At 44.0% G+C, this 144,179-nt stretch overlaps 1 protein-coding gene across 1 annotated transcript; it reads right to left on the bottom strand.

Moving 5' to 3' along the window:
- Positions 1–36,386: 36,386 nt before the first annotated feature.
- LOC147703683 (perforin-1-like) lies at positions 36,387–114,281 on the bottom strand. Its single transcript, XM_086928943.1, has 3 exons — positions 114,146–114,281; positions 39,548–40,150; positions 36,387–38,985 (listed from the first exon to the last, which is right to left on the bottom strand). Exons 2-3 carry the CDS (start codon positions 40,078–40,080, stop codon positions 37,794–37,796), a joined length of 1,725 nt encoding a protein of 574 aa, XP_086785069.1. The 5' UTR covers positions 40,081–40,150; positions 114,146–114,281; the 3' UTR covers positions 36,387–37,793.
- Between the last annotated feature and the right edge of the window lie 29,898 nt (positions 114,282–144,179).

Here is a 144,179-nt window from a genome sequence, read left to right as displayed (position 1 = left end):
ACTCATATAAAACCAGAGAAATTCGCCTGTTATAGTTAGTTGAGCTAACTATAACTCGCGCGCCCGCAATGCACTGCTGATGACGTCACTTATTACATCACCAATGACATGGTCAGTGACATCACTGAAGGCCCCTTGGTCATCTGGATGATGGCCGAATGTTTTTTTTTTTAATCGTTTCAGTTGAAAAAATATAAATGTATAGTTTTAGGAGTTTATTTATAATACGAATAAAACTTCCATTGCACATTTAAAAGGGAAAATATGTGGAGTCTCATAATCCACAACGCTTCTGCGCGTCTGAGGCGTAACTCTCAATTTCCACCTCTAGTGTCTATGGGAATATGATCTATACCAAACAAAACAAATTCTTTTTTAGGACCTTGTGCCTGGCAGATGCTAGCATGGATTGCCACCGGATATCTAGCATCTTGTTGTAACAAAGCTCTAACATGTTCCCCAATTCTCTCCTTCAAGCTCCTAATAGTACTTTCTACGTACTGTAGTCCACATTTAAGCGTTCTAGATTATGAGACTCCATACAGTAGGGCGGGGACTTAACTGTGACCCTGAGATGCAATTTTATTTGGGCGACTGAGACCTACAACGAAACAAGTGTCGGCTGGCTGTAAATTATCAATGGTGTGATGATCAAATAAAAGGAGATATACATGAAACTCCAGGAACCGACGTTGGACATTTTTCTATTCAATTACATATAGTTACATACTACTTCATATACTTGATTGGAGTGCGCAGGACTTTGTGTTTACCCATGCATTATAGTTGAAGTGTGTAATTGTCACTCATTTGTATTGCCAGTTGGAGAAAGGGGCAGGGCAATGCATTTCAAGTGTTAACGTCACAGTTTGACCAGGAGCACAAATATTATGGAGGAGGCGTCACAACAACACCCTTGTTATGAAACGGTTAATACTATGGCGGCGCCTGTGCTCGTGGACGCCTTTCATGAATAACACTGCGAGGTGTTAGGAGTAAGCATGGGCGAATTTTGCGAATTCGCGATCCGCGAATTTGCGGATTTGCAAATTCGCGATCCGCAAAATTCGCGAATTTGTGCTAATTTGCGGATTTTTGTTTTTTTGCGTGTTCGCGGGGTTTTTTGCGTGTTCGCTGGGTTTTTTGCGTGTTCGAGGGGATTTTTGCGTCTTTGCGAGCCGCTTGCATAGCGAAGTTACCCATGCAGTCGTTTATGGGAGAGGGAGAGAGAGATAGATAGATAGATAGATAGATAGATAGATAGATAGATAGATAGATAGATAGATAGATAGATAGAAAGAGAGAGAAAGAGAGGGAAAAAGAGAGGGAGGGAGAGAGAGAACGAGAGAAAGAAAGAGAGGCCGGATCTCTGAAGGGCCAGATTCCTGAGTTGCCCCTACAGAACATACAGCTTTTTATTTTTAGCAAAATGCATATGAAAATTGTGCTGTAAAGGTCTCTTTTAGTTTAACCCCTCCTGACAACTTAAAATGGGTGTATTTGCCATCCTCTCCCTTCTTCCTGTTTTTTATATCTGTAAGTGCTTCCTGATGAGGTTTATTTCCTTGGACAGGTGCCTCGTTGCCTACTTGTAACTATTCTCTGACCCTGCTTCAAGGGTCAGAGCAGGGTCAGAGAATAGTTGTAAGTAGGCAACAAGGCGCCAGGAAGCAATTAGCAGCAGGTGTCCAAGTTGAAGTTAATTTGTTTGTAACCCTTTTGTAAAAGGTTACAAAGAAATTAGGTTCAACTTTTGCACCTGCTGCTGTAACCCTTGCTTGGCTGAAAATTCGTCCCCGCTGATTCGCAGATTTTACCGCGATTTCGCGAGATTCGGGGATCGCGAAATCGCGGGAAATCCGCAAATTCGCCCGCGAAACGGATTTTACGCCCACCCTTAGTTAGGAGGCTCCATATTAGGAAGGTAGGCCGGCACAGGGCTTAGCCTCACAAGGTTATGGTTGCACACTGTGTGGCCAGTTGAGGAAAAAGGGCAGGGCACTGCTTTTCAGGTGTATACTGTCACAGTTTGACCGGGAGCACAAGTATTACGCAGGAGACGTCACATCAACACCCTCGTTGTGAAATGGATACTGCTAGGGGTCAACGGTGCTCGCGAGCGCCTTTCATAAATAACACTGCATGGTGTTAGGAGGCTCCAGAGTCGGAAGATAGGCTGGCACAGGGCTTAGCCTTACAATGGCAGGGTAGCATCAACAGCGATTAGCATCAACGTGGGAGGTGTGAAGATCCGGCGCACCGTGGTGCTGATGACGGAGGCCAGGTAGTGGTGCCAAGAGGGGGTGGCAAGTGCCTATGAGTAGGCCAGCCCCAGCTTTAGACCCTGCAACTTGAACAGGATACTGAAATAGGTTGGGTTTGCATGTCTAGGGCCGAGATACGCCCGGTCACAGCGACTACAGGGATTCCAAAGATGATGTTTGTCTGTCCAGAGTGGGAAGTGAGAATTACTTGATAGGCACACCACACCGCCCTCAGTCGTTATCTTACATGTGGCTGGCAACGATTTGGTTAAACTGGGCAGGAGGGTTCTGATGGCAGAGATAATCTCAACAGTAAACTGTTAGCAAAAGCACGTCCAGGCTGCACCATAGTGTGGTTTCAGTTGATACCTAGGCTGCAGTGGAGGGGGGACTCTGTTAGGGCGTTGAATCACTCGGTAAAGATGATCAATAATAAGATTGAGAAATTATTTCGAACACCTCAATTCTAGAATATTCCACAGGGGTGCATCTGGGGGGACCATTTCTATTGCAGGAAGGGGTCCACCGGACTGAGACAGGCAATGAGCTACTGACAAAGGATATTTGAGCATGGTTAGAGGGTTTCGCGAGGTAGGGATGACCTTTCAGAGTAGGAGGTTTGGGGGGGGCCAGATAGTCGGTCAACTATGCTGGCCTCTGGCGGTAAGGTCATGATCGGTGAGCAGCAATTTAAGGTCCTTAAGGGGCGGCACCATTCTTGAATGGGGTCACCCAGGGGGAGGGGCCAATGGTCTCTCCTAGAACTTCAGGGGCAGGATATCTGCTTGGTCGTGTGACCCCCTGCCTTCCAAAGAAACTCCTCGCATGGCTAAGTTACTTTGGGGGTTGATGTGGTGGTTTGCATGACAGGGAAGGGGTGGTCGGTAGTCCCAGGCCATAAGAAAAGGGGGGCCGCTTGGCCCCCCACGCACGTATGGCGGGTCCGTCTTCCCCCCTCTGTATCCTCAATGGTGGGGCGTGTCCCCACCCTTTGCGGGTCGCGCCTCGATGGCGCAGCGGGGGACGCCCCACCATCGATTGGTGCAGGCCCCCCAGCATTGACCCAGAAGCAGTAGAAGTGCTTCCGGGTCAAGGGGGTGGGCCAGGTGTGCTTAAAAGGTCTGGGGTGCGCGGGAGGCGCCCTCTTGCACCCGCACCCCCCAGGCTCACTCCTTGCCTCTATGCTGGGGGCCAAATAATTTTCCCACCCATCAGCCCTTGAAACAGAAGTTAAGTTGGACGTTATTTGTCATTACCGTGGAGTATACTTGCACTGTAAATATGTTTGTGAATTTTTCCTTAGGCCTTTTTTCCCCTTTGATACAGGCAGTATTAGTGGAATATAAACAGTTGGGTATTTTGAAATGTTATACTTGGTTTTCTCCTTAGGCCTTTTTTCCCTTTCACAATCGTCTTATTTGTTGTATTGTAATCCTTGGTCAGGCGGTAAGGTCATGATCGGTGAGCAGCAAATTAAGGTCCTTAGGGGGCGGCACCATTCTCGAATGGGGTCGCCCAGGAGGAGGGGCCAATGGTCTCTCATAGAACTTTGACGGGCAGGATATCCACTTGGTCGGAAGGGTGCGGGGGAGGGAGTCACGTTCTCCTTGGGCTTGTAGCCACCCCGCACATTCACTATGATGTCATAAAGTGGCACGAGTGAAAGGGCCCTCCTTTTTGGTTTAATGGAGTTCACAGAGCGTACGGGGTAACCAGGAGAGGGACGTACTCTCCCGGTAACCGAGCCCTGTTGCGCATGCGCACTCATACGTGAGGGCGTAGTTGGTAATAAGGATCTGACACCGGTTAACGACCTTGCCGTAGGCCCAAAAATCTAGGATGCAAAATTCATACGTAGGATGTTAGATTCGGTTAAGAACACGCTGTATGGGGGCGTGGCTGCGAGCCGAACATGGCAGACGTATAGAGCCTGAGCTCCGTCCATAGCCCGCAAAACCAGCTATTTATCCTGCTCTCCAGTTATACCACCCACCTGAATCCCGCACTCAGAGCCCCGGAAAGTGAGGCAGGAGCGGCGAAGGTGCTCAACTATCCTCCGGTGCCACCAGGTGCCGTGCAGAGCCGCGGTGGTCGCTGGGGCCTGCTGCCGCGAGGGAAGCTGCGGCCCCGATTAGTGGGGAGGCGGACTCGCTACATGCGGACAGCGGAGAGCGGCCGGAACACCGAAGGTGAGCGAGTGAGCGGGGCCCCGCCGCACATCGGAACCTTACTCCAGCTTCTCCGGCACGGACTTTCCTCCCGCAGAGAATCCCTGTGAGACTCGCCCTGCCCTGGCGGCTCTGACCCCAACCTGCGGCATACCCGACCCGGTCGAGTGGCCGGAGCTTACCTGCGGCGTTGTCCGCCCTTCTTCCCAAGCCCGGGCACTGAGTAAAAGCTGCGGGAACCTTGGAGGGGGGCTGGGATTGCCAAGGGACCGTCACACTGTGCTGCAACTTCCAGCGGCTGCACCACGCGGATTGGCGCCACAGTGATATTGGTGAGCACCATCTTACTTCACCCCCCGACACACCGGAGCGCCAGACCAACAGCACTGGGAGCCACCACCACCAGGGCTCGACGTTACGATCACGATACCACGGCAGCAGGGGCGTGGCCACACGCCAGATGGATCCCCGAGGGTGTTCATTGGGATCAGACCCGCACAACACCTTGAAGACTACTCGGGCCACAGCCCGACAGTGACACCGCCTCCCCAGGGCCAAATTTGACGGGGTTGGAAACACGGCACGTCTGGCACACCCCAGGCGACCCCCTCATACTGAGTGGCGGACTATACCTTCCACCCTCACCGCTATCCACGCTGCGGGCACAGGCAGGGGATCATACATAGCGGCGCTGGAGCCTGCGCTTCCCCGTGACCATCACAGGACTCCACTACTACCACCTCATCCTATATTGGGTTGCCTACTTTGAGGGCGGCCAAGACCAGGACTGCTGAGTGCCACTACACTGTGAGGCCTGCGCGAAAGGCGTGTGTTCGGATAGGCGCAAACCTGTACACCAGATCCATGGGGAGACACAGGGGCAAGGCCCAGGAACAGAGCGCACCAGTAGATATGCAGTCCACCGGCTCAGAGGACCCGCTGGCCTCCTCCAATATGGACATTATCCCGCCGACAGGGAAGGGCACCCAGGACGCCAAACTGGACCTCATCCTCAACGAAATATGAGCCACGAGAGAGGCGCTGGAGTCACGCATGGATAGCATGGCGACGGGCTTGTCGCTGCTCCGAGAGGACCACAACAAACAGGCGGAGAGGGTCTCGGAACAGAAACTCGCTCTGAACGATCTAATACCCCAACAAACGGAACATTCCACTAAGCTGGAGGGCATGGAAAAACAACTCATACAGCTGTGGGACAAAGTGGATGATGCAGAAGGACGAGCCCGCCGCAACAACGTACGCATTTTAGGCGTACCGGAGCGCAGTGAGGGGAGGAACCCTACTCAGTTTGTGGAAGACTGGCTCAAGCAGATGGTGGGCCCGGAAGATCTGACAGCCCTGTACAGCATGGAACGAGCGCATAGAATGCCTTCCAGACCACCTAGGCCTGGAGCGCCACCGCGCCCCTTGATCGCGCGCCTCCTTCATTATAAAGATCGCGACACGGTGCTGCATGTAGCCTGAGAGAGAGCGCCGCTTCGATACGAAGACAAGACTATATCCGTATATCCAGACTTTACTCCTGCAGTACAACGAGCCAGGTCCACCTTCCTGTGGGTGAAACGCAAATTACGCGAAAGGGACATGAAATATGCCCTCCTGTTCCCCACCCGCCTCAAGATACTGCATGGCAACAGATCACACTTTTTGACTCACCGGAGGAAGCCGAGGAGTGGTTGGAAGTGACGCTCACACCACCAGCCTCACAGGACCCGTTTGCGGATAGCGGAAGCGGTGGATGTCATGACCCTCCAGGCCGGCGACGCCCCGCCACTGACACTGGTCAAGGCCCCCCATCATCATCATCATGATCCTCGCAGAAGGGACAAGCCACAAAAGACTGTTCAGAGGATCGAACAAAAGTGACGCAACTGATGGAGGAGGCACTGGCTGCACACGACGCGGGCACAGCTAGAGACTTGGCCAGCAACTCGACACGCATACGGAAGTGTCAGGGTCGGCGGACAGCTTACAGCTCTTCCCCAAGATCACTGCGCAAATGGCTGCAGAATTCTAACGACTACGCCTTGACCGACAACCGGGTGGTAATGTATGAACCACATGACAACCACACACGGGTGGGTGGACTGGGGGATATGTTGCTAAGGGCTTGATGTGTCATTGCAGGCTAGTGCTAATCGGAAACGAGTAGACTGCACCCCCATCACATGAACTTGGTTATGTTTGACTCTTACCCATGTTGGGTATCATGGTTTGGAACCCGGGTCCGTTTATCAGGGGACCTCAATGTTAAGGGACTAACTGTTCACATGGCACTCCTCTACTACCACAAACTATACCTGGCATGCTCATCTATGTGCTTGATATTTTCACACTTCACATCCAGCCATGGGGCCATCTAATGTTTACAACTTGTGCACCTGGAATGTGCGGGGCATGGGTTCGATCCACAAGAGACACAGAATACTGGATCAGCTTAATCGCAGGGGGGTCACGATAGCTTGCCTCCAAGAGACCCATTTGAATAATGCTGAGAGCTCGAAACTACTGAAGAAATGGAAGGGTCAACTATTTGCTACGTCCTACTCCGCATTCTCGAGGGGGGCCGCTATATGGCTTCGTAACTCAGTCCCATTCAGGCCTGTAGAGCAGAGAGTGGACAAAGACGGCAGATATGTATTTGTGCGGGGCTTACTGGATGGTACCACTGTTGTACTGGGATGTGTGTATGCACCAAACATGGGTCAGTCTGATTTTTTGATTAGAATTAACAGAGTTTTAGCGGACTGGGCCGAATATCAATGGATTGTTGGGGGGGCATTTAATGCTGTACTGGATGTCACATTGGACAGGTCACATCCACCCTTGCACGCCACCGAAAGCAGGAAACAGGCAGTCGCACTGGCGCAGTGGGCGGAAGGGTGGGACCTAGCGGATACATGGCGCAGCAAACACCGGCTGGACAAGGAATATACATTTTTCTCCCCTCCTCACCAACTACACACCAGAATTGACCGCATATTCTGTTTCCGCTCTATGTTGGGGCGGTACTCACAGCACAACATATGGGAAAGACACTCTCAGATCACAACCCTGTAGAACTGACGTTGCAATGGGGCAGGCCACTGGCACCGATACCAACCTGGAGGCTGTCCACGGACCTGTTGGAAGACACTGTCTTCAAATCGTCCATGGCGGACTCCATCGAGACTTACTTCACCACCAATGCTGACACTGCTAGCTCTAGGCGCATAGAATGGGACACATTCAAAGTCTTCATCAGAGGGGAGGCAATGGCCACTCGGGTGGGTAGGAAGAGGGAGGTGATCGACAGCCTTAAGGAAGTTGAGGATAGTCTGGCACTGCTAGAGAACAAAGCTGCGGGCACGAACCTACCCTTTACACCGCTACAGGAAGCACACATACGTCATGCTGAGCTACTAGAGGAACTGAGGTTATTGGACTACAAGGAATACACTAACAGACAGCACACACAGGCTGATAGGTCAGGCCCACTGCTAGCCCGTATCTTACGAGACTCCCCGACACACCTCCTAATATTGGAAATTATTGATCAGGTGGGTTTGACGGCCTCGACTCAGATAGGAGTCAATGACGCATTCAAGAACTACTACACCACACTCTATGGCCCGCACAGGCGCCTTTCACAAACGGCACTGGAGGCCTTCATGAGGGGCTTAGATCTGCCCCAGCTCACTGACAGACAACGGACGACCTGAAACGTAACATCACCGTTGCAGAGATCCGACAAGCCATACACGCTCTCCCGAGAAATAAAACTCCGGGAACAGACGGCCTACCAGCCGAATTCTATGCGGCATTTATTGACTTGTTAGCCCGGCGCCTACAAACCATTTATCAGGAGGCACTACAGGCCAACTCCCTGCCACAGTCATCCCTCCAAGCTATGATAACCTCCCTTTTAAAGCCGGGAAGGGACGGGATGCACCTAGCTAACTACAGACCCTTGTCCCTCCTTAATAATGACTATAAGATACTGAGCAAGGTACTGGCAACAAGGCTGGCACAATACATCCCCCAGCTGATCCACCCGGACCAATGCGGGTTTGTGCCTGGTAGAAGCACAGCCATGAACCTCCGGAGGCTGGCCCAACTGATGCTCCGAGACCAGGCAGATGTGTGTACTGAGGGCTGTATTTCTCTGGACCTGACACAAGCCTTTGATTCCCTCAGATGGGATTTCATGTTCGCGACTTTTGCGAAGTTCGGGATCCCCCCCGAATACATTGCGTGGGTCAGGCTACTGTAAACCCGCCCCACGGCTCGGGTGCGTACGTCCCGATGCATTTCAGAGCCCTTGGCCATTGCAAGAGGTACCAGGCAAGGGTGCCCACTCTCTCTGCTCCTGTTTATTCTGGCACTGGAACCGCTGCTCTATAGACTCCGGGTGGAGGCTTCACACCGAGGCATTCAGAGGGGCGAGAAGACACATGTGGTATCCGCCTATGTGGACGATATTATCCTATTACTCTGCGATCTGAGGGGCGACCTAGACCCTATACCTAAATTATTTGAGGAATACCGAAATTTATCAGGCCTCACTATCAGCGAACCCAAGTCGTATGGATACTGCTTTACTGCCACTGACTCATCGGCACCTCTGCTTTTCCCACCCCACACCTTTCAGTTGGCGGATACCACCTTCCGCTACCTCGGGATCCAAATATACAGAGGGACCGAGGAAATGATAGACGGCAACCTAGGTAGAGCGATGAGGGCACTCAAATCGCAGGTACAATTTTGGTTATCGTTGCCCTTGTCGGTGGCCGGCAGAGTAGAGGTCTCCAAGATGGTGGTGCTTCCCGCCTCATTTACTATTTCACTAACTTGCCATTCCTGATCCCCGCTACCACGTTTAGGGCGCTGGATACACTCCTAATCGACTTAATATGGGGATCGGGACGGAGGCGCATAGGCCTTGCCAAGCTACAACTCAGCTCTGGGTCCGGGGGTATGGGAGTACCGGACTTCCGCGCCTATAACTTTGCCTGTCGGCTGCAATGGCTGGCATACTGGCTGGCAGGCTGGAACTTACACGAAATAGACATGTCGGAAGAGGATCGATCTAAGGGGAAAATTCATGTCCTACTTCTGCCCCGAACAGAACTACCAAGGACTACTCCTCCCCTTCTCCGACTTGCCATACAATATTGGCGGAAAGCGGTGAAATACACGGCCCGACGACCTCGTACGCCCCCACGATCCCACTGCTAGGTATCCCACTGGAATCGGGAATGCTCATGACCCACAAACTCACAACATGGCACGACGCAGGGGTGACGCAGGTCGGAGACCTCTTTACTGATGGTCACATGCTGCCCTTTGAGGACTTCAGGACCACACATAATGTCCCAGGAGGTTTGTTTCTCCTATATGCTAGTTTGCGCCACTATGTGACAAGAAGGTGGGCGCAGGGTGGGGTTGAACCGCCCACAAACCCTTTACTAACAATGCAGTACCTCATGGGAACGGGTAGCCACCTAACTAGATGGCTAACGGCTGGTATCAAGGCAGGGAAGGCAACGTCATTATTGCCCCTCAAAACAAAATGGGAGGGCGACATAGGCAGACCACTCAGGGATAAAGAATGGAAGCGTATCCTTCAATTTCCCAGTAAAGTGGCCAGAAACCCGAAATTCAAATTCATCCAACTGATGGTCTTACACCGGGCGTATTTAACGCCTCACCGTATACACACTATGTTCCCTGACGCCAATGACACTTGCCCCCGGTGCACAGCGGACGATGCGTCACTGATACACATGCTTTGGGACTGCCCTAAACTGGGCTATTACTGGACCACTATACACGAAGCGCTTGCCTGTGCAGGTGCTCCCCTGCAAACACACACATTGGAATATGCAATACTGGGGCTCAGGCCAACAGCGCGCAAAAGAAGTGTGTCAATACACTTCACTGATATGGCTATGCTACTGGCGAAGCGTGCAATAACCATGAGGTGGAAATCACCTAGGCCGCCTGATCCTGACTTGTGGAAGAAAGAGGTTATGAGATGGGGTAGGGCGGAGGGTGAGGCACTACAACGGGAGGAGCGCAGGGGCCTCAGGAAAACACCGATCTCACTGGAATGGTATACCATACTAGAAAGCTTTGAATCAGAGGGGGATGATGAATCTATCGTCTCATTGACTGCGAACTAACAGAAGACTCGTTCTTGATAACATATATCAGGCCGCAGGAATTTCTGGTGCACTGGAACATGGTGACGGGAGATCCCGTACAACCATTGCCTATGGCTTTGATTGGTTGTAAAAGACTATCATGCTAGGAAAGAGCTGTTTTTGAGCATAGCCAAATGCCACTAGATATTGCAAATGTAATGTATGAGTGCCTAGGGTGGGTATTAAAGGGGTGGCGGGTAGGTTCTTCTTGAGGGTTTATTTAGTTTATCTGAAATGCAACAAAACAGAAAATGTATATCATAATTGATACTACTGTACTACAAGAGCGTACCGCTGTACGTTTCATGGTGTAACAACTGTTTCATATTGATGCTCTACTTACTATGCTAATAAAGAGATTTTCAAAAAAAAAAACACGTTGTATTAGACATTTGGATTTGCATACCTGTCTACATTGCTGTAAATCTAATGTCAGAATTTTGCATGTTAATAATTGTGTGAATAATGTTTATTTTAACAAATTTTAATTTGTTTTCATATTTTAATAAATACGGCCGGGGGGTCGTGTGACCCCCTGCCTTCCAAAGAAACTTCTTGCACGGCTAAGTTACTTTGGGGGTTGATGTGGTGGTTTGCATGACAGGGAGGGGGTGGTCGGTAGTCCCAGACCATAAGGGGAAAGGCACAAAAACAACATGGTCACAGTAAAATGTAACTGGGATAAACGGAGACAAAGTACTAACATACCGCTTAATATCAGAAGATAGAATATTATCTAATGCCGATATAATTCTTTGGTTAGAAAGTGCCTTTTTTTTTTAAGAATGAAAAGTGATCTTGCACTCAAAAGAAAGGCACAGAAACAACCCGGTTGTGGTGAGATGTAAAAGTGGGAGAAACGGAGACAAAGTATTTTGCTCTAAATCCCCAATTTGTTTACCTTTTTTGAGAGATATTCTTCAACGCAATCACCCGCACAAGTCCACTCCGGAGCAGCTATATCCGCCACCTGGCGCGAAGATAAGCGCATCAGCCGCTCCTGCCGTGATGCCCCCTGGGGAATGGAGTCCCCAAATGAAAAGTGCTGGCGTGCAAGGAAGGGCTGTGAGTCAAAAGGGCCTGAAACCCTATGTCTACCTTCCTTTTGTTTGTGCCTCAGTTTTGAACTCTTTAGCGCTGACAGGTTAGAAGGGAGCCTGGAAGTAGAGCCTTTTTTAGCTCTTCAGAGGGACATGTCCATACTAGAGTTTAATTAGCTCTGTTCCCATGTACACAGTTTTTTTTGTAAAAGCTGGTAAGGTCATCACATATTCTTTAGCTCAGTGCTCTTCTATTCACTGGCCACGTCTGCAATCAAAACCCCCTTCATGAATATAAATGAAACTTATCTATCTTCATTTACATTTGTGGGAGGAATTTTGAGTCATAAGTTTTATTGAACACATATTAAGTACATACAGAAGCCAAGACTACACAGAATAAAAACCTATCTTCCAAAAGCAATGTTTAGACCCGGAAACAAAGCCTTAGCCCACATTTGGGGGCAGCACTCAATGGCGTACCTCGAAAGAAACTCATGTACAGTTTAAAAAAATAGAGTATTTTTTTAATAAATAGAACAAAAGATTTTAGTAAAAAATAGCAACAAAAAGCACAAAGTGCCAACTGCGGATATCTGATCATGCTGGACAGAGACAAAGTCACAAGTTCAGGCTGACCACAATGGGTAGGTTCGGACATGTGGCAAGCCTGTAGTGCAATGTCCTGTGTCGTCGTTGATGAGCCATCAACGAGGGCTTGTGATGTAAAAAGTTCGGTATCGAATATGCATTGTGCAGTCGGGTGATGCATCAGTTCCCAGACATACAAACTTAAAAGTATATGTCTTACTTTTTAAATACCCTGACCTCTGATCTATCAGGGCCTATTAAGGGCGACTTATATGTATTAATAAGGAGGAGTGGGCCTGGCAAAAGGCTTATTTTGCCAGTCCGAACTGGCAGGTTAAAACTACACACACAGGCTGCAATGGCAGGCCTTGGATAGGTGTTTAAGGCTACGTAATGTGTGGTACAACTACTGCTGCAGGATCACTAGTAGTATTTAATTTACCCGCCCTGGGTATGTATAGTACCATTTTACTAACGGCCTACATGTAAATTAAATATGCCAATTGGGTGTAAGCCAATTTTACCTTGTTTAGGGGAGAGTGCACAGGCACTTTAGGACTGGTTAGCAGTGGTAAAGTGCACTGAGCGCTTAGGCCAACCAAATGAAATGCAGCAAAGATATGAGGAGTGTAGGCACAACATTTGAGGACGACCCTACAGGAAGGGCCAAGTCTAACAGTTACCCTACATATTTCAATTAGTGTCTCAGCCATGACATATGACTGAGAATACACATGGAAAGAGCAGGTGAGAAAAATAGGTAAGGAGAGATACTACATACATTCTTAGGAACAATAGATCATATGACCAGGTAAAGCCAAATACTGCAGGTAATGCATATCACTTTTAATAAGTATTTAAGGCGCATTAGGGTAAGAAAATGTCTAGAATACGTCCATGCACCCCTGAGTAAGCTACGGTTTGTCTAGCACACTGCTACATATTGGAATATTTCATTAGTGTCCCTCATTGGTGTTGATTCACGAAAATGCTAGGGTTAGCGGAAGTGACATCACATACACTTCGACTCTAATAACCATCACAGGAAAGGTCCCCCTTTATCCTGATTTTTCCAGAAAGGCATGTCATATAACGCAAACATAACACTCTCTTACAATCATTGTCATTCATTCCCACTCATTCACTTGCATTGTCTTAAACTCACTCATATTTACTAACACGCAGGGACGCTCTGTCTGTTTGCTGCCACTGCCTGCCTGCCACCACTTGCCTACTGCCAGGAACTCCAAGCCCCAGGGGGCACCACGAATTCAGGGCAGGAGCCGCGCAATGTTCGCGCACCACCCATCGCTTAAAGCTGCCTCAGGGCTCCCGTAGCGAGGGATGCGCGCAGGCTCGCCTGCGCCAAGCCCGAGCCAAGGGCGGGCCCGTCGGAGACCGGAGGAGGCTGGGCCTGGCCCCCCTCTAAACCTGATTACATTATAAGGTTAGTTCTGTTAATATTACATCTTATACTCCACTAACCCCCGTGTATATAGTTTACTGTCAGGGCTCTGAATTAAACCTTAAAGATGAGCAAGAGTGAAGGGAAGAGGATAGGCGCACTCCAAGGCAGTAGCGTGACAGGGACTTTAGATCAATTCATACTAAGAGCGACCTCTGTCCTGGAAAAAGAGCGATCACAGAGCATCGCTTATCTCTCGAACCGCCATCGACCAAAATATCATCCCTAGGTGCTATCACCATAGCCCGTACCCCAAACCATTCTACTCCAAATACTATTACGGCCACGAACAATAACGAGGCCAGTGGCCTTATATCTATTTCAACCAGGCTACCGGGGGACTTTGCAAAATCACCTGTAGCTGCAATTGAGACTGTTACCAGTGTGCCCCAACGAACTTCAGCTAGGTCTACGTCTAAAACTAAAAACAAAACCAACCAAGCTATTCCTGATCCTGCAGTAAAGAGGAAGAGGGGAGGAGGCCCTCAGAGGCCTTCAACTGCAAAAGCCCTAAGGATTAACCAAAATAGAGGATGTGCCATACTGAACTAGCGCAATGCCGCAGAAAATGCTGCTCCCATCTGCCCAGATTTACATTTTGACTCTATAGGTGGTTTCTGCCTCAAAGCCAATGAGGAAATGTGGAGAAGACTCGAAAACCTATTGTCCACATTACTAACTCCCATCACCTACAGACTGAGTCAGATTGAGGAACGCTTAAATAACTCTGAATCCCAGGCTAAGACTGATTTTTCTGTCCTTGAGGGCCTTCTTGTCCAATCTAAGCCGACTGCCGCGTACACATCCAGAAAACTGGGAAACACCGCCCCAGTCTTGGTCACAGCTAATCCTAAGTCCTCTAGTTCAAAAATAATTAAACCAATTGCTTCTAGAATGTCCACTGATGCAGTCGCTGTCTAATTTAAAAGATCAGTACCACCGTACGGAAATCATATTGAAACTGGGAATTTGTCAAGTGAATTTGCCCAATCCCTCAAGAGTACTCCGGGGGATGAAAGTGTGGTAGCAGCGATTGCAATAAATAACGCACCAAAGGACAATACTCGTAAAAGCTGTGCTCCAGCAAGACAAGATAGTTCATCTTTGGGACTACATGGACGTGGAGGTCTGGGACATAATGCTGTCCTTATTGACTCTCTGCTCCTACACTTTCCTCCGGCATCTGCTCATCTAGTGGTTGTTCTAAGGAATGTCCCAGCTTTGTGGGAAGGACAGATTGAAACGACTGAACATCTACTACTTATAGCCCTGCATTGGTTTAATACTCAATAGAAGGATGCTGGGATCTGGGAGTAGGGCGTCATTAACTACATGATTATGGCTAGACGTTCACCGTGGATTGGTCCCTCTAGGAAGGAAGGGAATGGTGACTGTGTAGTTGTAAATTTCAACAATGAATATATAACGAGATTTCTGTTGGATAATTTGGGCAGGAATCAAGAGAGACATCCGGACAAAATTTCCTTAAGTTGTCAAAGGGTGGTAAGACAATCATGGAAGTTGAAGTTGAAGTTGAAAAAACATTTATAGAGCGCACTAACACCTAGCGGTTTCTTGGCGCTGTGACTTGGCGTGTGAGGGAGGACGAGCCGGGAGATTATTGCAAAGGAAAAGCTAAAGAGAAAAGGTGAGTTTTTAAAGCTTTATGAAAGTCCATGTAGGTGGAGAGGGACAGGATAGTGAAAGGAAGGGCATTCCAGAATCGAGGGGCCAAAATGGAGAAACGCATGCCTCCCTGTTTTTTGCTCCTAAAGCGGGGAACCTCCAAGAGGACTTGAGTGGAGGAGCGAAGATTTCTGATGGGGCAGTAGGCACGAATTTTTGAGTTGATAAACCCTGGGGCAGTGCCGGCAAGAGCCATGAAGGTAAGGCACCCTAGCTTAAACAGAGAGCGTTGTAGGATGGGTAACCAATGGAGAGATTTAAGTAGAGGGGTGACGCGGTGGCACTTGGGAAGCCTATAGATAAGGCGCGCAGCCTGATTTTGAATTAGCTGGAGGCGCCTGAGCTCATATGCCGGTATCCCGACATAGAGGCTATTGCCATAATCCAGGCGGGAGTCGATCATGGCCAATATGATAAGCTTAAGGGCCTTGATGAAAAAAAACGAGAAATTTTTCGAATCATACGAAGGGACAGAAAACAGGACGAGACAACAGAGCTGATCTGGGGGCGCAAAGTCAAGTCTTGGCTGATTTGAATACCCAGGGTTTTTGCTTTGGTGGAAGGGGCAGGGGGGGACCAAGTGCAGGGGGCCAAAAGGCAGGGGGCCAAGGGCTGGGACAGCTACCACTGGGCCCCCTTTAGATCAGTACCAAGAACAATTGAGGGCCCATTGTCTAACAGATATGCCCCATTATCCGATCCAGATCTATGTGTTTGACTACAATCACCTATCCCTACTCTGGTAGAGAATACAGATAGTCAACCAATCTCTTCTCCGGCACCTAAAGTAGGATTATACCAAATGGAGGCCAAGCAACAGGTGAACATGGAGATTTTATTACCTTCGGTAAATCCTGAGGGTTCATTTCCCACCTTAATCTACTTGTTATCATGGAATATTGTCAGCTTATCCTCCAAAACTATCTCATCGGATTGGTCAAATTTTATTGAGGGGTATGGTGCATCACCTGCTTGTCGCTGTCAACCAAATAAAGAAGGCAGAAAGAAACGTTTCTGTGCGCTCTCCTCAATAAGCGAGAGCAACCTTCAGTTTGAATATTTTGTGGCCCGCTCTGGCCACGAGGAAACCCCCCCCGCAATTGCAGGTCTGTGTGCTATGGATTCAAAAGCACACGTTGGAACAACGTGCCTGTTTGGCTGATCAAAGACAAGCAGCAAGCAGGTGATGCACCATACAGCAACTTGATTCACTTACCCCACGGAGGGAAGCCGACAGCGTTTACTAAAGAACTTACACTTACCTGAACTGCATGTACCAGCAAGCATAGTGAAGACACGCCCACTAGGAGGCAGTCTCATGAACTCTGAAATACCTGAGAAAAAGTGAACACGCTGTCTTTTCCCCCATTGAAGCCCAGCCAGTGAACAAGGGATGTGGTCCCGGAATGCGTGTGGCATTATCGGCTAAGAGTACGCAGATAGGATCGTTACCAGCTTGTCGCTGTCAACCAAATAAAGAAGGCAGAAAGAAACGTTGTATGCGGTCTCCTCAATAAGCGAGCAACCTTCAGTTTGAATATTTTGTGGCCTGCTCTGGCCACGTGGAAACCCTCCCGCAATTGCAGGTCCGTGTGCTATGGATTCAAAAGCACACGTTGGAACAATGTGCCGGTTTGGATGACCAAAGACAAGCAGCAAGCAGGTGATGCACCATACAGCAACTCAATTCACTTACCCCACGGAGGGAAGCCGACAGCGCTTACTAAAGAACTTACACTTACCTGAACTGCATGTACCAGCAAGCATAGCGAAGACACGCCCACTAGGAGGCAGTCTCATGAACTCTGAAACACCTGAGAAAAAGTGAACACACTGTCTTTTCCCCCATTGAAGCCCAGCCAGTGAACAAGGGATGTGGTCCCGGAACGCGTGTGGCATTATCGCCCAAGAGTACGCAGAAAGGCTCGTTACCAGCTTGTCACTGTCAACCAAATAAAGAAGGCAGAAAGAAAGGTGTGCGGTCTCCTCCAGTTTGAATATATATATATATAAATATATATATATATATATATATATATATATATATATATATATATATATATATATATATATATATATATATATATATATATATTCACTGAAAAAACCATAGGTTTTAGGCCATATATAGTTAGGGATTAGCATTTACAAAACCTTAATTTACTCGCACAAAACCATTGAAATTCGCATATATAGTTAGATGCAATAACTATATATCGCGCACCCGCAATCCACTGCTGATGATGTCACATATTACATCATTCATGACATGGTCAGTGACATCACTACTAGGCTTGATTTCTAGTAGTAATGAGTCTTTTAATTGTATTCATGAACAATGAAATATCTCATTCTGGGAGAATGTTTGTAACCCCTAAAAATACTTCTTACGGCGCTAAATTAATGTTTAGCGCAATTTGTCCCCAAAACACTGTTTTCTATTGTAAACGTTGCACAGAAGTGAGTTTGCGACCCGGCTGGGTCGCGATTGCCGATCCACGGCTAGATGATATGATACAGTGATAGATAACTAGGTAATCTGTTGTTGTCAGTAAATGCGTAAACTGTAAACATTCTACACTTACAAATGGCGCTTCCAGCATGTAATGATGTATGGTTGTCCCTCATTTGTTTTTGACTTTTTTGGTCCAGATACTTGCTTAAAAATGGCGCCACGCAGAGCGTGAATGTTTGACACCGAGGAAGGGAGTTTTCCCGAAACGCGTCTGTCTAGAAAATAAATACTCATCTGTGCTGAAATCCCGGGAGTGCTGCCTTTCTTTTCGTTGAAGTTGAGAAGGAGTTGAGCCTTGATATATATATATATATATATATATATATATATATATATATATATATATATATATATATATATATATTCACTGAAAAAACCATAGGTTTCACACCAGTTATAGTTAGGAATTAGCATTTAAAAAACCTATTAAATTCACTGACAAAACCATAGATTTCACACCATTTATAGTTAGCTGGAAATTTTACTGACATAAAACCATTGAAATTCCCACGTTATAGTTAGTTGGACTCACTATAACTTGCGCGCCTGTAATGCACTGCTGATGACGTCACATATTACATCACTCATGACATGGTCAGTGACATCACTCATGACATCACTGATGACACCATCCAGTGAATGTGTGTCTTTCTGAAAAATAAATTTGTTTTATATATGTATTTGTAAAGGTCGATGGAAGAATAAATGTTTAAATAAGTGTGTAAATGGATGTTTTTTTTAAAAAAAATTGGTTGGGTAACTGGCTTATTACGTGTATCTTAGTGAATACATATATTAGCGAGTATTGTTTAAATATTTAAATGTTTGTATCAGTGTTTCTCTTTGTGTATAAGTGGCTGCAGGGGTTGGTGACTGACTCACTGTTTGTATGTGTTTTGAAGACAGCATATGTGCAGGAATGTGTGGGTGGATGAGTGTGTATATGTGTGTGTTAGTGAGTGAATGACTGTCTCACTAGTGTCTTCATTAGTAACGACATATGTTTTAATCTAGTATATGTGAGTATTGATGTATATAAGTGAGTATAGTATATATAGTGAGAGATTGTAGGAGTTCCTGTTTAAATAAGTATGTGTTTCTATAAGTGATTGTTTAAGAGAGTAAGTATGGGTAAGTTTCCTTAGAAGTAAGGTGGTAGTGTGTGTATAAATGTATATGCAAATAAATGGATGTTCAATAGTTTATTTGCATGTGTGAGTATGTGTGTGAGTAACTTTTGGATGACTGCTGATGTGTAACAGGATGTATAGGTGTATCACTACATATGATGAGTGAGTATATATATGAGTGACTATATAGAACTGTTGGTGAATGAGTGGATGTGTATATAGATGGTGGAATTACTGAATTGGTTGTTGTTACTGGTTTGGGTATCTCCATTTTTTTGAAAATGTTTGTTTCTATTTTTGAATATGTGTTTCAAGCGTTACATTACACTGAAATTAGGTCTGTCACTCTGTCACAAGGATGGTGTCATCAGTGATGTCATGAGTGATGTCACTGACCATGTCATGAGTGATGTAATATGTGACGTCATCAGCAGTGCATTACAGGCGCGCAAGTTATAGTGAGTCCAACTAACTATAACGTGGGAATTTCAATGGTTTTATGTCAGTAAAATTTCCAGCTAACTATAAATGGTGTGAAATCTATGGTTTTGTCAGTGAATTTAATAGGTTTTTTAAATGCTAATTCCTAACTATAACTGGTGTGAAACCTATGGTTTTTTCAGTGAATTTCAAAGGTTTTTTAAATGCTAATTCCTAACTATAACTGGTGTGAAACCTATGGTTTTTTCAGTGAATTTCAAAGGTTTTTTTAATGCTAATTCCTAACTATATAAGACCTGAAAGCCCACCAGGAATCTCCAGTATGCGCCAGGGGACTGCATTGCAGAGAGGTGTAATGAAGCCACAACCCTTTTTACACCTCTCTGCAACGCAGCCCCCGTGCATGTTTGAAGAGGGGGAACTAATTCCCCTTGCATACTGGGGGCCCCTGGGGGCCAATTAGCCCACCTGGAACCTCCAGTATGCGCCAGGGGCTGCATTGCAGAGGTGTAATGAGACTATGCCCCTTGTTACACCTCTCTGCAACGTAGCCCACTGCCGCGTTTGCAGAGGGGGAACTAATTCCCCTTGCATACTGGGGGTCCCTGGGGTCAACTGGTCCACCAGGAGCCTCCAGTATGCGCGAGGGAGCTGCATTGCAGAGAAGTGTAATGAGGCCACACCCTTGTTACACCTCTCTGCAATGCAGGCCACTGGCGCGTTTGTAGAGGGGGGACTAATTCCCCTTGCATACTGGGGGTCCCTGGATCATATCTGCCCAAACACCGATATTCCGAACAATTGTAAATTACTTTTCTTGAGAAACATTTGGATTTGGATTATCATGTCCTATACTTTGGAATTTTTGAAAGACTGACTTTGAGGATGCTATAAATTACTCAAGTCTGCCCGAATTGTGTGGGTAAAATTGATACCTAGTCACTTTGAATAAGAATATACTTATGTCTCGTCTAACATTTGGAAGAAATATCTAGTTATATGACAACTGGATACCGACATAACTTGAAGGAAATAAGAACGCCCTGAAGAAGTTCTGTTGTACAGAACGAAACCTTTCGGCTGGCTGTGGTACATAAACTTAAGGAAAATAAAAGCATTTGAATATACACCAAGATTCAGCGCTTCAATAAGGACTCTAAGTGATATGATTTGATTGGACTCATTGTGAAAGTGGTGCTGTGCCAAACTTTGGAATATTCTCCACTACTCTCTACTACTTACTCTCTCCTACTCCACTACTCTCAAATACTCACTGTCTACTACTCATTCTCTACTACTCTACTACTCTCTCTCTACTACTCACTCCCTACTACTCGCTACTCACTACTCCCTACTACTCACTATCTACTACTCTCTACTACTCACTCTCTACTACTCTCTCTACTACTCACTCTTTACTACTCACTACTACTCTCTACTACTCACTCTCTACTTCTCACTCTCTACTACTGTCTACTACTCACTCTCTACTACTCTCTCTCTACTAGTCTCTACTACTCACTCTACTACTCACTCTCTACTACTCACTACTATTCTCTCTGCTACTCATTCTCTACTACTCTCTACTACTCACTCTCTACTACTCACTCTCTACTACTCACTCTTTACTACTCTCTACTACTCACTTTCAACTGCTCTCTACTACTCACTCTACTACTTACTCTCTACTACTGTCTACTACTCACTCTCTACTACTCACTCTCTACTACTCTCTACTACTCACTCTACTATTCACTCTACTACTCTCTACTACTCACTCTCTGCTACTCTCTCTACTGCTCTCTACTACTCTCTACTACTCACTCTCTACTCTCTATTACTCACTCTCTACTCTCTACCTCTCTACCTCTCTCTTCTTCTCTCTCTACTAATCTCTACCTCTCTACCGCTACCTCTCTACCTCTCTACCTCTACACCTCTACCTCTCTACCTCTCTCTACACGCACACATATACACATATATGCATATATATATATGCATATGCATTTATATATATATGTATGTGTATGTATAAAAAAAAACAACAAAACATTTTTTTTTTAAACAGCTACTTTTAAAACTGTCATTCTTTTTCCCCATGGTACACTCCCCGGTACGCTTACCGGTGCGCGTACCGGTGCGCGTACCGGGCGCTCACCCCGCGAAAATCAAAAAATGTTTTTATTTTTTTTTTGCTCCGCGGGGCCCTTTTATGGCCCCCACATCAAACCTAGGGGGTCAAGGGGGGTCTACTCTGCCCCCTTATGGTCATTTCCCTCTTTGTTTTGGCCACCTCTCGTGTCTCGATCCTACCGAGACACAAGATGGCGGCCGCTCCGGACTGTTTAGAATGTTTACAGACATCCCAGAGCCAATCAGCTTTCAGCGCGCAAGTCGCGGTAAGCGCCCGGTGCGCGTACCGGTGCGCGTACCGGTGCGCGTACCGGAGCGCGGCTATAGATATATATATTTTTTTGAACCTTAATTACTCAAAATCCACTGGAGCACATATCTTGAGACATAGCAAAGGCACATCGGGCTACCAGTCCCTACAATTTTGCCAAGTTTGGTGGAAATCCATTCAGCCGTTCGGGCTAAAAGTGAAATCGACCGCCCTATGGAAATTAACATGGGGAAAACGCGTTTTGGGACCCCCCTTTTATCTCGGCCCCCGCTTGACGAATCCCCCCCCCAAACTTTCAGGGAAGGACCGGAACGCCGCGAGGCCATTTTGAGAAAATTTTCAGGCAGATTCGTCAACCGGCGCCAAAGTTATTCCAAATAGAATTTTCAGATTTAACATTGAAAAAAATCCTAACTATAACTACCTACTGGCGACCGCCAGTAGGTAATATATATATATATATATATATATATATATATATATATATACAATATATACACAAAGTTTGTGGCTGTTCCCGAGCCTCTAGTTTCGGCGGGCTCACGGCAGGGGTAGCCACCCCCGTAAATCCAACACGTCAAGAACCGGCGTAATCCTTCCTTAGATCTCGGACAAGGAATCTCACAGGAGCCGTGGCCTTCATCAAAGTGCAGGTTTATTCCAGACACAACGTCCTACGCGTTTCGGAGTAAGATTACTCCTTCATCACGGGCCCGTGATCTAAGGAAGGATTACGCCGGTTCTTGACGTGTTGGATATATATATATATATATATATATATATATATATATCCTCCAATAGTTTACACAATTGAAGCTACATTCACATAGCTGGGGATACCTGTAAATAATTTTACGGTTTGGAACCTCACAAAAAAAACTCACTGAAACAGAGCTGGAGTTTCTACAACTGGGCTTGACACTTCACCCCACCGCAAATTTGAATTATTCAGAGAAACGCATTGATATCTACAAATAATTCATCCCAGAGAAAGAAAAACTGGAAGATACAGCGACAAAGACAACAGAGATTCTCATAGGCAGGGAACCGTGTGCTTTACAAATCTTGCATGAACTAGATAAAGATGCACCTAAGCCCAACCAGAGACACTCCTGAGGGAATATTGGACACCTTTGAATGGGCTGGCATTTCCCAAGATGGTGGAAGGAGTGTTTTCATGCCTAAATCCAGATTAATTCAAAAAAACACCCCATGATGCGATAGACTGTTTTGAGGAAGCAGCCATCAAGGAATTTAACAATTATAGAAAAAGGAATGAATACATCATGAACAAGAAAAAGGAGAGTAATAAACATAACCTAATGGTGGGAAGCCATTCTTGGCCTTAAAAATGATAACAATTTAATCATAAAACCTTTGGATAAAGGGGGTAACATTGTTTTACAAACTAAGGAGCAATACTCACAGGAAACCCTAAGACAATTAAAAGACACAACCTGTTATGAACAGATCACTAAGGAACAATACACAGAGAGTACATTGAATTTTCACAGTCTCCTGGAGAAATGGCGAGACCTAGGGACATTGAAACGTGATGAATATTGTTTCCTTGGGGTTGAGTATCCGGATATACCAAATTTCTACCATCTCCCGAAAATCCACAAGGACCTCAAATCACCACCTTGGAGACCTATTGTCTCATCAAGAGGGAGCCTCTTGGAGAGGGCATCAGAATATGTGGACTACTTTTTGTCCCCATTAGTAAAGGATCTGAGTTCATATGTGAATGACACAATGGATTTCATGAGGAGAATTGAAGATATCCAATGGGAGAATGGCTTTCTCCTAATTATCACGGACATAAGAAGCCTCTACACTTGTATAGCGCATGTGAAAGGATTTAAAGCGGTAGAGCACTTCTAAGGAAATCGTCCTCTGAAGCTGCAGGAACATAAAATGATGCTTTTGGAATTCATTTAATTCTGTTTCAACAATAACATTTTCTCTTTGCAGGTCAACTATATAGACAAAAACAGGGGACTGCGATGGGTACGTGCTTCACCCCAGCTACGCAATTTATTTGTGTGCTGGTGGGAGAAGCACGTAGCCTGGGCAGAAGATAAGGATAAATGGATGGAGAACGTGGCCATTTGGGCGCATTATATAGAGACTTGTTTCTGGTGTGGAGAGGTTCACAAGAATCGACAGACGAATACATAAGGGAATTAAATAGGAATTCCCTAAACTTACAGTTCACTGGCCACATTAGTAGAACATCATTCCCTTTTTTGACTTGACACAGTGTATATACAGGATGGAAAGTTACAGACTACACTATACAGGAAGCCGACATCAGGGAATGCCATTCTTCACGCAAAAAGTCAGCATCCGAAAAGGTTGATCAACATCATACAATTTGGTGAGCTTTTGCATAGTAAAAGCAACTGTTCTATATTTACCACATACATAAAGGCCAAGGATGAGGTCCTATGTAGATTCAGGTCTAGAGGCTATTCAAAGATGACATTGAAGCAAACAGAGCACAGAGTAGAAGAAATAGATAGAAAAACTCTACTACGGAAGGAAGACAAGAGCAATAAAGAGATGTAGGGAAATGTGATAAGACTAATTGCAAACTATTCAACTGACTCAACACAACTCTACAACATTGTAGTGAAGAATTTGAATATTTTGAAAACAGATCCTTTCTTATGTCATACTCTGCCGCCCAGAACTATAGTGATATACAGGAGAGGCACATCTCTGAAGGATATGATGGTGCACAGCCACTTTGTACAAAAACAGGTTGAGAGACCTAAGATTAAAGGCTTCTTTCCCTGTTTGAAGTGCAAAGCGTGCAAGTATAGCACGAAAGTCAAGGAATATGAGGTCCCTGAGAAGAGGGATAGACCCTTCACAAAGCTACTTAACTGTAACTCCAGTTTCGTGGTGTATTGTCTAGTATGCCCATGTAATTATACATATATTGGTAGTACTGTACAAATGGCCTAAATGAGAGTGTTAGAACATATGTGTGCCATACAAAATGCAGATCCCTCATATCCAGTCACTAGACTGCCATACAAAATGCAGATACCTCATATCCAGTCTTTAGACACTTTTGACTACACATCAAGGGAACAGAGATATCTTATAATACTGATGTTTGGATCAGATCCCCTACAATGAAAGAGGAGGGGATGGAATACGCTAACTGCACCAGTTGGAATCAAGATATATTACAGAAATGCAGACCTTAATCCTGAGATGATTGAATAGCGATAAAGAGATGTGGGTACACATAGGATAGAATAGAGACCCAATGACAACACTGGTAAACATTGGACAGGAAGCACATTGCCCATACAGGGCTTAACTGAAAGTGAAACAAACATGGGGGACAGCTGTCAGACTGATCTGAGGAGGTATATAGTTAACTCAGACATTCTGTCAGACATTTAGAAATTGAAGGAATTAAGGAATTCATTGTAATAATTCCAGTGATCAAGGTGATGCTTATAAGGGTCATGAATTCATATGAATGATATGATGTTCTCCCTCCATTGACCACGTTTTTAGATTTATGATGATCTACTGGAGCACTGTGATCCTAGCAGGGGGGACCCTATATGCTGAATTTGTTGTTTTAAAATTAGCATTTGACTTAATGCCCCGCCATAAGCTATGGGATTCCCTGAAGTAGGCTGGGGTGCCACCAGAGCTCTTAAGTTTTATCATTAAATTGCACGAGGCAAATTATGCCCAGGTAAGGTGGGGACAACAGGGAGAATTAACAGATTGCTTCCCAGTTCATAGGGGAGTGCGGTAAGGGTGTGTTCTTGCCCCTACCCTATTCTCCCTGTTTATAAATAAGGTTATCATATATTATACCAACTTTCCAACCAATGCTCCAACTCTTGCCGGATCAAGGGTTCCACTTTTAAGGTTTGTAGACGATACTTTAATCTTGTCTAAAACTCAATCTGGTCTGCAACAAGCCCTTGATAGATTCACTGAATTCTGCAACGACCATGAACTTGTAGTTAACGTCGATAAGACCAAGTTCATGGTGTTGCATGAACACAAAACCATTAAAGGCAGAGTAGAAATGAACAATGCACCTTTGGAACAAACTGATACCTTTACATACCTCAGAGTAACCATGGGTAGGAGGATGAACTGGAAATCCCAGTTAGATCTTTTAGTTCTTAGGCACAATCAGCTAGCCGGAGCCCTACTTAAAGAAATCAGACTTTCATATACTAAACCGGTGGGGCCGGCACTAACTATGTACAACGGGAAAATCAGAGCATCTATAATTTATGGTGCAGAGCTCTGGGGATTCGAAAACGTATCCCCCCTAGTCCTTGCACAAAATACGTTTTTGAGATCACTAACCTCCCTGCTCCAATCAACCCCTATTAAGCCCCTGCTGTTAGACTTAGGTTGTATCTCATTTGATGAGGCTGCAGGATTCAGACCCCTAGACTATTGGACAAGCCTATTGGAGGAGGCTATGGATGACACCAGAGTTAGCATCCTATGCTATCGCAGAAATGCACATTATAAAAGCTGATTTGTTTTCTAAAATTAAATGGTTACAAAAGATCAAGGGCACTCAGTTTGACATGGGGCTCAGCCACCTGTGGGAAGACCCAATAGTGAATTTATTTCCTAATAAAAACTAGTACAAAGTACTCTACTGGGACATGATCAGTAAAAAGACCATTTCAATTGTGAGTAGTGGCTCCCTAACAGATATCTTCTTGGAGAACAAGCTTGTAACAAGAGCAGAAGCCTATTGGAATTTTATCACGAAACCTGGTAATAGGAAATTATATCACCAATTTAGAGTGGGCACCCTTCCGCTAAGATCCTTTACGGCAAAGTGGAATAATGCTTTAGACATCAACTGTCCCACGTTTATGGTTTGGATACCCCGAAGTTGTTTTTGCCGAGATATTTTTCTCATGGGTTTTTCTCCTTAGCAGGGATTGCCCAAAGGGGAGTTGCTGTGTATTTTGCAAGAAACCTTCCCTGGGAAATCCTTCAGGTTCAGAGAGATTCTAGAGGCAGATGGCTTTGGGTTACAGCAAAGCTGTTGGGAATTTTTTTTAACTTTGTGAACTACTATGGCCCCATCCTTGATGATATTTCAGGCTTGTGGGAAATTAGTGAGATTTTAAGGGGCAACCCAGGGCAAATCATATAAGGAGGAGACTTCAGTTACATCCAGGATTTGAGGAAGGACACTTCTAACAAGAACAAAAAGCAATTAAAACCTAAGACAAAATGTATATTTGAAGCACTTCTGTCAGAATACCAATTGCGGGATTCTTGGCGCTCTTGGAATTTAGATAGGGAGGCATAACTTGCTACTCTAACAGGTTTCAATCAGCATCCAGAATAGATTTTTTTCTGACTTCCAGATCACTTCAAATATCTAGAACTTTGATAGGATGTAACCCTTTTTCAGATCATGGGAGGGTCGAAGTTGAGTTTATTATAGGAGGAACGGAAGGGGAGCGCCCCAGGTGGCAGCTGGATCGCACCCTTCTTCAGAGCAAGGATTGGGTTTCAGGGTTCAAAGAGTGGGTGATCGAATTTTCCTAAGTGAACAAACATTCAGCTGAACCTTTGTCTGTATGGGGTGCATTTAAAGCAGCCGCTCGGGGGCAAATCATTGCGTTTTCTAGCAACAAGGCAAATGATCCTAAGCGTAAAATATCCGCTCTTCAGAGTGCTGCCAAGAGGGAATATGCTGTAAAGCTTAATCAGCAGCCGAATCAATGGGAGCAGGCTAAAACTCTTTTAAGGGATTTTTCCACCTTGGAAGAGATAAATAGTTCAAAGGCCTTTCAGCAAAGGGTCTACGAAGAGAGTCAATTGGTGAGGAAGCTTTTGGCTAATTCTATTAGAAAGAAACAAGAGTCATCCTTCATTTTAAAAATTTGAGATCCTCAAGGTGGAGTAGAAACTCAGAGTGAAGGAATTGCCAACATATTCCTGGATCATTATGAGAGAATTTACTCCACGGAATACCAGGTGGAGGATACAATGATTCAGGAATATTTTGCTAACCTAGAAATTCCCAAAATCTCTGATTCCCGAAGTAATCAAATCAGGAGTGAAATAAGCTCTATTGAAATTCACAACAGCATAAGGGCAACATCGGGAGCAAAGGCTTCCGGACAGGATGGGTTCCCTATCGAATTTTATAAGGTGTTTACTAAGGAACTTGAAGAACCTCTTAAAAATGTATTTAATCACATTAGATTAGGTGGAAAGGTCCCCCCAGAATTCAAAGAATCTACAATTATTAGCTTCGTTAAAAAGGAAAAAAATCCAGAAGATGTGATCTCCTATAGACCGATCAGCTTACTGAATTCTGATTACAAGGTATTGATGAAAATCTGGGCGCAAAGATTTGTTTTAGCAGCTCAAGAGGTAATCCATCATGATCAGACGGGTTTTATTGCGGGTCGGTATATGGCAGCAAATACAAAATTTCTGATACAGGCTCTAGATTATTTTAATATAAGTTCGACAGCTGCGTGTATTTTAATGATTGATGCAGAAAAGGCATTTGATCTAGTTAATTGGTCAGCACTTTTTTTTCTCTCTGGGTCAATTTGGATTCCCTGTTTCAATTATACAAATGATAAATAATATCTTTGAAGGGGCATCAGCCCCATAATTATCAATGCTAAACATGCTGGAAAGATTAAAATAAATCGGGGGAACAAGGCAAGGTTGCCCATTGTCTCCCTTGCTTTTTACTTTTTTTATTGAACCTTTAGTAACAAGAATAAGGAATAATATTGCTATTTTACCCCCCATCGTCGGGGTGGCTAAGTTAAAATTGTTTGCCGACGATATTATCCTCTATCTGGCTCCTGAAAAAGAAAACATCATAAGTCTTATGAAGGAACTCAAGGATTATGAAAAAATAGGGGGGAATAAGGTTAATGAAAAAAAACTGAAGTTCTTGTATTAAACACAAGTATAGATTTTCTTCCGATTTATCTTCAGCCCCAAGCAGAAAAAAGGGACCCGATTAGGTACTTAGGTATTTATGTGACAGGAGAGTATGAAAAACTCTTTGCCTTGTAATATATTAAAATGAAGAATAAAATAGGGAATCTGCTAGATCAATGGTGTTTGCTCCCATTGTCATTGATTGGTAGAGTGTCACTAGTCAAAATGATTGTATTGCCATTGCTTATATTTTTGTTTAGCAATATTCCAATTAAAGTTAATATTGTTTTTTTAATGAACTCGAAACCATGTTGAGAGGTTTTATTTGGAACAAAAAAGCCTCAAGAGTCAAGCTATCGGTCGTTCAACTGGCTGTTGATCAAGGTGGTTTGGCTCTCCCCCATTTCAAGACATATTATGAAGCAGCCTTTTTTGATATTGTGGCAGGATTATTAAGGACTAGACAGACAAGAGATAATTTCTTTCTAGAAAAAATGATACAGGAAGCTGGTTCTCAAATTCCTATCTTTTTAAAAACTGCTAAGCTCCCTAAGAAATCAAGATATAAGACGCTAAAAGTGTATACAGCGAGATTACTGCTCCTTTTTAAAAAACATGGCTCTAATTATTTGAGCTTGTCTGAATGTGCCAAAATGGGTCTTAAGATATCCTCGAATCATCTGAAAGATTGGGAACTTTCTGGGTTTAGGGAATTAAGACATCTGTCTGTACAAGATAAGGTAATTAGCTGGCAGGAGATTTTAAACAGAATGAATAATTCCAGGCGACTTATGTTTTTAGAGTATTTACAAATGGTTTATTTTATTAGAAAAGAGATAGGTGGCCTGTTCATCTCTTCCACTGCTTTGATATCAGCCTTGTACGGGGATAAAAATAAAGGCATAGGATTTTGGTATAATAAGCTCTACTTTGCTAGTTCTTCTCCTGTAATTGATAGACATCTAGAGAAAATAAGCCCCTCGACACAGTGTGCTCTTACAGATAAGGATTGGGAGCTATTGTGCCATCTGGGCAATAAAGCACTTTGGGCGGATAATTACAAAAGAATGTCTTTTTTATCACGTTGGATCGCGTATTATACCCCGGAGGCCCTGGAGAGAATGTTCCCGGAAGTTGTGAATAAGGGCCAGATGTAGAAGCCCTAATACCGGTCGGTAACGGCCGAATTCGGCTGTTACCGACCGGTATTAGGGTTTTCTGATGTAGGGAGCCTATATTTTACCGATTCTGTAAATTTACCGAATCGGTAAATTTACAGAATCGGTAAAATACCGAATCTGTATATTTACCGATTTGGTAAATCCATATGTAGCTGACACTCCTAAGAGTGCCACAGGCCCTTAAGAGTCGGTATTTTACCACCCAATCCTATTGGGTGGTAAAATACAGAATTCAGGTGTGCATGCACACCTGTGCAATGTGACACACAGACATGCCCTTAGGGCATGTATGTGTGCCACATGTCACACAAGCCTGTACTTGGGGTGCTAGAGGGTGTCAAAGTGACACCCCCTGCACCCTTGCAGGATTCAGGATTTACTGATTCGGTAAATACCAAATCGGTATTGCCCATTGATTCCTATGGGCTTCAAGGCCCATAGGAATCAATGGGCAATACCGATTCGGTATTTACCGAATCGGTAAATACCGAATGTTACAGATTCGGTAATTCAAAATAAAAAATTACCTACATCTCCCTCCTTCTAATTTACCGATTCATAAATACCGAATCGGTAAAATTCGGTATTTATGAGTCGGTAAATTAGAGTTACCTACATCAAGCACTAAGTGTTTTAGATGTAAAGCTATGGGGCAGAGGGGATGGTGCCATATCTTCTTTTCCTGCCCGAAGTTGGAATCTTTTTGGAAGGGAATATTCGTAGATATGGAGTTGGCAACTGGGAAAGTATTTTTGCCGGAAGCAGAGGTGGCCCTGTTTGGCATATGTAAAGAGAGGAGCAGGTTTGACAAAACAGAAGAAGTATTTATTTTTATTTTCTGTATAGTTGCACGGTCTTTAATCCTTCAGAATTGGAAATCCGTGGTGATTCCATCACAGTTACAATGGTTCAATAAAATGAGAAGACGATATCCTTGTCCTAGATTTAACACCAAAGGGCCTGTCCAACCGTCTGCATGCATTAAATCAATTTGCAGAAACACATTATATGAAGATTAACGTCTCGAAAAGTAAAATAATGTGTATTTTTGGAAAGAAAAAATGTAGATCTGAAAATTATGGTTGGGCCATAGGAAGACAAAAACTTGAAGTGGTTAAAACTTATACCTTTTTGGGTAAGATCATTTCATCAAATTTAAGTGAGAAACCCCACATTGAGCACATTTCTCATAAAGCTTTGGCTCATGGTATGGGGTTAAGGTCTCTGTATAATGCTACAGGGAAGAGACACTTCACACTATTTCTAGAGGTATTCAGAGCAAAGATCCCTGCCACGTTACTTTATGGATTAGAACTAGTGGACCTAAATTATTGGGAATTCCTGCACAAAATAGAAGGAAAGGTGTTAAGAAGAATTTCTTCCCTAAATACAGCCTGCTCAGTCTCCGCATGCAGGCTAGAATTCGGACTTCGTAGTTGTTGGGTACAGGGGCTAATTGCCCTCGTAAGGTGGGTAGCCTGTTTAGCAAGAAGTAACCCTGATACCCTACGGGATGCTATTAAAAAAGAACTTTTGGGCCACTTTAATGAGTTCTCAATGTTGGTTAAGAACTTTAGAAAAGCTGTAAATCTATTGGAGTTGGATGAGAGCTCACTGTTTTTGCTTACTCCTGCCGAACTAAAGTCAAAATTAAAAAGTGCCTCATGGGAACTCAGTTTTAAGATGGACATGCTTGCTAAACAAGGGAATAAAGAAAGGCAGTTATTGGTAAGTTCATATACACCAAAACTGGCCCAACAATACCTTACTTGGAATATTCCCCATAAAGTCCGTAGACTGTGGTACCTTTTAAGACATGATCTGCTCCCCCTTAATTACCTCATTGCGAAATGGTATGGTGTATCCCCGATATGTAATCTTTGTAGTAATGCCATACAGGATCGTAATCATGTCTTGTTTATTTGTCCAGTATTGCGCCCTCTGCGTTCTAAGTGGTTAAAACCAATTTGTTTACAACTGGGAATTTTAAATGTTAAAACTTTTTTCCATGCACTTTACTGTCCGCCAAATGAAATGTTCTGTTTTAGAATTTTTAACTTTTTCAGGGGGTTTTTAGATATTTATTAAATATTTCCTGGAGAAGTGCTAGTTCCCTGCTTACCCAGTGATAAAGCTGTGGTTCTTTAATTATGTTACCTATGTTTTCCATCGTAACTATTTCTGTATAATTGTATGTGTTTTATGTGGCCCTCTGTTGAGAGCCGAAACATAATAAATAAACTTGAAACTTGAAAATGAGAAGAACATGTAAATTCGAAAAAACTTATGCAGGTAGGGTGGGAGCCATTGGAAGATTTGAAAGAAATTGGAAATATTTTGAGAATCTGGAATTGTTGAAAGGAAGATGATAAGGAGGTAGAGGGGAATGTGAACTTTTTGCACTTTTTTGTAATATTGCTGCTTTATAATAGCTGTTTTTGCACTTTATTGCACTAAGCACTTTAAAATTGCACTTTATTGGATTATATCTCCTTTGGCAGTTGCACTTTACTGCAGTTTTTGCACTTTTTTGCAGTGATATTGTTCACTAAAAATTGCGTTTTTTTGTACAAGGACTTTGTAAGTTTTTATAATGGTCTCTTTCCCTTTTAATCCTCTCTTTTTCTTCCAGTTTTATCTCTTGTAAATTGTCTGAAAATTGTCTGATAGTTAAAAAATCTAGATGTGAATAATGTTTTTGTTTTTAATTCTGTACCAATGATTTCATGATTTCCTACTGCCTTGTTCAATAAAAAATGTATAAAATAAAGTTTATGGTTTGGATATTAATTGTTAGGTTATTGTTAGGATTTTTTTCCGATAATGATGATATTAAATTGTGTAATGAATTGTATGATTCTAAGGCACAATAAGGAAAATATATCTTTTTATCTTTTTAATTGACAATTATTTTAGGGAACAAAATTGGTGTACTTCTCTCCTTCTTCCCATTCATGTCCAAATGATATTTTATGACACTTTTATGTTTGTATTGTGTCTTTTGTGATTGAAAATTATCAAATAAAGACTAAATGAACTGAACTGAACTACTAACACTCAGACCCAGGTTTACCATAGCTTTGTACCATGTTTTCGTCACTTTTGTGACACAAACCCAACGCAAAGTGCTATGGTGGGATTTACTATCCCACACAAATCCTGAATTGCTCTGGATAGTATCCCAAAGAAACACAACATTGTGTTATGTGCTGCTTTGCATTATTTTGCACCAAGGAAGTGTTCCATGGTTTGTGCCTGATCGTTCCCATCAAACATCCTTGGGTTTTGACAGAAACTTCAATCTAAGCATTGCTAGACAGAAATTTGCAACAAAATCTTACAACTCCTTGAGGCAGGATTTTCAAAGAGAAATGTTGTAATTTATCTTAGTTTTCCAACGTTTTATGTGCCCTGCATTGTACAGCACACATACAAAGTGGTAAAAGCCTTAAAGCATACTTTTCGCACTAAATGGGACCCCATCCAGTATAAAACTTAAGTTTTAGAGAACGCACACACCCTTGTACTATGGCGCAAGTCTGTGCATGTTAGTGTGTGGCTGCCAAAAGCGCACCCGCTCACAGGGAGAGAAAAATGCACCATATCATAATAGATATGGTTCACTTTTTCTCCCTCCCTTTGACGCAAGTCAGCGAAGCAACTTTGGTGCAGCATTGTCTTGCATCAAACAATAGTAAATATGGACCGCAATCTCACCCCATTTCACACACTACCCGTCACTGACTCTCATTCACTTTCACTCACACACATAATTACACAGACAGATGGACACACACACACACACACATGCTCTCGCACATAAACACACTCTCACCCACAAGCACACATACAATGTACATGTAAGGTCATTTTACTTACAAAAGCTGCCACCAAAGGTACCGTTCCAGCTAAGTGTGTTCGATTTTTTATTAAACTATTAGTGAATAATATAATATTATTCAATATTAGTGAAATGAACAATGAGCAGACAATAAGGAATGCGGAGCTGCTGCTGTGTTCTTGGCACTGATTTTGCAACCTATGAGGGCAGGGGTCGCAAAGGCAGTGCCAGAGGTTGCAAAGGGCAGCAGCTGCAACCACTGATGACCCCTAAATGACGTCCATGCACTGAATTAATCTCATTCCTTACACTGTAGTGACAGACCTTAACACATGTATCCCCTAAAACAAGCATTGTTTACCTCCAGACAACTATATCTCCCCATGAGATTTCTAATTATTCCCATGTCTCTCAATGTTTCTCTGAAAAGTCTTAATGGCTTCCAAAACATCTTCAGGTGCTTTGTACAGTTGCCATGGAAGCACCATTATCAAGTAGCTGTGCGATGTAAACTCTATACAGAACTCCAATGGACATCTCCAATGTCTTATTGGCTGACCAGCGACCCAGTTCTGTTCAGATCAGCTCGATGGATGCATGCAATGTTCAATGTATGCCAGTTGTGGCAGGGGGTAAACACCAGCACTCCTTTTTGTGACCAGGGACTTTTCATCACCACTTTTACTCAGAGCAAGAGAAAGAAAGGCACAGAAGGGAGAAAGACGAGGAAAGAGAAAGATAGGAAAAATAGAATGAAAAAACCTGCAGGGATGCGATAAAAAGATAATACAGGAAGGTGGAAGGAAGATTCAGGAGGAGGAATCAAAGTGAGGCAGCTTTGGTAATCAGGCATTCTGCTGTGCGGGCGGCAGACTCCCGAGAAAAACATGTGGACCCACATTTCATGTTTAAAAAACAAATAAAACCATGAAGAAGCTTGAAGCAATTGTTTTATTGGGAACTTGAAGATGCAACATGCAAATAAACAGTAATTGATAACATATATCAACACCTGAAAAAAAGCAATACTATTTAAAACAAAAAATGATACGATTAGGGGGTGCATAAGAAACATTTACAATTTTTGCCCTCTGCGAAGGTTGCAACGTTCCCTGGTTTTCATTTATCAGCTCTACGATTTTTCCTCAGCACAACAAGATATTCTCACATTAACTGAAACCATCTCAGCCAAGCAAGGCTCTTGGAGTGCAAGTCATACTATTTGCATATTTGTGGCACAAGTACATGTTGGAAAATGTATACAATATTTTTCTCTGCACATTTACATTTTACTGAGCCTTTCCATGCAGTGTGACATTTCAGCAGCAAAGAACATGTAGCCCCTAATTATGAGTGCCATAAAGGGGTTGGTGATAATTAATACCCGAGATAAAATCTAATAACCCGGGGTTCGCTATTCATTGGGTGCATTAATGATTACACATTGGTTCCTCCTCCAGGGGAATGAAACACTACACAATTTATGGCAGACTAAATCAACACCTGCATTGAGTTCTGCCATACAAAATGGGCCATATCAAGCAAGTTTTTTTGCATTCCTTACCAAAATTTGCATGCCCCAGGTTTGGAAGGCCCATTTTCCCCCACTAAATTTCTGCACACGTATCTGACAACATTCAACGAAAAGTAACATCATACACCCCTAGATATGATCCAATGGGCCACATAGAACTTCCAGAAGATTTAAATTGCTATTCCGCCAAGAACAATGCCTCACAGTGCATTAACCAAAGCACTACTGCAGTAATATGGTAATTATTTTGTTATTGACACTAAAATGTCTACCACTGGAAACAGAATTCCAAGAGGGATAAAAATTACAGGCGGCCCCTTGGATTCTGAAGACAGGTGCCTCGCGATACAATCTCTCATATCTACTGGGCTGGACTGGCCGTAGCGGGCACCGGAAGGTTTCGCGATCACACCTAACAAAGGTTCAACTTTTCATGCTGGTTACAGTTTTAGCTACTTTTAAGGCCTACCCAGTTGTGGCCGTATTTTAGGTGGTAACACTTTATCATTATCACTGGACAATGCTTTAAATAGTAGTTGCCAATAGTGATGTTGTTCCTTGCTCGAAAGTGTTTACTACAGGAATTTCGGCTGAGCTGAAACTGCATAATAAAGCTTTGTGGACCCTGTGGTATTATAATTACCAATCAGCGGTCCAAGTGCATTAAAAAAAGGATGGGAACTATGATGCTGCTTGCAATGGGGGGTGAGCAAGTGAGGGCGGGGCAGGGTCAAATGTGTAGGTAAAAAAAACTTAAGGCCCAGATTCTAAACACTGTCATACAACGCAGAGCAGCCTCCTAAGGGGCTGCGCTGCATGATAGGGAGGGAGCAGGAGAGCACCATATTGACAGAGAAATGTCACTCTCCATCCCTCTCCCTAACGCAGGGGCAGATTTCAGCTGCTGTGTGTCAGGCTCATTCCTTAGCGCCAAGGCGCTAGGCTGTGTGCCTGAGTCTAGCATAGGTTACTATGCCTAGACATATCCAAAAGCATTTCCAACCTTGTATGTGTACTGCACAGTGCAGCACGCATGCAAAGTCAGAAAGGCATGGAGAAGTGTCAAAATGTCTTTGCTTAACGCCAGGTTTTCAAAGGCATTAATTTTTGGTGCTAAACGCTTTTTACTAATGTTAGTGAATCGGGTTTAGCATAAAAAAGAATGGGTGGTTGCATGGGAATGCCCATGCACCACCCATGTAACACCCTCTTAACACATAGTAATGCAGAGCAGCATTTTGCGCTGCTTTGCGTTACTTTTCCATACAAACCAACACATTTACATTGGTTTGTGAATCCCTAAATGGGTTTAACATCTAGTTAGTGTTCAAAAAGTAACGGTAACCCAACGCTAAACTTTTCAGAATCTGGGCCTAAATATTCTGTCAATTTTTTTTGTTTTGGCATTTTAACTTCAGGGAGCTATTTATAAAATAAGGTGCAGCTAAAATGGAAAATAAAAAAAAGTGTCAAGTTAATCAGTGGGAAATGCACTACAGTGTATTATGAAACATATATTAGTTAATACACTGCAGAGGTGAATGTGTAACCATAAAGCCACAGATTTAAATCTTGGTTGGTGCAGTGGGGAATAGTTACTTGTGTATTTTTAGTGCTACGAGGTCATATCCTGTGACAGAAAGCAATGTGAATATGTAAGTCGTTATTTTAAACTTGATTTACACACAGAATAATATAGAATGCTACAAAACGGCTAAAGATATAATGGTGCTTCAAAAATATAGATTTTAATAATGGCCAGACTGTACCTAAAGCATTTTTTAAAAGTATAACTACCCCTTAAAAGCAGGCGCTTCACAACTCAACTAGTCACTCCCTTGCACTACCAGCCAAAAAGAATACATCTGTCATCACAAAGCTTCAAGTGAATCCCACAATTGAAGTCAGTGCTGGCTCCCAAACCCTCTGTACATTTGCAGATTAGCAAGTTGAGCACATTTGCATTTCTTTCAGGCAAGTAGGCACCCTGGCAAGAAGGTTTCTTGATTGTTTAGTTGTCTCCCTCTCTTGGTTTCACAGCACAGGAGACTCTCTGAATGACACTTCAGTTGAAGCATTTAAACAATCGTAATTAACCGACCCGGGACACGTGACATTTCAGAAAAAATAGGGGAACGTTTTTTCATTAAATAAAAAAGTATGTGTATGTCGTGACACTCTGATCGCACTTACTTCGACTTCTGTTACCAACGATAAATTCTACATATTGTGACTCATAAGGTGACTTGCTGTACTGCATTGCGCTACAATCCCAAAAATGGACCTTTACTGTGCTTTGCGGATATTACAGAGAGGTGTGGCAGTACTTAGGGCAATTAATGACTACAATAAAGCGGTAGCATTGGCTATACCTGGTTCTGCTGCTTGCTAAAGAAGGCCTTGGTCTTCTCTTTCTTTACTATAAGGAAAGGTCTGTTTAGCCTCAGAGCGTCCCTGAGGGGGAGACAACTCGCTGCACTTGGAGCCACCCAAACCTGGTGCACACTCTATCTTGTATTCATAGCGAATGTGCCCACCTTTTGCGACGATGCATCTTCGTGAGATAAATCCATTGGTCGCACGGTCTAGTTTTATTTTACATTCTCCAGTGTTGCGGGACCAGAACCAGTCCTCGTCATACACGGTCAGCGTCATCTCCAGATCACTAAAAAGACTTACCGTACCAAAGTGCATCGTGAAATGCCATCGGGGGTTGTTATTGTTGTCAATTGTTGGGGTACGTTGGGAGAGAGAATTACCCCTTAGCGATATGACAACATAGGCATCAGAATGACCATTCCAAAGCAAATTACTGTCTCCACGGAGACCATTCCCCTCTCTAACATACACGGTTAGCTCTCCCTCTCCTTTTTTTGATGGACAGCACTCGCTGTTCATGAAGCTGCTGCTTGGACAGCTGCAGGTGCACTGGCGGCCTTGTCGTGTGACACGACTTCCTCGAGGACAACTGGGGCATTTATCCCTAGTTTGCTGTTCTAGAATGTACTCTGAGATGGCCGCTTTGAGGTTTTCCCTCACAGTACCTTGGGAGCACATCACCAGGTGAAGGGGCTCCAGTTTGTATTCTACAACATCTGGGCTCCCTTTCAAACTTCTGATCCACCTCTCAATACTTTGCTTCCGTTTGCCGCCTTTTTGATTTGGAAACAAGAGGTCCGCCTCCTTATCCCCACCACCACCAATCACTTCAGAAAACCTGTCCTCGAACTTCTCTGAAAATGTGTTCTTGTGAAACTGACTCCTGGCCCTAGACTGGCAGCTTGACACACTGGTGCTTATTCCCACTTTAACTATGCCAGCCGTGTTGAGACTGACCTCTGCATTCAGGCAGTCTTTAACTTCACTTTTTGTGACTCCACTTAAGGTCACTTCGCAGGTCTTGATTGCAGTCACATCCTTGATTCTTCCTCCCAAGGTCGCCTGCCTGATGTAATGAGTCCCGTAGACTTCAATCAGCTGACGGAAGGCAGCCTTTGTGGAAGAGTTGTACCTGCTCGGCAGAGCTTTCAGCATTTTGTTAAATTCATCTGAGACCTCAGGGCAACGTTTTATCCCGTATCTAGAACAAACAGAGAATGGTTTTATTATATGTAGAGTTTTTGATGTGCAGCGCCATTGAAGTCCTTCCTGATCAGAGCATATGAGACAACATATTGAATATAAAGCCTTTCAAATCCACTTGCACCAGTTGGGGGCGAGCAATAAACTATATGTCGCCCTGAACTCGTACTCTAAGACTTGGGAATATGTTTTTGTTTTATAGAATGCAAAGAAGGAAGATAAATAAAGGGAAACTGTCACAAGGAGAGAAAGCAAGGTATGGTGTGGTATTGGGAAACGGCCTCCTACCCTCTCTTCCTCCCTCCCTCCTTTCCTCCCTTCCTGAAATCCTTTCCTCCCTCCCTCTCTTCCTTCCTTTCCCCTTCCCTCCCTGAAAAGGCCAGCAGTATTTTACAAATTCTAATGTACATCTCCACTGCAATCGTCCTCTGTGAAATTAATCCCATTACTCTGGGCTCAGCTTTTTGCTCTGCCCTACAGATGCAGAGGCTGCCCATCTTCCCTTCCTTCCATCGCCCTTAACAAGTGCACACGACAACATGGATGTGCTCTCAACTCACCTGTAATATGTGTACAACACTTCTTGGCTTATATAGCTGTACCTCGCGGAACTCGACATCTGTTCTGAAAATGCAGACAAGCGAGAATGAGAGCCTGATACTGCAGTTGATAGATACTCAATCGAGAGTCCAACTTTCCAGTCATTGGTAATGGATTCCTTTTGTGATAGTTTAAGGGAAGTGCTGGAATCATGAAGTTTGGATGTCGCTTTCATCTTGCGCCTGGTGACAACACGCCAGTCAGCAACCTGCTTGGGTATCTTCTGGTATCTGTTGTCTTGCAGTCGGTTCCTGCACAGTTTACAGCCTGCTCTTCTGTCCCCTGTGTCCTCCATGTTAATAACATAGGCTCCCTTCCTTTCCAGTTTGGTGACGTCAAACCCTTCTCCACCTAGATTGTGCCCAGGCACATAGGGATTTAGTTCACATTCCTTAGTATTTCCAGGCCGGCAGCCGGCCTCAACCCCAGCCAACTTAGGAGATGTCAGGAAGAGCATCCAGCAACACAACAGCAATCCAAAATGGCTTCTCATGGTGAGAAGAGTGCAAGCCTTGCCTCTCTGGGAGGAGCTTCGAGCTTCAGCAGAGTGCTCTGTATGTCACCTGTTGGTGCACATAGAAATGTACCATTAGACCTCACGGCTACATTAGAAAATATATCTACATTTATAAGCAGCAAGACACATGTACAACAATATTCACTAAAATTCTAAAACGAATGGGGCAGCCAGTAGGTCTGGCTTGCACTTTGAGTACTGTCTAAAACATAAAACATACTGCAGTGCTGCAGCTGAAAAAAAAGCAAAACTTAAATGTATTGTAATGGCAGCACTCCTTGGGCAGTGGAATATTACACCAAACAGCTAACAGTGTGAGATATGATGGAGGTGCTAGTGCTTAGATTGTGAAACAGCAAGTGTAGTCGCCAAAGTTTTTCTCAGAAGCCTGCGGCTGGCACTACCGAATGTCGGGGACGTCATAAACGAAGGCAACGTAGTCCAGATTCAGCACCATGCCTTTTTCATCCACCACTGGACACTCCCTCCCATATATCTCAATGTTACGGGCTCTTTTGCATCCCTTCTTTCTTCTTTTATCACAGTTTTTCTGTCTTTCTCTTCCTTGTTATTTGGGGCCCATCGGGAGGGGGGGTGGGGGGCACAGACCAACCAGAGACACAATATAAGGTGTGACAAAGGCCGCTTTTTTGGAAGCAGGTGTACCCTACAAATAGCAAACACTTGGCCTGTGCCGTACAAAACTAGGCCTAACTAAATATGCACTACCTCACCAACCCCCACCCCTAAAATGGTTCCCCCCGAAGAACAACATACACATACATTTAAAATGCACAATGCCTGACTAACTGGTTAAATACTTGTCATATGTACACTCCCCCCACTCTGTACAGGAAACCTCAGTCCTCCTATCCTGACCCCCCCTATACTAGGAAAAAACGCCCTCAAAGCAACCATCACACCAGCACCTGTTCCAGCGACACGAAACAACCCTACAACCTGTCCTTGGACACACCAGCTTCCAAGAAAACACCCTCAAAACACCCTCCCCAGACACCAGGACCCCCCGCTATCATCCAGCCAAAAACCAAGATCAGACCATTGTACCCCCCCGAACCACGTTATAGGGAGGGTGGGGGGACAAAAATGCTCCTGCCTATTCCCCGGCTGCCGTGTCACTGTCCCTAAAATGGTGGACAGTCATCTGACATGGCCGGCTATAAACCCTAGCAAGCCCAAGGAGCCCAAACCTAGCCCAAGGGAAGCCCAATCATGACCAACCAGCCCAACCAGCCCAACCAGCCCAAACCAGTCTCACTCCCGTCTCCTGCCTGTCAACCCCCCCCCCTCCCGGGGCCCCAAAACCCCCCGGGGGAGGGCAAGCCTCCCATCGGTCAGCCACCCCCGCAAAGCCCCATTCCCCCTCTCGTGCTTTTTTAGGTCTCGCTAGACCTATTGCTGCCAAGTTCCTTGTGAAGCGACCTAGATCTGGCCACGAGCGCCGATTACACATCGTGACCGCGCATGCCCCGCCCCCCCAGCCGTGCACATCTTTTGCTCCACATTCCACATTCACAGGGCAGCCTCTCACAATCACACGCGCGCGCACACACACACACACACACACACACACACACACTGCATACACACACGCCCACACACACATGCAGGCACACGCAGGCACACACACACTCCCCACCACTTACTGGGCTCTTTTGTCGTTGGCTCCTTCATTCCGTCACATCACCGGATTTCTCTCCTCCTGCTGTCTCCCGAGAACGCCAGCACTCCCGGGATCCCTGCTTTCTTCTGGGCTCTCCACTACCCACACCCCTCTGCCTCCAAGGTGCCTGCTCCGGACAAGCTACATCACCGCGAGCCTGGCTTAGAGGCGGGGCATCTCCCGGAACATCGCAGGTTCAAAAGAACTTTCCTGCCTATCAAAGCAGAGCCCGCCTGCGTTCGTAATATACACGCGCGTGCTTGTTGCTGTGCGTTGAATTGGAAGGAGGCTTCCAGAAGAGTTTTTTCGAGGGGGTGGAGACATTTGGCAGCGGAGCTGTGGCCTTAAACTGGTTTTGCATTGCGCCGTGTTTTGGGCTGTTAAACGTCCATCTACGACAATTTGTACATGCATGGATTTGAAGATTCGGAGGCAGTAAGCAATTTCTGAGATTAGATTTTCTGTGGATCTTTTGTGCGGGTGTAACGGAGGGGGGGGCCTAAAAGAGAGAGAGCATTGTGGAACGTAGCCGTCTGATGAGGAATGCAGTTCAGGCACCAGCGCTAATCAGCCAATAGCATAATATCGTGTCCGGATTAAAATGAAGTGTGGGCCTTTCCATGTAAGACCGTCCGTGCACCCCCCTCGTTTACGGTATACATGCTGCACTTCCGTTCTCATGAGGTGCACGCTCAACGTGCAAGTAGTTTATAGCTGATAGCTGACCTGTATTTAATATTCATCAAATCCTCGGTGCCTGTATTCACAATTACATTTTCTTAGCTTACGCAGGATGTGGTACACTAAAAAACCCATGCATGAATAGTGTTGTGTGCACAAATTATGTATAAACCCATGCATGTATAGTGCTGTGTGTTAAAATGATGTGTATCCCATGCATGCATTGAGCGGTGTGCTTAAATGATCTAATGTAAACAATGGTTCTCTGTTGAGTAGATAACTGCAAGTTTGGGGCAGAATCGGGTATTCGCCTTAAGTAGGACGCATGTTTTTGAGCATGGTTTTTAAAATACTGCATTCGAGAATGTCGAGTAAACTGCATACAACCGCATGCACCTTAGGGGCAACAATGTATGTATTGCAGTGCTTGTGAAATGGTTTAAAAGGAACCTTTCAACCCCCTCAGTAGTGCGATAAGTGCGCTGGGAGCAGGACGCGGAGAGAGCTGGTGCCACCCTGCCCCTTTATTCGGCACTTTACATAACATGGAGGTGATGCCACCTGAACTGCCCAGTGAGGTGTGTTCACTGGGCAGTGAACACACCTCACTGGGCAACGCCGGCTCGTTCCTAATGCCAGGGAGCCCGAGTTAATGCCATCTGTACCGCTCTTAAATTAAAGGCCATTACAGTGCAGCACATCTGCTTATTTGTGTGTCAGTACAGACGTGAAACTAGCGGGGTGGGCACAGGCGCTGTGCCACCTACAACTGGCAGCGTGCACACAACAGGCACCAACTTTGATACTGACATAGGAGCTCGTGTGGTTGGCACTCTATGGCCCCGCTGCATCTAACGTGTGGGGTTATATAAATTGGGTGCATGTGGGAATAGGGGAGCCTGCACTGCGGAGCGGGTGGAAGGATGCTGGTGCCTGTGGCGGAATCGGCGCGAGCGCTCACATGTCGTTTCAAGTGCAGAATTTCAACCAGCCCCCTCGTTTCTTTAGTCAGCGGTAAAGGGAGGGAAGGAGAAGCACTGGGGTGGGAGCGGAGTGGGAGGGGGGTGGGGTGCGAGGCTGACGTTTGAGATCCCCAGGTTGGGATTCAAGGCCCTGCCAAGGTCCGTTTATTGAAGGCGGGCGCACTCCATGTACATGGGGGGGTCATTCTGAATAAGGGAGGTGGATCGAGTCTCACGAGAACTGTGTAACAACTGCAACCCCAGTAGGAACGAGCTTGTTACTTAATAGATAGAGATATGCTAATAATTGCCGCCGATACCGAGGCTCCAAACATGTTAAGGGCATCCGTTTTAGCACTTCCCTCTCCCGTGTTATGTTTAATTTGTGGCTCCGGCACGATTCTCTGCATCATTTGTTTATAATTAATTAGCATTTGGAGAAGGAACTGTGGTCCCTCGTGAAATACCGTGCACCTAAAGCTTCTTTAATTTAAGCGAGAGAGAGGGCTGCGGCAGAATAATGAGCAGATAGGCATGTTGTGTTATTAAAAACAACAAGGTGTGATAGCTGCAGAGAGTGAGGGCTGAGGACCTGCGGTGTGACAGCAACTACTTCGTACAACGCCGGTGTCTGCTGCTCTTCATGTTTGTGTATTTTTTTTTATTGTATTTGAAAAAGATATGGTTGCACTTTGAAGAAACGCAGCATGCACCCTGTGTGATAGTTGTGTAAACGTTGCACCCATCAACCTCACACCACAATGGAATGCTGCCTACCACCTCAGACATCGCTGTTTATTTATTTATTTTTACTTAATAGATAGAGATATGCTAATAATTGCCGCCGATGCCGAGGCTCCAAACATGTTAAGGGCATCCGTTTTAGCACTTCCCTCTCCCGTGTTATGTTTAATTTGTGGCTCCGGCACGATTCTCTGCATCATTTGTTTCAGATGCTACACTTACCCATCCCAACCGTGTTTCTTTTTTCTTTCTCTCCCCACCGCCCCTCTGAGATTGCGGTTTAATTATTTATTTTTAATTACTAGATAGGGATTTGCTAATAATTACAGTCAATGCTGAGGCTCAAATTATGTTAAGGGTGTTTGTTTGTCCACTTTCCCCAACAGTGTTATGTTTACTTTGTGGATCTCTCAACCTCACCCACCCTCACCCTCACTCACACTCTCACACACCCTCTCACCCTCACACCCCCTCACACACCCTCTCACCCTCTCACACCCCCTCACACTCACACACCCACATACCCTCACCCTCACATACCCTCACACCCCCTCACAGCCTCTCACCCTCACACACCCTCACACACCCTCACCCTCACACCCCCTCACCCTCCCTCACCCTCACCCACCCTCACCCCCCTCACCCTCACCCCCCTCACCCTCACCCCCCCTCACCCTCACTCACCCTCACCCTCACTCACCCTTACACACCCTCACTCACCCCCACTCACCCCCCTCACCCTCACACACTCTCACCCTCACACACCCTCACACACCCTCACACACCCTCTCACCCTCTCACACCCCCTCACACTCACACACCCACATACCCTCACCCTCACATACCCTCACACCCCCTCACAGCCTCTCACCCTCACACACCCTCACCCTCACACCCCCTCACCCTCCCTCACCCTCACCCACCCTCACCCCCCTCACCCTCACCCCCCCTCACTCACCCTCACTCACCCTCATTCACCCTCACCCTCACTCACCCTTACACACCCTCACTCACCCCCACTCACCCCCCTCACCCTCACACACTCTCACCCTCACACACCCTCACACACCCTCACTCACCCTCACTCACCCTCACTCTCCCTCACTTGCCCTCACTCGCCCTCACTCACTCACCCTCACTCACCCTCACAGGATAGCAAAACATAGCATAGCATAACATACCAAAGCATAGCAAAACAAAACAGCATAGTATAACAAAGCATAGCATAACAAAACACAACAAAACATAGCAGAACAAAACATAGCATAACATAACAAAGCATAGCATAACATAACAAAGCATAACATAACAAAGCATAGCATAACATAACAAAGCATAGCATAGCATAACATAGCATAGCATAACATAACAAAGCATAGCATAACATAACAAAGCATAGCATAACATAACAAAGCATACCAAAACAAAACAGCATAGTATAACAAAACATAGCATAACAAAACAAAACATAGCATAACAAAACAGCATAGCATAACGAAACAAAGCATAACGTAACGAAACATAGCATGACAAAACATAGCAAAACACAACAAAACATAGCATAGCATAACAAAACATAGCATACATAACAAAACATAGCATAGCTAAACACAACACAACATAGCATAACAAAACGAAACAAAGCTTAGCATAGCATAACAAAACATAGCATAACAAAACATAGCATAGCAAAACAAAGCATAATAAAACACACCAAAACATAGCATAGCATAGCATAACAAAACATAGCATAACAAAACATAGCATAGCATAACAAAACATAGCATAGCATAACAAAGGATAGCATAGCAAAACACAACAAAACATAGCATAGCATAACAAAACACAACCAAACATAGCATAGCATAAAAAACAAAGAATAGGATAGCAAACCTAAACCTAGCATAACAAATCAAAGCATAGGATAGCAAAACAAAACACAACAGCACATAGCATAACAAAACATAGCAAAACACAACAAAACATAGCATAGCTTAACAAAACATAGCATAGCTTAACAAAACACAACAAAACATAGCATAGCTAAACAAAACATATAATAGCATAGCATACCAAACACAGCATAGCATAGCATAACAAAGCATAGCATAGCATAATAAAACACAACAAAACATAGCATATCATAACAAAACATACCAAAGCATAGCATAGCATAACAAAGGATAGCATAGCATAACAAAGCATAGCATAGCATAGCAAAACATAGCATAGCATAACAAAACATAGCATAACAAAACACAGCATAGCATAACAAATCAAAACATAGGATAGAAAAACACAACATAGCATAAAGACTCACTCAGCACCACTCAGGGGCACCACAGCATCACTATGCGCTACCACAGCATCACTGAACGCCACAGCATCACTCGTTCGCCACCACAACACCACTCAGCGCCACCACAGCATCAATCTGTGCAACCATTCAACACCTGGTTCAAATATATTCTCTCAATGTTTCAAGCTTTATTACAAATGTCACAAAAAGATGTTAATATTTCACTTCTGTTCTTGGATTTTCGCCACAATAAAATACAATGAACATAATCTTCACAAAAGTTATTTACAAAAGTTTAATCTATTGCCATTATAAATTACAATAACTTTTATTTAAGTATTAATTATTTTAAAAAATTAAAAGCCGTTGTTATTTGTAATATCAATACATCTAAGTCACGTAAATACAACACATATTGCATTACAAATGCTATAGGTGTAACATTTGTGAAAGCTAAAACTATTGGCATTGTAAATGACAAAGCTATTACTTTCACTATTTTCAAAAGCAAAACCTAAATAAAAAATTTGTCATTTACAATACCAATAACTCAAACTTTCCTAATGCGAGACCTATTGCATTGCAAATGCTTGTTCTCTTTTGCTCTCAGTTAAAACTAAGAGATGGTTCCAATAAATGAATGAAGCAAAACCAAAGGAAATGATGGACGGAGCATTGACAATACAAGCACTCACCCCCAGTCAACTGATCTGGGTTTAATCCATCATCATTCTTCAGCCCACTCTGCCACCTCTGTTCAGACATGGCCATATGCAAATCAGTCTGACCCTGTGCCTCATGGGAACAGTCCAGCCCGAACTGCCAAGCCATGCCTTCCCTGGACCGGAAACAAGCTTCCCAGGACCGGTTTCCAATAAATGAATGCCAGTGCGCTAGGGCAGCGCGACCGATGCTGCCGCTGACCTGGGTAGTGGGGGCGTATTTAGAAATAACGCAGGTTTAAAACACACCTGCTGCAGAGTTCCTTGTGTGCCCAACAGTTTTCAGGGATCAATAAAAATGTCAAGCTAAATCTGGTTATTAATGTTCTTTCTGGAGAGAGATTGGAATTTTGTCTAGTGGCAGTTTCCTTTCATGATACAGTAGTGCAGAAGTTAGATAAAATGTCTGCTGCAAAAGTTTGTGTGCCAGGCAAATCACCAAACTATATTTCATGTGGATCGCTCAGGAGGTCACTGTTTTTGTCTCAGACATCATTTTGTTACTTCTATTACATGAGTTACAACCCAAATATAGCACAGTGAGCTTTGGACTGTCATCAAAGAGCTGCATGCAAACTGCATGGTATAGATTAGAATGTTATGTTTTGTTCTGCAGGATTTCATTAACCTAATGTTGCTAAAATGGGTTCATTTAGGTTGAAATACATTCTTATTATTAAAGCAATTCACTATAGAACAATTTAAATTCTGAGTTTGTGCTTCTCCATGACCAAACACTTAAAATATACTGCATAGTAGCATTAGTGACTTGTGACTCCTATGCCTTATACTCACATTTGCCGTATGCAACATTTCCATAGACTGATATACACATGTATGATTCATTGTGCAGTAAAATGTGTGTTGTGGGATCTAAAGTGCTCTGACATCCTACACTGGCATCAGTAGCACGGTAAGCAAATTAAATACATGTTAGAGAGGGGCTATGGAGAGATGAGGGGAACTGGTGGAGTGTGGTAGTGAGGGAATGCGTGGAGAAAGAGGTTACTTGTTGGAGCTCCAACAAAGATTGTCACACTTGGTAGCACTAACGCTAAAGCCGACCTTGCCGGTGAGCCCCATGTGGAGCTACTGCCTCAGATTAAGCACCGAGAGGAGCCAAAGGCTACATTACGGTATTCAGACAAAATACTGAGAAACAAATATTGAGATGCAGAAAAATTGAGTTTTTAATATTGTTTTCCACAAATATTGTGATGCAGGGCTATCACGGTACTGAATGAGAGAAAGGTGTATTGTCTATTGACTCCGTTGTGCATAACTGACTCCATTTTCTGAACTGACGCCATTTTCTGTGCTCGCACCTAGCTGCAGAGTGGGGAGGGCAGGCTTCTGCTCTTCATTTGTTTTTCGCTCCTCACTGACCAGAGTGAACTGGATATTATCTGTGGAATGTGCAACTCTTCCTCGAAGTCAAAATATGGGAGCTGGCCAGCCTCCGTCTTTGCCTTGACGCAGACTAGTACAGCCAGCTCGGTTCTTTCTCATGAGAAGGGGGCGAGATTTTCCAGATGCTTCGTCTTATGTTTAGTAATGGTATTTAAGCTGGGAACCTTCGAGGGCCAGGTGGAAGCTCGCCACAGAATAGACGTATTGCTGTGGAAGTGACAGAATTTGAGTCCTGATCGAACTCTTTCCTGGGCTGGTGAAGGCCTCCTCCAGCTTGAGCTGGCAAGGATGTTGCTTAATCAATCGTTGCGGTGTTCCTAACCATTTGTATATATTTTCTACTCTTTGCTACTCGTACATACTGCATTTTATTTTACTTGTTCATTCAAATTGTCTGATATTTGGGAATCTGCATTTACTGATATATGTGTGTTATTTTAAATGCACCTGAATTTGTTTTCTTGCCTCACCTAAATGGAGTGCTGCCTCTTTTCCTCGTCTTTAGGTAATGTTGCTCAAAATATATGTTATTCCAAATATACCTGAATTTGTTTTCTTGCCTGGCTTAAAGGGAGTGCTGTGTCTTTTCCTCGTCTTTAGGGAGTGCTGCTCAAAGTGTAAGTTATCCTACATGCACCTGAATTTGTTTTCTTGCCTCGCCTAAAGGGTGTGCTGCATCCTTTCCTCATCTTTAGTGCTGCTCAAAGTGTACTATTTAAAGGTGCAGTGGTATATTTGCCTCCAGAATCGGAGTGCAGGGTTTGGGTGTGTCCTTTTAGTGAAAAGCACATTAATTACAATCACTAAAAAGAATATCGATTTTCTAAGGTAAGTAATATCAATGTAAAATACATCTATGTTGTCAATATTATTTACAAAAGTATCTATGTTTTTTAACACCTTGAGTGCTTATGACTAGGTCAGCTCGTCATGAGCCACGGCGCTCCGGTGCTCATGATGAGCTGAGCTCGTCATGACCACGCCCGTTAGATGGAACGCTCGCACACTGGGCTGATTCCCCTGCTGTGCTGAGCAGCCCCACATTGTCCCAAACTAAGTTCTGGCTTCTTCATAAAGCCTTCTGGATGCCTAAGAGGTTATTACTACACAACATTAGGGAAGACGACACCTGCTGGAATTGCAAAGAAGGGAGTGGGGATCTCGAACACCTAATACTTACATGCCCATGTGTCATCACCTACTGGGACAGAATCTTTGATTTCGTCACCAAAGTCTTGCATGTCTCGCTTTCGAGAGAATTCTCAACCCTCGTGTTGGGATTTGCCAAAGCCATCACACTCAATGACAACGACAAAGCCCTTCTTGACCTTTTACTGATGGCGGTGGTTAAGATCATATTAAATAATTGGAAGGACACTACTAAATCCTCCTTTCCCCACTGGCTCAATTGGGTCTCAAATCTCAGAGGAGCCGATAACTTAGTCCTTGCCTCTACCCATTGGCGCCCCCCACATAGGAAACTCTGGACCTCCCTGGATGAATACTTTGACTTACACAAACCACCATGATCACCTGTTGAACTTACGTTATTATGGCAAGGCTGCTTATGTTCATACATATCCTGTAGGCCTGCTTGCTGACTTACCTTCATACCAGTGAACTGTTGCAATGCTATTGTATCTTATTTCTTTGTATGATTTCTTATTTGTCATTCATGTAACTTATTATGTAAAATTATGTACACTTTCACCAGTTTCTTTAAGCTCGCCTCCTTCATGTACTCTTTATTTCCTTCATGTAATATTTACTTTGTGCTTACGATTGTTTTACATGCTGATCATCTCTTAAACTCCCAATAAAAATTTGTGAACTCAAAAAAAAAAATATCTGTGTTGTTAATGTAATTTCCAAAAATATTGTTGGTGACATCGTTTTTTTATTATTTTCATGTATTTAAGTACATGTTTTAATAGTATATATTATAAATTGTCTTTATAATTACTGCGAATGTTTTTTGTAATATAGTTAGACATTTTTTGTTACTTTTGACAGTTAATTTAATGATTTATTGTAATTTTTAGTGTTGTAGCTGGTTGTGGGTTTTGTAGGGGATATGGCGGGAAGTAATTTTATTCATTCTAATACATTTTTAATTAATATAAATTATTTAATAGATAATTAAATATGTATATTGTGCAATTAATTACTTTTTTTAATTACATTTTTGGTGTGGGTTGTGTGGGGTTGTAGGGGTATAGGGTGGGAACTAAATTATTTATAATTAAAGAATAAATACATTTTCAATTATTATTAACTATTTAATTGATGATTAATTAGGTACATTGAGTAATTAATTTATTTTGTAAGTTATGTTTTGGGTGCGAGTTTTGGAGTTTGTAGGGATGCCGGCTGAGAAGTAAATGAGTTTTATTAATATTTTAATTATTTTTAAATTGATAAATAATTGTGTAAATTGTGTAATAATTAATGTTTTAAGTTATGTTTTAGGTACTGGTTGCAGGGTTTGTAGAGGTATAGGATGGGAAGTAAATTCATTTGAATTAATTAATAATTAATTATTTAATTGATAATTCATTATGTAAATAATGTTAAAAAATGTTTAAAGTTATGTTTTATGGTTCATAGGGGCACAGAGTGGGAAGTAAATTAATTCAAGCTATTTATTATTTAATTGATATTTAATTATGTAAATTGTGTCATTAAGGGTTTTTTAATTATATGTCAGGTGTGGGCTGTCATTTTTTTAGGGTGACAGGGTAGGAAGTCAATTAAGAAGTAATGTATTTCTAATTAGGTATTACTTTATTATTAATTATTTAATTGATATTTATGTTAATTGTGAACTTATCATATTTGTTAAGTTATATGTTAGGTGTGTGTTGTTTTCGGTTGTAGAGAAGGTATTTAAGTAACCATGAATAAGAAATATATAAAAAAAAATTATTATTTAAAATGTTAATTGTGTAATAATTTGTATTGCTATTACATTGTAATTGTTGGCTGTTATGTGTTTTTTTGTTATAATAATAATATTTGTGCTAACTGATCATTTGTAAAAATTGTAATATGTATGTTCTTCTTTTAAAATTTTGATAAAATTAAAACGTTCAATTTTCACATTTTGAATTTTATGTCTTGGGTTATTCAATTGAGCTGTTAAAAATGTTATTTGTTTGAAATGAAGTAATCTCTCTATACTGCACCAGTGAATGAAGTGTGAATGTTATCCCTTCTGAGTCTATCGCTTTCCTACTCTTGCACCAACTGAAGTGGGAATAGTAAATTTTACTTCTCCAGAGTACAATTCTTTCTCTACTGTTGCACATAATGGAGTGGAAATAATACATTTTTTGTCAAAGATATGTTTATTAGAAAATTGTACCATGCATTCCACAAATGAAAATACAACAGCTCTGTAGTCCCACACAGGGGATCAAAAAGTTCCAGCAAGGAAATTTGACAGTTAGCCAAATTGCATAAGACAAACTAGACCAGCTCCTCTGCACAATAAGAAAGCAAAATGAGGGATACAGCTGCTTAACGTACCGGAGCTGCTTCGTTGAATCAACCTATAAGGGCTTTTGTAACCATGCAACTTGACTGTACAGCTAAGCAGAACGATAGTGTGCGCCACAGGTATCTGCGGCACCATCTCCCAAGAAGTCCAGCTGGAAAGCCTTAGGCGAAGTAAACAGAACAGAGCAAAACGTGTCCCAACGTGGGACACATACCCCAAATTTACAAACCCCCCTCCCTCCAAAAAAACCTTCCCCCCTCATTACCCTCCCCCCACCATACCCGTGGTGGCAGCAGTACATCTACAAGAATGGGATTAAGTGTCACTGACATGTTCATCAGATTTGAAAAAGATGGAGGGCTCTAACAGTATAGGGACAGACCGCAGATGGAAGGCCATGGGAGAGAAAAGTAACTAGGGGCCCCCACTGGAATTCGAAATTCTTAAAGTTATCTCTGAAGATATCGGCCATTCGTTCAAAACTTGGCAGTCTCCAGAGCCGTGAGTACCAGAGGGAAATAGCCGTGGTCCCTTTCCCTTTCCAGGCAGCTGCCAGGGTGACCTTAGCTGATCCGATGCAGAGCCACATGATCTTTTTGTCTGCTCGAGTCTGGTGATCAAAGGACGGATCCCAAAGCCCCAGAAGGACTCCCTCTATAGTGGTAGGGATGGGATACCCAGGCATGTCTTTTATATGTGCTAAAATTTCTTCCCAGTATGGGTGGATAGACGGGCAGTTCCATCATATGTGTCGGAAGTCTCCTAGTAGACGACATTCCCTCCAACATCTATCTGAGGAAGTAGGGAAGATCAATTTGAGTTTGGAAGGATGCAAATACCAGTCCATCATGGTCTTGAGATGCGCTTCTCTTAGGTCCGTAGAATGATTAAAGCGTGCAGTATCCAACCAAAGATGAGCCCATTCCTCATCAAGGATCGGACGTTGGATCAAGTCTTCCCACATAGACATATATCCAGGGCATGGGGAGAAAAGTGTTTTAAGCAGGAAGCTATAAATGAACGAAATCACCCCCTTCATAGAGGAGGATTTGGTGAGGAAGGCCTCAAATTTAGTAAGGGGTCGAGTAGCAGCATCCCTAACCGAGGGGGAAAGCGCGCAGTGCATCAGTTGTGTGTAATGGTACCGTTCTGTGTTCTCTAATGCAAAATCCCTTTTACAGTGGTGAAAGGTGAGGGGGTCGTAGTTGTGGAATACATGAGTCAAGGCTAGGCATCCCCCCTTCTTCCAGCCCTCAAAGAGTCCCTCATGTTGTGCTGGGGGAAAGGCTGGATTGAAATGGATCGGAGTGAACAAAGAAGGGAAGAAGGGCCACCTGTCATTGCTGGAAACCGTATCCCAAATTCTTGAGAGTGGTGCGTGTGGGGGTGCTAATGTAGGTGTTCGGGGGTCTGTCCTTACATGGGCGCCATACTAAATCCCAAATAGTCCGTTCAGTCACACTGCGATCCATATGCAGCCAGAGTTTTTCAGATTCTAATTGGGACCATTCAACCAAGACTCTCAATTGGGCCGCTTCGTAGTATAAAAGAAGATCGGGCAAGCCAACTCCCCCATCCGCGCGGGAACGGTGCAGCAAATAGTAAGAGAAACGGGCCTTGCCAGATAAAGCGTAGCATCATCGATTTCCGAAAGAAGCCGTGCTCCAGATCAATAGGTAAGGCTTGGAAAAAATAAAGCAGCTTAGGTAGGATAGTCATCTTTACGGCATGTACGCGACCGAGCCAAGAGAGAAAAAGGGCCTTCCACTTAACCAGCTCTGCCTGGATACGCGCAAGAATAAGAGGGAAGTTGGCATTGTAAAGTCCCTCAAGGGCCGGAGTCAATTGAACCCCCAGGTACTGTATGGATGCAGTAGCCCAACCCAATGGTGTAAGGTTACGAAGGTGGAGGGCTGCTCCAGATGAAAGGGTGAGGTTGAGAATATATGATTTACCTAAATTGATTTTAAACCCTGATACTGATTCATACCGTGCGAGTTCAGACTGCAAGCCTGGAAGGGAAGTTTCAGGTTCTGATAGGTATAAAAGAACGTCATCAGCAAACAAAGACATTTTATGGGATTCCCCCGTGAACGGTATGCCATGAATGTCCGGTCTATTCCGTATTGCGAGGGCTAGTGGTTCAATGCTGAGAGCAAAAAGTAAAGGGGAGAGGGGCAACCCTGCTGCGTGCCTCTCGAATGCGGGAAGGTAGGAGATTGTACTCCATTGACCACGACTCAGGAATTCCAGAGACGGTAGTTAGCCCGAATCATGTTAAGAAATTTGGGCGCAAAACCAAACGCCGTGAGTGTGCTAAATAGGAAAGCCCCGTTAACCCTATCGAAGGCCTTCTCGGCGTCCAAACCAACTAGTATCGCCGGAATATTCCGCTTGTTGGCTTTCTCAATTAAATGCATAGTTCTACGGATATTGTCATGTGTTTGGCGCCCCTTAATGAAACCGGACTGGTCCGGGTGGATAAGAGCGGGCATGGTGTCATTTCATCTTTTGGCAAGTATGGAGGAGTACAGCTTAGCATCAAAGTTTAACAAAGCTATTGTGTTATAGGAGGCACAGCTTTAAGGGTCTTTCCCCAGTTTGGGAATGACTGATATCACTGCCTCCGCCATAGAGTTGGAAGTAACACCCTCCTCTGCCATTTTATTAAAAAGAGTCACAAGATAGGGAGCAAGATCGGGGGCGAATGTTCTATAAAACAGCTGTAAACCCATCAGGGGCTTCATTAGGTTTCAATGATTGGATGACCGCTGTGAGATTGTCCAAGGTGATAGGGGCAGTAAGCAGGTCGTTCCACGCCTCAGACACCTGGGGTAAAGGTGGGAATTGAAGGTAATCTCATTGGGCTTCCTCAGCTACAGAGTCCCCTCTATAGAGGTCCTTATAGAAAGACCCAAAAAGAGCAGTCTTATCTTCATCTCTGTGCATCAACTCTCCTGTGGGTCCCAGGATGCCTCCTATATACTCCTTCTCTCGTTTATCCCTCAACTGCCTTGCAAGATGCTTACCCACTTTGTTGCCCTGAGTGTAAGATAAATGCCGCAGCTTGAGGAGAGTGAATTCCGCCTATTATTATAAATTGACCGTAGTTTACCCCTGAGAGCTGTGAGTTGGCGTAACGTTTGTCTCGTAGGTTTAGCCTTATGGGCCTGTTCAAGGGAAGAAAGTTCAGACTCCAAAAGCTCTCGCTCTCGGGCGCGTTGCTTATTGAGTGCAGCATTAAGAGCGATATTCCCCCTGAAGAACCGCCTTCAGAGCATCCCAGGTAGTGAACTCCGAGGTATCCTCTGGGCGGTTAGTCTTGAAGAATTCAGTGATAGCAGAACGTAATTTAGTACAAGATTCCTTATCCCGGTTAATGGACGTGGGGAAGTACCACTTAGGGGCTGATGGGGCATACCCCCTCCATTGAAGACAAACCGTGTACAAGCTGTGATCAGAGATTGACAGGGGAAAAATCTTAGTGTCCTGGAGCTCACCCTGCAATGTCTGACTGAGGAAGATGTAATCCAACTGGGAGTAGGTACGATGTACATGAGAATAGAACGTGTAGTCACGTGCCTGTGGGAAGAGAAAGCGCCAAGAGTCGAGGAGGCCCAAATCATGAATATGTTGCTGTGTGTCCCCAGAGTTTGTTGAAAGTGTAAAGATACAGACTGGGAAATTGCTCCATGAGTACTTGGGTACTGACTGAATGATTACAGTTCTGCAAAGACAGTGTTGAGCTGAATGTATAACTACTTCACTTTTAGCATAATGCATAGATAATCACATACTGCTATATGGCTCACTACAATACTAAAACAACAGTGACAGAGTATTTGAAGGAAGTGTAGAGGATACAGACTGGGTGCCGCTCGCAGCCGCTAAACACTGGGTGTTACTGGATGTGCTATTGTCCTTTGCTGGAGACGCTGATTTGGGAGTGACTCAGAGCTGAGGGGCTCGTTAAACTCGGCGGGACTGCGAGGACCAGAAGGCCAGGTAGCGAGGTTACCGGACGCACCTGGACCTACCCACGCCCTCTTCCCGCCCACCACCTCCTCCATATAGTTAGATCATCATTACCGGCCCGCGGGACGCGTGCGGATGCGCCCGGACAAAGCCCGGACATTTGGCGGACAGTCAGAGACAGTCCGTGACTGACCATGACTGGACTGGGCCAGGGACTCTGCTCGTAGTTCTGTGGGACCTCTGTGACATTTATGCAGTAAGGCTAGTTTTCCCTCATTATCATCGTGGTTATTTGTGACCTTGTTACTTATCTGCCATAGCAAAAAATTGTTCTTCACTATCTGGCTTATGGTTAGCGGAGCATTATCGATTACCATTGTGATACTAGCGACTGGGTGCACTATGCCCAAACAAAAGGTTCCCCCCGTGTCTAACACTATAGACAATTACCTAGTGCAGGTTGCGAGCAAAATCAACAGTGAGAGAAGGCAGTCACTGGGATTGAGCCCTTCTCCTACGTCCCCCGAGTTAAGCCCTATGTTGAGCCCTCTGTTAGATCCCCCCCTGTTAGAACCCCCATTGCAGGTCATCAGTAGTGAAGCCCCTGATATTGATCCCCCTCTAATAGACATCTCTGAACATAGCATACCCCCAACAGTCGATTTAGCAATAGATCCTGAGGTTCAGGTAGTGACTATAGCAGACAAATCTTTGTCACCTGTGCCTGTAACCAGAGCAGTTAGAACGTGCAGAAAAGCACAGACCAAACGTGGTGGGTCACGCTCCAGTAGAAAGAGGATAGCCTCTCCACCCAAAATCGTGGATAATGATGAGGTAGATGGGGTGGAAGGTGGTAAAGTGGTCATGGAGGAGGAGCAAATTAATAAAATAGTTAGTATGATTGACTCCAAGATCAAGGGTATTATTAAACCGCTGGTGGCCAAAATCGACCAGCTTACGGCAGAGGTAAAAAGAGTGGGTGGACTTCTAAACAAGACAGTGGAGGAGGTGGGTAATATAACAACCCTAGTTTCAAGTAGAGCAGAAACAATTGAGGAGAATCCTGGGAGTGTGGGAGAGGGTGGGGCGAAAGTGGCATTGATTCCTCCCCCCTCTCATCCCCCAGTAGGTGAAGTCGGCCAGGTAGTGGCCAAAGACTATCCCCCACCAAGACCCATTGTATCTTGCCCTGAGAAAGGCTCACTCCAGTTTGTTGTAGAAGCTTCTCCTCTGGTCTCGGTCCTGGCCAATGTACCTTCTTTGGCGCCTGGCCAGGTGGAATCTCCAACCTCTTTGATCAGCAAAGCCCTGCATTGGTTGTCGAACAATATGTTGATATCCCCATGGGGTAAACAGCAGCTAGCTGGGGAAATTAACATGGCAAGAAGGGTAGCCTGGATAGGGAACCGTCCGAAAAAGTTCAAAGGAGATTGCATAGTCTTGAACTTCTCTAGTTCGCATGTACTCCCTAATGTTCTGGCAAATATATTCCCCCCGCAACGTAGGAGCACCACCATAGTCCCACTTACGCTGAAATTTTTCTATTGTACAAAAGGAAGTGCAGCAAATTCTAGCATACTTAGGCCAAAGTGGAACCCAGTGTTAAATAAATGGGGTAGGGATGTCCAAACTAGTGCCCAAACTAGTGATTGGGGAATTAGCTTGGAAAATAGGTTTGGGGTTTTGTCAGACCTGAATGAATGTGATTGACTTGAGTGGGCCGATAGCATTGTGTATAAGGAACTAGCCGAGCCTGGTAGAATGTGTGCTTCCACAGTTCAGGGTATTTCTTTCACCAACGTCATTCCAACGCCCCGAATAAAAAGGATGGGAGGCTCCAATTTCCGATTACTCAGCTGCGTTCGATGGAGTAGATCGCACATTCTTATGGAGAAAGCTGGCCCATTGGAACATCGACCCCTCTTTGCTAAGAGCGATACAATCCCTGTATCAAAACACCTGGGTAAGAATCAAACTCTCAAATGACTCTGCAACCGACAAGATAGACACGAACCGTGGCTTAAAACAAGGGTGCGTGTTGGCGCCTTTACTGTTCAACTTATACACAGCAGACATGGAGATAGCCTTGTCGGGGGCCGCCTTAGCAACACCAAAGATCGGGGCAACCAAAATACATTTCATGCAGTATGCGGATGATCTCGTAATCCTGGATCATACAAAAATAGGACTTCAAAAGGCACTCACCGCTCTGTCAATATATAACAACAAAAACAGGCTGGTAGCAAACCCGACCAAGTCAAAAATAGTCATCTTCGGGCACTATCCCAAAAAAAAAGAGCAAAATGGAGCCTCGGCCACCTGACTTTGGACAGCATCCAGAAATACATGTACCTAGGGGTCTCCTTCCATGAATCGGGGTTGTGCGGCTCCCACTTAAAGAAAATCCAGGGTAAAGGGAAGACCATCACCTTTGCCCTATGTAAACTACAAGCCTCCCTACATAGCCCATCAGCAATTGCCATCCAAAGAGTCCTCAAGGCCAAGTTAATCCCGGCCCTAAACTACGCACAACAGGCGTATCCAGGCAAACTGAATAAGGAGATGGAAAAAATTCACTGCGGGGCATATAAGAGACTGTACCATCTACCAGATGCACAAGAAACATTCTAATTCGCCTGGAATTCTCCCTTAACCAACAAACGCTGGAAGAGATGGCAGCCCTAAGTAAATATTACTACCCCACAACAGCGGCACGCGACAACACACTGAAGGCCGTCCTGAAATACATTTTTATTGAACCAGGGAACCCCTGGTCAGCTACCATTGAAACAGCCAAGACGCAATTGAACCTGGCGATTGAGTCGTGGAACCCAGAACTTGTCAACTACACGACCATCAAACACGTGACAAAAAAGCAAGTGCGTACATGCTCCCGGGACCTGGAGTCCCTCACGAAAAGAGCCTTTCATGAGTCCCTAAACTTGCCGCACACCGCGTATAATCCCCGAGACCATCTCACGCAGGCCGTGGGCCTTCCAGCACTCCACAAGATTCTCGCCTACAGACTGCACCCCCTGCCGCTTAAGGAACTATATCACCCGGGAAAAGCAGGCACGGAAGCTCGGGAATGCAGACTCTGTAATTATAAACGTGAGTCATTGGCCCACTTACTATTCTGCTGCCCTGCCCTACGTGCACCCCGCACCCTCTACCTCAGGCCCATTCTTAGGGAAGCCGGGTCACGCACAGCCAAGGAAGCAATCCATCAACTATACACCTTGAGCATAGTAAAACAGATGGCCTCATTCGGAAAATTCATACAACAGACTCGGTCCGAGCTGATGGCTGCCAAGGCCACGCAGGAATAGAGACTTTGTTGTGAGGCACCGGGTGGCCCGCCCCGGTCCCGGACCGCGTGTGCCCTTCTGAACATTGGTAACTTGCCTGCAGAAACACTTTCGGTTTTAACTTTTGTAATTTTATACTTTGGTTTTAATGTAATGGTTTTAAGTAACCACACAATAAAGTTATTCATCATTCATTCATTCATTCATTCATTCATTCATTCATTCATTCATTCATTCATTCATTCATTCATTCATTCATTCATTCAGGCTCCAATTTCCCAGGGAGGTTGATAGAGAACATTGACCCTGAACAACTGATCTGCCCTAATCCATTAGAGATATGTGATAGACCGGGATGTGAGGTATCACCACCAGAGACACCAGACTATCCAGCCATCAATATAGAATCTGGGTCTGGGAGGGAGGGTGATACCTAAGGCATCTTAACATCACAGGATCCTCTCTGCTTTTCGGCAGTCGAGGCAGGGGTGACCTTTCTCTCTTGGAACCTTGCAGGAATTAGTAATAAGCTAATATCTCCAGCATGGTGCAGTTTTATTGACCAGTTTGACATCATTCTTTTCCAGGAATCATGGTCATTGATCCCAGTACAACGTCTGGGGTTCCTTAACTTTCACGCACTTGCAACAAAAAAACTAAAAGGGCGCCCATCTGGGGGCCTGATAATTTGGATTCGCCAATCACTATGTTGTAAAATTCAGCAAATCAATTCCCCATCAAACAATATACTGCCAGTTAATATTACATGGGCTAATGGCCAGGGGGTGGCAATCTTTAACATTTATGCTATGGGGGTAGCGGGAGGTCATACATCAGAAGTAATCTCTGCCTTTGACCTCCAACTTGAGGTGCTCCCAACTCAGCTGTCCAATATCGTGGGAGGTGATGTCAACACAACCTTTGAACCACTTGGACAGGAGGATCAAATTCTTACTGCTGAGGAGGACAGTAAATGGGGTGTCCCTCAGCTTGATCTGCCTGTAATTAGAAGGTGGTCAGCTGTAGCTATCCAACTTAAGGCTTTATGTCTAGCGAGAGGACTCAGAGCAGCCAATGGGCGTACCCAGTCAGATCGCCTGGGGGAAAAAACATTTGACAACGGCAGGTCTTCCAGTCAAATAGATTACTTCCTTGTGGACATCAGAGGATGGGATCGATTGATTGATATGACAGTAAAAAACAGGCTGGAAAGCGACCACAACCCACTCTGTATGGAATTCCAAGCACAAAAGGGGTCTAGAGAACCCAATATGGGGGGCGACAAAGTCACCCTAGATATTGTTGCCTCGAATAACCTGCGCCATATTAAATGGGGCAGATTGATTGAGAGTCCAGAGAAGCTGGAGGACCTTAAAAAATTGGTGATTGAAGAAGTGGGAAACATAAATATCCATAGTAGAAAGAAAAATTTCCCCCAAATTATGATAGAGGCTCATACCCATTTCTTTACTAAGCTCCAGGGGTTCTTTAGGAAGACCACAAAATCAGATAAGGTCGGTAAAAATCTACCTGAGGTGGGGTGGTACAACCAATCTTGTAAATTAGCCCGCCAGAACCTAAGTGTTGCACTCAGATCCAGGAATATCTCAGGCGTGAGGAAGGCTAGGGAGATTTATAGGAAAGCCCAGAAAACAGCCAAAAAACAGTGGGATGAAGATCAGTGGCGCAAACTGAAAACTCCTTGTACAGCAAAGGATCAAAAGCAATTCTGGGCTATAGTTAAGTGGGATAGAGGAGGTACAGCACAGACCCCGCAAAACAATGTCGCCAAACACCAATGGGTAGAATTCTTCAGACCACAATACGCCTGTAAACTTGCCGAAGGAGAGTGTTCACTACCCCCTATAGTCTTTTATCGGTGCCAGCTGTTCACAACTAAAGATGTTAGTTTAGTGCTAGACTGTGTGACAGGGGCCAGAGCCCCTGGAATGGATGGCATCCCTGCCGATGTGTTTTTAAGTGATCGCTCATCTTGATGTCAGTATTTTGAGTGGTTAGCCAATTCTGTGGCTAGGGGTGCGCCAATCCCCACTTCATGGAAAGGCGCGGAAATAATCCCGGTTTTTAAAAAGGGTGACAAATCACTACCTAGTAATTATAGACCTATCAGTCTTATTGACTCGGCCAAAAAAAATAATAGGTCATTTAGTGCAAAACAAATTGCAATCTTGGATAGAAGAAAAAGATATTTTGTCCCCTTACCAAGCTGGGTTTCGACCCTGTACTAGTTCAGTTGACCAGGTCTTTTTTTTCATAGCTCTCTATTGGAGGAATGTGACCTTAAGTAACAGGACACTCTATGTGGTGTTCGTAGACCTGAAATCAGCTTTTGATTTAGTTCCCCGCCCCAAACTTTTGAGTGTTCTAGCTGAAGCAGTGATGGCCCCAGAACTGTTAGCGTTACTTGTCCGCTTGCATGAGAACAACTATGCAAGGATTAGAAGGGGGGCACAGGGTGAGGTGACCGACTCATTCCCTGTTGAATGTGGTGTTCGGCAGGGGTGTGTCCTTGCGCCCACACTGTTTTCCCTATATATCAACGGCATAGTAGACCATCTAAGCCGCTCCCCCACCGATGCTCCTGTATTGGCCGGGGCACGCGTGCCAGTTCTCATGTTTGCGGACGACACGCTGATAGTTTCTCGAACTCAGAGTGGGCTCCAGAAGGCAGTGAATGCGTTTGGAGAGTTCAGCCAGATGCGTGGACTTGAGATAAACACCTCCAAAACCAAGTTCATGTCCCTGAATAAGCGGAAGACATCCAAAGGCACAATTAATTTTGATGGTATTCCACTGGAACAGGTTGAGGCTTTTACGTATTTAGGAATATCCCTTCAGAGTAATATGAGCTGGAAAAACCACATTGACATGGCTGTTCTAAAATTTCATCAGCTGGCGGGTGTAATAGCCCTTAAACATAAAGCTTCTCTGACCAAGCCAATCACCCCGGCCCTAGAAATATATAACATGAAGGTGATAACTGCCTCTCTGTACGGTTCGGAATTGTGGGGATTTTACAATTTGAATCAATTAAGTATAGCGGAGAATAGGTTTCTACGTCGTCTAGTTGGGGTCCCCCAAAGTACCCCCACTGTACCGCTTGTATATGATCTTGGCAGGAAAAAAATAGAGGATCTGGCACGGTTAGGTCCCTTATTATATTGGAGACGGATCATGACAACTCCCGAATTAGCTCATTATGCCACTGCCCTGAAGGACATTACTAGGGCAGATCGATTTCATTCTATCCCGTGGCTCAAAGAAATAAGGGGCTTATTAACAAAGTTGGAACTAGATCACCTATGGGACGACCCAAATGCCTCAAGTTTCCCATCAAAGATAACCCTGAAAAAAATGTACTGGAACATGGTCTGGTCGTCTGCCCTTAGTACTGGATCCAACACAGAGTTAACTGGTCGTTTTCTTGATATTAAACCCCTACCATTATGTGAGCCTTACTGGGACATTATAGAAAGGCCCTATGAAAGAAAATAGTATTTTCAATTTAGAATTGGGACCCTTCCAGTAAAAGCTTTTACTTATAAATGGTCGGTAAACCAGAATGACAAATGTCATTATTGTAAACATATGATTGAGAATGCACCCCACATGCTGTTTGCATGTCCCCTTTATATAAGCCCCCGTCGCAAGTGGATAAAACCTGTGTGCACAAATCTGGGGACACGCAGTTTTGTAGAGGCACTAAGAATACTCACATCAGATTGCACACCCTCCATGGCGGTAGCCGTTGCAAAATTCCTAGGGTGGGCTTGGACAATACGCACCCGCTCTTTGCAGTCCCTAGAGGCTAGCCAATTCACTTTTTTCACACTGAGTAATGTATGATCAATTTTTTAACCAATGTTTAATCGAATTGTTTTAATTCTTTTTGTATAAATTGTTTTTAATTATTGTGAGCGACAGCACCATGGTTTAATGAGTTTTTAAAAATGAGGAATTTAACCTTGTAGTATTTATAGTGTAGTCTTAGGATGCATAATTGCTTTGATGACATGCTGTCGAATAAAGCTTTGAAATTTCAATTTGGATACAGACTGGGCAAAGAATTTAAAGAATGAATAAGTGAATCTAGAAGTGCTACACTTTTAGTACAGTGAATGTTTTACTACATAGTACTCAAACCATTATTATTATATAATAATAAATGTATTCTTTTAACATCTCAATTTAACAGAGCTTCTAAAATACTTTTATCAGGTATGTCATTCATGTCAATATCCTTGTTATCAATTTCGGAATTTATATGATCAAACTCGATATCATCTAATGCTTCCACAAAGTCAGCATCCAAGCTTTTGTCTAGGAAATCACAGCTGATAACTGCAGCACTCATTTCTCGTTCTTCATTCTCGTTGCCTGTGAAATGTACGTTTAGCTCTTCTATGAGACTGTTGCTAATTTCCAAACCATCTTCCATATTGTTCTGTTGTTTTTCCATAATCAATTTCTTATGTTGCAGGTCCTTGTACAAAAACATAAACACTTCATTGTATCAGTTTTCCTAATACATGACACAAAATTAGCTTTATCAACTATTTTGCCCTTAAAAAAAATATTATACAAATACCATTGTCTACTAATTTATGAGATTATATAAATATAATTATTTATATGAATTTTCTGTTTTTAAATTTTCTTAAATTTTCAAACCAGTAACTCCTTATCACTATAGGAAAAGACGCAGGCTGTTATAATAAAATGCAGTACTAAAAAAAGTACAATATGTCTATTCACCTTACCTGTTCCAAACTAGTAGATGTGTTGTAATAAAATGCAAAGAATACTGGTACACTCAGTATATATGTTTAGTTTTTCAAATGTCTTTAAAAGATACAAACCATCTTTGCACAGATATGTACTCCATCCATCTCTTGTTACTTCAGCTCTGTAGAAGCACATCCCATCGACCATTTTTAACAATTACTTATACTTACCTTAAACATAATAAATAATACAAAAATTATATATTATAAAATTAGCATCCGTGGAAGACAAAAAAAATACAGTTACAATATATCTTTTACAACACAAAATATTTGGAAAGCATTTCATTTGCCTTTTTGCTGTTCTCAGAATATATTGAATTTCACTAGAAACAGTGAGTTCAATAGTACTCATCACATAACAGGGGGCAAAAAAAAAGACAATCAATAAGATTATCTTAAAAAACAATCTAAAAAATAGAAATAAAACATATGTTAAATGTTTTTTTCTAAGAGCAATTTCTTACGTAACTATGAGATATCTCAAACAATCTTAAAATAACAAAACCCTATAATTAATTTTCATACACTGAAAGTAAAGTTACTTACAAATATATGCTGACAAAATATACAACAAATAGTCCTTAATGGTTTTACATGCTTTTCCTCATGGCCAAATAGTATATCTCAAATTCTTAGTTTAGAAGTTCCTCAATAGTAATCCTCAGCATCCGTCTCCCACCTTTCTGATCCAAAACCACCGACATCATTTGCGGCATCCCCCTGGGCTCATCCCTCAACCTGACGCTATTCAACATCTTCATGGCCACCCTCACACAAGTGGCCCGCCATCACAACCTCAACATTATTTGCTAAGATGACGACACCCAACTCATCTTCTCCCTCACCAAGGAGCCACATACCACCAAAAGACGTCGTCAACTGCATAAGGATCAACTCTCTAAATTTCAACTCGGACAAACACCTACAACGACTACAACAAATCCAAAACACTTCCGCCCGAGTGATCATCAATGTCCCCTGCCGCAGCCACATCTACCACCACCTGAGAGACCTACACTGGCTTCATGTCGACAAGAGGATCACCTTCAAGCTCCTCACCCTCACTTACAAAGTACTCTACAACACCAGACCAACCTACCTTAACAGCAGTAATCCTGAAAGGCCAAATTTTGTTCCTAAAATTTTGGCATTAAAAATATTAGGTAAGAATTTGGTAACTCTTTAGGAAAACGTTGTTTAAAACCCAATTGACTTTCATTACAACCTTTCAGACATTTTAAATAAACAGTGTAATGTCCAGATGTTGTAGAAGGACCATCATGAAAACTAATTGCTACAGCTACAAAAGTTCTTCCTGATACTGATAGTTGAGTAGCTACAACATTTTTAATTAAAGTTTCCAATTTTCTTCCCTCAGCTCTACAACGTTGCAGCATTAAAATTACATACTGTCCATATCTTTGTATAAATGTTGATGACATTTCTGATTTACATTGGCTACACTCCATGTTTTGACTTGCTCCTCTAACTAGATTGCTAAAAGACACTGATTCACAGTCTGGTAAAGTCAAATATAGAAATCTTTCAGTGTCTATGTTAGTGCTAGATGTAAACAAACAATTCTCACAGTCATGTTGCCATTTATAAGAAAGGCCAAAAAGGTTTTCAATATCTATTCCTTCATCTTCCAATACAACAAGCATATACATTAGAAATTCCTGACAATCTTGCTGAATATTCTGCATAAGTTGAGTACAACCATAACATATGTCCAAAACATTTTGAATATCAGAAACACATTGTATTTTACTTTTATCACTACTACATTTCTCATAAACAGAATACAACAACGAACAGAATCTTCCTTCCCGATTTTCAACAATTTGCTGTTGCAAACTCTCAAGAAAAAAAACAACATTAACAACTACATTAGCATAGCAGTTGACACCAGAACTATTTTCAAACTGATAACCAACATTCTCTTCAACACTGTCCTTTTTCTTTTTGCTTGCAATCACAACTTCATATTGTTTTTTTTCTTTCTCTACAGCTTCACTACAGATATTCTCAAATCTTCTTTTTCTACCTACCACACCCTTTTCAAATCCTGGATATTGACCAAAATTGAGTGCATATTCTGCACTAATCTTTGTCTCATCAAAATCAATCAAGCACAATCCAAATAAAGTTCTCACTCGAGACAAAGCAACATATGCCATACCCTCTTTAAACATGGTACTTCCAATATTCACTAAAGCACTATCTACACTTAAACCTTGAGATTTATGAATGGTCAACGCATACGCCAAAGAAATAGGAAACTTTTTTCTGCGAACATACAAATCTTTTACAAGCAAAAACCGAGCTGAACAACGACTAAATTGTTGTGCTTCTGCAATTTCATCAAATTTGATTTTCAAAAATTCAATACCATCTCTATTTACATAATTAACGAAATCAACAGTTTTACCCATTGCTCCATTTATTAAACCTTTTTTCACATTCAAATTACGTCGTAAAATTACCCTACAGTTTACACATGCATATAAATTATTTTCTAAAGCCGCAGTTTTACTTATAGATTTCTCTAAAGAATCCAGTTTCCTCTTGAACTTTTTGGTAAAAATAATAGGGATTCCTTCATGTTTTATTTTATCAATAGCTTCCAATTTTATAATTTCTTCATTTTCCAACTTTAAATTTCTTCATTGAATATAGAACATTCCCACAGTGTTGGCATTAAGCAGATTACAGATTTGTTTTCTGCAATTCTCATATATATTTTCTCAGGAACAATATTTACATTTGGAAACAAATTAGAAATTAATCGTAAAGCTCTGTAAAGCTTCTTTGCCATGTTTAGTCACTATTCCAATTCTTATATCTTGAAGAATAGTTCCATAATCAGCATCATTTGCCTGTCGCATATTTGCAATAAGTTCCTTATACTCAAAATATGAATAAATGTTAACATTTTCAATGCTCCCCAAAGAATTTCTGGTACCTTCATGCGCCAGTGTTTTAAACACTGGTTGTCCTTTTACAGGAGTAAGTTGTAGTAGATCTCCAAAAACTATGACGTGTTTTCCTCCAAATTATACGTCACACTCTGTTTTAAGAATTTGCTGCATTCTTAAATGCACAAAGGCAAGCATTAAGTTTGATACCATGCTTACCTAATCAATAATGAGAAGTTTCATTTTCTTCAAGACTCTTGAAACTTCACAACAAGCTTCTCCAGATAGCTTGTGGTATTCCAATTTGTTTTCATGCTCTACTGGTAGCATTAATAAACGATGTAAAGTAATTCCTTTAATATTGTGTGCTGCCAACCCAGTTGGAGCAGTGACAACACAAGACAAATGCGATGTAGATAAGTAGTGATTACTTTAATTAAATAACTTTTTCCTGTTCCAGCTTGTCCACCCACATACATTTGGATAGGTTGAAATGATGAGCAAGAGCACTCTTTCTTTTCATGAAGTAATCCATGGTCAATCTGTTCTCTCACTTGCTCATATATTTGTTTCTGCTAAACATTTAGTTGTTCTTCCAAGTTTCCTAAGTTTGTTACACCTTCTTGAGCTTGATACATTGCTGTTGCCACCTCTTCCAAAGCAGTTGCTGCTTCATTTTGAACATTGGTTCTCCTAGTGGATCCTGACTCAGCGGAGCAGAAGTTTGACTGTCTTGACAACTGTCTCTAGCAATCTCAGCTGCAATTGTAGCTTCTTGCTCAGTTTCGTCGTTCAACATTTTCACATAATTAGCAAAAACAGGACATTCTATAGTATATTTACTTGCGTTGAACGAATCTTCATAGCTCTCAAAATCTCCAAGTATTCCAATTCTTAACGCCACTGCTTGAAAAGTTGCAAAAAAGCTAAATAGTAAAATTCCCTTTTGTCGGGAGTTTCGCAACTCAGTTTATGGTGATTAAATCAAATGTCCTTTCCTTTCTTTCACCAAACATCCTTCAGAACCAACCACGGCATAAATAACATTATTGAAGTTTTTTGTAATATTCCATTTAAAAATATAGTTTTGCAGCACTTCATAGAGACAAATGTTCTCAATATGATGACTTCTATTTGGATGATTTGTATCCAACATATTTGTTTTCACAATATCTGTACTTTCTGGCTCTTTTTCAGCTAAATATTCAGTTTCTTGTACAGATTTAAGTACTCGATTTCGTGTTGCAGCAAGACCTAGACTCACCCAAATGATTCTTCTAGATTTAGAGTATAGACTTTAAGATGATAAGCGATCCGAGCATTCATACGCTCCAATTTCTCGATGAGATAACATCTTCAAACTGTAACTATATAATTTCTTACTTAGACTCTTCTCGTGGGAAATCTCTTCCCACATTTCCTTCAATTCAGTCTTTTCTGATTTTGTTATGTAGGATGTTACATATCGAGCAACAGCAATGGAATTGTCCGCAACGTATTGAATATCCATGTTAGCATTCCACATGGACCAAAAATGGCTGGGTTGTAGTCATTTATGAATTTTGACTCTTCATTTTGTCTTGAGTTGTAGGTATTTTTTGGAGACTTTCTTGTGATAGTATGTCGCAAAGATGACATAAAAATGTTCACTCTTCCTTTCGATATTACAGGATGTGAAAATCCAAAAGGACATTTGGTGTAGAATTTGTCCTTAGATTTGTACTAAGCATGGGCAAATTTTGCAAATTCGCAATTCACGAATTTGCAAATTTGCGATCTGCAAAATCTGTGAACTTGCGGATTAGCGGATTTTGCGGATTGTTTAGGTAAAGGCCGGGCGGAAAAACGGTGCACATCGCTAGTGTGAGGGGCAGGGCCAAACGGGCGAGGCTTATATGCGAGTTCACATGCCTCTTGTGTGCATAATAGGACAGGCACGGATCAGAGAAGCTCGTGGTCACAGGAACTGCACAGGGATTGAGCTCGTGAAAGTCAATAACACAAAGGCCTCCATCAAGCATCATAGCTATTTTTCGACGATAGATATGGGGAGAACGCACACCTGCCCAGCCTCGACAAAACACACATTTTTGGGGGGGCTGATTAACTTTGCCATCACACCAAAGAGCGCCGGGGTCACTCGAGTGAGCTGTCCATCAAGTGGGTAAAGGGCGCGAAGACGGTGCACATCGCTAGTGTGAAGGGGCAGGGCCAAACGGGCGAGCCTTATATGCGAGTTCACATGCCTCTTGTGTGCATAAAAGGACAGGCACGGATCAGAGAAGCTCGTGGTCACAGGAACTGCACAGGGATTGAGCTCGTGAAAGTCAAATATGCAAAGGCCTCCATCAAGCATCATAGCTAATTTTCGACGATAGATATGGGGAGAACGCACACCTACCCAGCCTCGACAAAACACACATAAATTAGCTTCATCATTCAGGAAGCACTAATAGATAAAATAAAGCAGGTGCTCAAGCACTTGCTTTATTTGATCTATTAGTGCTTCCTGTTGAAGCTAACTTAGTAACTATTTTAGGATGGCGCTGGCAGCTTGCCGGCGCCATCCTAAAATAGTTACAAGTTCAAGAGGTTTGAACTTTTGCCCCCCAAATCCGCCGCTCACGGATTTCGCGGATTTTCAATAAATTTGCGGGAGTTCGCGGATCGCGGATTTACCGAAAATCCGCGAAATCCGCGAGTGGAACGGGTTTTGCGCTCATGGTTAATTTGTACTTTCGACGAAAGTATTTCCCTCAACGATGGCTTTGGAATCGTAAGACTTGTTGTCTTAAGTCCTTATCTTCTGTACTTTTGGGTATATCAAATGTAGCCTATTCTTCAATAAAAGACAACACAGTATCACCTGAGTCCGTTCCAAATTTGGGAACATCTTTGATCCATATTAGCATATGTACGTGAGGATCACCTCTCATTTGATACTCCTTTCTCCAAAAGAAATCCAGAACCTCTCCAAGAGGAGGATTTTTTTTATTGGTGATAAAAGACATCATAGCTTCAAATCTATGATTGAAATACCGGCATACATTAACTGGATCCAAAGAGCACAATTCTCCAGGTGTCTTGTATTCAATATTTAGTATATTTGGATTTGCCTCTCGAAGAAATTGAAGTAAATCATCCCAAGCATATTCAGCACAGCTTAGAGTAAGGAACCATGTAGGAGTTCCTAAGTTCCTTAGCATACATTTACGTTCTCCATGACGACTGTACGAGTACTCATTAGTACCACGCTGACATGCCATGAGATTAATTAGCTGAGATTCCAAAACATTATCTTTCTGCAGTACTTTATAATTTATAAATTGCTTTGCCGAAACATTTTGCAGATGTACACCTGTTTTCAATATATGGTTTACTGCATTAGAAAGTCCAGACAAATCACTCTCAAACAAAAGAGGAAACAAATATGGAATACATTGTCGAAATCTTGGATCTTTTGCATACAATCTTGATGTCCGGTATTCAGATGCAGGAATCTGCACAGGTCGGCAATCATATCGTCTTCCTTTTCCTGTGGGAAACAACTGAGGGTAACAACGAGCTTCCAAGCTTTTTTCCCATACACTAATGGGACTTCCCTTGTGCTTCTTTCATTTGAAATAACTCTATAGTATTCCCCATCACTTCTTTAGAATGAAGTGGGTGAACACTGTAATGTTCATAGATTTCTTCAGTTCTGGACACATCAACTTTTTCAATTTGTCCAGATGGCGAGTCACTATCTTCTTCTACAGTTATTTCTTCTTCTCTCACATACACATTTTTATAATATTGATTATTTTTTACCAGATACAACGTTGCCTTTTTCAGTTTCCTAACATCCACTAATTCTTGCCAGATTTTCTTACTCTTCGTAGGAATGCCATTAACAAGAATAACTAAAGGTTCATCGTCTACATTTTCTACACCAATTGTTTCAATATTTTTCTTTAAATCTAGAGGCAAATATACAACTCTTCCCTTTAATCCTCTCTGTAAATCTGAAGGAGGCAATTTTCCTGTCTTAGGCTCCATACGAACAATAGCACACATTGAATAAGAATAGACTCATAGGTATTTAAATCCATCAGTTCAGAAGGAATATTTACCAACTCAAGATTATTATGCACAGCTCTAGCAGGCATTTTGTTCTCGTCTAATTGATTATAACAATATTTACAAATAAGCTGATCATAACCCAAATCAAAACAATTCTCTACCAACAAATAAGTAGCAAATTCCATCCACTCATTATTATTTTCCTTTTCACTTTTTAAATACAGATCAACAGTCCTGGTCTGCTTTTTATAATGAGTACGTTGACAACAAATACAAGAATAATTTGGCCTTTCACCTGAAATCACCTTAAACTTCCTCATTTCTACCTCAAAATTTTCTGTACTACAATGTTTTACATTCTCTTCCACATTTCCTTCTATTAATGTATCAATGTCTGCACTGTCTTCCTCAGGATCAAAGTAATTTACCTGAATTTCTTCACAAACATTCATTACATCTGATACAGATCCACGCAAAAGAGTACTGTTTAACTTTTTTAACATTAGTGCTGGACTTTTTGCATAATACAATCTTCTGACTAATTTCCTCATTTGAGTATGATGTACTGCTAACATCCTGAAATGGTGAAAAATGCTTCAACATACTTTTTTAGAAAGACAAGCCAGAGAATGACCTTGCAAACCAGTATTTTCTCTCACTCTGCAAGGGTCTAGTTCTTGCAACATCTTAATCTTTTGTTTAACACTTTTCTTAGTATAGTTACATAAGAAATTGCTTAAAAAATCAATAGATTCCTGCCGTACACTGCAAATACTACTGCAATTCCAAGTGTACCCTGGAGCTTTAGGACGTCTCCCTAAAACTTCATCAGCTAACACCTCTTCTGCATTTCTAGGAACAATGTTCTCTTTCTCAATAGGACAACCATTTCTAACCTCCTAAGCACGACCACTAGTGTCAACTGCATGCTACAAATCATTACTCTGAAGATAACTCTCTTCATTAAAAAAAGGCTCAAAACTTGAACTATGTTTCCATTCACCCAAAAAAACTCAGAAAAATTACTTCTGTTAATTACTCTTCTTCACTTACTTTTGGCCTTCATTGAATGGATTGGCTTTTCTAGTGATCGAATTCTATTGATTACTAAAATAAACAATTTTTTTTTCAATTCCAAAGCTTTCTCAACTATATTTTCTATACGTTTCTTCTTCTTATAAAATGCAGGTTTTTTTTACATTTCTTCACTTCCTTGATCAAATTCGTCACAACTCTATTATAAAACATTCTTTTTCTAATTTCCTGAAATTGATTCTTCCTTCTTTTACTATACAATGCTTTTTTACAAGATGATTTCCCATGGTTGTTCTCTTTTCTCTTGTTTTTCTTTTTAGTTGCAGATACACTATTTGTATTTTTGACATTGTCCACACTACTCCTAGTGTTTGATAAGTTCTTCAAAAAAATCTTCATTCTCTTACCAGGACTTTTTTTCTTTTTGTTCACACATTGTTGTTCAGGTAAATCTTGTGGATGACTTCTCTTTAAATAATAAGATTTATTATGTTGTTTCCTCTTTTCACTTTTTGAAGGCATGATTAATTTATTTCAGTGTTGATAAATAGAATCTGTTATAAAAATATATATATAACATTATAAAAATAAATATATGAAATATACTATTCTATCACTAAATAAATACAATGTAAAATCCCTAAGTATAAAAAACAACGTGTAACTGATAACAGAAGTGCGTATACATTGCATAAATCTTTCAAGAACTACATCTGGAAGAAGAATACCTTAATGAATTCATCAGTAGTTCAACTTTTCAGCAGTGAATGGATTAGTATATGCTACTAAATGCATCACTAGAACAGTACAAGGGGAAACACATACTATACAGCGGAACTGAAGGTATAAAAGACAAGTTTGCAGGTCCATAGAAGACTGCATGCATAGTGTATAGAGGTTTGAAGCAGTCCATGGCCTAAGGCCTACTTCAATGATGCATCAGTACTTCGGTACTGACTAAATAATTACAGTTCTGTAAGGAGATTGTCTGACTGAATTTATAAGTGCTTCAGTGTTAGTGCAGTGAATGGATTACCACAGACTGCTAAATTGGTCACTACAGTCCTACAAGAACAGTCACAAAGTTTTTGGTGGAAGTATAAGCATACAGAGTGGAGAATTGAAGATATAAAGCGCAAGTGTACAGGTTACTAGAAGAATACATATATACTGGATAGAGGTTTGAAACAGCCCATGGCCTAAGGCCTACTGTACTGCATCAGTACGTGAGTACTGACTAAATGATTACATTTGTGTAAGGAGAGTACCTGACTAAATTTATAAGTGCTTGAGTTTTAGTGCACTAAAAAAATGATCACATACTGCTAAATGGGTCACTATAATAGTGTAAGAACAGTCACAGAGTGTTTGATGGAAGTATAAGGATACGGAATGGAGAATTTAAAGATGTGAAACATAAGAGTGCACATGGATACAAAAATGCATATATACTGGATAAGGGATTCAAGCAGTTCATCTGCTAAGGCCTACTTCAAAGCATCAATACTTGAGTACTGACTAAAAGATTACACTTCTGTAAGGAGAGTCCCTGACTGAATTTATAGGTGCTTCGGTGTATGAGGACAGATGAGGACTATGAGGAAAGGGGAAGAATATGAAGAGAGAGGAGTGAGAATGAGGAAATAGAGAGGAGTATAAGGACACACAGGTGTGTATAAGGCGAGAGGGATGTGTATGAGGAAAGAGGGTGGAGTATTAGAAGATGGGGGAGTATGATGAAAGGACGGAGTATGAGGAAAGGGGGACAAATGAGGAGAGAGGGTAGAGTAACAGGAAAGAGGGGGGAGTATGTCAAGTCAAGTCAAGTCAAAGAGGCTTTATTTCGATATACAAATATCTTAAAAAGCATACAGCATAAAAACATTGTTAAAAAAAACCATCCTGCGCATATAAAAAATTAAGAAACCCACAGTATACGTAAATAACAATCCTAACTGCGGTTCAGTGGGGTAATAAATTAACTAAGACGGTCTGTATATTCAGTCCTCGATTAAACAATTTGGCAAAGCCACTTTGACCTTATGCGCCAAGCCCAGCCTAAAAACTTGGCTATGGCACAAACATATATCGGGCGAGTGTCCGTCTGTAGAATTCTTAAGGCAACACAACACTGCCTAGTGCCCAAGACCAGGCACACGGGTTTAATCAAACGTCCACGAGGTGTCTTGTAGGCAGGGCATTCGAAGAGCAGGTGAGGAATGGATTCAGGCCTGGTAGGACAAAAGGGACAAAAGGAAACAGTTTGATGTGGTGGTTTCCACCGGGAAGTGAACTCCCTTACCGGAAGCATGCCAGTTCTAAATTTAAAAAAGAGAGCTCTATCCCAAGTGGTTGTAATAATGTCCAGGTAGATCTCACGCAGTGGGACATCTTTAGTCATCAGAAAAGTCCTGGATGATCTACACAAGTTGGTGTTGGAATTCCTTTTGGCCATAATCCAAGACCAGTATAATTTTTTAAGTGCTATTTTGGGAGGGGCAGTCCGCTGGTGCCAAGCCTCTCCCAGCCCTAAGTTCAACAGTAGAGCTTTAATGCCTCTGAGCCATTTCACTTTCGCCCATCTGGGGGAATCCAGGATTTCTCGCAAGCCCTCCGCATAGCTGCTAAGTTCCTTCACCCTCCAAATGCGAGCCCATAGGAGGAGGGGGCGGAGCCTCGCTTGATCTTCTATGGAACGACAACCCATATCCAGTTGGAGGGGAATGATAGGAATGGAAGCTTGGAGACACATGAGGTTTCTGAGGAAAGTGTTTTCAGAAATGGTCAACTGACTCATGTTCAATGCACCCCAGAGCTCCGCGCCATAAAGCGCTGCGCTGACGCCTCTGGCATTGTCGATATCAAGCACCGTCGCTATTGGCTTCATTGACGAGGCTCTCTGCTCCTTCAACAAAGCCCCCGTTACACTTTTGTGGCTCAGGAGCATTTTATTCAGATGACTGTCCCACCTCATTGTGTCCACAAGTCGAATACCCAAGTAGTCACACTCCCTCGTTCTCTCTAAGTGGACAGTGCCCAGCAAGGGAGGTGGACCAAGTTTTTTTGGGGGGTTCAAGATAAGGTATTTAGTTTTGTCTGTGTTGATCTTGAGACCCCTAGATGCACAGAATTGCTCAAAGCTAGTTAACAAGCGCTGGAGACCAGCAGGGGATTTCGAGAGTAACAGGGTATCGTCCGCAAATAAGAGTGTAGGTACTAGCCGTCCTGCCAAACGGGGAGCATCAGCTGGAGATGACAAGAGGTGATCGACTACCCCGTTTACATAGAGTGAGAAAAGGGTGGGGGCGAGTATGCACCCTTGACGGACTCCTCTGTTAACCTCGATGCGACCTGTCTTTTGCCCCTGGGTCCCCCAGCGCACTTGCGCATAGTTGGATTCGTGGAGCCTCATAATCAGGGACAACAGATATTCGGGCATTCCCAATTCTAGTAGAACCCTCCACAATTGGTTCCGGGGCACAAGATCAAAAGCAGTTCGAAGATCAATGAATGCTAGATACAAACTGCCTTTCCCCAACAGTACAACTTTCCAATATATCATGAGTAGTCGCAATGACTGCTCGATTGTTCCGGTTCCTGCCCTAAACCTGGCTTGGAAATCAGATAAAATATTGTTATCTTCAACCCAGTCTAAAACCCGGCCCAGTACAACTTTGCCAGCCACTTTTTGAGAAGAGTCAATTAGACTAATAGGCCGGTAGTTGGCTGGGTCATCCCGGCTACCTTTTTTATAGATCGGAACAACCTCGGCGCCCATCCAGGAATCCGGTAGGGCGGCGCCCTCAGCGGATGCGTTGACCAGGGAGGCAATCAAAGTTCCCCACTCCATGGGATTCATGCGGAGCAGGTCCCCCGGCAAGCCGTCAGGTCCAGCAGCTTTTCGTGGGACAAGGCTATTCACTGCATTCTCAACTTCTTTCGGGGTGAAGATAGTGCCCACACCAAGCAAAGGGCCAAGGGGGATTGGCGAGAGGGCGAGAACCCCCTCCTCCTCTACTGCTACATTATACAAACTGGAAAAGTGATTGTTCCAGGCTGCCTCAGGAATGTTACAGGTAAAGAGAGTGTCAATGTGTCTGTGTTTCTCCCTAATGAGATTCCAGAAACCTCTGGAATTCCTATCCCCACTGACTACTTTTAACTCATGCCAAAAGGTGTCCTCCCAATCCTTTCTTGCAGAAATTAGGGCAGCCTTATAGAGTTTGCGCTTGGATGAGACCTCGGCCCCGTCCCCGCGTTTGACTGCCATAATGACTGCTCTCTTCGCTGTCCGACATGCAGGAGAATACCAGCCCAATTTCTTTTTTGCACAAACTTGCCCATGCGCCCTTCTCTGGCTGCTCGTAACAGTGAACATGTCCCCTATGGACCTTGAGGTCTCACAAAATAGGGATGAAATATCCCCTGGACACAGTTTCCCATGCTCTAGCTTCAACATAGCATTGGCCAAAATCCCCCCAATGCTGCTAACCTTTTCGGGGTCGATAACCACCTTATCCCATTTTAAGCGTCTAAGGCAGTTTGCTGGTACCACTTCCCCAGTTTCCCTTAGGGTGAGCGTTGTGGGTGCAGCTATAGACAGTCCATTAGACCACCACAAGGGGGTCAGGGATAGGGAGAAGGGGTTGTGGTCGCTGTCGGTAGATGCAACAACCATCATGTCAACTAGGTGGGCCCAAAGGCTAAAATTAAGAAATATATAGTCAAATCTAGAGGTATGTCCCGCCCTATTGTAGGTGTGGGCCCCGTTTATATCTGATGTGGTTCTTCCGTTCGTCGCCCTTAACCCAAATTCCAGCGTTAGTGCGTTCAATTGCACAACCCTCTGCGACCATCTTTTCACCGGAGGCAAGTTGAGAGAGGGTATACCTCTCCTTGAGTCCTCTTCGTTTAGGTCCAGAATATCATCGGCCGCTAGTGGCTCAAAGGTGCAGTTGAAATCACCCATCAAAAGGATGAGTGAGTTAACTGGACACTCTCTCAATTCTGCCTCTAATTCCGACAAGGTCGGAGAAGTTGAGCTCCCAGTGGCCCCTCTAGTGTAGATGTTAAAAATTTCCAGTGAGGAGCCTCTCACAGGGCTCCTCACGGAAAGCCTCTGCAAGTACGGGGTTTTAAGGACATGCTGCTTCACACGAAGACCAAGGGAGACATCAACCCACACGAGCAGCCCACCCGAGGGCCGGCCTTTACCTGCTACAGGAGGGCAAGCGGGAACAAAAAAAGAGGTGAAGCCTACTCTGTGGCGTGGTTCCAGGCACCAAGTTTCTTGGAAGGTACAAATTCCGTATGGCTCAATGAAAGAATTCCAGTCAGGCAAATCTAGGTTGCGACTAAGCCCCGCAACATTTCAACTGACTACTTTCAGAGTAGGATGGAGAGTATCCTGAGCAACCAAGATGTTCGATGCAGGCAATCCAGGACGACGGGCACCAGGTACAAGACCCGGAATATCGTTGGATGGCCCCAAGTCTCTCTCGGGGGTCTGCACACAACTCAGCCCATCTGAATTGGAAGAATTTAGCAAGGGAACAGTATTAGGGGTAAACAGGATTGGAAGACTAGGAGGGGAAGATCACACAGTTCCCCAGAACACCCATCCAATGTGGGCCTACTGCTGGATAGAGGGGTTGCTATCAGTGAATCCTGCCCACTAAGTCAACAACCCCAACCATGGGAGCCTTGCACTTGGGAGAAATTCCGAACCATGGCACTTGCATCAAGAGTTTCATGGCGAGGGTACCAAGCACCTCTGCCCTCACCAAAGAACGACTGGTTTGGCCAGGGAGATGGCAAAGGGCGATAGAAGTATCCCAAGTCCCTAGTTTGAATGCCATGCGGGTCGCTATTAGTAGCTTGGCTATAAATAATGCCTGCTGCTCTTGGGTCATTAAAGTTAACCAATACACAATCTCCTTTAAGATTTTTTTGTCTGTTGCCAACCCACCCTACTCGTCTGACATGAATAATCCTCCCATCTATGTAGCCTGGTAGAGGCCTATTTTCCCTGAGCCAGAAGGTGGTTTTGTTTTTAAGGTCAGAGAATGACTCATGTGTCCCTGGCTTAAGGGCAGGAACCCCAGTTAGGATCACAACAAATGGCTGGCCCCCAGGCGGGAGGCTGGCGTGAGGGGCCTGCGTGTCTTTTCTTGCTCGTGCTTGTGCTAGAGGTGGTGGAGCAGGTGCCTGCTTAGTGGAAGATGATGTGCTAGCTACTCTAGGACTGGCTACAAGGGCGCTATTATCAGTGGGGATACTGCTGGGGGTTCCTGGAGTGCTGGGTTTAGGGGAGTTTTTAACTTTTGGGGCCTGCTGAGAGGATCTAGTAAGGGAGCTCTTGGCATTAGGCTGTGAATGAATTGTTGCAGCTGTAACAACACGTTCCCGCACACCTGCCGAGATAGCGGAAGGTGGCCCAGGGAGTTGCCCTTGGTGACCCGAGTTAGTAGCTGAGGATAAAGTGGAAGGGATGGACCCCTGGGGAGGAGCACTAAATTCTTTCCTAGACTTATCCTCATCTCGAAGTTTTGAGTGCAGTTTTATCAGTGATTTGACCGAGAAGAAATTATCCAACATGGTTTGTTCTAGTGAATCAACCCATTTTGATAGCCCCTCAAGTTTGTCGGTTATTGGCAAAACCATTGACTTCAATAAGCACTCGATGTTAAGAAGTAAGGAGGAATCACCCGGAGCAGCTTCCTGGGCTGGCTTGTGGATAATTCCAAACACAGAGGGCTGTTGGGTACTAATCAGCCCCTTATTTGCAACACTCTTTAGGTGATCTTTCCCCTGACAAATACCATTCTTAATAAGGCCCCCCTTAGATGCATTTTTTCTTCTAACCTTATTATATGGTTTTGATATCATTCCCTTACGCGGGCTAATTGGCCGCTTCCTTTTGCGCGGGATGGCAAGCAGCGAGTTCCAAAAATGAGCCTCACCTGTGGCCGAAGGAACAAGCCTTGTGCCATCCAACGCGATTTTCTCTGGCGTGGGTGAGGCATCTACAGAAACAATGGGGGAAGGGACAGTATGCACAACACCGGATGCCAGAGGGTCAGGAATGGGAGATATGGCCCTACTGTGTGAGATCGTGGACAGCCTATCAAGACTCGCCCTAATCCTGATTACACGTTCATCTATATCAGGAGCTGGGGCCTCAGTCAGTGGAGGACTTGGGGCGTGACTTGGGGAAGGAACCGGGGCGTGAGCTGGGGAAGGAACCAGGGCCAAGCTTCCCATGGATGAGCGCTTATCTGCAAAGCGGGATGATTCCCTCGAAAGTCTGCGCTCAGTCAAGGCGATCTCCTTTTCCACGATGGAGAAAGCCCGAATGATGAATTGGTCCATGGTGCCAGTCACTTGGTCCCCTCCACCTTTGCAGGATTTGTTAGACCGCGTACCTGTTGCCATTTTGAACCTTTTATCCTACAGCCAAGAGGGGTGGCCCGGCCTGGCCTCTTCTGGCCCCTGATGGCCACAGATGGTCCTGCCCTTGTCCCGGGCTTCTCCCGGCGCTCGACCTCGCTGCGGGAGAGTGAACCAGATATATACGATATATGGCGGCTGGGGGCGGGGCTAACAGGGGGCGCCGAGCAGGTGATGCGGGTCACGCAGGGACTCCTGGTAGAGCGAGTCCCTGCAGCGCAACACCCCTGTAGCAGCTGGGCTTCCCCACCGGGATCACAGGCTTCTCCGTAGGCGGCTCCCAGAGTTAGATGCTGCGAAGCGGCACCCGCAAAGCGGGTGCTGCGAGGAGCGGCGGCAGAGCCCGTCACAAGTCAGAGCAGGGCTGGTCCCAGTGTCCAAGAGCGTCCTGTAGCTCCGTTTGGTTCGACAGTCCCAACAAACCACCTGGGAAGGGCACTTTTGAAATGCTTGCCGGCTGGGGGCGGGGCTAACAGGGGGCGCCGAGCAGGTGATGCGGGTCACGCAGGGACTCCTGGTAGAGCGAGTCCCTGCAGCGCAACACCCCTGTAGCAGCTGGGCTTCCCCACCGGGATCACAGGCTTCTTCGTAGGCGGCTCCCAGAGTTTGATGCCGCGAAGCGGGTGCGGCGAGGAGCGGCGGCAGAGCCCGTCACAAGTCAGAGCAGGGCTGGTCCCAGTGTCCAAGAGCGTCCTGTAGCTCCGTTTGGATAGACAGTCCAGGGAGTATGAGGACAGGGGTGAGTATGCAGAGAAAGAGAGGAGAATAAGGAGACAGGGGGAATATCAGGACAAAAGGGGAGTATAAGGAGAGAGAAGGAGAGTGTGAGGAGAGACAGAAGAGTATGTGGACAGAGGGGCGAGTATGAGGACAAAGGGGAAGTAGAAGCAAAGAGGAGTGTGTATGAGGAGGAAGCAGACAGTATGAGGGGAGAGGGAGGAGAATGAGGCAAAAAGAGAAATATAAGGAAAGAGGGGGTGTATGAGGAGAGAGGGGAATATGAGGAGAAGGGGGAGTATGAGGAGAGAGGGAAGAGGGAAGAGTAAGATGAGAGAGGGGGAAGTATGAAAAGAGCAGGGAGAATGATTAGAGATAAGGGAGTATCAATAGAGAGGAAGGAGTATAAGGACAGAAAAGGGAAGTGTGAGAAGAGTGGGGGTAGTATGAGGAGAGAGAGGAGGAGTATGAAGACTGATGGGGTAGTATGTGTAAAGAGGAGCGAGTATGAGGAGAAAAGAGGAGTATTAGGAAATAGGGGTGTGTATAAGCAGAGAGGGGAGAGTATGAGAAGAGAGGGGGGAGAATGTGGAGAAAAGAGGAGTATAACGAGAGAGGGGGTGTATGAGGACAGAGGGACTACTATGTGAAGAGTGGGAGGAGTATGAGGAGATGGGGGAGTATGAGGAGGAAGGGGTATGAGGAGAGAGGGAGGAATATGTAAAGAGGGGGAAATATGAGGAGGGGGAGAGTATGAGGAAACAGGGAGTATAAGGGGAGAGGGTGAGTATAGGGAGAGGGGAGAGTATAAGAAGAGAGTGGGGATTATGAGGAGAAAGGTGGGAGTATGAGGAGAGAAGGGGGTATAAGGAGAGAGGGGGAGTATGAGACAAGGGAAATATAAAGAGAGGGGGCAGTATAAAGAGACACTGCAGTATGAGGGGAGAAGGGGAGTATGAAGTGAGTGGAGAGTATGAAGAGAGAAGGGGGAGTATGAGGAGAGAGGTGGGAGTATGAGGAGAGAAGGGAGAGTATAAGAAGAGGGAGAGAGTGTGAGGAGAGAGGGGGGCAGTATGACAAGAGAGAGATGGAGTATGAAGATAGAAGGGGGAATATGTCAATAAAGGCGCAAGTATGAGGACAAAAAAGGAGTATAAGGAAAGAGGGGTGTGCATAAGGAGAGAGAGGAGAGTGTCAGAAGAGAGGAGGGAGAATGAGGGGAAAAGGGGAGCATAAGGAGAAAATGGGTGTATAAGGACAGAGGGTACAGTATGAGGAGAAAGGGAGGAGTACAAACAGATGGGCATTATGAAGAGTAAAAGGGGTATGAGGAGAGAGGGGGGATTATGACGAGAGGAGGAAATATAAGGAGAGGGGGGAGTATGAAGAGACGAGGAGTATGAGGAGAATGGTGCAGAGTGTATGCAGGGTGAGAGGGAGGAGTAAGAGGAGAGAGCAGGGAATATGAAGAGAAAGGGTAAGTATGAAGAGAGAGGGGGGAAAATGAGGAGAGAGGAGGAATATGAGGAGAGATAGGGGAATATGAACACAGATAGGGGGAGTATGAGGATAGAGGGGGATATAAGGACAAGGGGGTAGTATGAGGAGAGAGGGAGGAGTAAGAGAAGAGAGGTGAGAATATGAAGACAGGGGGAGTATAAGGACAGGGGGTGTATAAGGAGAGAAAGGTGAGCATGAGATAAGAGGGAAAATATCAGGAGAGAGTGGGGAGTATAAGGAAATAGAGGGGGAGTGTGAGGCGAGAGGGGGAGTATAAGAAGAGAAAGAGGAGTATGAGAAGAGAAGAGGGAGTATGTGCAAAGAGGAGCGAGTATAACAAGAAAGGGGGAGTATAAGGAGAGAGGAGTAATTATGAGGAGACAGGAGGGAATATGAAGAGAGAGAGAGAAGAATGTGGACAAAAGAGGAATATAAGGGAGTGTATAAGGAGAGGGGATAGAATGAGGAGACAGTAAGAAGTATGAGGAGAGGGGTGAATATGAAGACAGGGGGGAATATGAAGAGTACGGGGGGTATGGAAAAATAGGCACAAGTATGAGGAGAAAAGAGGAGTATAAGGAAAGAGGAGTGTGTATGAGGAGAGAAGGGAGAGTATGAGAAGAGAGGGGGGAGAATGTGGAGTATAAGAAAAGAGAGGGTGTATTAGGAGACAAAGGGTACTATGAGGAGACAGGAAGAAGTATGAGGAGATGGAAGAGTATGAGGAGTAAAGGAGGTATGAGGAGATAGGTGAGTGTATGAGGAGAGAAGAAAGAGTATGAGGAGAGAGAGAGGGAGTGTGAGGAGAGAGGGAAAGTATAAGGAGAGAGGGGTATGTATGAGACGAGACGTTGGGAGTATGAGGAGAGAGGGGGAAGAATATGGAAAAAGGGGCGAATATAATTCCTTAATGTAAACAGACGCACAGTGTGATATTAGACAAAAAAATATGAGACCATAAATTTTACCAAAACACATTTACTACTCTAAAACGGCGAATTGACTGCACACATTCCATGTATATAACTACTACATTTTAGTGGACAACCCTCACTCATTTTGCAAATACACATTTGCTACATTATTTTTGCCAACATTACATCAAAAAAAGTGACACAATACAACAACAAAAAGGCACAAGGGGCTTGTAAATCTGCCCAAACGTGTATGCAGCAGTATATGTATACTGACTGGAAAATTGTACATTTAGAACACAAACCTAATTCTAAGCAAGCAACACTATTAACTACTCAACAACTGCAAAAGTGACTGCACACATTCTACATTTTTTAGTACTGCACTTTATTGCATGAAGGCGACTCACTAAATACATTAACTTACCAAATGATTTTATCATAATAGTTATCCAAATGCAGACAAACTCAAAATATGAATCTACACTCTTTAGAAGAATAAACACATTACTCTTACTAAAAACAACATGTACCACATACATTCCCTTATAAGTTATAAACTCACCTTTCAAATTGATTTGTAGATTAAGGAGAATGCCACTCACACAGCAGATATTCTTATACAGAATCTCTCTACTTCAGTGTTTGCAGCAGAACCAAAAAATTGCACATTTTCCCTCTCAATTTACACATATATACACATTAATACCAAATTAAATTCCTTCACACATTAATTCAAAACCAAACACACATATCTATTGGTTGAACATTTGAACCCTTTGCAACTGACATAACTTTGTACCCTACTCCCAACTGATAATGCAAAAATCAACTGTCCACAGAGGTCAAAAGTGAGGCATACTGTAAAACACTCCTCCTCAACAAGTTTAGACTCTGCATAGGTACATGCTTATAAGTACCAATAAAGAGAAAAGCTCTTATTAGAACCAACCAACATCTAAACACATAAACTTGATAGATATCTATAAAATATATTTTTTATTTGATTTTTCTTGCTTAGGTACGCTTACGGGACGACTTACACACTTCACACGTCGTCCGTACGTGCACGGTACGGGTACGGTAAATCTACCATAAAAAATAGCCTCTACCACACATTTTTATATTCCCCTCGACCCCATCCCCCGGGGCTAAAATACAATTTTGGGGACCATGGGGGGAGCCCCAATGCCCCCAGGGTCCCAGCCAGCTCCCAGCGTCCTTCGGGAGCCGGCATTGCTTTTCGTTAGAGAGAGCAGCTTGCATGCTGCTCTCCCTGAGAAAAAGCAATATGCTTTCCTATTTGAAAGAGAGAGCAGGTTAACCTGCTCTCTCTTTCAAATAGGAAAGCAGTTTGCTGTGGTATGGTGGGAGCCGCAAGTCTCCCGTCCTACCATAGCAAACAGCAGTGTCCCGGGGGTAGGCACCCTGGGACACTGCAGGAGCCGGCCCTGGGGGATGGCGGTCCCCAGGGCCACCACAAGGCTCCAGGAGAGGGGCTGCGCAGCCCCCCTCCCAACATTTCAAAGCCCCAATTTTAAATATTAGAGCCCCCGGGAGGTGGCGGTCCCCGGGGCGTGTGGGGGGGCTTAAGCCCCCCCTGACAGGTGTTCTAAAAAAAATATATATATAAAAAAGAAGCCCCGGGGGGTGACGTTCCCCGGGGCGGTGGGGGGCCGTATACATATAGCTAAAGCCCCGGTGGTGGAGGTCATCAGGGCTGGGGGGCCCCTCTGGGCCCCCCATTATAAATAAAAACATTGCCTCCTGGATTTCCCCCCCCCCCCCGGGGCTAAATAACAATGAAGCGGGCTTCGTTTTTTCTTCTTTTTCACGGTTTACTCATACCATACGCGTATTCTGTGATTTTAAAAAAAACAAGATTTTGACCTTGGGGATCATTCTGCAACCCCCTAAGCAGCCCTAGGGGGTCAAGAAGTCTAACCGCAAATAGAAAACCTTTCCTGACAATCTACACACATATACACACATATACAAATAAATAACAAATCACATTTATTCCCACATTAAATCAAAACGAAACATACATTTCTATTACTTGATTTTTTTAACCCTTTCCAACTGACAAAACTTTCAACCCTACCCCCATTCCACATTCTGCCAGTTACCATAAAAAACACTTCAGGGAACACCTAACTGAGCACACAGGTGAAAAGTTCATCATACATTGTTGCAAATCAAAACAGCAAGTGTTCTTGACTTGTTAATATACCCTGCAAACCGTTCCTGCAGTCGCTTGTGCTGCTGACCATGGGTGTGCCTCTTCGTGGGATCCCTAGCGCTTTCTTCAGGGACGTTTGACGCTTGACACTTCACCTCGCCGGACCCGCTTTGCGGGTCCCGCAGCGCCTGGCCATCTGGGGCTGCTGGTTGTAGAGAATACACGGCTGAGGAGCGGGCAGGCAGAGGAGCCGGCAGGGCTGCGAGCACAGGCAGGGACTCCAGTATCCAGGAGCCCCTGCGCGCCCATTGCTCACACCTGGGCTGCTCTCCCCGCTGGCCACGCCCCCCGCCTTGGAGCTGAAAATCGGGCTGAGACCATCGTTCTGCGGAATCCCTGCAAACCGTTCCTGCAGTCGCTTGTGCTGCTGACCGTGGGTGTGCCTCTTCGTGGGATCCCTAGCGCTTTCTTCAGGGACGTTTGACGCTTGACACTTCACCTCGCCGGACCCGCTTCGCGGGTCCCGCAGCGCCTGGCCATCTGGGGCTGCTGGTTGTAGAGAATACACGGCTGAGGAGCGGGCAGGCAGAGGAGCCGGCGGGGCTGCGAGCACAGGCAGGGACTCCAGTATCCAGGAGCCCCTGCGCGCCCATTGCTCACACCTGGGCTGCTCTCCCCGCTGGCCACACCCCCCTGTCCACTAACCAATGACTGACACTGATTGGGAATAAAACGGACCGAGACACCCGCGTCGCGGGAGCGCGCGGGAGGGCGCCGGGAGAAGCCCGGGACAAGGGCGGGACCGTCTGTGTCCGTCAGGGGCCGAAGGAGGCCGGGCTGGGCCACCCCTCTAACCAGCGTCATCTATCCCAGTAAGTGACATTGACACTCCAGCTTCGTTTTGAGATCAATATGGCAATGTCTACAATTACAAGTTCTGTAAACAGCCACTTGATAACTCCTCCTGTAGAGTCTGGTCCACTGGCAATTGGCCCCTTAGACAAATTCTTTTTTAACCGCTCACTGACAATAGACAAAGAGCTAACCTTGGCAGAGAAGCGCGCAGAGCGTAGATTATCAATTGAAATACTCAAGAATTCCACGGACAAGTTTCCAAGTCTAGCTTACCCCACCTTGGTAACCCCCTTATCATCAGTGAACCTCCCAGTTACAAACGAACATTTTGAGGCGCAGGCTGAAAAAATAAATAAGTGTGTTGCGACAGATTGCAGCAAATCCCAACCAACACTGCACCCTGACTCTGGTCCCCAGGTTACATTGGCCCATCCCAAAATCGGGTCCAAAAGGAAACGACCAGCTTCTGTAAAAAAATGTAAAAAGGTGGTCAAACCCCCACAAAAACTCAGGAAGCTACACAAACTCGTGAACATCGGAAAGGTTGTTACCGAACAAGTTCAAAGTACAGAAAGTGTCACACCCACGACTCTTGTATCCCTGGATAGCCAAGACAAAGCGGACAATTCTTGTACTGTCTCCAATGTATCATGTAACGAAAATGCTCTATCACTTGCAAATGTACTCCCAGAATTGGAAAAATTGTTTAGACTACTACTTACCCCTATTGAGGATAGAATTGCCAAGCTTGCAGACAGGCTAAACCATTTTGAACAGATAACATTAGACAATTTCTATTCTACAAAATCCCTGATTAAAGCAAATAGGGTGGAAGCGGACATAAACCCTCAGGTCATTAACAACCCTGTTATCCAGGATAAGGGAAGAAACCCCCAAATAGCTCTCCTTTACCTCCCAAACAAAGCAAACCTACAGCCAAAGCTACTGTAAAAACCTTAGATAGAGCTGAGAGAGCGACCGCTGGTTCTGAACCATCTCAGTTGACTATAACACATCTTACACAGCCCACAATACCCCAGACACAAAATCGACCGGCCGCTGTGAATGCTGAGGCTACATCGTGTCACCAAGCGGGTAAAGTACCAACACCTGTAAATGTAATTAATAACACACAGATAGCTCCAAACATCCCGGGGGGAGGAAATAGGGCTAACGTATGCTCGTCGGCAGGTAAAACTTTAGTATCGTCCCAAACAAATAACAAACAACAGGCGCAGAAGCCTGCCCCCCAACTTGTCCCCCAAGTTCCCAAATCTATCCCACCGCCCTTGGCAAAGCCACCCCACAGAAAACCCCCAATTAATCTCACCCCAGACTCCTTCCCCTATGTGGCAGTTCTTATCAATGTACCACCACTACCCCCAGGACAGAGAGAAACATTCCAGATGCTCAAAAACAAGACCATGCACTGGTTAAAGGAAAACCGTCCTCTGCCTGGTGATATCGACGGGCTAATAATAGGGGCAAGGAGAATAGATTGGATGGGATATACACCAAAAACCTTGGGGGGGATTGTATTGTGGTTAATTTTCAAGACCCAAGGGTGGTGGGATGGATAACTAGGCAGGGATGGGGAACAAACAAGGGTGGTATTGGTATTGTGGACCTTACCTTTTTTTACCCCCGACCTTCAAGTGTAACGACTAGTCTACTCAATGAACCCTTAATCCCCCCTACTGTATCATGGCCAGTCAATCCTCTACCACCTCCTCCCGTTGGTCATAATCATACCTTACATACATATTACAACCCCTATGTAGGATGGCAGGACCCGGGATGGGGATATTGACAAACTAGTACAGATAGCACAGGTGGGAATATAAACGAGCCAAAAGGGTCATGTGATGTTTGTGGTAATACTATTGTTACAAATTTATCGGTCAACAATATTGAGACGGGGGTTTGGCTGAAGAAGGTGGTTTAAGACTGGGAACCCCAAATATAAATGCCATGATAACATACCCAGCAACAGTTGACTTGACTGTCGATCCAAAAGATGACTTAGAAAGGCTGACCAGTCCTATGGAAAGCCCAATGTTAGCCCAAGTATTCCCATTTACTAATGCTCGAGATGGGACAAATGCCGACATTGGTACACTTTTATCTTGGAATGTCGCCGGGTTGGCTAGCAAGTTGGATTCCCAATCCTGGGTGAATTTTATAAGTGGCTTTGACATTTGTTGTTTCCAAGAAACCTGGGCTTGTGATCCCCTCTTTTGCCTAGGTTACCTGAATTATTGTATACCAGCTTCAAAAGGGGGAAGAGGGCGGCCCAAGGGAGGCCTAACTGTTTGGATCAGACAGGACCTGCACATCAACATCAAAATGCTGGACCTGGGAAATATTGATCTGCAAGCATTAAGAATCTCCGTAGCTAAGGGCCAACCAATAGATTTATATAATGTCTATGTGAGAGGTAACAATGTAACCAATTTACCCACTATTGAGCTGTTGTCTGCTGCGATAGAGGCCAATTCCCAGGAAAGTGTAATGATAATTGTTGGGGACCTAAACAGGACTTTTGAACCTTTGGACTGTACAAATGACCTCCTGGAGAGTGAAGAGGACAATCTCTGGGGTGTACCATCTCTATGTTTAAAACCTGTGAAGCGATGGACAAAAGAGATCTTATTACTAAATGGAATTTGTATGGAACATGGTTTAAGAGCACTGAATGGGAGGACACCTGGGGACAAGGAGGGCAGCTACACTTTTGACAATGGTATCAACAGGAGCCGAATTGACTACATATTGTGTAGTCTTCAGCTGTGGAACGGGGTTGTTGATATGGCTGTTAGGCCCCGGGTTGAAAGTGACCACAACCCCCTATGTGTGACCCACAGGTGGTGGAATACTGGTTCAGGAAACCCCATAGAGTCATACGACGATACCCCTGTTATGAGTAACGATGAACGCAGGTTAAAATGGCCCAAGGTACTGGCAAATGAGGCCACCATGACTCACATCAATAACGAGGTTGATAGTGCAATTTCTGCGATTGAAGCAGCGGTTCCAGTGGTTCCAGGGGACAGTGGCATCACTGAAATCCACAATAAGTTATTCTCCCTTCTAAGACCATGTTTTTTTATTAAAAAAAGGAAAGGGAAGAAAGCTAAGGATGTGGGCAGGTGGTTTGACAATCACTGTAGAACAGCACGACTAGACCTGGGACAAGCCATAAGGAATAGGGACCGCGCTGCAGTGATAAAGAATAGGAAATTGTACAAACTAGCCATCTATCGTGCCAAAAAGAAATGGGACGAAGACCACTGGGCCGAATTAAAAGAGGCCTCTGATAACAAAGACTCAATGTTATTCTGGAAAATTATCAAGTGGGGTAGTGGAGCGGGTCCTGCGAAACCAGATAATAATGTAGCAGAGGAAGCTTGGGTCGATTATTTTGGACCACAGTATGCGGAAAGTAACCATCCCGTGGCAGCTGACAGTATAATACCGGTTTATGCAACCAATGATCTATTCTCCCTCAGAGAAGCGGAAATTGCCATTGGTTCCGCGAAATGTGGGAGGGCACCAGGTCCAGATGGTATTCCCCCTGATATTTTTAAACACGACGTAACTAGATGGGCGAGATATACCCTCCTTGTAGCAAATGCCCTAGCGAAGGGGGCAGTGGTCCCAGACATTTGGAAGGGTGCAACCATTATCCCCATCCACAAGAAGGGTGATCGCTCACTGCCTGCTAATTATAGGCATATAAGTTTAATAGCCACCATACAGAAAGTAGTTGGGAGAATGATAACAAACCAGCTTATGGACTGGGTAGAAGACAATAACGCCCTCTCCCCATACCAAGCGGGATTCAGGCGAGCAACCAGTACCATCGATCAGGTCTTCCGCTTCACTATATTGCGGTGGAAGACCGTTGTACTGGGAAGGGGCTGCCTGTATGTCGCGTTTGTCGACCTGCGGGCGGCGTTCGACCTAGTCCCCCGGTACAAGCTATGGTCGGTTCTCCAAAAGCTGGGGATTCCTGCTGATCTGCTAACATTAATCATGCGACTGCACGAATCCAACTTCGCTAGAGTCCAGTGGGGTGGAAGTGGAGAGACAACAGCGGATTTCCCTGTGGAAAGGGGAGTCCGACAAGGCTGTTCCATGGCCCCTCTACTTTTCTCGTTATTTATTAACGGGATCGTCGATAGAATGTTGAAGGCTAGTGTAGATGCCCCATCGTTAGCGGACACCAGGGTTCCGATCCTGATGTTCGCCCCGACGACACTCTTATCCTGTCTAAGACCCCCATGGGGCTGCAACGTGCATTAAACATTTTCGATGCTTTTTGCATGGAGCATGGGCTAGAGGTAAATGTGGGAAAAACAAAATTAATGGCCTTTTCCACAGGACGCAGGAGTTACCCCAAGGTAACCTTAAATAGCAGCAGGCTAGACATTGTTACTGAATTTACGTACTTGGGAGTACAGATCGCAGAGGGCATTGGCTGGACGCATCATGTGGATAAAGTGGTCTTGAAGCACCAGCAGCTTTCAGGTGCTCTAAGGGGGGAACACCGCAAATCTAAAACAAAACCTATAAAACCCGCAATAACAGTGTATGATGCGAAGGTTTTGGGTGCCACTCTATATGGTGCGGAGCTATGGGCTTGGGATAGTCTAGTGGCTCTTCAGTCTTCCGAGAACAAGTTCATGCGAGGGATTACAGGACTCCCACAGAGCACCCCCCTAATCCCATTGTTTTTGGAGCTGGGTAGACGCACCATTGTAGACAGAGCCCGATTGCGCCCAGTCCTCTACTGGAGACGCCTTTGGACGACTCCAGAAATAAGACAATATGCAGAGGGTTTTCTATGGATAATCAAGGAAGATATCTTCCATAAGATAAAATGGTTAAAACATCTGAAGACCATGTTAGTAAATTTAGGGTTTTCAAATCTTTGGAACAACCCCGAGGGAGAAATCTTCCCTAGTAAAGAAGCCCTCAAATAACAATACTGGGATTGGGTGGGTGGTAAGATGCTGAAAGACACCAGGGCTGACTCTATGTCTGGTCGCTTCCTGGAGACAAAAATCCTCCCTGCCCTAGAAAACTACTGGGATAACATCACGGTACCTATGGACAGGAAACTTGTATTTCAGTTAAGATCAGGTTCTATCCCCCTTAAGAAACTGACATCTGGCTGGCACAGACCCACCAACAACTTATGTCCAGCATGCGAAAATGCCGAGGAGAGCATAGGTCATTTCCTCTTCGTATGCCAAGCTTACGCAAACCCGAGGAGAAAATGGCTCTCGCCGGTATGTAAAAACCTGGGGACACGAGACAGTGCAGTGGCTCTAAGAATCCTACGTACAACAAACCAGGATTCGATAGTTATAGGGGTAGCTAAATACCTGGGTTGGGCTTGGGCAATTAGACGACGGTCCTTGGGGGGGTAGCAGGTAATCAGGTATTCCTTTTAACAATGTTTTATGCAATACTATTGGTATATATGGTTCTTATAAGTAAATGTAGTATGAGCTGTACTCTATGTTTAATGAATTTTTATTCTGTAACTATGTCTTTTTGTGTAACTGTTTTGATTTTATGTGCTTTTATGAGAATTGTCTCGAATAAAGCTTATACAAACAATATACCAACTTATCTTAAGTATTGTTCTTTTCTATCACTTTTTCCTAACCAATAAATAACAGGCTTTTAAAAATTAGAAAATTGCACCCTAGTTTTCTATGTAAAAGGTTTTCAAACAACCAATTACTTCTTTGCTTTTTTTAAAACTCCACTTATCCACCATTTTAGATTTTCTTTTTCAAACTGCCATTTCATTTACAGAGACCATCTAAGTGCATCCAGTGTGGACTGTGGGACACAGCTATATTTTCTGGAGCCAAAGGTACGCAGAACAGAAAGGAATTCACAAAGACCTAAGTTTACCAAATGTAGACATAAAATGGATTGGACACAGAGGATTAAATTGGCACCAATTGAAGCCATTGGTAAAATCCTTTTTGCATCTCCAACACCCTGACCTCATAATTGTGCACTGTGGTGGAAAATGACCTAGGCACTTTGACTGGGGTAGGTCTGGAAATGTTTATGAAGGACACCTTTACAGAACTGATCTCACTTTTCCCCCAAACTACCTGTGTCTATTCTAATATGTGCCAAAGGCAGAATTGGAACTAGTCCAATCAATGTTGTCCACAGATTGAGAAAGCTAGGAAACATGTGAATATATTTGTTTCTGCTTTTCTCCGAGACTATAGAATGGGGTCCTTTTACAACAACAATCTGCGTTTCAATATGCAAGGCATCTATAAGAGAGATGGTGTACAAACAGGGGAATGGGTCAGCTTTCTGTTTTCAGGATGACTTTGAATAGGGAAAGCTGCATGGAAAATCTGCACGCAGAATAGGGCAGCTGGGAAGGGTTAAAAGTCAGTTCTATATTTAGAAGACTGGCAGGGCTACCAGAGCATGGTCTGCTTTGACATTTTGACATCTGAAACTTTTTAAAAGACAAGATGGCAGCGGAGGGAAAGAAGGAGGAGTTAAGCTTATTTTTTGTTGGCAAAAGCAAGTTTTTATGCACTCATATGAATATACCACAATACAATTGTATGTGTGAGCTCGGCCATATATACAGCACTAATGCTTTTAGTTTGGTGCTTACTAGGGCTGAGCCAGTGGAATTTAGTTTTAATTCATTCGCCCTCATGTTTCACTTGTACATTTGCTAAAAGGATTGGGGTTTGGGTATTTATATTCTTTGCTTTCTCAAAAGTACTATTTACCACCTATAACTTTGTTTATGCCTAGTTGCTACAAATAGGGGTTGATAGTGTTGTCAGAAGTGAAACCTGTTTCAGGTTTCCTACTGTCAAAATGGAGGAAGGAGGCTATCTCCTCTACAAATTAAGGCTAGGTAAAATGTCTGTTACTCTCTCTTTTTCTCAATTTTTTTTAGCCTGTCTAAATTGTCCGTGAAATTGGAATGAGACACTTAATTGGCTATTCAGTAATACTGTTTTAAACATTGTTAGCATTAATAAAATGAATAAAAATATATGGTATGTTACTGCCTATCCTGTTTAATGAAATTATGACAGGATAAATAGTCTAGATTGTTGTTCCCTTATTTGACCTTTAAGGGGAACTAGATGTGGGTAGTTTTTGTTCTACAAGTCTTAGGTGATAATACCATTATTGTATGTTATTCCATGCTACATAGTTTTGCAAGGGCATTGCTAGTTTTTTATTAGCTAGTCCGTGTAAATAAACTGACAGTCCTTATTAGAACTGATGTTTTTGAAGAAAATGTTGTTTTATAGATAAGAAACTCCTGTTAAATTAGCAGTTTTGGAGTTTTCTGCTATTCCTATAACATGAGAGCATGGTCCTAAGCATACAATGTAGTTGCTTTTATTAAGAAGAATCATTTAGAAGTGCCTGCAGTCCTGTACAAGTAATGTAAAGTTTATGAACAAAAGTGTAGAAAATGTCCTTTTTTTAGGGTTTTCAGATTAGTACGCAGGAATACACTAATGTAAGGATTTAGAGTATGTCTGTGTTGTTTTCCTCTTTTTCCTCTGAGTTTAGCAAATTAATACAGACTTCCTTGGCTGCTTGGGATTGGGTGATGTATTACTCTTGTCAATTCACCCAAGAATTCCTTTTATACTTGCCAATAGGTCCAGGCTATTGTTTTTTTTTATCTCACACAGATCAATGGAAGTGGTTCTTGGGTGCCTTGCTAATATATGGGGCGTCCCAAGACTAGGAAGAATTCTGACACTATCCTCTCTGTTGATAGACTGTTTCTGTGCCTTGTCTAAATACATTTTGTTCTGTCCACCAATAGAGATTTGCTGCTTTACAACCATTGCCAGAGGGGCCCAGACATCAGATTCAGCCGGGGAGTCAGCTTCAGCGCCAGTCCAGCTTGAAGCCAAAGTAAAGGTAACCATAACAAGCATTGCTGGCAACTAGGACCTCAGTGAAGGCGGAAGCCCTGAAATGAATTGTGTACCCTTGCCACTGTCTTGGGCGAAAGACGGGGTCACGAATCAGAAAGGAGAAATCGTGGATCATGGCCAGCTGAGAGTCACAGACTGACCAGAATGGCGAGGAGGCTTTTCTTGAGGTGACACCTTTTGAAACAAGGGTTGCTTCAGAGATCCTAGCAACAGGCCTCTGAATCCTGGTCCTAAAGTGAATGCAAGTTTTCTCCTTTGTTTGTTGGTCAAGAGCACACTGGATGTAATGTGTGGCCCCACCGAATGAGCAGTGCGCCAGCAAAGCAATACAGGAGTTAGGGAAGGACTTGAGATTAGGGTACAGGTGATGTGTCTCTTGTGCCTGTTGGATTGAAGTGAAGAAAACTGATGCACTGCCTGAGACACTGGACAGGATCGCCAAGAGCATTTGCCTGGTGGGTGACTACCCTATCCTGAAAGAAGAGACTATTTCTGTGAAACTGGGCTGTGATTTTTGAGTTGCGAGTTGTGCAGCTCCACAGTGGAAAAAACAAGAGCCTGCCTGTGAGGCTCAAACGGACACAGGGAGAAGACTTCCCTCTGGCTTGGTTGTACAGCGGCTTCAATTTCCCCAAGGACTTCTTCTTTTTCTTGTTAATAATGTACCCCTTTAGTCGTCCCATTTTTGAGGAGGAGCAGCCCTTTGCAGGTCTTCGTTCTAACTCTTATGGCCCTGTGTGGTCCTCCTGGTCCCAGATGTGATTGATGTTCTAGCCCTCATAGAAAGGAAATGGACAAGTAACCCTGAAAATGAAAACTAGATGGTTTTAGGATTTGCTTTTGCTTAGGACTAAAAAAATGATAATTCTATTTGTAAAAGTGGTAATTACTTTCTCCTGCTATCTGTATGTTAATGATGACCCAATGCTCCTTTCCCTTCGTATTCCTGCTTACACTTTATATATACCCGCTTAATGAAATGTTTAGAATGGAAAATGCTCACCTAGAAATGAATTAGGATACAGATAAATTTATGAAAATTAATGTGCAAATATTTTCTGTGTTCCTACTGCATCATAGGAATGTCTTCAGCTCGTGCTAAAAGGACCATCTGTTAAATATTGCAGGGATTTCTGGCAGCCATCTTGTTTGCCATGTGCTGCCACATGCTCGCCATGTGCTCTGTCCTCCCTCAGTGTTGACTGTTCTTGTAATCTGCCTAGAAACGAACTATATTTAGCATCTTCCACCTTCGCACATGCTCAGAAGGGCCTAGCCAATAGAATGCACCTGCTTCTCTAGTATAACTGTCAGGCTATTTTTGCTGCTGTATGGAGTAGTAACTCTCCTCCCACTTTGTTGAGCAAGCAGATCTTGCATGCCCATCTTAGGCATTTTGCATGCTTACATGAGCCAGGACTGCCCCTTGGTCTTATGCTGACTATGTAACCCTAAGCATATATATAAGGCCCCTGTTTTCTGTACTCCTTAGACTGCCTCATTCAGTTGCTAAGGCTTCTGTGTGACGTAGTCTGCCTCATCTGAGGTGAATAAATGAATTCTTTTTATATTTCAGCTTCTGTGCCAATTTCTTCTTTGTTGGTTTAAAAGGACCAAGTATCAGTGGGACCCCTGAGAAGGTTTCTATTTTCTACAGGGAGACTGCGCATCACTGTAAGGATGTGCCAGAATGTCTCCGCATTTAAATCGATGTAGCAGACGATGTCTAGTCACTAAGCAACACAATGCTAGAAGGCTAGAATGCTAAAAAAAATGCGTGTGCGTATCGCAGATGTGAAAAGCAGGTGCAAGAGAATTCCAAACAGCCACAATGGACACCTAAGATGGCCGCCATTCAACGTGAGGAGCAGCCTGGGCATGTCAGATCGTAGATGACGAAAGCAGAGCTTGGGAAGCAGAGACAAAATTGTGAAATTTCATCACAAACAATGCAGGTTCCACAGCATTAAAGCGGAGAGGAGTCTCGAGCGTGAAGCAATTTTAATTTAAAACAAAGCTTGCTGCAGCACCGGTAAGCCCACGTATTTAAAATTTCTTAAAACGCTGTATGTCCGCGCTTAAGCATTAGTGGCGGAAATAACTTTAAACTGTTGATGCGTGAACTTGACTAAACAGTTAATCAAAAATCAGGCTTGAAAACGTTGGTAACTTTCACTTTCAGGAGACAATGACAATCCAGGGGAAAGTTACATCAGGAGTGAAATGCGCAGCGCCTTGGGAGACTGAAAATGAGGAAAAGAAAAATATATTTGACAGTACCTCAAGGCAGGTTAGTAGTCCAAGGGTTCTTTTGAAGCGGTAGATGAGCTCACTAAGAAGAGCTTAATGTAGAAGGAGCTGAGATCCTTTTCAAGTGTATCCCATCATCCTCTGTCGCCAAATGTAAAATCAAGCTCTGCGCAGATTGACGTTTGTAAGATAAGTTTATTCTCAAGAAGAAAAGGATCCCATCCACAGAAACCATGCAGACACAAAGGAGACTCAGCTTCAACTGACAGTCTCTTACATAACACATTCCAAAGCTCTTGGCAAAAGGAGAAGATACCTATAATGCCACAAAAACCTCCCTCCTTCTTGGGACGTGCCTCTTTTTGTGGATGGCGTGAACTCACCAAACCTGTGTACTCACTAAATTTGCTACAAAATTTAACTGGATGCGAGTGTGTTTGTCTTTGTAAAGTTCTCCTGCAGTAGAGGCCATTTTAGAGTCCAGATAACGAATCTTGTTTCATTATCACAGGCAATTGCCCTTGATTTCACACCATCAGCTTGAGTTTACATGTACATTATATTATTGAGCGTAGAGCTCCGTAATCAACCTGTGCATTTCCCGACTAACATATTTTATAATTTGCTGGCAGGTATGCACAATTCTTCACTGTTTGGTAATGTGCAAATTACTCCTTGCATACATAATTTAAATTTGCGTTTTGGTTCCAAAACATCTGTTCCTTGGAATTAAGACAAGTAATCTATATAAGTGTACATTCATTGTATATATGCATTGTACATACGCTTAAATTCATATATCGCAAAAAACACAGTTGATGGACAGAATGCAGAACAATGTCTTACATTCACCCCAGTACAAAGATCTGGGCCTACATCCATCGTTTTTTTGCACTCCACACCACCCTAGGTCAGACAATGGCTATATGCAAATCCGCCTTGACCCTGTGCCTCATGGGAACAGTCCAGCCCGAACTACCAAGCCATGTCTTTCCTAGACCGGAATCAAGCATCCAAGGACCGGTTTCTGGCTATCAACCTTCTTCAGCCGGGATAGCTTGACTCCAGTGATGTGGAGAGCCTGGGACTCACGTCTGAGCATACCCAGCCCACTCGGGGTGAAAAATTGCAAAAAACACAGTTGATGGACAGAATGCAGAACAATGTCTTACATTCACCCCAGTACAAAGATCTGGGCATAAATCCATCGTTTTTTTGCACTCCACACCACCCTAGGTCAGACAATGGCTATATGCAAATCAGCCTTGACCCTGTGCCTCATGGGAACAGTCCAGCCCGATCTACCAAGCCATGTCTTTCCTAGACCGGAATCAAGCATCCAAGGACCGGTTTCTGGCTATCAGCCTTCTTCAGCCTGGATAGCTTGACTCCAGTGATGTGGAGAGCCTGGGACTCACGTCTGAGCATACCCAGCCCACTCGGGGTGAAAAATTGCAAAAAACACAGTTGATGGACAGAATGCAGAACAATGTCTTACATTCACCCCAGTACAAAGATCAGGGCATAAATCCATCATTTTTTGTACCCCACACCACCCTAGGTCAGACAATGGCTATATGCAAATCAGCCTTGACCCTGCGCCTCATGGGAACAGTCCAGCCCGAACTACCAAGCCATGTCTTTCCTAGACCGGAATCAAGCATCCAAGGACCGGTTTCTGGCTATCAGCCTTCTTCAGCCTGGATAGCTTGACTCCAGTGATGTGGAGAGCCTGGGACTCACGTCTGAGCATACCCAGCCCACTCGGGGTGAAAAATTGCAAAAAACACAGTTGATGGACAGAATGCAGAACAATGTCTTACATTCACCCCAGTACAAAGATCTGGGCCTAAATCCATTGTTTTTTTGCACTCCACACCACACTAGGTCAGACAATGGCTATATGCAAATCAGCCTTGACCCTGCGCCTCATGAGAACAGTCCAGCCCAAACTACCAAGCCATGTCTTTCCTAGACCGGAATCAAGCATCCAAGGACCGGTTTCTGGCTATCAGCCTTCTTCAGCCTGGATAGCTTGACTCCAGTGATGTGGAAAGCCTGGGACTCACGTCTGAGCATACCCAGCCCACTCAGGGTGAAAAATTGCAAAAAACACAGTTGATGGACAGAATGCAGAACAATGTCTTACATTCACCCCAGTACAAAGATCTGGGCCTAAATCCATCGTTTGCGGAGAAGGAGGAGTCAGGGCGGTGGAGATATGCGATAGCGGCTGAGTAAGTGAGGCGGCGCATTGACGGCGGACGTGGCCTGCAGGCATCGCAGCAGGCACCGGAACATCGGCGAGACAAGTGAAGTGGGGGAATAGATGGCGGAGAAACCGGACCTGCGCATGGGGGGGCCTATCGTGTACGAGAGCTGAGGGAATCTAACGGAGCGTGGCAGGCCCCGTAGTGGTGATGGGGAGACACCTTCCCCCTCAGATTTGTGCAGCCCTTGGAAGCAAGGGACAAAGTGACCGGGAATTGAGAGCAACCCCATTAAAACAAGTACAGAAGGCCTTCTCTTGGAAATGGTAATGTGCAAGTGTGGATTCCCCTCCCCCCCACTGGCATGTGAAAAGACCTGGCGAACGGTGAAATAACGGCAATGTGAGACCCGAAAGCCACGTCATAGAGTTGAGACGCACGGGGCAAAATGGGTAAGTCCGATACCAGACAGCCAAAATTAAACTTTGAAACTGCCAAAAAACAACCAGGTCCAAGCAAGGGGAACTTGACACCGAAGACATGGTTAGTGGTAAAAACAGTGCCATACCACAAACGGCAGACATGCACAATATCCTGCAAGAAATAAGACAGGGGTTTGCTACAGTGGTGGACAAAGTTGATTGTATATCATCTAGGATGGACACAATAGCACACAAATTGGATGCGCACGAGGAGCATATCAAGGAAACTGAGAGACAAATCTCGAATAATGATGACTCAACAGCCAGACATACTACACAGCTGGAACGCATGGATAAAATATTGAGAAATATAGCAGCTAAAAATGAGGATTTGGAAGCACGCAGCAGGAGAAATAATATTCGGGTGATTGGCATTCCAGAGACAACCAACATTGGCAAAATGGAGGAACATGTGGAGAAGATGTTACTGGTAACCATTGGGCAGAAGCTTTCTCACAATTCATAGTCAAAAGGGCCCACAGGTCTCTAGGACCGCGACCGACGCCTTGTAAACCTCGGAGACCCATCATTGCACGCCTGCTGAATTATCAAGACCGGGACATGGCACTTTGTGCAGCGAGAAACAAGCAGACCCTGAGCTATGATGGCAACATGTTCTCGATCTACCTGGATTTTACTCCTATGGTACAGGAAGAACTACGTAAATTTATTGAAGTAAAGAAGAAGTTACGAACAGCACAAATCGACTACACCCTGCTTTATCCTGCGAGATTGAGAGTCAAGAATCATGGAAAGCAAAGATTCTTTACCAATCCCCAACAAGTGGAGAACTTCCTCTGCACAGTGAAATGTATGCATCATGGAGGCGGAAACCCAGGAGGTTCTCAGCAATCATCTCCTGCGGGAGCCAAAGGGGGCCCGCAATGACTACAGGCATAGAGGCGCTGCTGGATGCTCTGAATGACAATGTAAGAGGAAAGGGCACAGATATATGAACGCAGAAGAGATTTGTAGGTGAGACAATAACAGCTGATCCAGTTGTTCGATAAAGTGGAGTTCCTGGCCCCCTCCCCCTGTGTTGAGGCCCTGAGGTCACATCGAAGGGAGGCCTGAACGGGGAGGGGTGACTGTGTAGCCATCTGGAGATGGGTATACCCCTATGTTTGAACACAGCACACAAGGTGCAGGGGACTTAGAGACCTATTTGAAGTTGTTGGGGAGGAGGGAGGGGGGGAAAAGGATGCTAGCAAGTTTGGGTTGCTTCTGTGGGAGGAGGGAGGGATGGGGGTAATTGGGAAGTTTGGTTGTTGAGAAGTTTGTATGAACAGTGAGCCCTATTGGGCGCGAATGGGTACTGTTGGAATATTACATGCAACATAACCAGTGCGTTACAACTAAGGTGAGGAATGGGTGGCTGGGGGGAAGACACACTCCTTGGATACCACTAGTTACACAACAAGCACTTAAAGAATATGGCTGAGGCGAACGGGGGCACACTGAACATCATCACATGGAATGTGAGAGGACTGGGAGATCCCAGAAAAAAGAGGCAAGTCCTGTCTTATTTGGACCGCCACAATGTACACATTGCGATGCTACAAGCGACCCACTGCTCTCACAACACTCCAAACACATTTGCTAGCAATTGGGCAGGAACCAGGATTTTTTCTTCATATTCCACATACGCAAGTGGAACTGCGATATTGATAAACAAGCAGACACCATTCCAGCTAGTGGGTGCTTCATGGGATTCAGAGGGCAGATATTGTATAGCATGGGGGCGACTGGGTTCCCAATCGATAACACTGGCCTGTTGCTATGGTCCAAATACAGACGAACCAGAGTTTTTTGATTCACTTTGGGCTAAAATATTTGAAACGGAGTCTACACCTGTAATCTGGGGAAGGTGATTTTAACATCACTTTCAGTCCCAATGTGGACAGATCCCACTCAGCGCGGCGCCATTACACGAGGGCTCAGGCAGTAGTTAGGGAGATTAAAGAGTAAGCATGGGCGCAAAATCCGTTCCGCTCGCAGATTTTGCGGATTTTCATCAAATTCGCAATCCGCGAATTCCTGCGAATTTGCCGAAAATCCGCAAATCCGCGAGCGGAACGGATCCGGGGGCAAAAGTTCAAGCTTTAAGCTTGTAACTATTTTAGAATGGCGCCGGCATGCTGCCAGCGCCATTCTAAAATAGTTACTAAGTTAGCTTCAACAGGAAGCACTTATAGAAGCAGGTGCTCGAGTTTAACTGAATTTGAGCACCTGCTTTATATTATCTATTAGTGCTGCCTGATGAAGCTAACTTAGTAACTATTTTAGAATGGCGCTGGCAGCTTGCCGGCGCCATTCTAAAATAAAACAGGAGAGGGGCAGAGGGCAGAAGGGCACAACAACAAGTGTCGCAGAGGGCAGAAGGGCACAAAAACGAGTGGGGCAGAGGGCAGAAGGGCACAACAACGAGCGGTCTCGCACAAAAAAAACCCGCGAACACGCAAATCGCCCCGCGAACACGCAAAAATTAAAAAATCTGCACAAATTCGCGAATTTTGCAGATTGCGAATCTGAAAATCCGCAAATTGGCGGATTGTGAATTCACAAAATTCGCCCATGCTTATTATAGAGGCCTATCAGCTGACAGATGCGTGGAGGCATGGGCACCCACGGGCACGGGAGGGTACACATTTCACTGCAAAGGCTCAATCTTGGGCTAGGTTGGATTATTTTCTGGTAACTAGGGGATTGGCGCCGGCGATAGCCAGTACAAAGCACCTCGCTTGGACAACTCAGATCATGCACCGATGCTGTTGGCACTCTCCTCCACAGATTTTAATACACCACGCAGCCCTTGGAAACTATACGCACCTATACTACTTGATTCGGTGTTCCAGGAGGAATTGCAGGAGGAGATAAGTGATTTTTTTCAGAGGAATAAGGACTCAGTCAAAAGTGTGGAGGTAATATGGGCGGCATTAAAGTAACAATCCGGGGGTACTGCATAGCGAAGGGGGCTGGTGTACTCAGGGACAAACAGACGACACTGCGAACATTGGAAAAAGAACTTAAACGTTTGGAAACGGAACTTGCAAAGAATCCAGAAGGCTCACTCCAAGCTACATTTAGAGAGAAACTTATGCTATACATGGAGGAAGCGCAAAGAAAGACAAAATTTAACAGAAAGTACCGGGTGGCCAGAAATTATGGAGAAGGGGATAGGCCTGGCAAAATAATGGCACAGAAGGTGAGGTAGCCTCACTGCTCCACTTACATAACAGAGGTGAGGAGATTGGATCGGGAGGTCTGCCATGATACAGCAAAGTCCTTAACACATTCCTGGAGCATTACAGCACGCTATATACCACGACAGGTCAGGGCAACATAGATTTGGATGGCTTTCTTGGAGATGTGGCTTTGCGATGGCTCAGCGACGGGCAGAGGGCTTTCTTATGTGCGCCGCTTGAGTTGGATGAGGTGAGGGAGGCTATAATGGGGTTGCAATCAGGCAAGGCCATGGACACAGAAGGGATCCCGGCTGAATTTTACAGAACATACATTGATCTTATTGCTCCCATTCTTAGGGAAGTGTATGAATATGCATTGGAAGTGGGACATCTGCCTCCAACTATGAGGGAAGTCCTAATACTGTCGCTATTGAAGCTGGGAAAGGCACCGGAACACTGCGACTCGTATAGAACGCTCTTGCTCCTTAACTGTGATGCAAAAATTTTAGCCAAGCTTCTAGCGACAATGCTGAGCCTGCTGACGGAGCATTTGGTCTTGCCTGATCAGTCGGGCTTTGTGCCGGGGAGAGCAACTTCTCACAATCTAAGAACGCTCTTTGCTATATTAGACAATGTGTCCCCTGACCCATGGCGGCGATATTCTTAGATGCCACCAAGGCATTTGACTCTGTGGAGTGGAACTATATTTTTGGAGTGATGAAACAAATGGGGTTCCCACCTTTGCTCTTATCATGAAGAAAATTGCTATATACCTTGCCAGTGGCAAAGATTGTTATTAATGGCCACACCTCACAAACGTTTGATATAACGAGAGGAACGAGGCAAGGTTGCCCACTATCTCCATTACTATTTGCCATCGCAGTTGAGCCACTGGCACTGCAATGTTTCCAACGCCAAATACTCGTATCCCTGTATGCAGACGATATTACCTTGTATGTACGGGACCCACAACAAAACTTGAACCAGATCCTGCATAAATTCATAGTGTTTGGAGGACTTTCTGGAGTCCAGATAAACTGGGTGAAGTCTAATTTTTTTCCCACTCACAGAAGCTACTAAGCGTTTCAAGATGGACTACCCCTTGGAATGGTGTGAAGATGACTTGAAATATTTAGGGATCAGAGTTTCTAGAGACAGGGGGGAACTGATGACAATGAATTATAGGACGGCTATAGCTCGAATGACAGACAATATTACACAGTGGGTGGCGCTGCCTCTATCCATGACTGGACGTGCATCATTAATAGAAATGGTGATTCTCCCCCAGCTTCTGTTCCTATTTATGAACATACCCTTCTACCCGGGTCCACATTTTTTTAAAACACTTAAATCGGAATTGATAAGACTAGTTTGGGGTGGCAAACAACCCAGATTACAGTGGGAAATAATGACACGGCCCTACTAAAAGGGAGGGTTTGGAATACCGAATTTCAAGCTATATTTTGCTGCGGCGCAGGCCCATTTTGCCTGGTTCTGGGTAAAGCAACCACGGTATATGCCACAAGTGGCAGCGGAGCATTGGCTGGCGCACCACATTCCTCTAGAAGGAGCACTATACCTACCTGTGGGGGACATAGAGAAACAGCCTAATGCACTAGTATTTACGATAAAAGCATGGCTACACATTGGACGTGTACTGGGAGTACCTCTACTGTATTCGTCATTGTTGCCCCTAACATACCACCCTGACATGCCACTACTGCAGGAAGAATTTTTTTGTAATTTTAAGAATAAGACCAACATTCACAATTGGGGCATCTGTCTTATGAAGAGTGATGTCATACTATCGAACATATGTGTCCATCCAAACAGAGGACACCTCTTGATGCTTTTCTATTCATTAGGTTGCGACAGGGTATACGATCGCTAACTCTGGAATTTCCAGAGGAACCACAAGCACTGGCCCCTCTGCAGCTCTTACTGGAAAAGACTCCTTGATCTATAAATCAGTACATGAGCAGAGAGAGAATCCAGACACGCTGTCCCATACGCAATGGGGGGGAGGAGTTGGGGACTGACCTGGCGGATGACCAGTGGGAAAACTGTTGCTTGCAGACAGAATGAGTATCAGCGAGTAGTAGACTCCGGATTATACATTACAAGTTTTTACACAGGCTATATTACACCCCTGCTAAAATGTGCAAGTATAAGCTTAGGGAAGATGATAGATGTGATAGATGTCATACTGGGGGGTGGATTTTCTGCATCTGGCATGGGACTGTCCGGAAGTCAAGGATTACTGGGTCCAGGTTTTCCGCTCTCTACAGCTGATGATTGATACACCTGTGGAACCGGATCCTTGGTTGGCCTTGCTAGGGTATGTTAAACCGCTGCATGCAGAACACCGTACATTTGTTGCCATAGCACTTCTAATGGCCAAGAGGAGGGTTGCCTGCAGGTGGGGTAGAGGGCGGGCGCCTAAATTCAAGACATGGCTAGAAGACCTGATAACATGTCAGGAGAAGCTTGCTACATATGCGGAATTGTTGCCCGTGGCCTCCAGACCCAATGACATATGGGCCCCATTGACATGTTATTTGATTACGCACCCAAGGGCTGAGGTTTAACACTGTTCTGAATCTCACATAGTAGAGGACACAGAGTGGAGACATGATGGTACCGAGTTATATGTGTGGGAGGTAGTCTGTACGATACTAAGTGCGCAGATTAATTGTTGACCATACGACTGCCTGGTATGTGTTCAACATAACGCAGGAACTGGGGAATGGGCACCAATGCATGTATTAGATGTGCGGTTGTATGGAACTGCATGCCGGGCAGAGGGAGAAGTCCTGACACCCCGAATGATATGATATTACATTAGTGAGTATGATGGGAAAATGGCTCACAAATGTGCATTTTTGAACTGTGCATAATGTTGTGATGAACTGGAACACTATTCAAGTTGGATAAATGTTGGGATTGTAATTGTTGTATAATAAAACAATAAACAGAATATTAAAAAAAAACATTCTCAGAATTTTAAATTTCACTTGTAATTAGGGGTTTGAGACTGCTGCCTCCCCATATCTTGGAACTATACAAGGCGGCAATTTGGGCTCTGGCCCTACATACTTCCAGAGCGGGAGTAATAGTTTTTGAAGATGTTGCTGCTTGCTTTTTTACAATGAGGATAGAGTTCTGCATTAAGATGGCCTTTGATTTCTCTATTTGTGAGGCCCAGGAAAGTCTAGAATCTAGAGTAACTCCTAAGTATACGAAGTTCGATACACGTTCTATAGCTGCGTTATTCAAAAATATTTTATTCTTGAAACTTCTATGTGGCCTGATGGTCATATATTTTGTTGTGGTTGGATTAACCTCAAGGCCTTTTATTTTACAATATTTTTTGCGGATATGGAGTAAATTCTGTAGGCCACTTGGTGTTTGCGACAGCAGAATAGTGTCATCTGCGAATGTTAGGGCGCAGATAAGATTACCTCCACGTTTTGGCTAGTCGTGGGTGACTTTTTGGAGGTGTTCAACCAGGTCATTTACGTACAGGGGGAAGAGAGTCGGCGCCAGGACACAGCCCTGTCGCACTCCCCTCCTAACTGGAATCTCGTCTGTCACTTCACCTCCTTTGCCCAAACGTACTTTTGTGTAATTGCCTTTGTGTAATCTCATACTTTGGTCAGAAGCTCATCTGGTGTAGATTTTCCCCCAACTGAGCCCTTGGGATGGAATCAAATGCTGCCTTTAGATAAATAAAGGCAACATACAAGTGGCTGGCTCTTATCCTTGTGTATTTCCAGGCTAGGACCAGGAGTCTAAAAACTTGATCTATCGTACTTGTTTTTTGCCTGAAGACCGCATGGCAAGGTGAGAGTATGTCCTCTGCTGTCATCCAATCAGTGAGCCTAGTTAAAATTTGTTTTGCATAGACTTTCTGTAAGACATCTATCAGACTTGTAGTTTGCCAGCTCCTCCCTGCTGCTCTTTTTATAGATAGGGACTATCTCTGTGCCCTTCCAAGACTCTTGAATCGGCTGCTCCCTTGCTATTGCGTTGGTTGATTTGTTTATGTATGGAATCCACACGTCCGGGCGTGTTTAAATAAGTCCCCTGGTATTCTATCTGGCCGGGGCGCTTTTGATGGCTTTATGGCTACTACAGCAAGCGCTGTGTCCTCCATGCTAAACTGTAATGTGATGCTTGCCTTGATGTTAAAAGTCCCCAAGGGTCACTTGCACGATCTTGGGTTAAATCCAAATCAATGGTAAAATCATAAAGGTTTGTGAAATGCCTCTGCCAGGTATTAGGATCCAGATAGTGATCAGAAGCCGTCATGTTTAATTTGCTTCCGTATGTCATAAATTTCCAGAACATAGCTTGGTCCCCAATGTTTGCATATTTTATTAGATCCTCCCAAGTATTGTCTTCCCAATTTCTTTGGGCTTTTTGTGTTTTCTTATCTTTTGACCTTTCTACTCTAATCTCAAGTATATTTTTGTTTTTCAGAGTGTTAATGAGCTGGTCTTTGGCCAGTCTACATTCCTTATTATACCAGGGGTTACATGGCTGTACCATTGCCTTCGTTGCATCGATGGAAACCCGGTTACAGAGGAGCAGGGAGGCCGTATCAGCCAGCCAAGAAAAAATATCTTCAAACAAGTCACGCTTCGAGTACCCCACCGTAGAGTGAACAGAATAGATGAATATATCGCCTCTTTTCTGAGATTCCAATTGAAAAAAGGAGTCCAAAAAAGTCCTAACAGAGAACAACTACTATACCAAATATCGGTGGCTCCTCTGTACCAATATAAAGGGAAAAGGCAACCATAATAAGGTCTTGCTTCATTTTAACGGATGCTTACCATAATGAGACACTAGTGTAAAAGATGGTCTTGCCAACAATGAAGTCTTCAATAAGAAGATTTTGATGTAACCCTAGTCAAAAAACGTCCTGAAGAAGGTGAAACTATTGTAGCAACCACCGAAACGCCGCGTCGACTCTTGTCTTTTGACTGTTCATGACTATGTACACTGTGTCATTTGTAAATCACAAAAGCATCGTTTTTATTGTTTTTAAAGTTTTTAATTTTAGAATGTAACCCTGTTGAAGGGAGGTACCTAATAAATTGCATTATATTTTCATATACATTTTAGTTTTATTTGTTTCTTCCTGTGCTACCCACTACCATGAAGGTTTAAATACTGCATAGAAATCCTAGCTTCCCTGAGAATTCACCCCGAAATCTCAACACCATACTGTCCATATACATTAAATTCATTGGTCAAATTATATTGATCAGTTAACACACAGGGTCTCCCCATATTTTCTTTGTACCATTGCCTTGGCAGCACTTGTTACTATTCTCAGTTTGGTTAGGTCGACTTGTATTTCCTTAACCAATTTTTGATGGATTACTGTTATTGTGTTCGTTTCGTAGTTTTGGTCCAGATAGGAGGTTACAAGATCACTAAAGATGTTATATATATTGGAGAGAGGTTTGGCTTGGTCTAGTATGACAGGCCATCTGACTGACCTCCGGTTGTTAGTTACCAGGGGCAGTCTTATTTCTGTTCCTGGATCAATTTCTGTAATTGCATGAGTTGGAAAATGTTCCCCTCTAGATCCAAGCATAATGGAAAATGGTCACTCTCTTCTTACCTACTTTAAAATCCTTTACATATGCCCAATGTGTTGTACTTATGAGCACATAATCCATCCTTGATGTAGACTTTCCCCTTAGAAAGATGTTTATGCAGGCAAGATCCGAAGAAAAACGACCATTGCATGCCCTGAGGCCTTTCTCTATGGTAAGGTGTAATATTTGCAAAGCAGAGGTAGTACATCTCACTGTGTTTTTTTATCTTGAGGAGAGGGATCCCTCTAGTTTGATATTCTTCTTCGGAAACTACATCAAGTCCCATGATGGGTTCATAGCAGCAGTTTAAATCACCCCCACTATGATGGCATCTTTTGGGTCTATGGGTCACAGGACCTTCTTGAGATGTTCAAATAAGGGTGATTCTTTTGAACATTCCCTAGGTCTTACATATATGTTACAAAGATACAACTGTGTATCATTAGAGACCCTACGTTTCAGCCCCAAGATGTCTGGTGAGCCATTGGATACAATTTCTATAGTGGTGTTTAAATACATTTTTATCCATATTAACAATCCTCCCGATGCTCGCACTTTTTTTGATTGCCATGCCTCTATACTGAAAGTTCTGTATCCTACTTTATGCTGTGGTTCTCTATCCCAAGTCTCCTGGAAGAGACAAAGGTCAAAATGTTCACATAACTCTGCCAGTCAGGTTCCTTTAATTTTTGTTTAAGCCCAGCAATGTTCCAAGATACCATCTTTATAAGGTTGGAGGGCGGGGCTATATAAGTAATTAAAGGGTCACTAGATTTAGAATGGGAGTTCATCTCCCCTACGGTGTTAAAGTTGCTTGGCATGGTTTCATGTATGATATTTGTTCCAGGCTGAAACCGTGATCAGATTGAGGGGTAAAAGTAAAGCTAAGAGGGTTCAAGTCTTGTTCAGAAGGGACTCCCCTATCTTTTTCGTTCCCCCTGTCTTGCTGAGCTAGTCAATCTACAGACTCCAGCGTGTCTTGGGGTAGATTGAGGCAGTTACCTAGTTCATTAATATTTTGCTTAATGCTAATTGCTTTTCTGGTTTCAAAAAAGGAATGTGAACGGAGATTCATGTTAATCAAACTGTCTGCTGTGTACCTTGAATGGAAAGTTAGCTTTATAATGTCCATGTTCCCCACTTTCTGCTGGAACCTTTCAGCTCTTTTAATATCCGATCCCACTAGGGACAAGCACTGACGTTTGGATCTGATCCAATGGGTTGCTTTGTTGATCAATGAGTCCTCATCTTCCCTGATTCCCCGATTTAGCCTTGGGAGATTTGTCAAAAAGACATTATGTGAGAAAGGGTTGTGCTTATTCGGATAATGCGGTAGTGGATGAGTGTTCTGATAGTAATAGTCCTCGCCCTCCTGGGTATTTTTTTTAATTCAGACCTGATTCGTATTGGCTTGTTCATTTCCACCTATGTGGATTGTAAGGCTCCCAAGGGTCTCTAATACAACTCTTATGAATCTGAAGGTTGCTTGGCCCTGCTAACTCATCATGGAGGGGCGTGAAGGGGGTTGACCTTACTGGGTAGGAGGCTATGTTACTTGAAAATGTATTCTGGATTATTGGGTCCTTGACAAGATAGTTAGTGTTTGTGTTCAGTGGATGAACTGGTCGCACATTTAATCTAATGTTTGGGTCCCATTTTCCCCCAGGGGGTTTAGAGCGTTCTGTCGAGATGTTTTTTTCTTTTGAAGTTAAAAACAGGGATTTTATTAAATCCAAAAGCATCCTATTGAGACCTACAATCTCCTCTTGTATGGCATTCTGCTATAAGCAGAGGTCCCTCAACGCTTGTGTCTTCTGGCTTTGTTTGCATCCCTATTTCTCTAGCACTGTCAAGAAGCCTCCTGCTGCTATGCTCTGTCACCTCTTCTTGTCCCCCAGAGTTTACTTCAGGACCTTCTGCTAGAATTAAGTATCAATTGGAGAATTCTAGATTTATGAAATCCCTAGTTGGGGGGCTTAAATGAACCAGTTCTATGGTATCTAGCTTTGGGGCATCTTTTTGTGAAATATTAGCTTGTGTAGCTATGGGAGACCCTGGGTACAGTGTACAGTTACTAGGGGGCTTAATTGCTTTTGGGTTTGTTTTTTGGAGGCCAACTTGCTTTGCTTACTAAAATAAGTGGAGATTTTTGTTGTGCCTTTGGGAGGTACCTCATTCCCATTTGCTAGGATAGATTCTACCTCTTCAATCAAGCTCGTCAAGAGCTGCTAACGTGCAGTAGTCTGCTGCAGAAGTCGCTGTCTTACTAAGCTTAGCCATCTTCTTCCTTCCGGCTGCTGACTCTATTGCCTTCCTTTGACCCATTTTCCTATCAGCAAGCTGCTCAAACTTGCTGGTAGGATGGTTTCACACGCGTTGGGTAAACTATTGGGTAAGCCATTACGCTTTTGCGGTAGCGGCAGGGCAATTATAAACAATTATAAACAGACAAAATGCAAGATGCAATAATTCTATCGATTTTGGATGCAGAGTCCCCAGCGTGCAGCGTTCAGTATATCCAAATCCAATGCTCATGTGATTATACCAGTCAAAGTAAAGCAAAATATACATGCATTAAAAAAGATACGGACAATGTTCTATTCAGTCTGAACAAAGGAAGCTTACAAAAGGTTCACCATTCAGCTCATCCTAGTTTTCGGAGCTGCAGTTCAAGGAAATATCGTTGTCTTAGGGCAGGTAAAACAGTTACAGCCTGATTCATCAATCTCCCGTTTTGCGAGGCCCTAATAGCGAATTATAGCGATTCGCTATTAAGGACTCGCAAAACGGGATTCATGTAGGATTAGCAAAATTTATTGCGATTCCTACTGATTCCTTATTTGCGATGAGCAACTTGCTAATCGCAAATAAGGAAAAACTCCCCATTCATTCCTATGGGCCAAAAGGCCCATAGGAATGAATGGGGAGTATTCCTTATTTGCGATTAGCAATTTGCTAATTGCAAATAAGATTGCGATTTGAAGGGTGCCAGGGGTGTCCAAAGGACACCCTGTAGCACCCCTCAAATGCACATTTGAACAGGTGTTGCGCACACACATGTCCAGAGGACATGTGTGTGTGTAACATGCAAAAGAAAAGAATGCACTAAAGTGCTTTTTACTCTTTTTTCGCAATTTACCACCAAGTCAGACTTGGTGGTAAATTGCGACCAAATATTGCGAATTCGCAATTTCCAATTGGTTGATGAATTGGATTTAAGGAATCTCTATTAGAGATTCCTTAAATCCAATTCCTCGCAAATATGCGATTTCGGTAATAGCGATTTTTGCATTTGGGATGATGAATCCCAAATGCAAAAATCGCACTCGCAAACGGCCAGATTCTCAGAATCTGGCCATTTGCGAGCGCAATTGAATATGGCCGTTAGTGACTAAAACCCCCTTCCAGCTCTCAAGAGTCCATGGAAAGTAAAAACTACGGGGCATATTATCAAGGGGGTTTATCTCCGCTTTTTTGGCTTTAAAAGCCAAGAAAGCGGAGATAAAATTATCTCCCTATTACCTAGCTGTCGCTAACACCAGTTAGCGACAGCTAGTAGGAGATAGCGACCATCTTGGGCCCCACTTTGCATGTCAGTGATATTTATCACTAATGATATGCAAAGTGGGCGTGCCAAGATGTTAGCGACTGAAAACAGTCGCTAACATCGCTATCTCCTATTACCAACTTTTGGAGATATTCGCGCTAAGCGCGAATATCTCCAAAAGCTAACACCTGCCCTGAGCAGTTCTTAGCCATTTTATCCAATGGGAGGTGGATAACATGGCTAAGAGCATTAGCTCAGTAATGCATGAATATCGCTGAGTTTTCAGCGATATTCATGCATTGCGGCGATTTTCATCGCATTTGCGATAAACCTTGGTAATACCAAGGTTTATTTGCAGTAAAAATCGCCGCAGCGCAGCGGTAAATTTTTGTCTCTAACCAAGCAATAGCGATAATTATCGCTATTGCTTGGTAATATGCCCCTACGTCTCTTACCCAGGGGCATCATGCACTTTTGATTGTTGCGTTGCTGCGACACTACCAAGGGGGGTGGCAGTGACCTGCCTCTGATGGGCACAGGACGGGCCCTCCCTTGGCCCGGGCTTCGGGCTTCGCACTGCAGGAGTCTGACGGTCATATATTAATATAGCACCTATTGTATGTCTGCTCAGACCGCGAAATTATTATTCCTTTTAGTGAGTGGATAAGGGGAGTGTGAAATTACTTCATTTGATGTTACTCTGTGCAGTTTTATTAGGCATTGATTATGCTTTTATAGCATACCCAGCACTGTTTATTTGTGCCCTGGCCTTTTGGGGGTGCTTTTGCTGATATTACAATTTGCTGTCCACATTTTCAGTAATTTGCATGCTTTTCCCGTACATAAAGTCATTCCCGTCTTAACTCATCACTGTTTCTTCTCGACCTCCCACCAGCCCTTCCATACCTCTTTCTTCTCCTTATTCTCTCCCGTCCCTTGTCTTTTTTTTTTTTTTACTTTTCCCCAATTCCTTCCTTTGTCCTCTTCCTTTATACCCTTTCTTGTCCCTGTTTCTCCTCCCTCTCATCTAGGGTGACCAACTGTTCGTAAATTTCATGGACTGTCCATCATGTTGCTGTCTTGTCCATTGTCCGTCATCAAAGAATGACATTGGGCCAAGAGTGTATTGAAGCACTCACTAAGTGGGAGTGGGTGGAGGGGGGGGGGCAGGGGAGGGAATGGGAGCTGCCTCAGATAGAAGCGTTTCATCACCCAACCTAACTTTAATCCATGGTCGCAGGTCAGCACAAGACACGATAAGAACCTAATAAACAAAACAAGAATAATCACAGTGATGCAGGGGAGGGGCCCAAAGATGCAGTAGTAGGCAAAAGCGGCGACAGAAAGATAAATTATTAAATTGGTAAATCAAAAGGATGTATGATACAAATGGAATGAGGAAACGAAGGAACAAACTGAGTATGACATTTCATACAGATTTGACAATGACAGAAGGACGAGAGGATGATCAAATGAAAAAAGGAACAAAAAAAATGAATGGGAATATGGAATAGAAAAAATATAAAAAGAAAATGAAATATGAATTTAAAGAATAGAGAGAAAAGAATAATAGAAAAAGATTATTATCAAATGAAATACCACAAAAAGACCTGCACGGTTGCTCAAAGCTGCGTGCATACTGAAAAACTGTGAAGTGCACGATTGTCTCAACATAATATAAACTTTTTTTGACTTGTACTTTTTTTGGTTGTCAATTTACTTACTCATATACTATTGCACGACCTCCTCTGATTTGTCTGGAAAACGTACCTTTAGTCCCAAATTTTTGCCCTGATTTGTGACCTTCCATCCTGCATTTTTGTCCTGAATTTTCACACCCACCATCCCGAATATGCACCGATGTTAGTGGGTCACCCTACACCCATCCCTGTTAGCTCTCCTCCTCTATTGTTTATTCCACCCAGTCTATGCTGCCAGAACCTGAAAGCTGCCGCTATCTTCAAATGGAGAATAAGGTGGGTTGATCAAAGCTGCAGAGGCTTACTTGCAGGGATTCTATGGAATTATGTGTTTTTCATTTTGCAAACTTTGTGTAAAGCTTGCAAAGGTTTAGAAATAAAAGCAGGGGTGGAAGTTCCACTAGAATATGATTTGTGTGAGACAAACCCTGAAAAAAACCTGCTGGGCCCTCTTCAATCTGAAAAAAACCATTGGCTAAAAGTCAAAATACTTTTAGGCCATGAAAGAAGCACACATTACCATAGTAGTCCTTGGCACTGAAGGATACTACTTTGTGCATGGGTGTGCTCCTTGTGAAAGGGAAGCTTGTCATAACTCACAGTGAAGGCAGCCAGTGGTTGAAGTGGGCTGACACGTTGCCCCATGATGTATGCTGGAGTGGGTGGACGAAAAATGTGAACGACACACCAACGGACCAATGGATGACGTCTGGCTGACAACCCCGTTAATTAATTATGTTATACACATACTTTTTGAAAAAACAAAAGGTCACGTGCAACACCAGACCTAAAATGGCCAAGAACGATAGATAGAAAGAGCCGCATAGTAAGATGGATAATAAGATAGATCAAGATGGTTGAATAGATAGCTAAAAGGGGGGGTTACAGACATAAATATGGTTGCATAGAGAAGGTTGGACAGACAGACAGACAGACAGACAGACAGACAGACAGACAGACAGACAGACAGACAGACAGACAGACAGACAGACAGACAGACAGACAGACAGACAGACAGACAGACAGACAGACAGACAGACAGACAGACAGACAGTCAGTCAGTCAGTCTGTCTGGCAGGCTGGCAGGCAGGCTGGCAGGCTGGCAGGCGGGCATACAGGCAGAGAGAAAGAGAGAGAGAGATTTGCTTCTAAAATGCATCCGTGCATCCAAAATGGATGCGATGACACATTCTATGCTAAAATATAACGCTAAATGCCAGATTTACATTTCGCTAATTTCACAGAATGCGGGCTGAAATTTCGAGTAATTATGCAAAAGAAAATTGCATGAACTTCGCTTTGTCCTGTTTGTGTACCTTGGAGTAACCTAAAGAACCAACCACCGGTGTTGCTTTTACCTTCGACGTGTTTCTCTCGCTGGTGCTTCTGTCCGTTTGTCCTTGACTCTTCAGTTCTTCAAGCGAAGCCGTACTCTGCACTTTATACGGTACTGTGAGTGGAGTAAGCAGGGTAGATGAACATGCCACAGCAGCCTTAAAATCAGGTGTCACTGTGTGCAGCGCCTCTCGGCTTAAGTACTGCCTCAAATAGAATATAGCAAGTCGACCACAGGTTAGAGCGACCACAGGTTAAAGCGACCACAGGTTAAAGCGTGCCAATGAGAGGAAGGCCCCATCGGACATACTTTACTTCTCTGTTGCTACACCAGGCCCTCTGCTATCTCCCTGTACTTTCATGTATACATGGTGAGTGCACACACACCAGAATGCAAAGAACAGTTGCCCCATTACTTAGGCTATTGTTGAACCACACTTACATATGACTATAAGTAAATTGTGAACTGGGTGTGTGCAGTGTGCACCTGTTTGCCCAGATTACTACCTCTGGTACACGGTTTTAGTTGATATATTACGTACAGGTAGGTCCTAGCGGATGTGCTTGCACAAAACTAGGAGTGAACCCTGTTGGCACGCATCTTTAATGGGACGGAAGTACTAATACAGACGCAAATACAATTTCTTCTAATTGTTAGCTACACTTGCGCCTCAGCCTAAGGTCTTTCCTACTATGCTACAGATATTTTTTCTTTTGTCTGGTTCACTATATTTCTTTTTGTGCACCAAATGCTGCCCGATGCGGCACCTATGAGGCGCTCTGCATAATAATTAAAATGCTGAAAAGTACAATGATTCAGGAAGATAACGGTGTCTCAAGCTACCAAGTCACCTCTAGAGGATAACAAAGTTGTGGCACAGGAGAATCATTCTTCTCCCTTCTGAATCTTAGATAAAATTGCCCAGTGTTTGCAGCAATTAAAGGACCTTGTTAGATTTTCCACCAGTAAGGCCCCAGAGACAGGAATATGGCTACATCTTCCATCAAGAATTTTTGGAGAGTAGGTAGAAGACAATGTGAGAAGATCAACCATTGGCATGTCCAGTGATCAATGGGGTGAAGTGCGCGTGCGCAACAGCTTTTCCCTGGTAGCCAAGGAGAAAGGTAGTTTCTGCATTTAGCTGCTTAAACAGCCATGGTTAGTTGACTGATGCGCAGGGGGGCGGGCATCATGATGAAAACAAGGGTAGATGTCCTGCAGAATGTTTCTTAAGGTGGATCTAGCGACACTGGTGCATCACTGCGATCCTCGCAATTGATGCGACCGGGCGCCCTCCCTGTCCTCCAGCAGTATTATAAGGTGCAGTGGAAGCCCCAGCCAGCTCCCTGCCATAGGGTAACTAAAGGAAGAGCAGAGTGGAGGGAAGAAAGCAAGAGTGGGATTGGTCTGAGAGAAGAGCAAGGAATTGTGGGACAAATGGCCAATGCAAGGGTGAGACCAGTAGGTATTTTGGATATTGGGATAGGGGAGCAGCAGCGGTCCGTTCTTTAGTTCTAATGGTTAAAGTACTTTGACTATGGATGAGAAGGTTGTGTGCTTAAAGGAAGAATCATTCATAAGGAACTTCAGCATTTTTTAGGGTTTGCGCCCTCGTCCGTGATGGCTAACACCAGATCACTGAGGACCCTGTGATCTAGGGCACTTTTATAAGTCAATGACCTGATCTCCCACACTGCGACCTGGTTAAACATTGAACACCTAACCATTGAGTCCTGTCAGAAAACAAGAATCCCAGTGGGGGAGAGATGAAGTAATTAAACTGGTGGTGTAACAAAGTCTAAGAGAGAGATATTTTTTAATAATAATCTAGGCTCTGCATTGTATTAAATCATAGTAATTATGCATTTCGCTTGCTGCTGAGCTGTTTTGAGGAGGCTAATACACATTTTCTGTATTACCTTGGCTTATGGATAACTCAGGGTAAACTTTGTAGGGGATTCGTGAATACATTCATATTTGAAGAATTCTGCTCACTTTCCTTATCATTCCTGTACTATTGATAATGTTTGTGTGCGTTCTTTTGATTTATCTGCTGTATCATTTATGAAGCTCCCAGTTACCACATGTGACTTCTGGGTGCTGACAATAATTCTTTGTTCTTGCAAAGTCAGACACAGTGGTTATCTTGCCGGAAAACACGGAATTATTGTATTCAATTGATGAACACAACTTATGGAAGAAGACAGCTTTTCAGTTGTGTGTTTTTAAACCGAGAATAGAACTCCAGAAAGCTTCAAACACGATAGAATTTCAGAGTTACCGAAAAATATTGGAATAAATTCTGGGCCACATTTTAATTCCTGGCCGTTATGCTGTCCTCCGTCGGTGGGGGCAGGGGTTCTAAGTTTTGATTTAGGGGGCTAACCTGTCAGCTACAGTCTGCATTCGGTTAAACTTTTGAAGTTGAAACTGGTAGAAGGTTATATATTGCATTGCAGTAATCAGAATCAGAATCAGAATCAGAAAAACTTTTATTCGATTACCATTGTGTTAAATCATGAAAAGTACATTTACAAATTCAAATACTGTAAAAAACACACAAATTATGTACAGTTAAAAAAATGGACAGATTAATAATTTGTGACATAACTAAAAATTGATAATATCAAGATAATCAGAGTATGGCAATTTATAATAAATCAGGGTGATAATAGCCCTAAGTTGGAACGCATTTTCAGACATGATTTTAGAAAAAGAGCTACACATTTGGCTACATACGGTGTGTCTAACATCTGAAGTGCCAGATAGGCTGGCCGACATGTTCTCAACCCCATTTTACGAAGGAGTGGGATGATCCAGGGTTTACGAGTTTGTTCATAGTAACGACAGAACAAAGTAAGGTGGATGGTCGATTGTGGTGATACTCTGTCACAAGGACACTTTGCCAGATCATGAGACCAATTTGATACCTTGGGGAAGGTTACAAGGCGAAAAAAATAGTTGAACCGAAACATTGTTAGGACAAATTTCTCATGGTTAGTCAAAAAGAAAGTAAGACAAGGCTGGATACCTGGGGAGGTTTGAACCATAAGAATTTGCACATTTGTAGGCTTAGAAACTTCACTTAGAAGGTGGAGATCTCTCAGATGGTTTAAACAGAGAGCTTTCAGCGCTTTTCTACTGATCTCTGTCAGGGTCGATGGTTCGGTGAAGTAGAAAGCACAATTCAAGTCTGTTAAAAAGTTGAAAACATAAAGAAGCCATGGAATTTTTTTCCATTTCTCCAGTGATAAACAGTCTTGTAATAAAGAGCGGGTTAGGTGACATTGGAGTTTGGTCCAAATACGGTGCCATAAGAGTATCGGCTGGCATCTAATATTGTCAGTTATATAATCGATACCCAGCTCGATATGGGATCCGTATATTGGAGCACTAGAAGGAAGTGCCAGAATATATTTTTAAAACCCATTTTGGACCAGTTGTAATCCATCCACAGAAGCATAGCCCCAAACGCCAGCACCGTAGATGGCAACACTGTGGCATTTTGCATGGTAAATTTTGAGCAGCTCTTTTGGGGCCGGTTTACCCAATTTTCTCGAGAATGAAACAAGGGCAGAAGTCGCTCTTTGAAAGAGCATTTTTTTACTTGTAACTCCTGCTTTCCAATCTAACTGATCGTCCATTAGGATACCTAGGTAGGGGTATTGTCTAGCACACTCCAATCTAACCTGTTCAATAAAGATGGATTTGGGTTTCTTCACCTTGGGACCAAAATGCATAACATAGGTCTTACTCTTGTTAACTTTTAGCCCCAGAGATAGCATAAACTGGCAATATTTGTCTAGTTGTTTTTGCAGCTGCATTAGTGTCCTAGCTAAAATGACAGAGTCATCAGCATATAGTAACGCTGGAATTGGACGGTTGTATGATAGATGGTAAGTCCTGGCTTCCCTCCAGCATGGCCTTCTCAACCCCGTTGGTGTAGAGGTTGAACAAGATTTAGGGGGCTAACATGTCAGCTACAGTCTGCATTCGGTTAAACTTTTGAAGTTGAAACTGGTAGAAGGTTATATATTGCATTGCAGTAATCAAGGTTGGGGTGTTCCACCAGTTATGGGGTCTCTAAGAGTGATGTACTCTTTCATAGCTCTGAGATTTAGCATTGGCAGAAGATTTCTGTTGTGTTGTACTTTTCTCTTCCCCTCTTATTGTCCCCTTTAGGCTCCCGTCCCCCTCCACACACGTCCCGGCCCTCACATATGCATTGTTGTGACATCCTGGCATTCTAGAATGCCAGCTGACAGTTGCTTCTTTGACAGTTAATGATTCAAACACAGCCAGCAACTGGTACGGAACGCTCCTGTCGTGCTGGTGTGTTTTAACCTATATATATTAATAAAACTAATATACGCAGAGCTTTGACTAGAGAATTCTTAACATTTATGGCAATGAGCTGAACTCTACAACACACCAGGGAGCTCACGCAGAATCACTGAATTCGCAACAAGAACAGGAAGAAAGACAGTTACCTGATCTTGAACTACATCACTCCGATGTATCCTGAAGCGGGAAGATTTGAATGAACTAAATCAGCGCAAATGTAGTTTTTGCTTTAAAGGAAAGGCTCAAGAACGAATTCTGTGCTGTGTGTGCCTTTGAAATAAGAAAGGAATAAATGTAGAACGCTGAAACGTGATCCTATGAAGACAACAGTAGGAGGTGAGAAAGAGAAATGAGTGCCGATGCTTTTAAGTACTCTGGCATGGAAAATACAGTGAGGAGTGAACTCGGCATCTAAGTGAAATAGGAAATCTCCTCAGAACTGAAGTGCGCAGAGAGGCCAGACGTCGCGCTTACGTAGCACGCTATAAGGCGCAATCTTGGAAGGAAAATTTAAGCAATCAAGACTTTCAAATGACACACAACAAACGTGCGTACCGCCATCTTTATTACATTATAACAAGCAAAGTAAGAAGTAAGCAGCCTAGATTTTCTTCTGGCGCACAGGAAACGTGTGTGCCACCATATTGAATATAATTCAAAAAATGAAACATAAGCAGAATCCCCGGTACAAGTTATCTCTACAAGAGCACAGCAGGCTGCACCGGAGTGGAGAACAAAAGACAGCGGTGTACAGTTAACAAGTGAGAATCAGCAGACCCTACTCTCCTACACTATTGCTGTGGTAGCAATCGACATTTAGTGAATGACTGGAAATGTCCTGCATGGAACAATAAATGTACAAATGAAACCGATGTTTTATCTCCTGTCTCATGCGTTGATTAAACCTTAGTGAAGTACTATGCTACGCTCGCGTAGTTTGAGGAGTTTGCGCTACTTCGCACTACGTGAATTGCACGTAGCACAGTGCAAACACTTGTAGCTGTAATTTTTTGCTTGCTTGCGGTCCTCAACGTCAAGTTGGCGACGGTGAGCGAGCAAAATGACATCCCAGCAAGACTTTTTCCTCGTTCACGATCAGCAATATCAAATTGCCGATCGTGAGCGTGGAAAATAAACCTCCTGGTAGATTCTCAATGCGGGGAGGTCAGGTTTCTCATTGCGAATGGTCACGTATGCTCGCAACTGTTCGCAATAAGAAACTACCAGTCCGCGTTGAGAAAGCTGCAGCTCGAGTAGAAATCTACTCGAGCGGCAGAAAACAACCGCTTGCACTGTGCAAGATGCCGTTTGCACTGATTGCACAGTGCAGACAAGCATCCGGCACTGTGCAGAGAGTGTGAACAGCATTTTGCACAGTGCACTACGCAGTTCGTGTAGCTCGCGTAGTGTGAAATGCACTTCGCGTAGCTTTGCATAGCGCTACTACGCAACCATGCCCAGGGTTGGCGTTGATAACACTCAGTAGTGCTGCAGTTACGCTTTGCCCTCAGAAACTCACTGAATGGAATACGCCACCTGAAACTGGGGGATGGCAACTTGAAGCATGTAAGATGGAGTTACCTGCAGTTTCCTTCCTATACATTTCAGTGTAAAATTGATACTTTTTTTGCAGTGATGCATGGTGAATTTTAGGTTCATGTTATTGTCATTGAGAGCGCTAACAAACAATTTTAGGGCAGATTCATTACCTTCCCATACAAAGAAAAAGTCACCGATATACTGGAGCCAAATGCTCACATTGTTGACCCAGAATTCTGTGTTTCTACCCCAGAGCACCTGCCTCTCCCACCAGCTAACCACCAGGTTGGTATAGCTAGGAACAAAGCAAGTGCCCAGTGAAGTCCCTTGTATTTGTTTCAAATGTTCATTGGCAAACATGAAGTCATTTTCTTTCAGACAAAACTCAATCATGGAGATAATCATGTGTGTGTGTTTGAGTAAGTGTATACTCCGGGTTTTAAGAAAATATTGACATGCTTTCAAGCCATCAGAATGTCTGATGCTGGTTTACAGATTCTCAAAACACACAAGATGATTGACGGAATGTTGCACAATGGCAAAACATTCCCCCCAGTCACAGATCTAGGTTTAATCCATCGTTATTTTGCTCACCAAGCCACCCCAGTTCAGACATGGCCATATGCAAATCAGTCTTGACAATGTCCCTGAGGAAAGACATGGCTTGGCAGTTTGGGCTGGAATGTTCCCACGAGGCACAGGGTCAAGGCTGATTTGCATATGGCCATGTCTGAAGTGGGGTGGCTTGGGGAGCAAATTAACGATGGATTAAACCCAGATCTGTGACTGGGGGTGAATGTTTTGCCATTGTGCAACATTCCGTCCATCATCTTGTGTGTTTTGATGGTCACCCTATGTGGGAAGGGTATGCCCAGATGTGGGTCCCCTGCTCAGTACCCCACTGGAGTCAAGCTATCCTGGCTGAAGATGGCTGATAGCCAGAAACTGGTCCTAGGATGCTTGATTCCGGTCCAGGGAAGACATGGCTTGGCTGTTCGGGCTGGACTGTTCCCATGAAGCACAGGGTCTAGGCTGATTTGCATATGGCCATGTCTGAACTGGGGTGGCTTGGTGAGCAAAATAGCAATGGATTAAATCCAGATCTGTGAATGGGGGTGAATGTTTTGCCATTGTGCAACATTCCCTCCATCATCTTGTGTGTTTTGCTGTTCACCCTATGTGGGAAGGGTATGCTCAGACGTGGGTCCCGTGCTCACTACACCAGTGGAGTCAAGCTAGCTATCCTGGCTGAAGACGGCTGATATCCAGAAACTGGTTCTAGGATGCTTGATTTCGGTCCAGGGAAGACATGGCTTGGCAGTTCGGCTGGACTGTTCCCATGAGGCACAGGGTCTAGGCTGATTTGCATATGGCCATGGCTGAACTGGGGTGGCTTGGTGAGCAAAATAACGATGGATTAAACCCAGATCTGTGACTGGGGGTGAATGTTTTGCCATTGTGCAACATTCCGTCCATCATCTTGTGTGTTTTGCTGTTCACCCTATGTGGGAAGGGCATGCCCAGATGTGGGTCCTGTGCTCACTATGCCAGAAACTGGTCGTAGGATGCTTGATTCTGGTCTAGGGAAGACATGGCTTGGCAGTTCGGGCTGGACTGTTCCCACGAGACACATGGTCAAGGCTCATTTACATATGGCCATGCCTGAACTGGGGTGGCTTGGTGAGCAAAATAACGATGGATTAAACCCAGATCTGTGACTGGGGGTGAATGTTTTGCCATTGTGCAACATTCCGTCCATCATCTTGTGTGTTTTGCTGTTCACGCTATGTGGAAGGGTATGCCCAGACGTGGGTCCCGTGCTCACTACGCCACTGGAGTCAAGCTATCCTGGCTGAAGACGGCTGATAGCCAGAAACTGGTCCTAGGATGCTTGATTGCGGTCCAGGGAAGACATGGCTTGGCAGTTTGGGCTGGACTGTTTCCATGAGGCACAGGGTCAAGGTTGATTTGCATATGGCCATTTCTGAACTGGAGTTGCTTGGTGAGCAAAATAACGATGGATTAAACCCAGATCTGTGACTAGGGGTGAATGTTTTGCCATTGTGCAACATTCCGTCCATCATCTTGTTTGTTTTGTGGTTTACAGATTCTCAACATCAAGACTCACCAGCCAATGATCATCAGTGAGACATAGATTTTGTATTTTTTGAACAAATTCCTTAGTATCCCTGATATAGGGACTAAGGTCTTTCACAAACATGAACAAAAAATGGTCAACATACATAGAGATGTTCTCAAGTAGACTTTTCTTGGATGAGACAATGGGTCTCCATGGGGGTTCACTCGCATTCCCGTGAATTTTGGGTAGTAAATACAATGGAGGGGTGGTAGGTACATCATTGCGAAGGAACTGTCTCTCATCCCAATTAAACAACTGCCTATCATATCATCCTTGTAACATCGCAAAATACCTCTCACTAAGTTTATTGAGGTATATCTTATCTACCCCACAATAACATGAAGGATCATTTAGTTGACGGAATGTCTCTTTCATATATATTTTCTTGCTCATAAGGACAATATTCCCCCCTGTATCAGAGGGTTTTATTACTAAGTCTTGGTCATTTATCTTTTCACAGCCTCCCTCTGCTCTTTCGTCATGTTCTCACTAGGAGGTGCCTTCCTTATCAGTCCCCGTAGATCCTCTGCTCCGGCCAGGGCCGGACTGGCCGTTGCCGGCACCGGGCAATACCCCAATGCGCCGCAAGGGTGGGGGCCGGTTTTGGGCCCCTGGGGGCCGTTTTTGTTATAGGACCGTTTTTGCAGCCTAGCTGCAAAATCGGCCCTGTAACAAAATTGGCGGAAAACTGGCACCGGCAAAGAGCTCAGTCGCACCCCAACCTCCCCCGGGGGGAAGGGGGGCGGGAAGAGCACTTTGCCATGGCCGGTTTTGGTTCCCAGTCCAACCCTGGCTCCGGCATCACAGAACACATTAATGTTGTCTTTGTTCATGGAGGGTAGGTACATAGATTTGGCTCTAAATCTAGTTTCATCAGAATCACCAGTTTGTAATCCGAATTTCAGTGGGATGTCTACTAAATGTGTCGGGTCAAAAGAATCATGGTGTGTACTCGTAGTGCTCATTTGACTAAGGTGACCTAGGTCGTCAATAGCAAAAAGTGTGGGAATGTCTTCAATCGCTTGATTAGACTGAGCTCTGTTGGGTCCCAACACACCTGATTGTAAAGCATTACTTTCATTCAAGGCATGCAATATAAACAATTTCAATTTACATTCAGATTTGTCTAAATCCACCCTAGTTTGTGCATAGTCAAACTCTGTATCTGGACAGAACCATATGCCTAATTTCAGCACATCCTCTTCAGTCTTAGTTAACAATCTGGGTGAAAGATTAATTACTGTTAACTGTTGCCCTTTTTTGTCTTCCCCTATGATTTTGCTGCACCCTGGCTAAGCATGAGCGTAAAATCCGTTCCGCTCGCGGAATTTGCAAATTTTTGGCAAATTCGCGTTCTGCTAATCATGCCAATTTGTCAAAAAATTCGCAATTCACAAGCTTGCAGATTTTTTTGCTTGGTCGCGCTTCAAAAATACAATATCGCAAGCGGCGTTGACATACCATGATTCTGAGTTCGCCGAGTTATTTTTCCTCCCGGTTTGAGTGCGCTGCGCCATTTTGGATCTAGCTGCGTGATCGCTTGAGACTTTTCGACCGCGAGTACATCATAGCGGCCCGCCATCTTGCACTGCGACAGTTTGAGAACGCGACTACGTCATAAGGGCCCGGGATCACGCATCGCGGGAGTAAACAATTGCGAACACGTAGATGCGACGCGCAGCTGACTTTCGGCGGGAGATTTATATAGCTCGCTTTCCCCAACTTGCAAAAATTGGAATTCTGCGCAAGAAATCTACAGCAGGCAGCATAAACCTTCTAAAAATGATGATTTGGATCAGAATACCTCCTCAGATTGACATTTTGCTGCACTTTTTGTGCAAGGAGTCCATTTTTTGGGGGGGGGGGTGGGAGGAAGGAAGTGCCCCAGAGTCTCCAACTTCCTGTTCAGCGGGCTCCTCCCAGTGTTTTGTCCATGTCCTGGTCACTTTTCATTTGGATCTGGAGCTGGAAGGATTACTCTTTGTGGCTGCTGCTGGATATTTGTATTTGAGGACTTTTTGTTTGAATCACTTTTGGACTACTTTTGGATTTTAGATTTTACAAGTAAGTTGGTGTTGTTTATTTGGGGCATTGCAGTTGCTGCAACTACAATTTTGAAACTTTTTCACAACTTTAAAAAAAATATATTGTGGATAGGCACAGTATCCAGTAGGCCAGGGTTAGTCATGGGTGCATGATACAACTGTTTCTGTGAGTTTTGTTGAACTTAAATATCATTTATGTCATGGAATTGAATAGCTCACTGTTATATGTGGAATTTATTTTAACATTTTGGGGTGTGTGTAAAGCCACACTAGCAAGTAGGCCCAGGAGTAGTCACTCAGTGGTGCATGGACCAAGTCTTTCTGTGGGGTGCCTTGAATTTAAACATCATTTAGGGCATGGATGGCATTGGATTATGGTGATTTTTGTGTCTTTTCTATTTTTTGGGATGTTGTTGGGGCCTGGCCATGTGGGTGGGGGCCATTTTGAGGCCTGGTACAGGCAGGGCCTGGCCATGTGGGTGGAGGTCAAGGGGCCATTTTGAAGCCAGGCAGTGTGCTTTGAGCCATAGGCCTGCACCCAGTCTGCCTTGCTTTCACCCATTATATGCCCAGGGGTAGTCAGTGGTGCATAGACCAAGTCTTTCTGTGATGGTGTCTTGAATTTAAAATTCATTTAGGCCATGGATGGCATTGGATTCTTATGATTTTTGTGTGTTTTTCGATTTTCTGGGGTGCTGTTGGGGCCTGGCCATGTGGGTGGGGGCCATTTTGAGGCCTGGTCCAGGCAGGGCCTGGCCATGTGGGTGGAGGTCAAGAGGCCATTTTGAAGCCAGGCAGTGTGCTTTGTACCATAGGCCTGCACCCAGTCTGCCTTGCTTTCACCCATTATATGTCCAGGGGTAGTCAGTGGTGCAAGGGCCAAGTCTTCCTGTGGTGGTGTCTTGAATGTAAACATCATTTAGGCCATGGATGGCGTTGGATTCTGGTGATTTTTGTGTGTTGTTTGATTTTTGTGGGTGTTGTTGGGGCCTGGCCATGTGGGTGGGGGCCATTTTGAAGCCTGGTACAGGCAGGGCCTGGCCATGTGGGTGGGGGGCATTTTGAGACCTGGTCCAGGCAGGGCCTGGCCATGTGGGTGGGGGCCATTTTGAGGCCTGGTCCAGGCAGGGCCTGGTCCAGGCAGGGCCTGGCCATGTGGGTGGGGGTCAAGGGGCCATTTTGGAGCCAGGCAGTGTGCTCAGGCCTGCACCCAGTTTGCCTTGGTTTCATTCATTATGCCCAGGGGTACTCAGTGGTGCATGAAACAACTCTCTCTGTGTGGTCTCTGTTCTATTAATGTAAACATCCATTTTTTATTAGAATTGCAATTTTTATTTTGGGTCTTTCTGTTTTTGGGTGTGTTGTAAAAATAAATGTCTAGTTGCAAAAATTAATTGAAGCACGACATATGCAACATTTATTTAACTGATGTTCCTCTGACTTCCTTTGCTTTTAGGTGCACAAGAGAACCACAAATCGATCATCGTTCATCATCAGTGCCAGGAAGAAGTCCTGCTGCAGTGTGTGCAGCACAACGTCACGTGACGTCACGTGTGGCCACAGACAACTCTGCAACTCGCGCAACTGCGGCCTGCTGTTCTGACATCTGAAGAAGATGGGCCCAAAGAAAGGTGGCCGTAGCTCCTCTACCAAGAAAGTTGCCAGTGCCACTGCCAGTAAGAAGGAGCAGAAGAAGCAAGTGGCGCCACTTACCAAGGAGACTAGTGTGCCCACAGACACTTTTTTTGGGGAAAAAAACTACGCCTGGGACCAAGCTGGGAGTAGCTCCTCAGCTTCTTTGGTCTCATTGCCACCACGCCAAGTTAGGCCCAAGGCCATGAGTGCCGCAGAGGCAGCCACTTAAATTTCTCAGTCACCATCGACCAGTGATGTTGGCGTTGACTCATCGCAAGAAAGTAGCATCCAATCAACGCAGGGTGTAACTCATCTGACGAGTGTTCAACCGCAGCCGCAACAACAACCACAGGTGCAACAAGGAGAGGTGCAAGGAGAGGTGCAAGGAGAGGTGCAAGGAGAGGCGCAAGGAGAGGCGCAAGGAGATGCGCAAGGAGATGTGCAAGGAGAGGCGCAAGGAGAGGCACAAGGAGAGGTGCAAGGAGTGGCGCAAGGAGAGGCGCAAGTAGAGGTGCATGGAGAGGCACAACTGCCCACAATGCTTGTTCCTCCAGAAGTAGAGGCACATCAGGAAATCGAGATTGAAGCGGAGGTATCATCCGAGCAAGCCACTCCTCTTGATTAACCATTGTCTTCTAGATCCCCAGCAAGAAAAAGGTCAAGGAGGGCTAGTACAAGTTCTTCAAGCCCCCTTCCTTCTGATGATCTAGATCAAGATTGGAACACACCATCTGAGAGGGAGGCACGCCATGAGCCCACAAAGGTAGCTAAGCCTAAAAGAAAGGTTCCCGCAAGGCTTCCACTTATGGGTGATGATGACAAACAAGAAGTAGAAGTGGTGTATTCTGCTGCTGATGAACAGTCTGACGATGACGACGATGACCCAATCATCACAGTTGTCACTCCGGCCCCAGCGGGCATGCAGCAGACAGACATTTTTACCCTATCCCGAATTGCTGCTGAGCGGGATGTGGGCGGCGTGGCACTGGTACCACTACCAACCCAGGTAACCACAACACCAACACGACCTACAGCTGCCATATTTTCTCTTCAGAAGGGCCAGCAGGGACCTCCATCCAGCTCGACTCCATTACCTCAAATAGTGGTGCTGTAACTGTAGGTGCACAACAGGGTCAAATTCGGCCACGCCCATCCTCCACTTCATCTGGCATTGAAACTGAAAGTAGCACCTCTACCACCACCACCAGAAATCTCAACTGCCCAGTTTGGGACTTCTTTAGTGTTAGCAAAAAGGCAGAAAACCTAGTCATTTGTTCGATTTGTAAAGCTGTAGTTAGTCGGGGTAAGCTTGGCACCAACTATGGTACCGGAGGCCAGAGAGGTCATCACCAAAAACACCACACTATCCCTTGGGAGGCGCACCTAAGTAAGATCCGGGAAGCCGGAAGCCAAAAGTACAAGAAATCCAAATGTATCCATTGACATTGCATCTGATGATGACAAGGGGCTGATCATGCAGGGGGGAGGTGAAGAAGTGACAGACATTTTTTCTGGTACACACAGTACCCCTGGCAGCAGCACTGCAGTGGTAGCGCCCACACCCTCTACTCCAGCAACATCTATGAGGCACACTGAGAGTCTGGGAGAGACACCCTTCTGAAAAATGTACATCAATGAGCATAACTGGATTATAGAAGTCTGGATCATCATCATCACGTAAAACGGTCCAGACCACCATTAAAAGCATGTTTTTGTCGGAGGAGCCATTTGAACGCAACCACCCAACAGCACGTCTTAATCCCCTTTCCTGCTCATGACGAGCTCATGAGGCACAGTTGAGCTGTGCTGATGACGAGCTGAGCTCGTCATGAATACAGGAGAATAGCAATTTCCAGCACAGGGGAAAAATAACCGCAGCAGCGATGTGGTTAAAATTCAATGCTGGCTAAAATGTTAGTGCTGGACCTTCTTCCTTTTTCTTTCGTGGAAGGCTTTGGTTTTCTACAATTTGTGGCAACAGTCTGCCCTAAATGGAAGGTTCCTAGCTGGTCCTATTTTGGCAGAGTTGCGGTTCCAGCACTACATCAAGATGTGCTGGAGGTGATTGGGGCAGCTTTGCAGAAGAGTGCTGTTCACACTATCCACCTGACATCAGACATGTAGACCAGTTGCCAAGCCCTTGATTACATGTACATCACTGCACTCTGGGTCTCTTTTGTAGGGGTTAGAGAGAAGCTATCTGAAGGTGTTGTTGACACAGACACAATTTTTCAAGCTACTCGGAAACATGCAACAGTAGCCATGCTTGCCATGGAGAAATCTCATACTGCATTAAACATTTTGGAGGAGTTCAACAGTAAGGTCTTTCAATGGCTGCATCCAAGAAACCGCATGATTGGTTATGTTTCCACGGATAATGGCAGTAATATAGTTAGGGCCATGGGTGATGGTGGCTATTTCAGAGTGCCGTGTTTGGCGCACTGTATTAACCTAGTTGTTCAAGATTTCTTGAAAAAAGAAAACAAAGTCAGCTAGTTACTGACCACCTGCTAAAGAATCTGCACACATTTCAGCCATTCTTTTAAGGCCCGGAAGCATCTGAGGAACATGCAACGTGAACGTAGACTGGCAGTCAGAGGACTAATCCATTAGGTGGTACCACGTTGGAACTCAACCTTCTACATGCTTGAGCGTCTGTCTGAGCAGTGCTTGGAAATCTATGAGTATGTCTTTGCACTGGGTTCTACTATGAAAGACATGAGGCTAGAGTTGGAGGAATGGGACCTAGTTAAAAGCCTGCAGACATGCTTCGTCCTTTTGAGGCCTTCACGCGTGAAGTCAGCAGGGAGGACTGTACTTTGGGCAAAGCTATCCCATTGTTGCGCATGCTTGAGCACAAACTGAAGGCGGTGTCTTCAACGTTCAAAGGTGATACTGACAAGCAAGATGCATATCAGTTGACTGTGAGCTTTTTAACCCGCCTAGTTGACAATGAAAGGCTTAAAAAAATACATACAGAACAACATTATAATTGTGCCACTATTCTGGATCCACGGTACAAAAAGGCAGTGGCCAGCAAAGCATTCATTCCTTTTAATGAAGCAGATTTTTCAAAGTACAAACTTTGGCTAGCTCCGTCAGCCACTCGGTTTGAAAAAGAGCGGCAGGAAATTGAAGGAACCGGTAGAAGTACTACTAAATCAGCAGGCCATCCAGCGTCAAGGTCCACTTCTGTGGCCGAAGGCAGTCACTTTCCCTCACAGCTGTTACCGACACCAGCAACCGTATAATCATCCTCACCTGCACCAGGCCCAGCCATAATATTGTTGGAAGCGGATTGGCTAACTCATCAAGGGTTTTCTCGTTCCAGCGTTGATGCAAAGGCCACAGATGGTAGGCAAAGTGGAGCACCCCTGGAGAACCTTGAGTGGATGGTGCAGGCCTATCTGGATGACCAACAGAGCTCTTCTTTAATCAGAACCCATTGCTGTATTGGTATGGGAAAAGGGGTCAATGACCACTGATCACCAACTTGGCTCTAAATTATTTGTCTTTTTCACTCGCAAGCGTGTATTCTGAATGTGTTTTCAGTGCTGCTGGTGCCATTGTAACTTCAAAAAGACCCGCCTCTCGCCCAAAAATGTGGAGAGGTTAACAATGATCAAGATGAATCAGCACTTCATACCACCAGATTACAAAATAAGGGAATCCACGCAGGAATAAGAGGACACCGACTTAGGTGACGGAAGTTCTTCTCTGTTAGCTGACCTACTCCCGTCTCAATTCACAGAGTTTGAGGACGAGCTCTACTTCCCTGACACCTAGGCCTGAAACTTCCTTTCATCCTGACTTCTTATTCACTTTTGCTCCTGTGTGTCTTTCTTTGTTTTGCAACATTTACCATAACAAAACTCTAATCACAACAAATCCATCAGCAGCACTGTCTTCTTCTTATTTCCTTATTGAATGTGCCGCTGTCTACAATCCTGAATTTCACATGTTCACTACTCAGTGATGCTCCTCTATCCTCCTCCTCCAGACTACCCCTATCCATTTCCCTCAAGGCAGATGGCTGGATTACGCAGAATGAAGAAACTGTTGCTTCGTAGACGAGTCCTCTCAAAAGAAGTGGGACTGGAATTACTGACTATATGCTGATTGCTGACAGTTACTTCTGAAATTGACACACACAAGAGGCTGCCCTGTGGGCCTCCACTTTAAGAACAAGATGCTGACAAAAAGTCGAACAGGTAATGAATAATGAGATGGCATGCAGTGGACAGCACTGGCTGTCTGGCTCTGATAAAAGCAATTGCTGTTTGTTTATTGTGCATGAAATGAATCATCATATGTCTTCTGTTATTATTTAATATTTTACACACTAAATGTAACTCAAGTCTACTCTGTGTTTTTTTACCTTGTTTAATTCAAATTCTTTTACTGCAGAGGCCACTACGTTGCATTTTTTTAAATGCAAAATGTCCTTTAACTCACTGTGTGTGTAGACTGCGACTGCATGAACAACATTGAGTTTGCCAATATACCATGATGATGATGATGAGTCTTGATGATCAAAGTTACATAATATCTTTTTTCTTTACAGTCACGCACTGGGATGGATGGAGCATCATCGTCCGTTTACCGAAGAACTATGGCCATTTCGTGAGTGGCAAACAGGTAAACCAGTCAACAACAACTACAGCAGAACTACATATCTGTCTAGTTGTGTTATGGAGTGGTCGAGCCAGTGCAGTGTTGTTATGCCAGAGTCCAGACAGCAGTTCATATAAAATTGAGGCTATGTGGCTTGCTGCATACAATTAGATATGCTTTGTCTGTCTGTGTCAAAGAGGTATGCTACATCAGGTTGCTTCACTCAGTGGTGCCTGCCTTGACCGTCTGCATGGCCCTGGCCTGTTGTGTGCTAATTACTATCCTTGAAAAGGAGACTCAGAGTACGTACTTTAGAAATGATGCTTTTATGTAATACTGTCGCCTCTGAAACTGAAAGTGTTATTTTTGCACTACACACTGTACCTTATATATTTTTCTCCGTGGTGTTTTAATATCACTTCCTGTTTTTCCATCAACAATTACAGGCCGGCTTTTACCCTGTGCGATGGGAAAACGATTAACTCAGGCTTACCATTTACGATCCGCAATTCCAAATCCGCCAGGCAGGCAGTGGACAGTGTGTCTGGTCACCAAGATTGATCGACGGAGCGTCAGATGGAATGGAGGAGTACCGCGAAGAAGAGGAATGGCTGGATGCATGCAACTTCCCAAATTAAACAGGACAACTGCAACATACAGTTACAGTATCCTCTTCACTTCTCCTTATCTTTTAAATAATGTTATTGTGAACTTTTTAGATTGTGACTCTGTGCTTCAAATTCATCCCTCCAGCTATTTGATAAGTTTCTTTGCTATTTTTAAAACTAATTTAATGTACTACTAAGGGTTTATTCTCTCTGAGGGCAGATAGCCAAATTAAATTGCATAATTACTGCAGCACTGTACTGTCACATTGTTTCTTCATAGTTAGTAAGTTGTAGTAAGTACTACTTTTCAGTAACCTAACCATCCATTTAGCAAACAACTTCATGCATCCAGTAGTGCATGCACTTCCTTTATGTCCCTTAAAAGATTTATGGATATCTTCGTATCCAAGATTTTTTTTCTTCATTTGTTGTTTGTCCTTGCTGTGTTTTTTTTCCTCTCTCCACAAAACTTTCCCAAAAACCCCCATTCCCATCCAATTTGCAAACCCTAACCCTCTTACCCCGGGCTGTGTGGTTTTCATTGAGGGGTGACTAAATGACAACAATAATTCCACACACTGGGGAGGATAAGGTCAAAGCAAAAGTAAATAAATTTCAACGATGGTGAAGGAATCTGAGGATATATTCTTACTGTGTACTGTACTATCTATTGACTGTTCTAATGCTACGCTCAGGCCACTCAATGTTTCATTTCCTTTTTTTTCATATGCTGCTACTGCCAGTGTGTACCACTACTACTACCACCACCACAACGATGACATTTCATCTGTCCAGAATTCCCGAGCCAACCTTAATCGCCATTTGCCATGCACCCAGCCCTGTGCCTAGCCCTAGTCTCAAACACGAATCACATGTAAGATAAGCATTTTGGGGGAGGAAGAATAATGGAGTAGGAGGAGAGGAGAGACTGACGGTAGTACTAGTAAAGTAGTAGGACAATTGAATTCACTAACTCTGTCAGTGGCTCTTTTCTAAAAATGTGGGCGATTAGACAATTTGAATCAACCAGCAAGTTAAGTTTCAGGAAAACAAACGTACAGTTGAATTACACCCCCCGCCTCCCCCACAAATCAGTAAAAACGCATATGCTATGTTTAAGTGGAAAATAAATAATTATTTACACCCTAACAAAAATAACCTATCCCACAAGACCCGACCTAACCCCAACCAATGTCTTTGAAATGTTCCGAAGAAAAGTTCCAAAACCCCAACGTCCAATACCCACCCCCCCAAAAATCTTTAAAAAAGGGACAAGGGACAGTCTCTCCTCCTCTACTGCCACCGGCTGTGTTCTTTGGCCAGCTGGTCCCGATGCTCCCTGCGGAGGTCCTTGAGCAGGGTTTTTAGCCTCTCAACCTCCTGCTCAAGGTTGGACACCCTGAGGGTCAAGCGGTGCAAACGAGCCTTGCACCTGCTGTGGGGGGGTAGCTGATTTTTTTGCTGCTTGACGGTGGAGTACCGTTGAAGGCTTGCGCTGACTGGATGACCCAGGGTGAGCGGAGGAGGATGCAGCTGTCATGGATATTGTAGATGTTGGCTGAGACTGCGTGCCCTCCTCCTCCTGGGCCACCAGCCGCCGATATTCAGCAACAATCGTCTCCAGCTTCCGTTGCCGTGCCCGTCTAGCCAGCTCCTTCCGTGTTAGTTTGGAAGGAGCATCTATATGAAGAAAGAAAAACATACTGTAACCAATGCTCTTTAAGATTAACACAAAATAATTCAGCAGAAAGTTGTGTGTCACAGTAGCACTAGCAACTTGCAAGCACAGTACATAACATTGGTGGCCGGTATCTATCTAACCTCCCACTTCGTCGGCCTCTGCTCTAACATTAGTGGGAGTTTCAGGAATTCTACTAGCACTATATGGACTCACTACATTAGATTCAGACAGTACACCAGTCTTCTTCTTCTTCTCTCTTTTTAGCGAAATTGGTATGTAAACTTGTGGAAGCCGGCATAATGCCAGCGCAGTCAACTTGTACCCGAGTACCATGATCCAGGCATCCATCCATTCAAAGTAAATGTCAATCATTCTTCTTAATGTCACAACTGGACAAACCTTACTTTTTCTCACGGAAAAAAACTTTTTATTTTATTTTGGAAACCGCCAGCCATGCATCCATGCTTGACTTGCATTTGAATTTGAACCAAAGGATATATTGCGCACACATACAGTTTCTGTTTCACCCACCCAGGCAGTCCTCTTTCCTTTCTCCTTCCGCCCATCCTTGCTTCAGCCTTCAACCAGCCATGCATCATATTCCCAGCCGCATCGGGCAGCATTCAAAAACACGTATCATTCTTTGCCAGTCATTACTTTTAACTTGCTCGTCCTTCCTTACACCCTTCATTTCCTTTTCGTTCATCCCATCCATCAAGTTCATCTCTGATCTGACTTGGCTTCTCGATAAAACTTTCACAGCTGATTTGAAGTCAAATTTAGAGGAGGCCATTGGTTACTCATCAACTCCCGCTGCTAATGCTATTGCTAATGAGAATTCAAGGGTGAATGTCTTCTACCAGGTTGACAAAAACTTAGTTCTAAATTTGTAAGTCTTCTTAACAGTAAAGTGTACTTGTACAGTACAACATATATACCCCTGCAGAGAGCCCACTCTGCAGTCTGCAATCTCAATAAGTAACGGAATATAATAGCTTGCCACTGCCCGCCACTCCCGTGGTATCCCCCACAGCAGTTCCTGATGGCTGTTGCACTGCATCCAACACTGGAGTGTCCACCTCAGTGCTGGCCCCGGCACTGGTGCTTGGCTGTGCCGATGTTCCGCCTAGAAAATACATTTCATATTTTTAGATGCCATATTCACCACTCCCTATTTTGTCTAGGAATAAAAAAAAATTACTAGTACTACATAAACAAATTTACTAATTTGTGACTCTAGTCTAAACTACAAAATTCCCTTTCTTCAGGGAAGGGTGTTTTTTATTTATTCTTAGCCGTAAAATGTGATGCTACACTTTTTGGCACAACTGATGAATGCTTGCTTTTTAACACTCACCATTTTTCTCATAACAGACAGAAGCTTCCCTTCTAAGAACAAGAGCACGATCATCATCATATCATGTTGGACGGAGTCGTCAACGATTCAGCCCCACCAAGACTTTAAGTTCCAACCAGGTGAGGGCTCTCCCACAATTAATGTGTGAAATCAGCCACTTTTCAGTTTTGAATCCTTCACCGTTTATCTTATATGAAGTTGATTTTAATAAATGTTTTTACTTTTAATAAAGCTTTAAAACTTACATAGACTCTGGTTTGTGGTCAAGAGTGAGTGAGCGAAAGGGTTTGGAATTTGCAAGCATGAGTCCGTGGCTCTGAGAGGTCGGGACTCTGACTCCGTAGTATTATGTTCTGGGTTGTATAATCATTAGGTATCATCGCTGCATTCGGGAGCTAAATAATGACTCTGACACACTAGCTAAGGAGATTGGGGGTTCAACTTCTGTTATGACTGAGGTATGTGGAAAATCTAACTGTGCCTATTATAATTTATAACCAAGGCTCTATTTCTTGTCCATAGTTCTGTTTGTGCAGAATAGACCCTGCAACAGTAGTAGTATGGATTGTCCTCCTATCCAATCAGAAAATAAACTAATATCTTATTCTTGGTGGCCATTGACATTTTATTGTTGGGAATTGTCAAAGCATAAACATTTAAAAGACTTCAATAGACATTATGGACAGCCCAGAGGACTGCACTCAGTGCATAGAGCTATTGCTGAATAGAATAGGAGTTTTGTTTAACACCTTTTGCCAACTGTGCAAGCTTAGTTAGCTACTATAATCTAGTAGTACCACAGGGAGTCATAGTAGAGGCAGGATAAGAATTTATAAACAGTTTAGAAGAAGATCAAAGACAATTTAGGAACAAAAATAGAATGAGGAACGTTTGGAAAAAAATAGGTGCTGTAAAAGATAGGGAAGTATAATTATTAATATTATTAACAGGAAAACTTACTCTGGCCAGCAGAGGAGCCCTCGGCGGACCTATCCTGGCCTTCCTGGTGTTGTTCCTGCTCCGCCAGCGCCGCTACCTCCTCCTGTGTCCTCTTGCCCCTGGGGGAGCTGATGTACAACATGAAAGAAAGACACAAACGGATGATTGTTGTCAACCAAATCAAACATTTAAAAAAACAATAACAAATTATTTCGGGGAAATAGACAACAATTGCACTAAATTTATTGACCAATCTGTTGTGGTATGCTAGGATATTAGTATTGCTGGATTCACGGACCGTCTACTTGGAAAGTTATGTAACTCACTAAACCAACTACAAAAAGGTTCTACTAGGATTGGCAGACAGCACTCCGCAGCACTCGAAGTGACAGACACAGTCTGTCATAATCACCACCACTATCTCTTCTTAGTGGCAGGAGTACAAAGGAAGGACTGGACTTGAGTCTCTAATGTCTAGCATTACACAGTTCTGTAAAGTACACTGATACATAATCATCACCCAGGCCAAATAAGCACAAAATTGAAAACAACTAAGCATAGTAGCACCGCCAGTGAGCCACCGCCAGTGAGCAGGCGAGCACCTGCAATCACAGAAGCTTTTGAAACATAATTTACCTGCAGTGTAATCTCTAGTGTCTAGCATTACGCTGTTCTGTAAAGTACACTCATACATAATCACTCAGGCCAAATGAGCACAAAATTGAAAACAAGTAAGCATAGTAGCACCGCCACTGAGCAGGCGAGCACCTTCAATCACAGAAGATATTGAAACATAATTTACCTGCAATGTAATCAGCAGCATTCTTGCTCTTCGGAAAAAACAAACATTTGCAATATAATAACATAGAGCAGGAGAAAACAGAGTAGTGATTAAATAGCTACTACTACTCACCAAGCCCAGGGATCTCGATGCCTAGCAGGTCGAGCAGGTCGTGTTCCTGGTCCATAAAGTCGGACCACCGGTGCGTCGCCTGGTTGTAGGTGCGCCGGACCCCAGACTCCAGATACATGGCCCGGCACACCTTCTCCCATAGCTTGCGACGCTCCCAGAGCCCGTACCCGGTACCAGGCCTGCCGCCTGCCATGACGGTCTTGGGGAGGTGGCGTTGGACGTAGAAAATCAGTGCAGCCACCTCCACCGCGCTGAAGATCTCCTGGGCTACTACTGCCTCCCCCCTTAAGCACCCACATGGGAGCCGGGTACGGGGTGCAGGACCCTTCCCCTTCTGGTTCTTTCCGGCTCCCTTTGCCATGGTCCTGGACAAGAAAGTTAAATAAAAAATAGGAAAGAATAGGGAAAAAGTTAATAAAAAAGGGGTAAAAACAGTAGTTTTTAAAGTAATGAAAAGTTGAAAAAAACACAAAATATAGATGTAGAAAAATAGAGGGATAGATAATGAGTAAAAAAGATCAAAAAAAAGTTCAAAGAAACAAAGGATTGCAAAGATTAGGGGAGGATTGAAAAAGCGTGCCCAGAACCATAGCAATGAATGAAAAACAAGATGGCCACACCATTGCGACCACGTGGGTAAGTTTGCGCGATATTTCCCCAGCGAGCACGCAAAAACGAATGCGAACACGTAATTGCGCCCCGCACGTAAGAAATGCCCAACGCGAGCATGCAACGAGCGCCCTGAAACGGAAATACGCAACGCAAATACTGAAAACAAGATGGCCGCGCCCATCGGTAACTTCGCGGTTGACGCGCTGGAAAAAACCCAGTGAACACGTAAAGCGCCCCGAGAACACGGCAAAAAAAAATCCACAAATTCGCAGATTTTGCGGGCCGCGGATTTGCTTTCGCGCGAATTCGTGTACCGTGAATTCACAAATTTTGCCCATACTTAACCCTGGCCACGAGTTCCCATACCAGTCGTTTTTTTAGTCGGTTTAGCCGTTTTTGATTTTGCCTCTACTTCCTCGCACTGTTCCTTTCTGATTGCCTCTGATCGATTGCTCATTGTTCATTTTGAGGAGTCAAAATTCCTCGGAAAAAGACATCTGCTCTCCTGTTCCTGGGGATACGCTGTCAATTGATTCATTCTTGATCAGAGCTCAAATCTGTTGCCCATTCGCATCTATTCTCCTCCATGAGACCAATATATATATATATATATATATATATATATATATATATAAAAAAGTTATGGTCACTGTGTATTTATTGGAAGGTCAGAGTATCCATAGGAATCACGTCTTTTGTAATAACGTTTGCTCCATTTGATGAATCCTCATGAAGCTTTTCAAAATAAAGTTCATCCAACTCAGCTACTTACTGTAAAGTTTTAGGGTGATCCATCTAGGGGGGGCTAAGTAAAAAAAAAGAGGGCTCCCAAAATAACATTTTCTCTTGTAAATTCCCATAGGAAATTTGGGAAGCAATGCAGAAAACAACAGGTGCACGGAACTACACCAAATTTAGCAGAAAGCTAGATCCTTGCTCAGAAAGGGAGCTTATGTATTTATTGTAAATCAAAAAACAAGTTATTCCCTTGACCCACTATATTGTAATACTGGGAGGCAATAAACCATATACCAACTATTTTATAGTCTAGTTAAAAACATACATTTTATTATCACAAGAACAATTATTTTAAAGCTCATTATACATCATCCAACATTTAAAAATGCTTACACAATCATAACAATAAAAACAGTACTATGGTCAAAATAAAATCTAATCCCAACAATACAAGTAGTTCTTACAGGTAATTCATACAATTTCTTAATACACCAAACCACCAATTATGAACAGCATAATGAAGACAACACAACGTGTAAGACCTAACTCTTGTCACATACAATAGCACATTGGTTTTCCATTCTAGATATGTCAGTTAACACATTGTCTGCCACAGTTTTTAACTATTAGCATATCAGTCCTACAATTGTGCCTAAAAGAAAGCATTGATGCGTTTCAATGGTTTTCATGAAATTATCTCCATCTTTATCAAGATTAAAATTCTCGTTGTCTTAATGTTTTCAAAACTTGCTGTATATCTTATCCCTTCAATAAAACAGATTACACAAATCATAATCATGTTATTTCAAAAAAACTCCTCTCTGTGCATAACAAGTTAATACATTTGAATGTCCACCCTAAGGGATATCTGTGCCATTACCAGCTTCTTAAGAGCGCTATTTCTTTACCACCATCTATTACCCAATTGTATTTGGCGGAGTCCCTAACCTATTTTCTTGGGGTGGTTCCCTCTGTCCAACTACCTATCCCAATGAACTCCTGCCCATCATTCATATTCTCCTATTGCACATTCACTATGGTGATTAATACTTCATCCCTGATGCATATTCATTGTCGTAGCTAGTAATACATACTTATTAGTTCTGAATATCTATGGTTTCGTAGGTAGTTCCCTGTACTGCTCTCTATTTTATTGGGCCTCCCTTCTCTCCCAAGGGTTAACCGCAAAGCTACCATAAGTAATCTTTCCTTGTCAAAATTATTGCTAGGTTTCTTCTTAGTAACCTCCTCGAAGAATATCTCACCTCGTAATTACAGACGGTAGTCTTTATACGTCTCAGAGTCCTATATCTCGTCTACTTCATACGAGCAGTATATCAATCTGCCGGAGCTATTCCAAATGAAAGTAAAGAGTATAAATAAGGCACCTCCACTTCCACATTCGTTAATAAACCACCCTCCCTCTTTTTAGGTTTCCATAGGTTTACCTGCGTTTTTTTGAATTGACTCGTAAATGCGATGTCAAAAAAATGTTTTTTGTGCTGGTACTCTATTTATAAATATCAGCTTCTCGCTTGACTTCTGTTTTATACGTCATTCCGGGTTATCTCTGTATTATATAGAGAGCGAGAAATACCAAAACACAAAGCAATTCTTACTATCGTATTACATCTCTACCGACGATGCGTTAATAAAACGTCACCTCCCCTTACCATTGCCTCTCTATCTCAGTTGTTACCTGGTAAAATCTGTAGTTTCCCGCATTTGTTTCTCAAGCTTACAATCGCAAGTCTTGGTTGTGTCGTTTGTTTTGGGCTGCGCTTCGGTATTACGTCAATGAAACACAACCAAAAGCAATTCTGGTTATATTAAAAAATATAGAGAATGTTGTCTCTATCGCCGTATCTTTACTAATTTGGACGGCCCCCAATTTCTCTACATACCTCGAGTTAAGCGTGTATGCTCCGTCATTAAAAACCCCGGGTTTGTTATGAATCCTCGGAGTAAGGGTCTCAAGTACTCGTATTTAACTCATGAGTGCCACCTTCTGATTGGATGTTCCTCGTATTTGGCACCGCCTTCATGAACTGCCCTGAGAGCTCCATTTTCATTGGTCCTAACCAGCATTCATGCCAACTACGATGTTTTTACTTTGTTGCAACTTTATTAGTTCATTCCCAAAGTTCATCTGGGCAACGAATCTCTCATTTTCTAATGCATTCTTCATGACAGCGCGGGGACACGCCGTCTGGCGTTACCATGCGCTTTACAAGACCCCCTATTATTATTATTATTATTATGACCTATCATACCTCTCCTCTAATTAACTGTGAACTATCTAATATGTCTGTCTAATTAGTTATATTCTCAGTAAATCCACTTCTACACTCTAGCATTTCGATATACTTAGACCAAAACTGCTTAAATACCCTAATACTGGCCCCTAGATCGATAAAATTCATTGTTCACGTTTTTTTCTTTTCTGATCTATGTCTCCTCCTCGTCTATTGATAACTATTTTTTCTAAAATGAACAATTTAAATATATTACAATCATGTTGTTTAATCCTGAAATGTTCTGTAAGGGGGGGCATTATCTGTGCCTGTTCTAATAGCAGACTTGTGTTCTAATACTCTGGTGCGAAGCTCCCTACTAGTCTCACCCACGTATCCAAGACCGCAGGGGCACACCAGGAAATCGATGACATTTTTGCTGCGGCAGTTATTGAGAGTGGTGGCAGTCAGGGTTTTTCCCACAAAGTTCATGACTTTACACTCCAGACATTGGCGGCACAACAAACATGTGGCACATTTGTTATTACCCTTCGCCACAGTCCCCATGATTGTACTTTGACTTGCTCTTGGTGTTTTGTATGTTTGCACCACAGCATTCCTAATTGTTTTGTTACTCCTGAATGAGAAAAGGGGTTTCTGTAGTTGCACATTGGCACCATAATTCAGGATTCTCCAATTGCGATTCACTACATTTTTTATTTGGTTGCTAATATTGGGAAACTGTGTCTCAAACACTATTCTACCTTCAGCTACATTCTTCTTTTCCCTATTACCTTCCAACAGGCTGTCCCTATCACAAAATCACGCTCTCTTTATGGAGTTTTTTATCAATTTATTGGGATATCCTTTGGTTTAAAATTTTTGCTTAAGAACCAGACTTCTGGTCCCCTCCACACGGTCATGAACCCAATAGATCCAGCTCGACAGGCCTTACCGGTGCTGTACCTGTCCCACTACCAGCCAGTAATGCACCGTCGCGGACAACGCCACAGGTACACAATCACGCAACTCCGCACACAACCACAACACACAACTCCTGGGCTGATGTACGGTTCCTGTCCACATCAGACACTCTAGTGGGGACAGGAACACATCCCCAATTCTACCCACACATGTCCTACCTGTTAGTATATCACTCCTCTGCATCCTGGTCACCCATCAACCGCAAAATCACAGCAATGTCCCGGTCATGTCACCGCAGCGGTACAGACGCTGGATAACCTGCGCACAATGTAGTAGGCAGGGCCAAGGCCAGGCATGAGCAATCCACAAAGATTCACAGGGCCCCACCTCCACCCTACACACACTACACCCCCCACACCCATTTGGGGACATGCTGTGTGCTCGCTCCTCCTGTGCACTCCCTGCACAATTAACTATCTAGGTGCACCCAGACCCTACACCACACACACCAAACAACCAGGAAGCCTGTCTCAGAAGGTGGGGGTGAAGAGGAACACCCTGCACAGAATTTCAGAGGTAGGGCATTCCTCCTCCTCACACTTACCCTCCACTCACGTCAAGCAAACTGAGTCCAATCATAAAATGAACACTCATACTGCATATGAACAACCACTTAACTGTACACACTGCCTGTCAAGTCACTCAGACACACCCCACACAAGCCACATACACATACCAGATGTCAGCAGCAATGGAGGACAACTCACTTGACATGTGTATGACATCAGCACAACACACATGGTTCATTTTCATACTCCCTGACTGAAAAACTCAAGTTGGATCCTTCACTCATACCCCTCCTCCACCCACCTCACACCTGCAGCACTCAACACCAGTGTCAAACACAGAAAGGTATAAATGATGTCCTGTGAGTATACTGACAACCAATCACACTCCCTGGGGTACATCCACAAACATTACACACATACTCAGGGATGCCTGAACCAATGCTGACACAAAAACAATAGCCAAACACAAACCTCCCAAACAACATACACAGAAGTCCAACAAGCCCACATATGGACAGACAAACAGTGGAAAGGCAATGGGATCCCAGACAGAACATACACCATACCCCAACACAAACAAGAAATGCATCATCTCAAAACAAGCATGAACACAAACTGGGATCACTGGGACAATAAGCTAGCACAGACAGACACACCACACCACCCATCAAGTCAATATGGGGCCATAGTGTACCACATGCATGCACATGCACAATCCTGACAAGTGATAGGTCAAAGATAGGAGGACATAGCACTAATGTGCACTCAAAACCCGGCCAGTAACCAGAATACAGCTTGCTGCATGTGACAAACACACAAGTAATGCCCACTACACTTGCAACAAACATCAGTATGTATCACAATTCACAAACTACTCACACACAATGTCATGCAAATAGAAAATCACACAAAGAGCATCTGTCAGCAGAAAGAGCCAACACAGGCCAAACACTGCATACATCCACAACAAAAACACAACAGATGCACATGCCAATCCATCACATTACAAACTCAGCTGGACATCAGGGGATGCACATCAGGCAAGTACAAGGCAACATACACTGACAGCACTGAATGCAGGCCACGCAGTATGTGGTGCACACCAACCAAATCAGTGCCACACACATCTCAGTGTCACACCATGTACTCCCACAACACAAATCAGCACAGCACAAAGACAACATCACACTCAGGAAGGGTAGCAGTACCTCAGCAAACACATATACAGCTAACCAAACACTCACCGATGCACAACTCAGGGACGCCCAGGTGCAAACAACATGACCAGAGGACTGTGCAGCACAAATAGATGCATTGAACATGAGCAATCATGACTGCAAACCAGTACAAGTAAATCACATATAACTTATTGGGAAACTGTCCAGAGTGGCGCATTGGTCCTGTGCGCAGATCAGCACCACAAAGCGTAGTGTAACAAATGAAGTGGTGGGGAGGCTCACACACTGGCAACCCAAGGGGATAGCTGACATGAGAGTGAAGTGGTGTGTACGTCAGTAGTGGACAGGTCTGGAGTAAACTATACACAAATACATGGAGGAGTCACTCACAAAGGATAGGCTTCAGAAGCAAAGCTAGGGGATGTTATGACTCCACATATTACATACCATACTGGAGTCAAAAATTGCTCATGTGACAGCAATGCATGGGAAAACTCACCAACAATGTCAGTGTGGCTGAGAAGGTCTGCACAGTGAGCACAAACAGTAACAAGACACATGATTGATCAACAAAACACAACACAGACTTGGCTGTCACACACTCTACATACTCACAACTGGTAGCAACAACAAGTAGGTGTCCCCAGGAGTGAAAGGACACACCAACACACTGCTCAGTGCACAACCTACAACTCATACATCTGCACACAATCACAAGCACAGGGCTGACAATTCAAACAAACAGGCACTCAGCTCCTGGGTCATACAAGTCTGCAGTTGGCATTGCAGGGGCACACACACATCAACACTACTGACAAAGTCACCACTTCACACTTCATGACCACTCAAGTTCACACATTTAAATGTACCATGTGACTCCAAAGACAGGCCATCACAAGATGACCATGCATCAACACTGCTGTTCACACATCAAGAAGGATCATACAGACATGATGAACCCTGGCCAGGCTGCTTGTAATCCTGTGGATAGAATTCCTCTCTGTGCTGGCTGTGCACCCTATCATGACATTGGGCAAACTCTCAAGAACGTGTGATAACCATCGCAAAAGTAACTTAACGCAACTGTGCATATCACAGTCTATCGCGAGAAAATAACACTGTCTTAACATCCAATTCCCAACCCTGCGGCACCATGCGATAGTTGCAGGATAGCGCGGCAAATGCATGCGCAAAATTCAACATGACCAACAAGAAATGCGAAACACGAACGCCAAAATAGTTGAGATGCCCCAAAGCGCGATACCAAACTCAACAATAACCAGCGACAGCCCTGCAATCCCAACGCATCATGCGGGAAAACGCACTATAAAAGCCAAAACTCGCCGAAACCAATTCAAACTGCATAGCACCATGGATGCACCCGGACTGAGTTCAGAGGAGAAGCCGAACTCCACAAGCCCCACGGAAGACTAGCATGGAACCCCGTGTTTGGGGAAGGGCAAGGAGAAGAGGTCCTCAGGAAGACCGGATCATCGTCACGGAGGTGATAGGACACTACCAACAACTGTTCATCACCTCCACTGCGGCACTGGCAACCAAAACCAAAATATGGCAGACCATCGTCACCAATGTCAATGCAGACATAGTGGCGTGGAGGTCCATGGAGGAGGTCAAGAGGCGCTGGCATGATATGCAAAGGCAGACCAAACAGAAACTCACCGCCAATAGGAAGGCAGCAACGGCGACTGGAGGTGGGAGGCCTGCACCACAGGATGAGCTGGATGAGCTGGAGGAAATGGTGGCCACAGTCACCAGTGTGGAGACAGTGGCAGGAGTCGGGGGCCTTGACATAGCACAATATGACCTGACCAAGCAGCAACAGGGTGAATGACGACCAGGGACTGAGGGGACGGGGTGAGATGGGCACAATGCCACACATACACAATCATGTGAAGCACTCCGCACATGCACAATGACAGTGGGACATGTCCCTGATACTGTAGTGTAGTTCCTATATTCCCAATA

Source organism: Lissotriton vulgaris, chromosome 7, assembly GCF_964263255.1.
Source record: "Lissotriton vulgaris chromosome 7, aLisVul1.2, whole genome shotgun sequence".
NCBI lineage: Eukaryota > Metazoa > Chordata > Amphibia > Caudata > Salamandridae > Lissotriton > Lissotriton vulgaris.
The sequence above is the reverse complement of the archived record's forward strand: the minus strand, read 5'-3'. Positions and strand labels throughout refer to the sequence as shown.

What these genes read in the sequence shown, in the direction of transcription:
- LOC147703683 (XM_086928943.1), bottom strand. Translation starts at nt 40,080, where the DNA reads ATGAGAAGCCATTTTGGATTGCTGTTGTGTTGCTGGATGCTCTTCCTG. An exon ending in GTGTTGTACACATATTACAG is followed by an intron (nt 38,986 to 39,547) that starts GTGAGTTGAGAG and finishes TGTTTGTTCTAG; the next exon opens with ATACGGGATAAAACGTTGCC.